At 38.2% G+C, this 144,179-nt stretch overlaps 8 protein-coding genes and 1 non-coding gene across 14 annotated transcripts; 4 read left to right on the top strand and 5 right to left on the bottom strand.

The window, feature by feature from the left end:
- Positions 1 to 9,601: 9,601 nt before the first annotated feature.
- On the bottom strand, positions 9,602 to 17,931 carry LOC143846669 (translation machinery-associated protein 22-like). 5 transcript variants are annotated; one of them, XM_077355164.1, is made up of 8 exons: positions 17,578 to 17,931; positions 17,379 to 17,462; positions 15,074 to 15,135; positions 13,169 to 13,241; positions 12,979 to 13,046; positions 12,805 to 12,888; positions 10,200 to 10,291; positions 9,602 to 9,753 (listed from the first exon to the last, which is right to left on the bottom strand). In XM_077355164.1, exons 1-7 carry the CDS (start codon positions 17,723 to 17,725, stop codon positions 10,235 to 10,237), a joined length of 576 nt encoding a protein of 191 aa, XP_077211279.1. In that variant the 5' UTR covers positions 17,726 to 17,931; the 3' UTR covers positions 9,602 to 9,753; positions 10,200 to 10,234. The 5 variants fall into 5 exon arrangements, with proteins under 5 accessions (XP_077211279.1, XP_077211278.1, XP_077211277.1 ...); XM_077355163.1 differs by having other exon boundaries at positions 15,074 to 15,138; positions 17,578 to 17,922; XM_077355162.1 differs by having other exon boundaries at positions 13,169 to 13,250; positions 17,578 to 17,916.
- Positions 17,932 to 22,831: 4,900 nt separating this feature from the next.
- Positions 22,832 to 30,203, top strand: NYC1 (NAD(P)-binding Rossmann-fold superfamily protein). The gene is made up of 10 exons (XM_077353978.1): positions 22,832 to 23,218; positions 23,539 to 23,617; positions 23,726 to 23,861; positions 24,374 to 24,448; positions 24,898 to 25,093; positions 26,235 to 26,303; positions 26,936 to 27,075; positions 27,542 to 27,664; positions 28,129 to 28,321; positions 29,704 to 30,203. Exons 1-10 carry the CDS (start codon positions 22,865 to 22,867, stop codon positions 29,887 to 29,889), a joined length of 1,551 nt encoding a protein of 516 aa, XP_077210093.1. The 5' UTR covers positions 22,832 to 22,864; the 3' UTR covers positions 29,890 to 30,203.
- A 17,505-nt stretch (positions 30,204 to 47,708) lies between these two features.
- LOC143891877 (putative mitochondrial protein AtMg00820) lies at positions 47,709 to 48,179 on the bottom strand. The gene has a single exon (XM_077396379.1). The coding sequence runs from the start codon at positions 48,177 to 48,179 to the stop codon at positions 47,709 to 47,711; it is 471 nt and encodes a 156-aa protein (XP_077252494.1).
- Positions 48,180 to 60,715: 12,536 nt separating this feature from the next.
- LOC143845594 (proline-rich receptor-like protein kinase PERK15) lies at positions 60,716 to 71,458 on the top strand. The gene is made up of 8 exons (XM_077353974.1): positions 60,716 to 61,682; positions 62,954 to 63,514; positions 65,374 to 65,460; positions 65,570 to 65,640; positions 65,832 to 65,908; positions 69,902 to 70,049; positions 70,277 to 70,438; positions 71,019 to 71,458. Exons 1-8 carry the CDS (start codon positions 61,025 to 61,027, stop codon positions 71,313 to 71,315), a joined length of 2,061 nt encoding a protein of 686 aa, XP_077210089.1. The 5' UTR covers positions 60,716 to 61,024; the 3' UTR covers positions 71,316 to 71,458.
- A 1,592-nt stretch (positions 71,459 to 73,050) lies between these two features.
- LOC143845596 (ras-related protein Rab7-like) lies at positions 73,051 to 89,383 on the top strand. The gene is made up of 7 exons (XM_077353976.1): positions 73,051 to 73,191; positions 73,501 to 73,527; positions 73,672 to 73,771; positions 86,997 to 87,143; positions 87,223 to 87,303; positions 87,610 to 87,755; positions 89,172 to 89,383. Exons 1-7 carry the CDS (start codon positions 73,139 to 73,141, stop codon positions 89,239 to 89,241), a joined length of 624 nt encoding a protein of 207 aa, XP_077210091.1. The 5' UTR covers positions 73,051 to 73,138; the 3' UTR covers positions 89,242 to 89,383.
- Positions 89,384 to 90,875: 1,492 nt separating this feature from the next.
- TRNAR-CCU (transfer RNA arginine (anticodon CCU)) lies at positions 90,876 to 90,948 on the bottom strand. Its single transcript has one exon. It is a non-coding gene; the product is annotated as a tRNA-Arg (tRNA).
- Positions 90,949 to 91,937: 989 nt separating this feature from the next.
- Positions 91,938 to 103,086, bottom strand: S1P (SITE-1 protease). Its single transcript, XM_077353967.1, has 10 exons — positions 102,388 to 103,086; positions 102,033 to 102,161; positions 101,637 to 101,789; positions 100,464 to 100,580; positions 96,700 to 96,884; positions 95,573 to 95,836; positions 94,348 to 95,419; positions 93,478 to 94,005; positions 92,472 to 92,532; positions 91,938 to 92,388 (listed from the first exon to the last, which is right to left on the bottom strand). The coding sequence occupies exons 1-10, from the start codon at positions 102,952 to 102,954 to the stop codon at positions 92,294 to 92,296; spliced, it is 3,171 nt and encodes a 1,056-aa protein (XP_077210082.1). The 5' UTR covers positions 102,955 to 103,086; the 3' UTR covers positions 91,938 to 92,293.
- Positions 103,087 to 109,219: 6,133 nt separating this feature from the next.
- On the top strand, positions 109,220 to 122,030 carry LOC143845587 (Tetratricopeptide repeat (TPR)-like superfamily protein). 2 transcript variants are annotated; one of them, XM_077353966.1, is made up of 4 exons: positions 109,220 to 109,397; positions 116,892 to 117,122; positions 118,458 to 119,366; positions 120,789 to 122,030. In XM_077353966.1, exons 2-4 carry the CDS (start codon positions 116,991 to 116,993, stop codon positions 121,680 to 121,682), a joined length of 1,935 nt encoding a protein of 644 aa, XP_077210081.1. In that variant the 5' UTR covers positions 109,220 to 109,397; positions 116,892 to 116,990; the 3' UTR covers positions 121,683 to 122,030. The 2 variants fall into 2 exon arrangements, with proteins under 2 accessions (XP_077210081.1, XP_077210080.1); XM_077353965.1 differs by having other exon boundaries at positions 116,880 to 117,122.
- A 1,924-nt stretch (positions 122,031 to 123,954) lies between these two features.
- On the bottom strand, positions 123,955 to 136,566 carry LOC143845463 (Rhomboid-related intramembrane serine protease family protein). The gene is made up of 7 exons (XM_077353822.1): positions 136,291 to 136,566; positions 134,657 to 134,781; positions 128,981 to 129,066; positions 128,744 to 128,784; positions 128,459 to 128,625; positions 128,314 to 128,376; positions 123,955 to 124,532 (listed from the first exon to the last, which is right to left on the bottom strand). Exons 1-7 carry the CDS (start codon positions 136,496 to 136,498, stop codon positions 124,344 to 124,346), a joined length of 879 nt encoding a protein of 292 aa, XP_077209937.1. The 5' UTR covers positions 136,499 to 136,566; the 3' UTR covers positions 123,955 to 124,343.
- Positions 136,567 to 144,179: the final 7,613 nt, after the last annotated feature.

Here is a 144,179-nt window from a genome sequence, read left to right as displayed (position 1 = left end):
GTTTATTATATTCTTGGGACTTAGTTTTTTTTTGTTTTGAAATTATGTGTTCTTTAGTTTATTTATGTTTTGCATTTGATATTGTGTAGCGGTTGCTTATATAACTAACTATAATTTAGAAGTGTTAACACAGATTTGAAATGAATGGTACAATTTGGGCCGTATATCTTCAACTGCTAGCCATTTTAATAAAATTTAAGTCTTTGACAACTTCCTTTATTCTTTGTATGGTTGATATCAAGAGAACAAATTTCTTCTCTTGAATTTCATCTCCTCCTTCCACATAGTTGGTTTCATTCCAACAAGTTCACATGCTGAATAGAAAGAGACATTACTCTAACACCATATATCAGTCTATAATATGGAAAGATGGAAAATTATTAAGTCATAAAAAAATTAGAATGATTATATTAACTCTTTGATCTCAAACTTACTGTCTTGTGAGGCAAACTTTATGAAAAATAATGTTTGCTGCTAGTGCTATCATGGAATGCATGCAGTGCTTCAAAATATGCTCGGGTCTTGAGATAAACCAGAGTAAATGTGAAGTATTCATAGCTGGGGTTAGCCATCATCTTCAAAAAAGCATCTGCTCTGCTCTTGGAATTAAAGAGGGAACTCTCCCCGTTAAATATATTGGAATCCCTCTTGTTACATCCAGACTTACCATGAAAGACTGCTCCTTTAATTAGCAAAATTAGAAACAAAAATTCCTCCTGGAGCCATAGATTCCTCTCAAGTGCGGGCATAATTGAATTGATCAGAACAATGCTCAGTGCCTTCCTAGTCTTCTGGTCCTCTGCTTTCAACATCCCCTTGGGGACTCTAGACGCAATAGAAAAGATTTTCAGGAATTTTTTATGGACTGGCGACTTAGCACCCGATTGCCTGGGAATCGATCTTTGGGATCAGCCATGGCTCCCAGAAGGTCCAATTTCATATCAAACCTCGATTGGCATTGTTCTCAACATCTTCCCAAGGAAGATAACCTTGGATCAGGTACAAGATAACGTCAACTGGCATCCCATTCTCAATAATCCCCGTCTATCTTAACTTAAGGAGATCCTCTCTTCCACAATCTTTATTCCTGTCAGAGAAAACACTCAAATTTGGAAAGCTTGTCCTGATGGTTCCTTAACCACGCATAGTGCTTGGACCTGTATCTGGTCAAAATATCCAAAAGCTCATTGGTGCTCATCCATTTGGTTCACTGGTAACATCCCTAAGCAAGCTTTTTTCTGCTTGGCAAGCCATCCATTATAAACTTCCGACCCGGGATAGACTTCTCTTCCTCGGGAAGTCCAAGGAAACTACTTGCATTTTATGCCATTCAAACCCAGAGATCATAGACCATTTGTTCTTCCACTGTCCTTAATCTACCTGGATTTGGAGGTCTATCTTGAGGAGATTTAATTCCCGCAGAAAGCCTAAAAAGCCCATTTGATAAGAGGCCAGAAGAATGGATCCGCATGAACTTCAGAGGTAAAGGCCATATATCGACTGGTATCAAACTTGCCTTCGCTTCTTCCATTAGTGTCATCTGGTCTGAAAGAAATGCCAGAATCCACCACAAACCTGGAAGACACAAACAGGAAACCCTCTGAGTCATCCTTCAATCTGTCCAGATTAGACTCCAGCGGGCTTAACCTCAATAATGTTCCCTACCAACTCAACTCCTTGATTGCTAGCAATTGGAATGTCCCCCTCTTTCCATTGTAGAATGAACGAAAGTACTGTTGTTGGAGCTGCCAGAAACAGGAACAGTATAAGTCAGCATTGATGCCTCATTGGAAGATCAAAATGGAAGCATTGGTGGCATCCTTAGAGACTGAAATGGTAAATTTCTTGGGCTTTACTCCAAAACCCTTAGCAAATAAAACATTGTCAATCTGAAACTTGAAGCAATGCATCATTGCAATACACTCGCACTTTGGAAAAACATCCTAAATATCTGGGTGGAATCGGATTCTCAAATTGTAATCAACATCGACGAACGGAAGATCAAATGCCCATGGAGAAAACTTGGGACTCTAGCCAAAATCCAGGCAAAATTGGCTCTCTTCACTAAATGGAGAGTCTCCCACATTTAGCAAGAAGCAAACAATGCAGCAGATTTCTTGTCTAAGATTGAATGCCCTTGCATGGGAGATGATAGTCCCTTGGATTCCTTCCCTCCCTCCCTTCTTGAAATAGTAAATAGGGACTCGTCTAGAGATCCGTTTATCCAATTGTAATTCTTTTGATTTTTATCAATTTCTGGTCGGGGGGGGGGGGTGTCCTGCCTAACCCCAACTTACCTATTAAAAAAAAGACACCAATCTCAAGTCACAACATAATATATGATATTGACAGTGGTAAGATAAACTGAGAAGCTTAAATCCTCCTTTATATTCCACATTTCTTCTTCATTTCGCATATGGTCAAGGCAAGAAATGTTTATATTCATGAATGGTATATTAAGCAGGGTCAAGATTTTCAACCATAACCCTTTTGAAGGTATTCTTATTGCACATTGTTTCCTTAGAAATAGAAGAATGACAGTTTACGGGATTAATATGCAAGAACCTGAGAAATGCAATGTTCCATCCAAAGAAGAGACTCTAACCCTAAAATTTAACAACAAAAAAACTCCAAAAAGGAAAGAAATGAAATAAGCCCAAATAAATGATTGAATATATAGAAGTTGAAATGAGATGACACAGAACTGCTGTATGGATCTAATCTGAGCAAACAACCGAACCAGAAATGCATAGTTATGATGTGTTCTTTAACGCACATGATCGTCTCAATATGCTAAAATAAATTGCCACAAAAAGGTTCATTCTATATTTCGAATATATATTTTGAATCCATGCTCTAATGGAGCATGATGATAAATTGGGTAGAAAGGGTAGCAAATATGAAACAATAGTACCTTTTCGTTTGGATGTTTTCTTTAATGGTGTTCAAGAGCTATATTGATCAGCTACATTGTATCAAATCTCCTTCCTTGGTCCTAGTCTAAAGGCTAATAAAGGTATTGCGCCGAATTTCTTCTCCATCATATTTTCTATTCCTTTCTTTGAAATTCTAGAAATGTTGCATGTAACATTGTAACTTCTATAATTGCCATTTTTTAACCGGAAAAGAATGCAGCCGCCCTGGAACGGACCTAGGGGTGCAACTCGGGTCAATTTTTGGGAATTCGGGTTGAGCTTTTACCTTCAAATCGGGTCGGGTTTGGGTTGATTCCTATTCATTTTTTAGCAAAAGCTTGACCTGACCCAACCCAAGTTGCGCCGGACCTCAAAATTTATAAATAAAGCAAAACTATAAAGAGGATGACTAACTGCGGAGCCTCGTGACCAAAAGAACAAGGGGGAGAAACCCTAAAAAGATAACATAAAAAGGAAGAGGGGCACCCCGGGAAAACTCTTCAGGCTTTTTCAGGCCTGATTGGGATTACGGACTCAAATGAGGCGGAGATTCGAGTAGTTCATTAAGGCATAAAAATGATAGATCCGAGGATTTGGACAAGGGGTGGAAACAGTTCATCAAGGTGTAAAAATGATAGATCCAAGGATCTTGAACAAGAGGGTGGAGGGAGACTCCCTCAACAGTCGATCATTAAGTGGTTGAGAGGGAGCTCCCTGTCTCCATGGCGGTTTTCTCATTGGATGGACGAGATCTTGGATTGTGTGGAGAATTCCACCACTTCATTTCGTCATGTTACGAGATCGGAAAATAGTAAGGCAGATAGGCTTGCTAGGGAGGGAGTATCCAAGGCGGCTTTGGAAACCTTCGACTTTCTCCCCACTTGATGTAGCTTAGTTTTGTGAGATTTTCCATGTTATTTTTCTTTGTGAGATTTTCCGTGTTATTTTTCTTTGTATTCTCTTGATCATCTCGATCGCCGAGCTCCCCCTTGTATCTTTTTCTCTATTAATACAATTATTTGCCATTCAAAAAAAAAAAAAAAAAAGGGAAGAGGGACACCTCCACGTACCCATACCCCGCAACAAGCACAAGAACTGTAAGGGCTAGGAGGAAAAAGGGAAAACCCAAGGCATTTTGGGCACCCCTAGCCTCTAGCAGGCCATAGAAGGATGATCATCATGATGAGATATTGCCATTTGTTAAATACTGATTAATTGATGTTCTTAATCAAACAATATTGCCTGAAATCCAAAAATGTCAATTGGTATCTTCATACATTTCCAAGCCTAGATAGAATGTGTTCACGATGATTTCAAATTCATAACAATCATATTCTCTATATAATTATATTGGAAATTTTCAAATTGATTATGTTTGACAAGCAAACTTTGGAGGAAAGGAAAAATCACATTTAGCACAGAAAATTAAACATATAATCAACAAAAGTTTTCTAAATTCTCGCTCATATATCTTCATTCACTATGGGTTCCCTTTTTTAACCTTTAGTTTTATTTTGGTACATGCATGAGTTCCTCATGTAATTAATATTTCTCTTGCTTCCAAATATTGCTAGCTTTCGCAAATAATCCAGCTGCATTCCTCAATTCTTCTTCTGAAACTCAATATTCTACTGGCTGCGATGCTTGATGTCCGCTTGTCCACTGTAATTGAGGAAAGAAAGAGCATAATGAAACTCCCATAAATTCATGAATATAGAAAGATAGAAAGAACAAAAATTCAAATGCGCTGATTCTACTTTGTGGTAGATACCAAGGTTTTAAATTTCGGATTTCGGTCAATACCGAAATCGAAATCGATGTTACTCGAAATGCTACATTATTTCAATCAAAATTTCAGACGAATTTTCAGATTCCTGAAAATTCAGTCGAAATTTAAGGGATTTCGCCCAAAATTCTGGAATTTATTTGTTATTTAATATCTTCCAAAATTACCAAGATTTTGGTAATTTCGGCCGAAATTTTTTACCGTATAAAATAATGCAATATTTGATTTCGTTGGATTTCATGCGAAATTTTGAAATTTCGGTTTCGGTGAGGAGCGAAACACATTCTGAAACCGAAATTTAAAACCTTAGCCGATACTGATAATTCTCCACATTTTATAAAAGAAACCCGTCAAATCAAAAGTTCTTCCTATTTTGCACCAGAAGAACATGAAGAGAAAGATAATGAACATATATATTCTATTTATATATTTTTCATTAATAAACTGATGGCCCCGCCAAACCCTAGCTTACCTAACCCAAAAAATACATTGCATAAGCAATTACTTTGCAGGATGAAGCTAATTATTTATAGCAAAATAGAAGATTAGACCAATAGCTAGTACCTAGTTTCCCCAACCTCTTTGCAATTGGTAAAAGCTTGCCTCTGGAGATACACGGTCTTCATTCGATTCGACGGCTTGATATCTTGATATTCCTGATTTGGTGGGGGATAGTTATACCCCGGATTCATGTTCCTCTTCCTGGTCAGAGAAGCTTCATATGCCTATTCAACATACACAAAGCAAATTAGATCAATATTGAACTCAAAGAATATTAGATGTGACCCCTTGGGTCTTCCAAGTATTTGATGTAAATAATTCCAGTATATTTATGGGTTTCGGGGATGGCCCCCTCTTGTAATTTTTAACCTAATTAAAATAAATTAATTAAGGTATTGGCCCTAGTCCCTAGATAAATTCAGGGTTAAATGTATATTAGATCAATATAACACTTGACTACACAAACCCTAATTCATCAATAAGCCCTAAAAAAAAAGTAAAAAAAAAAAAAAAAAAAACCCTCCTTACTGGGTTGATCATGAGTGGGTTTGTGTAATGACATCCTCCAAGCTGCGGCTGTGACCCCCAAAACTGTTGCAACTGCTTCTGTTGTTGCTGTTGCTGCTGCTGCTGCTGCTGCTGTATCTGTTGCTCCATATGTTGGTAATAGAGGAGTTCTTGCTTTACAGTTTGGAGCTCCCTCTCACACCTTTGTACCTCCGTAGAGAGGTCACAGATGAGTCCAAGGCAACCATAGACCGGGCTCTTCCTCCTTACTTCCGCCTCGACCTTAATCATCTCCATTGCTATGGTCTTGTCATTTGGATTGAGGTTAGACAACATCTTTGTGATGTTACTCACCCCGAATAGTCTCCGAACATTCTCAAACTCCTGCGAGTGGCCGGATGGGAAGTTTGGCGCGAAGAGGCAATTTGGGTGGCATCTTCGCCGTTGGTGCTTGCATGCTGCACAAGCCTTGGTTGAAGAACCACCACCAATTCCTCTTCCATTAATCATCTTCAACTAAAAAGGTCTATAGAAACAAAGCAGAAGAAGAAGAAGAGCAAGAACAAGAACAACAAAAAGAACAAGCAATTGGATTAATAAAGAAATGGTTAGAAGGCATTTATTTTCTAGATAGGAAATCCAACACGATTTTATAAAGGGAGGCTAGTATTCATTATTGAAAGATTCGTATCTAAAAAATTTACCCACAAGCCAACTCACAGTGTATATCTGTCAGCTAAGGTTTTTGTCTGCTGACGTTAGCCCTAAAAGAAAGGTTCTTTCATGTGTTTTGAAAGACACAAAAAAAGAAAGAAAGGGGATGGTAAGAGATTGAGTAGAGCCGTTCAGAATACGTCGACTTCTTAGTGTTGTTTGTACTTTGTACGCACCATGCAAAAGTACTCTTTTTGGTACTGTGAATGAACTAATAAACACAGGGACAGTGTACTGAATTAAAAAAGATTTGGCTTTAAACTCTTAACATTCTGATTTAGGATTTTTATGCATTTTTCCAAGAAAGGAGAGAGAAATAGAATACCATAAGCAACACAGTAATATCCTTTGAATTTTGGAAATTCATGAAAGGATGCGACCAGGATCTTAATACATGAATAAGAAATTTTTATAACGTGGAATTTTTGTAATTTATGAATTTTATAAAATTCAGAAGATACAAGTGAGATCTGCTAGTTCTAACTTCTGGATAAAATTGTTAAGAAAAAATCCATGAATATTTTGACAAAATCTTTCTGCACGCGGCCATTAATTTCTTCTTTTCCACGGCATAAGCACGCGGAGAGGTAGCATATCTTTTATGCAAAATCTTGGTATCAAAGAATCCAATAAATCTGAGAGAATTAGCACATGGGCTGCTAATTCTGGAAGTTCTAGTAACTCCTCCTTCCACTTTTTTTCCTATTCAGGCCATTGCCTGCCCCGCGTGAGTGTGGCTCAATGCAAAGCAAAACATAGTGCGTGTCGGTAACATTAAACCAGTGTTTCAAAACGCGATCAAAATAAATCTTACTAGATTCGGCACGACACGGTCGAGTACTCAGTTGACACTGTTGAGAACTTATTTGACACGGTCATAACTGGAGAGTGTCAAAGGAGTTTTGATTGACTTTCTAGTTCACAACATGGACTCGGACAACAACGCGACTAAGGTAAAAGGCGGTTGACTTAGGGTAGTGCATGATCACGCGGAGAGTTTTGAAACTATGTATTAAACCATTATAGTGATGTTAACCGGTTTAGCTCGAGCGGGTGTGTGGCGGGGATTCAACTGGAGATCTTCGACTATCTTCCTCCATGAGCTTTTTTCTTTTACTGTGATGCTTTGTAGCGTGCCTATTCCCCGTTGCATTGACCATTTGGTCGTGGTTCTTATCATTTTCTTTAATAAATTTCTTCTATCATTCCAAAAATATATATATATATATTAAACAATTATATAACAATTAATCATCGTAAAAAATAATAATAGTAATAGCAATAATAATATTAATAATTAGTTTTAGGGATTGGCTAGGCAAATGGGTGTCTTAGAATTTGCCTAGCAAATCCCTTATTATTATGTTGATAAGCCTTCAATAATCAAGAAAATAATGACCATGATAATGATTAATGAAGATATTAAATGGCAATAGTGAATAAACAAGAAAACAATGGCCCTTGATAAGGAAGATATGGAGTGTGCTTATGATAAATTGGTCTCTTTTAAATCCATTTTAAGAGGACCTTTATACTAGAAATATTAATCCAAGCTTTTTTCTAAAGTCTATAAGTTGGAAATACGTCATGTATCTTCTTAGTTCTTACTTTGGCCCATTATTACATTAACATTTCTGAATATGATAATTCGCACCCCTTTAACGTGAATTATATGTTACAGACTTTACGTTTAGAGGGGTGCGAATTATCCTGAAGGGGGTGCGAATTTATCATCGCCCTTTTTATTAACAGCTATAGTAAGAAATTGGTAAAATGAAAAGGAGAGTCATTATTAAAACCAGCGAGTGCAGATATCATTGTTCTCATGGATATCATCCTATCTTAATAATCAATAATTATTTGTGATTAATAACAAAGGTGATACATATCTTAGTGAGTGAACCTACTTTTTAGTTTTTATTATTACAATGGCCCATCCATTTGCAAGCTACTAATTAGACAATTTGGATTATAGGGAGGACGGTGATAAATTCACCTCCTTCTAGGATGAATTCACCCTGTATTTTTTAAAATGGACTGTAGCCCACAACATAGGATGATCCAAACCGTCCATTTGATGGGCCAAAATGTAAATAGGTTGTGCCCCAAAAATTATTTCCATAGGATGATCCTAACCATCCGATCTATAGAATTTTCATAATGTGAGTCCCTCTTTAGATCGGAGGGTTCGAATTACCCTATGCACTTCTCATCTCCTTTTTTTGCTAAATTGCCTAGAAAATCCCATATTTAAGATATTACGGGAAGCCTTGTAACTGGGCTCATGCAAATGTTGAGAGCCCAATCAAAAAGCTTCTCATGGCATCTTAGAATTCAGTCACAAAGCTTCCCATAATATCTTAAATAGGGTCATTTCCCTAAAACATTCCTTAGATGGTATAGGTGTCCTAGATCACAAGAGTTAGTTTGGATATGGGGAAAAAAATTCATGAAAAACATGTGGAAAAAAATCAAGTGTCAAGTAGGTTTGCAATTTTTCTTGAAAACAGGGAAAATATTTTATGCTACTGATATCCTCTATATGTGCTTCCCTCAGAGTGTTTTTCTGTAGGATCATTTTCATTTATGATTCAGCAGACTCTACTACCAAGACTCTACTACCACTGCTCTAGGCTCCACTGTGTATATTGATTAACCAATTAAGAAGTGTCAACAAGGTGAATTCACCCCATTATCAAACCATGTTCTTGTATTAGGAGTCTATCACAAATAACATTCATTTCTTGGGGCTGCAAGATAGGTAGGCCATGTCCCATGAATCTTCTGCATTCAGAGATCCTAACAATTGATAATTGTAGGGTGTAAAATGAGCATGCTGAGAAAGCTATTACAACTTACAAGACAAAAATCACAGAAAATCAGAAAGCTAGGATTTTTATTTTATTTTTATTTTCTTTTGAATGGTGATCAGAAAGCTAGGGATGTCCATCCACAAAATAAAAAATCTAGGAATGTCCATCCACAAAATAAAAAATCTAGGATTGTCCATCCAGAAAATCAGAAGCTTCTCCATCCAGAAATTTTAGGTTTAAGGTCCATCAATTGCAGGGCATGTATATGAAGTATGACTAGTTTGGATCACTAAAAAATATGCAAGGACACCGCATAATTTCTCAGTTAAGGGTTCCAAGGCCTTTAGAAAAGGAGAAGATATGGGTTTGAGAGGAAAGCAAAAACAATATCATTTAAAAGGTGGAGAAGACTATTTTGGAAGTGTTGATTGTAGCAATAATTACTGATGAATAACAATAACCATGAATAATTACAGATAAATATGACGAAAATGACTCACATAAACCCCAGCTGCATCTGTCCACCACAGAAGCCACGGTGTTACATATCAGTCGATATTGTATACAACAATTTTAGATGTGGAGGAAATATTTTCCATTCAAGACATCAGAAAGGAAAAAAAACAGATGATATAATACTTATATGTCAAAATTGTTTAAACTAGTTAGCTTTTGATTTGATTCCACTAAGGCCCCAAATGGCATTATAAAACTCCAGATGAACTAAAAACCAACATGGTTTATGTACATAGTCCATCCATATAATAGCATTGCCATTGTAGGAAAGAAAAGGTGTCTCCCATGAACATCGGATTTTCATCCTTTTGGGATTTGGAACTTAATCTAGAGTGGCATGTTTAATTAGAGCATAATAATTAGGCACGGAAAGCCACCTATCTGAAGGAAAGGGGCAAAAAATGCTATTTTCTTAGCAAGACAGAGAATATCAGGCACTGTACTTACTCTAAACTCAATACGTAGTCTTTCATGATACATAGTCAAGTGGCTGGAACTTTTCTCCCATCTTCGATGAAGTAAATTGCAGTTTCTGGTACCTGAAATGCACAAAAAGCAACAACAAGTCTTTAGTTTCTGCAGCATCAGGATTTCAATTGACCTAATTCACTGAGACAAAGTCTATGAATGATTTGGCAGCTTTCCCAGTAAAGACATGCTTCCGGCCTTTGAGTTGCCTTCGTCTTTGATTAGAAAGGGACATCGTTCGGAAGGAGTTAAAGAATGACTGGTAACTTGTTTTCTGTGCATAGGCATCTTAGGTAATTCTGCTTGACAAACAAAAGGGACCACACACCCATGATATTCAGGTTACTGCTCCCAGGCTTAAAGGGTAAAATTGTAGAAAGAGTATCACAATTTCTTGTGCAAACTCACATTTGTAGAAGTAGTTTGGTCATCATGTGCAAAGAGGTATCACCTCATCTACGGCGTGTCACATGGCCCATAAAGAAGGGGATCATTATAAGCTTGAGAAGAAACATGTATATTATTGTATTGTAGGGAGCATTATCTGCAGAATACAATTTTACTTCCAGCCTGTAGAACATTTAGTTTTTATCTTCATATCTGACTCAAGGCACAAATAGTGTTTACTTTGCAAGCTTGATTGGCTTTTCTTCTTTCTTTTTTGTATAATAAGAATTTTTATTAATAAGAAGAAAGGGGAGACAGGACCCCACAACAGAGATAGTCACTACTCACTACAAACAAAAAAAGGCAAAACAACAAAAGGATAGCATGACAACAAAACAAAGCTCTCAAGGGGGAAGGTGATCAAAGATTACCAAATTATCTTCAACTCCCAATCTATCAGCATCACTATTGGCCGATCTTCGCACATGCAGGAAAAAGGGGTGGACGTCCTCCAAACGATCATGAACCTCATCCATGAAGTTGGCGAATCTCCAGGGGTGGGGGTGGCTCCCACCCAGCCACTGGATAACAGAGAGAATCTTCCCATCTAAAACCCCCTCTTTTGGTCACATTTGGGGTCTCTTTTGTTACCCCACACCCTAAACCTAGGTTGATGATCAACGTTTTTTGTCATTTTTTTGTGCTCTCTCAAAATTTTCTTCTGCCACAATTCTAGATCTAGGAGCAACTTTTCCGAACAGAAAACTGGAACATGTGAAACTCTAGAACATTCTAATCAAAGAGAAATGGAATGGCCTCAATTGACAACTAAGCATGGAATCAACAAAAGCCCTCGATGAATGAGTATAACTAGCAGGCAACAATGAAAAATATCAAAGTTGCAATTTGAGAAAGAACACAAAAAGATGGGCAAACAAAATTGTGCATGTGTAAATAAGAAATCTGTGATAGGAAAGAAAAATTCACATAAAAAATGAACTGCCTTTATAGTGAACAAAAAATTGAACTTCTAAAAAAAAAAATAGACTCCAGGGGGATTAAACACAGCAGCTTGACAAGCATGCAACCCAAACATTCCCCTCAAGCTCGAAGAAGCCATTGACCATGGCATAGGGCCATTAAAAGGACTCACATACCTCAACATTCACAAGGTAAGTTCGGATAGGAAAAAAAACTAGTGCAAAAGTGGGATGGGCTTTCCATTCAGTTATTTGGTGGGTTGGATTCAATTATTTCTCGGTCAGATGTTGTCTGAAAGGATGTAACCAGTGAATAGAAGCTTTGAATCTGACTGGTTTTATTATATTCAAGATTTCGTCGGGCAGAAGGCTCTTTAGATCTCTTGCTGTGAGAATCATCTCTGGGTGAGGATTTAATTGGGCATTGGCGCGGTTGGATCTTGTTGGATGGAGGTTTTTGTAATGCTTAAAGAAGATGCCAACCTGCAGTATCCTTAGCTATTAGTGGTCCTGTGGATACTTTTTTTCGTAGTTCTCTTGGGTATATCCTGACCTCTCATGTCTTGAAATTGCAAGTTGGGACTTCTTGTCCCCAATGTAATTCGTTCGATATGAATACAATTGTCAATTTTCCAAAAAAAAAAAAAAAAGTGGGATGGGCTTTGTAGACATCCAACAATTCCCTTACAAAAAACCGTACCCAAGCTAATTTGAGTTTACAATAGATTTGCATGGGATGGCATCCATCTCTTTTTCACATGTTAGGCGCTCTGTCAATGCCGAAGCAGATAGACTGGCAAGAGCTGGGGTGTTCAAAGAAAGTTTGGAACTCTTTGATTTTTTACCCCCTTAACTTTGTTTTCTCTTTTTTCTCTCTTTTCGGTTTGTTTTCTCTTATATCCTCAGGGACCCTCTCGGTCTCTGTTTGTTTTAATGAATCTTTGCCATTCAAAAAAAAAAAAAGATTTGCATGGGATATAAATGTCTTATAGTCTTGGACTCTTAGTAATCAAGTATTAGAGTGCTTAGAAAAATGTATGTATTATGATTCATAAATTTTTTTTAATATGAAATTTCAAAATGGAAGGACTTCAATAGATGAAAATGTCCTCCAACAGATGAACTCTACCACAATGAATTAAAATATATTAACCCAAAACATGGAAAAAACGCATTACAAGACATGCAATAGAAAGTTCATGGTTACAGTGAATTACATTAGGCCAGGTCTCAGTAATGAACTCCACGATATCGTAGGATATGTCCCCTTGCACGTCAATTTGCTCCTTTTCAGTTGCCCCCTAAACCAATTGTTCAGAAAACAGGATATACTATAAATAACATGCTTACAACTAAAGCATTCCATATTATCAAAACAAACTCCAGTGCACCTTAACAACAGATGCTCCGGTTGCAAACTTTTTCCCAAGCTTCTTTGAAGCATCACTCAGTTTAACACCTAAAACATTATTGCAACAATCCAGAGTTATAAAATTGACTTCAGAACTGCAATAATCATTAGTATAATTGGAATAATGTTTGAATGAACAAATGAGAAAAAATACATTGTGCATTGCTCACCAAAAAGTTCCAGGCCTTTGACAATGGTGACACATTTGCGCTTATTACGAACAACCTTTTCAATGACAACTTCCTGCTTCTCCTAAAGTGGAAATTGTTACTTGATATGCACAAAACTGATGGAGTGTAACTAATTTGAATATTAATAATAGAAGTATTAAACTCATGCGTAACAGAAAGATGCAAAATGACATACAGTCAACCATTCTGAAGCCAACAAAAACAACAAAGGAAATACCGATGACATCTGAGACGCCAAGTCATCAATCAGAAAAACAAGCCTTATAATTCGACGTCTCAATTAGCGCATAGATTCACATATGTAATTGTATAGTTTTTCATCCTGCATAAAGAACTATTTCTAGACCCAAGAAAGATGACTCCACATTCTAAATAATATATTTAGTGGATTCTAAACCTTTGGAGACCAAGAAACATATGCATGAAATAGTGCAAGAAATGTATGCAAGAATCATCTCATTTTTACATAAGTTAGAATTCTTATTAGTTACCCAGAAGCACAAAAAATAGGGTGGGAAAATGAGAGAAAGTTGGGTACTTGTGAGGGCAAACAGTTTTCACAGTAACTATGATCCAGACTGCTCAGGTAATGCACTCAATGATAGAGAACAAGGCTATTCAAGCGGCAATGATAATTAATATTGGGATAAACAACCAATTAATCATTCAGAGCAAGAAAGAATGGTGAAAATCAATTACACCTACAATCAAAGTTTTAAAGCCTATTATGATTTAAATGGAAAGACAAAACAACGGGGCTGAGGTTTCTTTTTTGGACTTGGTTTTTGTTTAATAAATCTAATTCATCTGTTGAAAAAAAAATCAAAAGAGATAAATATGGAATTGATTTCACATATCTCGCAATACATTTAACAAATGCACATAAATAAGTTAATCATTAAAAAATTATCCAATTTCCAATTCTATTAAATTGTGAGCAATATGTCAGCTTAAATTGACTAGTTGTATTGGTTAAAGCTTCAACCAGAACTAGTCATATTTCAGTAATGCAATGATGACTACGAATTTATAGCATCGCTTCTATGAATTGCACCAGACCAATCAGATACATAAAAAGGCCTGATTTGATTATGCAAATGCATCAAAATAGAGTATCAAACCAGTTCCAGCAAAATAGAATAAATGAAGAAAGATTGATCGCTAATTAACCAACCCTGACACCCCACCCCACAAACACCAACACCCACAAACAGATTTGGCACACACTATCCAACCACTTCCAGCGCTTTTGACTGAAAAAACTCTCTTTGCTGCTTGAACATGGCTCATTATGGGATTATTCAGACATCGGCTTACCAACCAGAGCATAACAAATATATGGTCCGGTACATTGAATACAATAGGCTGCGATTGCTAGAGCACAGGAAATGTTATCAATTTCAGCCATTTCTTGATCATTTCTAGGAGACATATCGTAACAAAATTGTTGCTCTTATAAGAAGCATGATATTAATTTATCATTGGATGGAATTCGACATTCAGAAAGGTGTTAGCACTGGATTAAGAATATAAAAGACAAAAAGAAACAAAAGACTACACTTAGCAGGAGATGCATTAAATGAAGTCGTGAAAAGAAATTAAAAAATGGAATCGCAAATATATTCTCCTCTGTTTATTGTAATCCATAATGTGAAATGGCCATTAACAGCTAATGATTTATCAAACTAAACACCTATCGGAGTATGAAGATAAAAAGTATGAGGTTTGCCATTTGAGATTAATAAAATAAGTATGAGAGTTTGTGAAGTTGATCTGAATTTGGACATGGATCAAAAGAAGGCTTCTAAAGTCCTATGAGAGGGCTATCATGTCAAAGAAGTAGTCTGTATCTTCTGCTGAACTAAGGATCCTCGAGGAAGTTACCTTCTTCTTTATCTTCCCACCAGGGAGTCGTTTCACTTCTTCTTGCTTAGATGTTGGTGTACCTGCTGCAACAAAAAAAGAACAGAAAAAGCAATAACTATGAGCAGTAGAAGGGCTTTGCAACTTGAAAGTACCTGATAAAAAGGAAAATACAACTACATCCTCAATTTTATTGTTGGTTGGCAAGGATAGTGGTCATAACTAATTGAAATAACTAGTAGGCTACCACTTGAATACAGAATCTGAACACTCACCATTGTGTATATCATATAAACATGCCCACCATTTGCCAAAGAAACATTCATGAGGGCATAATAAATGTGTGTACTTTATAAGCACAAGACATTTTCATTATCCAAAAAAAAAAAAAAAAAGCACGAGACATTTTGATGGAGAGTCAAAACCTTATAGCCTTAAAGGTTTATAAACGCATGCCTAAAGTGATAACACTAAGTGGCCAAGTCCAACGACCATCCAAGAATGTGGGGTCCAATCCATATGGGGCCCACACAAGTACTCTTATTTCATCTATAAGTTATGGTGTTTATTTGTTTTAAATAGGAATGTTAGTGTTTGTTACTAGTTTTATTTTCGTGAGTAGTAAGTCAGAAATAACGAGAAGTTATGATTTTACTGTCCATGCCACTAATCACATAAGGTTTTAGTTGTTATTAGGAGTCCAAGTCTTGATGTCTCTAGAAGTGGTTGAGAAATCTATATTGTTAAGCCTTAGGCCCATCAATTATGGTGAATTAAATACTGCTCCGGATTTGAGAACTTTTTAGTTTTCTCTGATAATTGAAAAGCTCCAGTACAGGTCTGTCAAACCAGAGCGAGCTAAGCAATCAGCCTTACTATTCGCGGACTGCAAAATTTGTTGAGATCTAAGCGAGTACCCCACTACCGGGTCAAGGACCTTTTCAATCACGTCTGCACATCTCCATAGATAGGTCAAGCCCTTGCTCATCCTGCGGATCACATTAAGGGATCTCCTCCAACAATAAGACGATCTAACCCGTCACAACTAAATAACTAATCAAATTTCGGCTAAGAAAGACAGCACTTCCAAATTGGTAAAATCTCTCTGGTCCAACGGGCAGAGTAAGACCACCTGGTAACACCATCTGCCTGCCCCCAGAGCCAGCCAGCCTAGGATTCCCAAAGCTGGACCCATAAAATTTAACTTAACAAATCCAGGAGGGGAGGGGCACCACTCGAGAGACGTTTTGCTAGAACGGATCTTGCTCAGACGCACCTCGTCCCAAGATATTCTTACGGTAGTTTCCGAGGCACATCTGAACTCTAGAAGAACACTAGCCCACTGCACTATAAAAAATAAAAAAAAGAATCTGATATTGCATGCTAATGGCAGCTCTTAAAGCCAGGTTAGAGGAGGACATGCCACCTAGCCTCTGATACAAGGAGGTTAAACCCTCTTAATGAAAATTACAGCTCATTTACTACATCAAGTCTTAATCAGTACATTGCTGAATCTGCCACAAAAAACCTATAGGCTATAGCCTTTTCTGAGAGCCCTATAGAATGCTAGCAGAGTAATGAACCAGACATCCCAAATCTGCCACAATAAACCTATAGCGTTTTTCCAATTCTGCTGATTTCTATTTCCTATTTTGCTCTCCCTAATTTCTATAACACATAGAAGCCTTATGGTTATTCAGCAAGCAATAATCACGTTTAGTGCTGTTAGCACGTCGGAAGGCTGAGTTTTGTCAAATTAACTCAATGTTTTCTCCATTTTCCTCCGAGTCTATTCTTCCTCCTTATTTTATATTTTGATAGAACTGTGTTCTATCACCTACCAGAAGCCAACACAACCGAAATGTGTAACGTGCCTGATTGGCCATAACAGAAATAAACAAAGGAAAAAGATTTTAAAAAAAAAAAAAAGAGGGGAAAATTCTTTTCTTCCCACATTTTCATTAAAATAGACTCCTTAAATACAAGCATAAAGGTAGTGCGACATCTAGGGGCGGAGCTACATGTAGCATAAGGGGAGGCAGCTGCCGTTGTTGAGTTAGGCCAAACTCCTTTATAGACCCAACTCAATTGGGCCCACCCTTATGTATAACCTGCCCCCCCCCCCCCCCCCCCCCCCCCTTATCTATAAATCCTGGCTCCGCCACTGGCCACATCACTACCCCATTAACCCACTTACATAACACGTAGGAAATAACTAACACCCATAACAATACAACACATACCCACAAGTACAACTACATAATAACTACATTACAAGTTACAACTACCCATAAACATATTAATACATAACAAAGTATCAGCGTACCTGAAGGAGTGGCACCATCGCTACAGGAAACTGCCAGTGATTGTAACTGATCAGCAGCCTTCGCAGCTTCCTTGTCATTTGCCTCTGAACAGTAAGAAAGAAGGAAAAAAAAAACCTAAAAATAAGCGGTAAGAAACCTAAAGACATTCATTCAAATTGTGGCCATTAGGTTTTGACAATTAACATTAAAAGAGATCACCTTTAGCGAGATTAGGGTAGAGATCGGGTGTGTTTTGGATTAACCAGGGTTTGCATTTCTCGAAATCGGGACCGAATTCACAATACTCAGGAGGGAAACTGCAGATAGGGCAGTAGAGAACTCGTACGGGTTGAGGTTTTTCCGCCATTAATTAAATCAATTCCTCTTCGCAATTTTCTTTTTTCCCTACTGGTCCTATCTCTTTCGCACCCCCATTTTTTTGTTTCAGAGAGATGAAAGATAATCTCAGAGAGAGGGGAAAGTACAAATGCGAGATTCGGACGTAGACAAGAACAGAAATAATATATTCGGGCCTTTTATTCCGTGGGCCACCCCCCTTGTAGCGTAAAAGGGTGATCGCAAATAAACTAGAGGGGGCTGAAGCAGAGAAGAGAGGGGGATAATGTATCACTTGCCAATATTTATTCTAGTTACAATGGAATGGATGCTCTTCAGCAAAGTACGCTATTCATTCCGCAAAGTATAAACGTATAACTTGGCGGTCTTAACTCTTAAGGATTCTCCTTCTTTGTGCTTTTTACAAGATTAACCTTGTAAAAGTCCCAAATCTTCACGAGTCCCCGTCTAAATCAAAAATTAAAATCTAGGAATTAAAATATTTATTTTTTAAAAGGGCGATGATATTTTCACCCCCTCTGCTTTACGCATTTGCCCCCATTATAACTAAAAATATTTTTTAAAAGGGCGATGATATTTTCACCCCCTCTGCTTTACGCATTTGCCCCCATTATAACTAGGGCTGCAACTCGAGCCGGGTTTTACTCGACCCGATCCAAAAATAGCCTGGGTTGGGTTCAGGTTTCATGGGTTTCGGGTCGAGCCGGGTTTGAAGGGGCCCGACCCGAGTTACATAAGTTATAGTATGTACATTTTTTTTTCTATTGTTAGTTAAAAGTTAAAAGTGAAAACCCACGCACCCGCTGTTATTTCGTGTGAGTATAATTTCTGCTTCCATGAGTTGAGTTGATTCAAGTGTTTGATTCAGCATTGTTTGATTGTAATTACAACATTGTTTGATTACAGCATTGTTTGATTCAAGTGTAATGTGAGTGTAATTTCTGCTTCTATGAGTTGAGTTGCCTTGCCAAACAATAATTTTCCTTAAAAAATTGTGTCAACGTGAAAAAACCCGAACCGACCCGACCCGACCCGAGATTTATCATGGGTAGGGCCCCAATCGATATGTGTCTACAAATAATTGAAATTCAATTTCCGGGTTTGGAAATCGTGGGTTTTCCGAAAAAAAACCCGACCCGAGATATTTCTCGGGTAGGGTTGGGTTCTCCAAAACCCGACCAGCCCGACCCGAGTTGCAGCCCTAATTATAACGTGAACTATGGGCAACTTTAACGTTTTTTTACGTCTAATCACGTTAAAAGTGGGGCGAATGCGTACTGCGGGGGGTGACAATATCATCCTCAAAATACCTTTTTATTATAAACTAATTTTGGTTTACAAACAAAACATCCCCTCCTTTGCCTTCATCTCCATATGCTCTCTCATTTCTTCAAAATCAATAAAGGTCAAGATTTAAGAGGCAAGCAAAACAAAGATGCCTATGTCTACCTTAACCGTAAAGGAAACAAGCAAAACAAAAACCAACTACATGAAAAAGGAAAACAAATTTCAGAAATCATCAAGGAGGAATAATGTTTAAAACTAAGACTAATCTCAACCATCTGACGACATTGAGGGAATTTTCGTCAAGCATAAAGCTGGTTTAACAGGCAAATACAATATAGAAGAGACTGAACTTTCACCTCAGTGGAGTCTTTCTCACCAATGGGCTCACACAAAGCCTTTGTCCCAAACTAGTTGGGATGCTTGGATATGTTTATCTTGGAAATTATCTTTATTTGATGTTCGCTCATTTTGTTTTGGTAATATTTTATATAAAACCAAAGGTTGAGAGAGTAACAGAGGAAAGCTAAGTCTATTCATAGATAAAAAAAAATAAACCTAGGCTTGCTATCTCCATGATGAACAGCCCCATTGTGGATAGTTTCATTGCGGATAGGCTATGTCCCTGAAAAACTCTTCCATCAGAAAATACTAATTCTCTGATATATGGGCATTTTGTTGTTGACTTTATATCGCCATTGTATCTCAAGAAGGGCTCATCAATCTTGTTTTTGCTTCTCTGGGGTGAGGCATGTTAGGCGAATGGTTTTGAAAATTGCAGACTCCTTCCCAGACAAAAATGCTATCTTGTGTGGCCCACTTCTTAGGAATAAAAGAAGGGAAGTGACATATGAACCTCCTTTTCTTCACCCGGCCACCTCCCTTTAGTGTATTTATGACATAGCAAATACGTACATCATGTTCCTAACGTTCTATGTATCTATCTTTTATGTTTCTATAAATCATTCTGTTGGTCCAGGGAGAGCCCAGATTTCATAAATTTTAACTGCAAATGTATTGAACTCTCTTTAAACTTAAAAAATAAAAATAAAGATCAGACATACGCTAGTTATGCTTACAACAAAATGTAGAGAGGAGAGAAGGCTATGGCAAGGCAAGAGGAGTTTTCTCTTTGGGGCTCTAAGAGGGCTTTTGTAGTGCAGCAAAAGCGAGGTTCTTCTTGATAAGAAAGCTAGGGGTTTTCTCTTGGGCTCTTGGAAGGCTTTTTTGTGGTGAAGCAAAACAGGGTTTTTCCTCCTCTTATTTATCAAAGGGTACTCTTCTTCTTCAAACCCTCTCTTACATATGCAAACCATATAAATAGAGAGAAAACACATCCCACTTAATAGAGCCAAGTGGGACCCACACCAAGAATGAAATAGAATAGGTGATTTTGTATCACCAACTCAACGGAAATACATTTCTTATAGACTTTTTATTCTCAAGAAAATACATTTCTTATGGAATTTTTATTCTCAAGAATTTCTTTTCTTTCCATAATTTAGAGGGAAAAATATGATTATTGCTAATTTAGAAAGATATTGTCATACATTGAAGGTATTGCCAATGTCGACGTGGATATAGGTCCACCTAGCAATAATGAGGCCCCTGAATTGTGTTACCCACAAGTCTCTTCGACCTTGTTCTTGTCTCTAATTTGTATTTTCTAGGTTCTCTAATAATTCCTTCAGTGTCATTATCAAAAGGGAAGGTTCCTTGACAATTATGTTATCTTGGAGAAACACAAAAGGGAATGCAACATTTTGATATTTCTCCACAAAATGGCATCATACAACGAAAAGGACCACAATGCCCTCTTCTCCTTTTTCATTCATTTTTTATTACTTTTCAAAAAATGGCTCAAAAAACACGCTAATCATGTAGTCATAGCATTCACTAATGTGTATTGTTTGTTGTTGATTGTGAACGGGTGCTTATGCTTTGTTCTTCACCTTCCATGTTCAACTACAAAGAATACATAATATTTCCTGTTAGGATAGGATTATTGGGCTGATTTTTGTGTCAGAGTAGATCCAAAGCAAGGCCCATCAAGCGGATTGAACCATTAAGTCGTACCGAGGGCTTCACATTAACATTGTCTTAGGTCCCTCCCCCCCCCGCAATGACTTGCAAAATCCATTTTAAGTGTATTGAAAAATCCCTTTGATCACATAAAGTTAGTAAGCGGGCCCCCCAATGACCAATGCAGGCAAAGTGTAAATTAGTCCCCCCCTCCCCGTGTAAATTCCTTGCTCCGGCGCTCCGCCCTTGGATTTGTCGACATTTTTATACCATTATTTTTTGAACATCCTAAGCCGTCTATTTTTATAGCAAATATATATGAGGGTTAGGATCATCCCATCGGAAATTTAATTTTCTTCGAGCACGACCTATCTAAAGCGAAGACCAACAAATACTCAACTCAACTCAACTAAGCCTTCGGCTAATGAATCTTTTTGAAAATTTTCATGAAAAAGGTGAAAGGATCTACCTGGCTCAAATTGACTACGTCTAACATTAGTTGGGTTCGTCTACATGGATCATTTTCTTCCATTCTCTCCTATCCAAGGTCATGTTCCTAGCCCTCAAGTATTTCCTCACTGTTTCTACCAAAGTTGTTTTCGGTTTGCCCCTACGACGTTTTACTCCATCAACTTGGCACAAGTCACTTCTTCTCACTGGAGCATCCAAAGGCCTAGGTTGGATATGCCAAAACCATCTTAAGCGGTGTTCTATCATCTTTTCCTCAATTGATGCCACCCCGGCCCACCTTTTTATGGAGGTCTTCATTTTTAATTCAATCTAACATTGTGTGTTCGCACATCCATCTAAGCTTTGGCATCTCCGCTACACTCATCTTATGCACATGTTGCTTCTTGGTAGCTCAACATTCTGAGCCGTACAACATGGTTGGTCTCACAAATGTCTTATAATACTTTCCCTTCAACTTGGTACGTATTTTAGAGTCGCACAAAACTTTTGAAGCATGATTCCACTTCAACCAACCTGCTCTTATTATGTGGTTAATATCATCTTCAATCTCTTATTCCTTATGTAGGATTGAACCAAGATAGTGAAAGATATCCCTCTTAGGTACGTCCACTTCAGTCCAGTCATATTTACAACATCCTCACCTTGCCTCCTTACATTACTAAAGTTGCACTCCATATACTCTGTCGTATTCCTGCTATGTCTAAAAATTTTGGATTCCAAAGTAGTTCTCTATAACTCAGCATTAACTCCTGCTTTGGTTTCGTCAATTAAAGCGATGGCCGACAGATGAAAGGCCTAAATAATCCAAATAGATTGACCCGCACGTGTGTTCATTTATATAAATACACACGGCCACCTTTCATTGACCCAAGTATTTGATAGGCTCAGTTTGGTTGGCTCCCCTATGTGGTAAAGAAAGCGGAAAGGATCAGTAGAAAATGCTACCTCAACCCTAACGAGACCCAATTCAAGCACTGTGTTAGAGAGTCAACCCTAACCCGAACTGTTTCTAAATCTCTCAACCCCAACTGGGTCGAACCCACGCGACCGGAGTCGCAAAACGTCCCCGCATCTCCTGATGTGAAGTGCGTGGCAGTTCGTAACTTGGAGATGAGGTTCTTAACGTGTGGACATCACGTTACTCCACAGATATTTCCAATTTTTCTACCAAACAGAAGAAAACCAAAAAAATAGGGCAATGATATATCCCCCATCTTTTTCACTTGGAACAGCCACTCTATAGTATAAAGAGTAGTCATAAATACACCAGAGAGGGGTGTCCCAAGTAGGAATAGGGGGCGAATATATAAGTTACCTTATATAAAGAGCCACAGTATCTATCTCTTTTCCCAAATCCTCGGGCTTGGTCGCCATGGCTACTCTATTCAAGCTCCACCTCTCTCCGAACACCTTCGTAGATCCTTCTAGAAACGATCCAAAATCGAAATTCCGACCTATTTTCTGCCGTAATCTGGGAATTTCATTTTTCCGGCAATCTAACGGTCGTTATTGTTTTTCATCGCGACCGTGCCGGTCTTTCAGATCTGAAAACGGAGGAGATTCGGATGAGAAACGGATCTGTGACGAAACTCAGTTAAAAAAGCGAAAGCGAAACGGACTTCTTTATTCTTTGAAGTCTCTGCTTCTTAGGGTTTCTGGTTCGGAATTGCGTTACGAAGGACAGTATCAGAACGCAGTAGCGAAAGCTGAAGAGATTTTCTTCTCGGTCAGTCTTCTGCTTTTATGCACTTATTAATATAATAATACTCTCTTACAACGGTTTTTGATAATTGCACTAACTCGACTTGTCCTTTTATTATTTAAACATCTGTCGAAGGTTATTATTACTGTTCATAAAAAGCTCTCACAAGCAATTAAAAGAGAAAAGACAAGCTGATTTTTTGCAATTATTAAAACATGGTAGTGCCGATATAGGGTTTCTTAGACCCTGGTTTTGTTTCCAAGGGAAAATTACACTCTAATCTTTACTGTCTATGCATCAGTTTTTACTCTTATATCTGTTTTCCCCTTTCCCTTATTGGCCAGTCTGCAACACACTTTGGAAGATACCTTATCACCATGATGAGCACTGGAGTAGTACTTGCCATTGGGTTCCAATTGTCAGGTTTGTAAAGCATGATTTCTTACTATAGAATCATTTTATCCTTGATATGCTTGGTGTTGTGGAATGGTCTAAATTTCCATTTTTTGTTTCATTTTCAAATTTTCAAAGGTGGAGACAGTCAGATGAATACTTTGATTTGGTATAGCTGGCTTGGTGGGATTATCATTGGAACAATGATAGGATCAAACATGGTTTTAGAGGAACATAGTAGAGCTGGTCCGCGAAATGTTGTTATAACAGGAAGGTACTCCATGTACAGTTTTTTTTCATAAACAGTTTATACTTTATTGATGTTGCCGATATTGGGATTTCGAGTTGTTAATGCTTTTCAATGTAAATCTTGGTAATTTATTATGTCGATATTTACTTTCAAAGTTCGTCTATACTTTTTCGTCCATTAAAAACCAACCATGGAAATCTGAACTCAGTGCAATGTTGTTAGAGCTTCACCTGGATAATTTGAACTCGATGCAATGTTGTTAGAGCATTTTTATTTGTTCCTTGGAATTTTTTTTCCCTTTAGCTCAAAAGGAATATAACAAAATCTGTTGGTGACTGCAATTCCTCAAACAAAATTGATACCCATCAAATGCTGTTTGTTAATTCGATATAATTTTTTGCTATGTTTTCTAGATAGTAAGTTCTAGTCCCACCCATGAAATCATCTGTTTATAAGCCACTAATAAATAGATTTCCTATAGAAGTTACAGTTGTTTTTTTTTATGTTGATTGTCTGTTTCAAAATTTCTATTTCAGCACAAGGGGACTGGGCAAAGCACTTGCCCGAGAGTTTCTTCTTTCTGGGGATCGTGTTGTTGTTGCATCTCGAAGGTGTTATTCAGAGCTTTCTTATTTATTTAACTTTTTCTTTAATGATTCTTTCCCAACCATGGATTTAAATTTCAGTGGTTTCAATTTCGTCCTTGGCCGAAACCAAAATTTCTGCTGAAATCCGGTAAACCAAAAAACAAAAAAAAGCTATTATTTTCTTAATTTCGGTAGCCAAAATTACCAAAATTTCGGTAATCTCGGTCAAAATTTCGGAATAATACAATATTACAAAAAAAAATTCAATTTCTCAAAATTCTACCGAAATTTGAGAAATTCAAGAATTCGGATATCGTAAAATTTTGGTTTCGGTTCAAACCGAAATCCAAAATTTCAGACCGAAATTTTGAATTTCGGACAAAATTTAAAACCATGTTCCCAACTACCAAATGTTTTTTGTTCTTGTTAATTGCTTATGCCTCCCTATACTAAGTTGGAATTTTTGAAGACAGCCCTGGTTCAGTAAATATGATAGTAGGAGAGCTCGAAGAGAATCTTAAGGAGGCTGTCCTAACGACAGGTAGCATGCCTAGAACAAATATGGCCCGTGCTAAAGTGGTTGGAATTGCATGTGATGTTTGCAAACCCGATGACGTGAGGAAGTTGGCTAATTTTGCTGCTAGTGAACTTGGTTCTGTGGATATTTGGGTGAGTGTACCATTTATTAGTTGATAAATTTGTTTTAAATTCTTGTTTATCTACTTTATTTGGTTATTGCATATAATTATCGAAATTAGCGAACCATATCACCTTGAATTCCTTTTTTTCCTTATATGAGTGAATCTAGAGATTAGGATTACCACATAATCCCATATTGCCAAGTACTTATCCATCACGTTGCTTATAACTTTGAAATGGACATCGAAGGAACTATAAATGCTCGGTTATTCAAAGAATAGCACTTAAGTTAATGTGTTTTTTTATTAATAACACCTAAGTCAATGTTAGCATCAATCTACTAAAGTGTTTATTATATGTTCAATTTTGGGAGCTTTGATTCCTTAGTAGTATGTATTTTTTGAAGCACATTACTCTCAGCTTTGATTGGTAAAACACAAAACAGTAATTTTTTTTTTTTTTTTGAATGGCCACAACTAGTCCGGGACATGAAAATTTTCGAAAGAATTCATTAGCCAACCCCAACTAGTTTGGGACAAAGGCTTATTTGAGTTGAGTTGAGTTAATGGCCACAAAATAGTGAGTTTTAATGAAGGAAATTTGGTAACTAAATCACATTTTCCATTTCATGAAGGATCTAAGTGATGAAAGCAATAAACTACTAATATGGTGATGAGGTGCTTGTTTTGTATGATAGTTATATGCTTGTCTTTTTCTTCAACCTTTCTTTTTTATCTTAATTTGGTCCTTGATCCCCTCTTATTTAATGTTGGAGGAGCTAGATAATCGGTTGTTTTATTTATAATTCGGTAATGTATATAGTATAAGTACTCCTCTTCTATCTATATATGAGATTTTATATGATGAAAGGGCCTTATGAACACGTACTCATCATCCCATCCTTGATATTTGATCCAACATCAGCTCACTTTTTGAGGAGCTGCTGTTGGATCAAGTATCAAGGGTGGCACCACCGTACTACCTTTATGGGTTCATAAGGCCTTTCATCATATAATTTCTCTCTCTCTCTCTCTCTCTCTCTCTCTCTCTCTCTCTCTCTCTCTCTCTCTCTCTCTCTGGGTTCATAAGGCCTTTCCACGTTTTTATCTACTTCTCAATAACCAATTAAGTTCTTTAGTTCTGATAGCTGCATTGTTGACACTCATTGCAGATAAATAATGCTGGTACAAACAAAGGTTTTAGGCCACTACTGCAATTTACAGATGAAGATATTGCCCAGGTGAGCCCTTTTTTTTATGATTTTTCTGTTTATAGAGGCCGTAGACATTGTATTTGATACACTTCACCTGCGGTGGATAGGGGAAATATGAAATCTGAAATCTCGCAGTTAATTTCCTGCATAAACATTTCTTACTTTTCTGTAGGATTGGTAATCAATGCCTTTTTAGAGAGTTGGAATGCATTATCTCAAGTCATGATAAGTCAATACAATGTTACAGATTGACAAATATCTACTCTACAATATATTTTGTTTTGGTGTATACATTGGAAGAAGCACTTTTCAATAAATAACAACATTTCAAACTATGAGGGAAGACTGACAGATTAATTTTAAACACCAAAAACTCCATCATAATGTTGAATGATATTACCTGATTGTGTTTGTGTTTTGTTGTTTATACAAGGGATAATGGAAGGGGAAAGAATCTAATCTGAGCAGGCATTACAGACATGTATTTTTGCCCATGAAGGCAAATGGAAGTTTTTCTGTTCTTAAAATTTTCTAATGTTTACATCTAGAGTGATAATCGCTGACCTTTTTCACTATAAATTTTAGGTTCTATTCATATAGTGTTTGTACCTTAATTTTGTTACATGACTTATCTAATATGCTATGAATTTGATGAATAGATTGTTTCAACGAACTTGGTCGGTTCTTTAATATGCACACGAGAAGCTATGCGTGTCATGAAGTCCCATGGAAAGGGAGGTCACATATTTAACATGGATGGTGCAGGTTCTGGGGGATCTAGTACACCTTTGACAGCTGTGTAAGTTTCATGTTATTGTTTACAGGCTCATTTTCATGTCCATCAAAATGGGGTTGAAACTTCTAGCTAGAACCAATGTTTTAAATTCTGGCCAAAACCGTAACATTTTGGACAAAATTTCAGACTTCGGCCAAGGCCGACATGAAATTCACCTTAAATCATTTTTTAACAAGATTTTGGCGATTTTTTTCTGAAAATTTCCTTTTTCAAAAATTTTCACCGAAATTTACGAAATTTCCACCAAAATTGCTGAAATTTTCACCGAAATCGCCAAATTTCCACCTATTTTGTACTTTTCGGTGGGAATTCTTTTCAAGGTTTTATGTGAGTTCAGCCGAACTTTCGGTGGCCGAGACCGACATTTAAAACCTTGGGTGGAACTTTGTTTGTCATAATTCATTTAATTGTGAGTAATGACCTTTGCACTTGGTTATACTTATAATGTTATCTCACCTTTACATTGTAGCTATGGTTCAACCAAGTGCGGTTTAAAGCAGCTTCAAACATCACTTCTGAAGGAGTGTAAGCGGTCCAAGGTTGGAGTACATACAGCATCTCCGGGCATGGTACTAACAGATTTGCTCTTAAGGTAACTTCCAATGCATACCAGTTGCTGCAAAGTCCATAACTTTCAGATGAAAATAACAGTGGTTTCGCTGAGTTTTCTAAAGGAAAAGGTGCCAATAAGCATTTCCCCTTTGTTAAAAATTTTAAACTTAAAATTTTAGGCCTGATTCAGGGTTCATTTGGAAGTCAATCAAGTAATTATATTGTGTTTCTCGAGTTTTGATAACTAATGATAGCTTTCTGAAATTGAGTACAACGTCAATTTTGTTTTTGTTTTCAACAAAACAACGATACCCCCCTAACTTGACACAAGATCTTGATTATGGCGAGCCAATTTGGCTAGATTTTGAGTGCTATATCACATTTCTAGATGGTGTTCTACATTCTTCTATGGAGTGCACCCTTTCACATTGTCTTTGTAAACACCTGATGCAGATTCTTATATCAACTAATTTCATTATTACTGAATGAAGCTTTTATTTGCAGTGGTTCAACTCTTAAAAATAAACAAATGTTTAACATAATTTGCGAGCTTCCAGAAACAGTGGCAAGAACATTAGTTCCAAGGATGCGTGTTGTAAAGGGAACTGGAAAGGCAATTAATTACTTAACACCTCCTCGGATCTTGATTGCTCTAGTCACTGCATGGCTACGCCGAGGTCGCTGGTTTGATGACCAGGTGAGTTAATGTTTTGATTAATATGGCATTTCTTTGTGGTTGAATATATCATGCCCCTTGCTATTGTGTGGATCTTGGATTTTTATTACAGCAATAATCATTTTCAAGATGCCAAATGAGCCGTTGTCACAGGACTTGAACTTTCCTCGTGCACAGATAATTGGGCGTTTCTAACCTTTGAGACTTTATAATAATAGATTTGCTTCTTAGGATTACTAAACACTTTCAGAAGGAATTTAAGGCGATGACTAGGTCATATTACATTACCATGATTTCTTATGGTAGATGCTTTTGACGATTCATTTGTTATCTACCTCTGACTTCATACAAAATCAGAGTGCTAGGACCCAAGCCAGAACGAGTTGACTTGGCTGAGATTAGGGGTGCAACCCGGGTCGAGTTCAAAATCCAAAAAAAAGTCGGGTCGGGTTGGGTTGAGTTCGGGTCAGGTTTGGGTTGAGTTTTCCTAACCCAGTTTGAGTTCAGGTCGGGTTCGGTTTGAGGGCTTGGGAACCCGACCCGAGTGAAACCCGACATTTTTTATCATTTTTTTTGTAAGCATTAAAACTCGGGTCGGGTCGGGTTGAACTCGGGTCGGGTCGGGTTCGGGTTGGAAAAAAGGGTTCCTCGGGTCAGGTAAGGTTGAACCTCGTCGGGATGGAAATCGAATCGGGCCGGGTTCGGGTTGAGTATATGATTCCTCCGGTCGGGTTGGAAATCAAATCAAAATCGAATATGGCACCCCTAGCTGAGAGCCAAGTCTTTCAGTGAGTTCAAGGTTTGATTAAAACTGTAAAAGAGTTTTTTTCTTCTAGCCACTTGTCCCCTCTACTGAATGACGGGTGTATGACTTCAACAGAAGACATGATAATTTTATAAAAGTCACTTCAGAGACAGTGTTCAGAGCCCAGTCAAACCGACTCTTCAGCCAAATTCCCAGCTAAACAAGTTTTAGGACTCTGAGTAACCAACCATGCAACAGCGGTTTATGATTCGATGTTTACATCGTATTTTTTTCCGATTCAACTTGATTTTTTGTCTAACAGTCCATCAAAAGGCAGAAAGCATGTCAAGTCAATGTAAATTTGTTCAACTTTAGAGTCAATGATTGGTTTAGCTATGTCAATTGTCCAGATTTCTAAGTGCAACTTAGTGTAACTCCGCTCGATGTTACAAAATGTTCAAGTTTAGAACTCCCTTGTAGCCAGCTTCAGATCAAACACGGTTACTGACTTCTGATTGGAAAGAAAACTTTTGAACATTGGCTTCAGCCTTAAGAGTTTTAATAAGTAAAAGATATGAATACAAGCGTGGCATGACTTGAGTAAAAATTTTTATTTTTTTATTTTTTGAATGATTTGCCTGATTTCTGTATTTTACAGGGAAGAGCATTGTACGCAGCAGAGGCAGACCGAATCCGTAACTGGGCAGAAAGCCGTGCTCGCTTTTCTTTCACTGATGCCATGGAGATGTACACGGAGAGCACTTGGGTCTCTGTCTTCTCGCTTTCTGTGGTCTGCGCCTTTATAATTCTCTCCAGTTCTTCTGGATCTTTCCCAGGCACCTGAATTCTCACCAATTATGCTCATCATAAAAAACCAAGTGGCACTATACTATCCTTCATCGTCAATTCAAATGGATTGCGGTATATCAGTCATCCGCAGCAAGGAAAAAGGTACTAAATGACCCCTCTTTGGAGGGTTTTATGCCTCTGTTCTTCTAACTCCGCTTGTAGTTTAGCTTCGATGGCTCGCTGCTTTAACTCAGCAGAAAGAACTCTAATTATTGATTCCATGAACACAGTATTCTCCATTGAGAAGATTGTAACATGTAACTCCTTTGTAAGTTTGTAATGAAAATCGAATTTAATTGTTGTAGTCCATGTTTAGATTCTCACACTGAAAGTTCTTTATCCTATAAAAAAAATAAAATTTGAGTGGTATTTTGTATTAGGTTTCAGATATTATAATCAGATCAAATAGTGTAGATAAAGTGCATAATCTTAAGTCCTCATAACCAACCATAATTGAAGAATATGTAGTGTGGAAAATCGGACCATAGAACTAGAAAAAGCAAATAGATCTTATAGTTGTAGAGGGACATTTGCCATTCAAAAAAGAAAAGAAAAAGGGGTTGTTTAAGGGACATTTTTTATTGAACAGTATACATAAAATAGATTATTGGCTCACCACTGTCGGAATACGGTAAGGTTACTTGGGACCTATTTTCAAGATACAACTATAACTTTAAACAATGAAAGATTACTACAAATTCTCAAGGATTGATAAATTCCTAGACTAATCCCTCAAAGATTGACAAACAATGGCTCTAGTGTTAGTCGAACAAGGGATCTACGTGCAGCTTAAGAGGCCTCAAAAACATGATCAAAAACAGAATATTTTCCCTTATTTTTAATCCTAGAATCCCTAGATTACTAGTTTAACATTGGTGATAGAGATTTATTTCCCAGATCTAACTACCAGACTAGACTATTAGTCTCTGCTTGATCCACTCCTCGCTCGGCTTTTACATTTCTCAAACGTGAACGCCCCAAAAGTTGGTGTCATGGCTCCTCTTGATCACAAGAACTCGGGAGGATTTGGAGAAGAACTCTTCTCAATCTTGGCTCAAAGCCAAAGAAGAAAATATGTATAACTATGGAAGAATGAAGTGAGAGAGAATTTCAAAAACTTTTGGAGAGAGGGGATGGTGTGCAAAATTTTAAAGAGCTATTTCCTCCTTCCCTCTCTACAATAGTTATAGAGAAGGAAAGTGTGTGGGCATCCAAGGACACTTGGACGCCCAACCTTTCCTAATAAAAATCTCCCTTTCTTTTATTTCATAATTATCTTATATAATTTATTTCCTTTTTTTTATTGAATCGTCTTATATAATTTATTTCTAAAAGCAACTTTTAAATATAGAAACTTTTTCTCTCTTATCTATTCCACATATATCTCCATAAATTGTAAATCCCTACTAATATAAGTCGTATATGCATTAAAGTGAATACACCATATACATGGTCTAAATCCTCCCTGTCTCTAATACAAAAGATCTCATTCCCCCGTGCAATCTATAAATCCGGGACCTTGATCCTCCAAGGATGATAACGGGTCAAGGAAGTATGAGTGGGATTGATGCATATATCCGACGACCGATCCTATAGAGCGATTGCCCTACTGTGACCTCACGCACTGTAGTCCCACTACAGTCACATTGGGCAAGTAGCCCCCACTAGGACATGACCCTGAAGATGACCGTTAGATCATCCAATACTCCTAATCAAATCTAATGTGTACCTCCTTCATCCAATCCTCATTTACTGGACTGGACCCTACGGAGGGTGGACGCTAACTATCGTCTAGGCCCACCTTATGGTATACCTCCGATCTATTTGCTTGGGCCCATAAATGCATTGCAAATCCTTTTGAAAAACAATAACTATTTGTGAATCCTCGTGACAACCTATCATTAGTACCACTTTGACAAAATTGGGTGTCTATAGCTATGTCCACCCCTCGTAGGACCCAACTCAGTAAATGGCGGATCAAAGGAAGGACATGCACTTGGAGGTGCTTAGGGTGTTTTGATTTGATGGTCTTCTTCATGGTAATGTCCTTGTTGGGGCCTCTTACATAATGCGACCATAGTTTTACTACATTGCATGAGATTGCAGTGGAGCCCATGGTAGGCCCTGCATGAACGACCATTGAATCTCTGTGACAATCCCACTCACAACTCGCTAGACCCGAAAAGGATTATTAGATAATACAAGTTCCTAACTTTATAGCACGGGACTTTATAGCATGCGAGAAATGGATTGGATCCATTGCATTGGATGCAAGGAGGAGTTTCATAATAAATAGGGTGCGTGCACACTCAATTGGAGAAGGGGCACACCATAAGAGACCATGTATGTAAAGCTTGTCAAATGGGTAAACAAATAAAAGATTCATTTAAACCCAAAATCTTAATCTCCACCACTAGGGCTCTACAACTTCTCCACATGGATCTTTTTGGTCCCATGAAGACTTTAGCGCAGAAGGCAAAAGATATGTGCATGTAATTATTGAAGATTATTCTAGATACATATGAGATATTACTCTCCCTCTCTCTCAAGCCCGCCCCTTAGCAAAAACCACCCAGCGGCAAGATTTCATCTACCAATGTGATATTACTCTCTCTCTCTCTCTCTCTCTCTCTCTCTCTCTCTCTCTCTCCTTATCTCTTTGGGAAGAGTCAACACCAAATGATTTCTTCCAATGGGATCTCTCTCTCTCCTTATCTCTTTGGGAAGAATCAACACCAAATGATTTCTTCCAATGGGATCTCTCATCCTCTCTCTCTCTCTCTCGGATACTATTCTTTATATATAGGATACGATTATTCCTTCTCCAATTAATTAAAATTGGATGGGCTAGATAATGGCAGATACGATTCCCTCTCCAATTACTTGAAATTGGATGAGCTAGATCATGGTGGATACGATTCCTTCTACATCTAATTGAAATTGGATGGGCTAGATCATGGTGGCCTCCTCAATCTTGTTTCCTTTATTACATCACACTCTTAAATAAAGTCCCATTCATAATATCAAAGGTCACAACAAAAATTTATCTTCACTTAGTAAAACCTAGAATAAAACTTAAAAATCGAGAGGCTAAGATAATCTGATCAAGGTGCCACAGTTAAAATAAACTAAGATGTATGATTGCCACTTGAATTGAGGAGTTTAAAATGATCCGATCATGGTGAGATCGACCGACAGCAATGTCCCAACTCCATAAGGCAGATCTGATCAATGGATTCAATCAAATCCAGGAGACACAAATTGGATCCAAAAGTGGCTAATTTCTAACATGTCTATTGATTGATTGGCCCGCAGAATCCGATGCGGGTCCCACCCACCAATTTGATAAAGACACTCCTACGTTACTGCCTGCGCATGTGGGGCGAAAAGATTGATTAAAAATTGAAACAAACTTGGTTTATTAAAAAGATCAAAGAGGATAACTGCCAAGTCTTATACAATCATCCTCCTCTTGCTACTACCATTACTAACATCAACTACGACCTAAACAAGGTAAATAATCCAAATAAAACGAGGCAAAGATATTGGCACTACCATGTTTTATTAGTTGCACAAACTCAGCCTGTCTTTTCATTTTTATTGGCTTCGAAGAGCAATTTGTTTAAATAGTAAAAGACAAGATGACTTAGTGCACTTATCAAATTATGTTAGTACCAATTGTTGGAAACGTAATTCAAACGTTCTTATCAGTGGGTCCCACCAAAGCATATTTAACCTTTATCTAAATAGAGTCGTAGTGTTATTTTCCCTTTATCTAAATAAAGTTAATAAGTCCATTGTTATTCTATCGATTCCTTCAAGAAAAGCTTCATCGATCTTCTTATTTTGTATTACTTTTGCTCCAAAATTCTACACAAATATCAGTAGCCTAAAAAGAATGAAGTCATTTTCCCAGACAGGTTACTTGGGGAATGCATTCGGGGCAAGCAGGTCCCTTGGCATTGGAGCAGTTGGAGGAAAGTTGTAGTTTTGGATCAACAGGTGTTAGTTTAATATCTTCGAGAACAATATCAGTGCAGGGAGTAATCTTGCTGCATGAGAGCTTGATGGGCTCCGCCAGGGTTGCAGTTCCATGGATTCCAATGAACTTCACATCGCTCACACTAACAGCTGAAGTCTTCACCACCATCAATAGAAATTAAGAAGCAAAGAGAATCAGTGAGAGTAGGGGAAAATTACATAGAAGTTTACTCAGTTTTCATAATACATAAAAGTTTAATTAGCTTTTCAAGGTTCTTACCATACTCAGGATGCTATTAACATCCTATAAAAAAAGTGTGAAATAAGTGAGTCAAGCTACTATCATAGTATGGTAGTGCATTTCGAGATTTAAAATTCAGATTTTGGTGTCTCTCGCACTAGTTCATGATAATCGATAGTTAGAAAGTTCAAATTTTGATTTGGGCATACAAAATTATTGTGTGCTCTTTCACAGCGTATAGAAGTCCCTAAAATCATTTACCAAAGAGACCTTTGATAATGGTACACGAATGTCATGGAGCTCCCTAACAGCCCTCCCTACCGTTCAAGTTACATCCGATGGATGTTTTTTTACATATATTTTTGGCAAATGCTTTTAGCACTCCACTCTTTTGATAAGTAGCGGAAGCTTCTTGTCTTTTACTGTTTAAAGGGCTGTCAAAAGGTTATTTACATTTCCCAAAAAGCTCTTACAGGACAAATAAAAACTAAAAAACAAGATGCTTTCGCTAAATATCAAAAGAGTGGAGTGCTAAAATCATTTCCCTATTGTTTTTCACGATGAGAATGCCTCTACTTTTGTATCCAATGAAACAAATTTTCATGGTTGCCAAACACGGCCACAATTTCATGCATTTCCCTTGTTTTATAGTTATTATCCGTAAATATACGTAAGAAACATTTTTATGAAGGAGCAAACTTACTTCTTTGCAATCGGTGGAGCAGAAGTAATATTGGTCGATGATGATAGGGGTTTGAACGGCATCGACGTAAATTTGCTCGAAAGAGATCCCCCTTGCATACCCATAACCTCCCTATAAATAATAGCAGTTAGAAAGAAAAAAACCAAGAAGAAAGAAATTAAGAAAACCACTGAATACAAGTTAAAAAATTAAAGAAAACCATTGATGTAGCTAGATTCATCCATCTAGTCCAAGGCTTCAATTTTCTATGGGTGCAACAATGCAATAACCAGAAAAAAAAAAAAAGGAATTTAAGGCAAAGAGTGGTGTATCTATCAAAAGTGGGTGTGTTCAATTATCAGCTGTGAATAACAATAACTTCATTCTAGCTTTTAGGCTTTCATGGAGATCAGTATTACCGGCCATGTCTTGATCCTTGCTCCGTTTGATGTATCGTTGAAATTACAATGCTCCACGCGTATTTTTTCCACCATTGCTTGCTTTCCTCCATCTCCTAAGCTTCCGATACTGTTATATAAACAGGAGGTTCCCCATATGAGGATCAGACCAACATCACACCCGTATTTGAGGTAATAGATTTGAATGCTTAAAATCATCTCGGTGAATCTCACTTTTCGGTAAGAGAATACCACTAATTACCGTTTTTTTTTTTCCGCGGGCGGGGGGGGGGGGTGGGGGGGTGGGGGGGTGTTGTAAAGGACAATCTGAGATTGGACAAATAAAAAAGGCGAGATGGTACAATACATTAATCTATTAGCATAAGATAATAAGATATAAGATATAACCGCTGTTGATGAACGTAGACGGTACAGCCATCGTTTTGGACTCATTTTTTACTTCTCTCCCTTCTTTCCATCAGCAAAAGAGTAGAAGATCCTCCCATTTTCTTGGTTTTAGAAATCTCATGTTGCAGGAGAGACTTTTAAAACCTGATTTTCTTGCTTAAAATCCAAGAAACGCTGCCAGGTCAGCACACAGTACCCTGATCATGAATCCTCTTTTATACTGATTTCAAACCAAAAACATGGTTTCTTACAAGGATTTTATTATCCAGGATTGTAAAATATTGAATTTTAGAAGCTAAAACCTGGATTTAAATGCTAAAACCTGGATGGTGCATTTTCAAGATTGTAAAATCCAAGATTTAGCTTGTAAAAATCTAAGATTCTACATTAATCCTAGATTATATAAAATACATGTATCCAAACGTAATTAAGTGTCGTAGTAGAAATTACATTTTTCATGTGTAATCAAACAATAGAAAAAAGGAAAATTATGCAAAAAATAATAATATTTTGTGGTTGATTTTTATTATCTGATATTAATGAAATTCATCTTGCTTTTCAAAAGCTCCTATCGACTTCCAATGCATGCAATTTTTATCTCATAAAAAATGGTGGGGTTTACAAATGAATACTAACCTTATACCATGCCCAGGCCCACAATTAATATAGCTGATATTGACGTTGGAGGTGCCGCTAAGAATAGAAATGCAGTCATCTCCTATGGAACGAGTAAGAGATGTTATTTTATTTAGGCTATGTTAGAAATTGAGCAATATAAGGGTGGGGAATGGGGATGATGGATTTTACCCGATGCTATGGTTGAATTTCGGATGTCTATACTTTGTGAACTTGCGATGTTAATACCATCAGTGTTTGGGCTGTCTTTCGGTGCTGATATCCCAATGTTGTTGATAAAAACATATTTGCAATTGTTTATGCTGATGTGATTTCTTGGGCTGTTCAAAACCTTCCAATCTCTGAGAATAAGGCCGGACACTGACTCAAACGCCATTGCCTACACCCCACACAAACATTTTTGTTAGTAATTTTCAAGGGTTGTTAAGAATATTACTACTAGAAAACCCCCTTACAGTGACAAAATTATTAAAAAAAAAAAAAAAAAAAAAAGCTTTGCTGCTGTTTTATCCTTATAAACCTATTTTTTCTGTGGGTAAGCTGAGATCGAACCTCGGACCTCAGGGTCAAAGAACATAGTCTTTACCAATTGAGCTAGAGGCTCAACCCCAATCGTTATAAACCTTTTACAGCGATGAAATATTTTTCAGGCTAAATAATTCCATTGCTGTTTTTAACCCTTTTAGCATGTACGCTTTATTGTTATCCATTGCAGATTATATGTAAATAACAATATGTAGAGTATATAATTTGGGATTTGCTAGCGTCCATCGCAAAAGACATTTCCCAGCCTCCTCCTCATGAATGAAGACAAAACCTGCTGGAAAGTGAGACTATGTGGCTGTTCTGACATGCAACAGACCATCCGTAAAATGCCTTTTGTGATGGATACTAGCAAATCTCATATATATTTGAAGGGATTTGATAGCTAACATCGCAGAAGGAATTTCACAAGTGGGCTGTTGCATGTGAGAGCGGCCAGCTCAGCTGAATTAAATTAATAAGACAAAATCTGCTGAAAAGTGAGCCTGTGGGTAGGGGCTGCTCAAAATCCCCAAAACCAGCCACCTCAGTTGAATTAATTGAATAAGACAAAATCTGCTAAAATATAAGTTAAAAAGTGAGCCTTCGTAGCTGCTCTCACATGCAACAGCCCATTATCGAAATTCCTTTTGCGATGATCTAGCAAATCCCATTTTGTAGGGGTGCAACTCGGGTCGGGTTGTGTTGTTGGGGCAAACCCAAACCCAATTTGAGTAACCATTTACTCAACGTGAACCCAACCCGACCCGAGTTCCAATCCGATGAGGTTCAACTTGACCCAAACCGAGGACCTCTTTTTTCCAACCCGTACCCGCGCTATCCGTTGCTATAGGAATTATTAGTGATGGACTATGATGTCCAACACCATTTTGTTTACTACCCCGGGACATTTACCCTCCCGTTGCCTGCCAACCAGGTCTTTTTAATTGAAAATCTTGACCAAATATCTTATTTTGAGCAAGGATTATGAATATCGGATTGTGGTTGGAGGGCCCAAGTATCCTTGGCGGACCCAGGCTTCTCCAATTTTTTGTGGGTTCCACTCTATTTTCCTATCAGATCATGATTAGATTCTGAATTTTATTTGGTATTTTGATGCCTTTGGCGTGCTTAGAAATGAACATAGTGGGAATTATTATCATATAAATTCTCGCAGGAGCTATCTCATAAAAGCAACCTGTTGAGAACTTGTGAATATAGGAATTAGTTTTTGTTACCAACAAGTTCACAAGTTCTTACCGTCGGTGCCAATGTACAATTCTGCAAGCACAAAACAAAGAAAAATTAGTGAGAAATCAAGAATTAGAGTAATATAGATATTATTACATGTTACTACTAAGAGAAGTATAGAAATAAGAATCAAAAATTTTAAAATAAAAAAAGGGAAATGTTATAATCACTACTGTATTTTGATGATGGCACTCCTCACTTTATTAAAAGTTCGGTATGGCCCGCACCATAGGATGATCCAAACTGTCCATTAGATGGCCCACAGCCTAAATAGGTTGTGCCCCAAATTTCATTTCCATAGGTTGATCCTAACCCTCCGATCTGAATGTTAGAGGGTTGATCCTAACCCTCTATAGACCGGAGGGTTAGGATCAACCTATGGAAATGATTTTTGGGGCACAACCTATTATTGCACCCACAAAAGGGGTTAATGAGTCATGCATTCATATCAACATGGCTTATACACCCAAGTAAGGTATATGGTCTGGACACATTCATCCTCAATATGAAAATGGCAATTATATTGAAATATCCAAAAGACAGAAAATACCGGAGTTGGGTCTATTCTGCATTTCCTGGCCCACCAGTTGTAACCTTGGCCATTAATCTGTCCGGACCCATCTATGGCGAGTTTGTTTATGCCCTCGAACAAGAGCCACCAAGATGCTCCATTCCACACAGTTATGTCCACGGGTGCTACTAGATTTCCTAAGACCTGCAATTGAATACTAAGATTCTAGCCAGAACATGAAGCCATTTCTAAGCCTTTTCAAGAAAGAATATTGAGTCACCTCACAGCTGAATTTGTCTTATTCATTTAATTCATTTGAGGTGTCAATTCTCTCTTTAAATTGCATTTGCAAATTTGCCTCAGACAATTCCTACATTAAGATCCATATCTTTAAGATAAACAAAAATCAACAACTTAGACTATCTTGGCGAGCTCTTAAGAATTCTTTAATCAGGTTTTAGGATCAAGCTATTCATCTGAGGTATAGGCTCACATGCAACAGCCAGTGGCGAAATGCCTTTCCGCGATGGTCCCTAGCAAATCCTATATATAAATAGAGCAATAAAGTGACATTTTTTATCAGATTAGAGTCATATCAGTGGACATCGTGAACATTTCCTACTTATATAAACATTCATTCATGGTGTACTAATCACATTGGTTAATTGACATGGTGTACTAATCTCATCGGTCCCGAATATTAAATCAGAGATTAAAATTACATCCAATTTCAAATATTTCACATTCATTTACTTGATCAAGTGGTTGCCCACTTCCTCATCTACAAACCATGCCTCAATCTAAATCTAAGGCTTTAGAACTACGCATGACCCACTAGCTGACTCACCGAGTCATCATGTGAACTCAACATTGTTAATGACTGAGTCTAGAAAAAAAAGTGCATTACTCCTTTTGCTTACCACAATGTGAATACTTCCTGATTTGCAGGGGCCCTTGAACTGTATAGGGTTCAATAGAAATGTCTTTCCCGCTGGAATGGAGAGGGTGGGCCAGTCTCCAACGGCTCCACACACTGCTTCCCATGCTTTTGAGAAGGCCTGAGCATCCATACCATGGAAAGTAAAATTAGGTTTTTTGAAAAGGTGGGAACGAAATAAATGTGATATGTGAGTGTGTAAGATGAAATAGATCATCAGATTGTCACATAGGTGTGGCAATAAGAATAGTTAATTTAAGAATCAATCATCAGATCAGGTAGGACCCATGGACCCTATATTTAACAAATGATAATATGCCATTTGGTCATGAGGAATGCTAAACTTAAGGAGACCCTAGCAAAAATCCAGCCGCAAGGGTGGCTGATTGTATCCACATCATCTAACAGAATTTATTATTTCTTATTTTGAATTTTTCCATATATAAATGTAAGGACCAATTACCAATGGGGGACAAACATTAGGCAAAATTATCAATATTGACCCATGCTTTTCAAAAATTATCAACGGGGGACAAAAGAGGTCTTGTCAGTAAAAGCTGGACAAAAATGCCCTTTGGCATTTACAACACATTTTGACCTTGTTTTTTCCTTCTTCCCTCTTCTTTTACTTTTCCATTATCACATTTTTTTAGTTTTTACCCTACTAGTCATCCTCCTCCTTGTTCAGCCACCATTGTTGCTGGCAAATCTTGAAAACTTGAATCTTGAGTTCTTACCATCTATCTCTCTGTATCTAGGTTTTGTTTTTTTTTTCTTTTTTTAGGGTTTTGCACTATTTTTCATTCCTCTGTTTCTAATTTATCTTGTTTAGGGCTTAAGCGATTTATTTTTAAGGGTGAGTTCTGGAGATAATGCATGGATGGCTTCACTCACTTTTTGGGCAGACAAGTGGTTGTATAAGAAAAAGTTGATGTGATACATGAATGGATGGCTACACATTTTTTGATTTACTTCAATTTTTTTTTGTAATACACAAATTGGGATGTAATACATGAAGCACATTTAATAAAAACAACATACATTTCTTTTGTTATTTCTATCATGAGCAGAATTGTAATGCCACTAGAAGAGTTGCTATAGGCAGGAAGTTTTGTAGCAGAAGGGGTTTATCAACTATTTGGAAGGGGGTTAGTAACTCTCGAAAGTAGGGTTACCAATTTTCGAATGGGCTTATCAAGTGCTTGAAAATTGGCCAAGGGTACTGGAGTTTTGGAAGAGGGTTTTCAAGTCTCTGGGAATGGGGTTATCAAGTATCAAAAATGGGGTTACCAATTTCTGAATGGGCTTATCAAGTCCTTAAAAAGTGGCCGAGGGTACTGGAGTTTTGGAAGGGGGTTTTCAAGTCTCTGGGATTGGGGTTATCAAGTATCAAAAATTGGGTTACCAATTTCTGAATGGGCTTATCAAATCCTTGAAAATTGGCTGAGGGTACTGGAGTTTTGGAAGGGGGTTTTCAAGTCTCTGGGATTGGGGTTATCAAGTATCAAAATGGGGTTACCAATTTCCGAATGGGCTTATCAAGTCCCTGAAAATTGGCCGAGGGTACTAGAGTTTTGGAAGGGGGTTTTCAAGTATTTGGGATTGGGGTTATCTAGTATCAAAATGGGGTTACCAATTTACATATGGGCTTATCAACTCCCATAAAATTGCCAAAGGGTATTGGAGCTTTGGAAGGGGATTTTTAAGTCTCTGGGGTTGGGGTTATCCAGTATCAAAATGGGGTTACTAAATTCTGAATGGGCTTATCAAGTCCCTTATGAACATGTTCTTACTTCCTGTTTTTTTTCACTCATTCATTTTCACGTTTTTTTCTTTCTACCGTACGATTCATCTTTCTCATCCTCCCTTGAAAGGGAGAAGGAGAAATGCAAAACCCTAAAACAAATGAAAAACAAAACCTAGATATTGAGAGATAGATGGGAATAAAGTCACGTTTCAAATTTTTGAGTTTTTCCGCCTCCAATGGTGGCTAAATGATGAAGAAGATGACTGGTAAGGTAAAAAAAACAAAGTTGAAAATGAAAAACTAAAAAAAAAAATAAGAGGGAAATAAGAGAGAAGAGTGAAAAGTGGAAAGCAAAACGTGTTGCTTAAGAAAAGGGCATTTTCTTCTAGCTTTTAATGACAAGACCTCTTTTGTCCCTCGTTGATAATTTCTGAAAAGCATGGGTCCTGTTGATAATTCCACCTAATTTTTATCCCCCATTGGTTATTGATCCTAAATGCAATTGGATGACGTGGTACCAATGGGCTACCCTTACGGTTACGGGTGGTTTTTTTGCAAGTGAGCCTTTCAGTTTAACAATTTTTCTCAGGCCATGGGATGCAAATGGTAAAAGCAAATACTGAAGAAGAAAAAGGGCTAGGGTTCAGCCACATGAGGTGATCAAGATTGACTAACTTTGAGACTATGGGTCTTTTCGTTAAGCACGGTATTTCATGAAGCGTTCTGGTGAATACCAACTTCTCGGTGAGTGGGGCCAAACACACCACAAAAGAAAAGAGTGACCTTCTCCACCTCTTTTCAAGCCACCCTTTTCTCTTCAAATAATAACTGAGTTATAAACTCTATAGAGTACTAATTTGATCAGGATTTTCTTACTCGAGTTTTTTATAGCACAACCATGTTTTTATAATTGCATGATCTTCCCAAAAAACTATCATAAATGAAATTTTTTACCGTGCCTGACTATCAAGTCCCGTGTGGGCGGTACCGCCCTTGATATTTGATCCAACAGCAACACACTTTCAAGAGGCTGATGTTGGATCAATTATCAAGGGCAATACTTTTGACGTACCACCCACATGGTGTTAGGATCACTTTTCTTTTTTAGAAGATTTTCATTAAGCTAGATTTCCATATTGCACTAGATTTCCATTTTCTCATTTCCTATTTTGCTAATCTATATTTCCTATTTTGCTATCCCTATTTTCTATAAGATGTAGATGCCATATGGCTTTTTGAGCAAGAAATAAAATCATGTTGGAGGCCGAGTTTCTTCGAATTAACTCGTTGGAGGCCTGAATTTCCTCGAATTAATTAGCTTACTTTCTTCTCTCTTTTCCTCTCAATCTATCAATATTCTTCTTTATTTTCTGTTTGATTGAACGGTTTTCTATCAAGTTGGTATCAGAGCACTTTCCTGGTGGATGCCTCTGACACGTCTTCAAAAGAACGAGCTCGGTATCAGAGATTTGAAGGCTTATTCCATGGCTGCCGAGAACAAGAATGGTTCATCATCATAAGAACAATCCTTGGAAGTGGAGTTGTATGCAAAGATCGATTCTAGATTCCAAGCTTTCGAAGAACAAATAATGAAGATGTTTAGAGAATTTGTGTCTCAAATTCCGAATCCTCCTCAAGTGATGACCACCCAAGATAAACATGATCTTGTGTCTGAATCTACTATTATGCACATGGTAGCGATCCGATTGACTGGGTGTCTCGAGCGGAGCGATATTTTCGATTCCATCAGACTGCGGAGGAACTTAGGGTCACAATCACTTCTATCAATCTCGAGGGAGATGTTACTCAATGGTATGATTGGTTTGAAGCAACTTGTCATGGAATTCTTACTTGGAAGGAATTCGTAGAGGGTCTATTAGTTCATTTTGGCCAATCTGGATACGAAGATGTCCATGGCTAGCTAGCAAAAATACAGCAAACAACAACTATCGTGGAGGCATCAAGGTTGCTTCGAACAACTCTCCAACGAGCAAGAGACTAGTTGGAGCCACAACTGGTTGGGAGGTTTGTCGCAGGACTCCGTCCAGACATTAGGCGGGAAGTCAAGAAATATCGTCCTTGCCCGATAACGGCGGCTATCTCTTATGCGCCATTTCAGGAGGAAAGACTATGAAAATAGTCGACGTTCGTATGATGGCTTTACTCCCCATGATTCTCTTCGAGAAGGTCCCATTGAATCCATGGGTCATAACATGCATGTGAAACGATTGACGGAACAGGAACTCAAGGACTAAACGACTAAGGGGCTATGATGGCACAGTGATGAGAAGTGGCATAACAGTCATCGTGAAAACAAAAACGGTTGTTGATGATCAAGCCAGCTAGCTATTCCGACGACGATGATCAGGATACTCAACCTTGAGGACAAGGTTGACATTAAGGGTGAAGGAATGTTAGGATCACTTTCCTTTTTTAGAAGATTTTCATTAAGCTAGATTTCCTATTGCACTAGATTTCTATTTTCTCATTTCCTATTCTGCTGATCTATATTTCCTATTTTGCTATCCCTATTTTCTATAAGATGTAGATGCCTTATGGTTTTTTGAGCAAGAAATAAAATCATGTTTAGTGCTTTGCACATTGGAGGCCGAGTTTCCTCGAATTAAATCATTGGATGCCTGAGTTTTCTCGAATTAGCTCACTTTCTTTTCTCTTTTCCTCTCAATCTATCAATGTTCTTTTATTTTTTATTTGATAGAACGATGTTCTATCACATGGGACTTGACGGTCGGGCACCATATAATTTCTCTATATACGCACATGTTATCCTAAGAAATGATAACATATTTCTATTGTGTTTCTGAAGGATCTCTGCCTCTTTCGTTGTTTACTTTAAATAGGTACTTCTTAAAGACAGGCGTTTTCATATCTGAACTCTTAAAAATACGAAAATATCTTTTCCTTTTGGATTGTAACCAAGGACCAGCTTGATTAAGGTGGGAGTTCCACTTCTTTTTGGCCTCATATGAATGGGCCAACTATGGGCTGAGGTTGAGAACCCTTTTACCAGCCAAACGATAATGGGAGTTCATAATCAGTTTGGGACTCACAATCGGTTATTAAAATCAAAACAAACAAGGCCTAATGTGGGTCCTATAAACAAAAGATTACCATAACATAAGGGATACAGACCCACAAAAAATTGCCCCGCAAATACAAGGTAAAGTGGCCCCACAAGAAAAATAAAAGTACTCAAAAGTAGAAAATTATTGTTATTCCTGGAGAACCACCAGCAGTCCAGTTTATTGTCATTATTCAAAAAATTCAAGTGAGAAGGTGAGAGAAGCAGTTATAATATCATCTGCTTAGAGAGATTTTACTTGGGAATCATCATTATTGCCATTTCCAAGAGCTCCAAAATCAACAACATTGAAGCCTGGAGAGGCTGCGCCCAGGCGAACCCACCCGAAGGAAGCTACGCATAAGCTAACCACAAGAATAACAATGTCCTGCGTAAAAACAAAAGTCATTTCAAGGAAAATGATAGATCAAGGCTGAATAACATTGTATAGTGTTTTCAAAATCAACCACCATCTCTATAATAGTTAACAATATAAGCAAACTCCAACAGAGAGAGAGAGAGAGAGAGAGAGAGAGAGAGAGAGAGATAGAGAGAGTTATTTCTCTCACCATTTTACCCATGAGGCCAAACTGCAAATGTTAGTTCACCACCCATTTTTCTCCATATATATAAACTATTTTGACATTTGAAAGGATGACACATGTAGATTCTGTAATCTTTTGGTTAATCTGATCCTATCCTAACACGGTCTTAGTAGTTTTAAATTTGTAAATTTTATTATTAGGTCAGACTATTTGAGATTTTCTTTCTAATTTTAGATTTCTCTGTCTTTGCATTTTCGAGAAGGAAGATTTTCGTGTCCAAATTTTCCATTTGTGGAGGAAAGATGAAATTTAATGACTTTTAACATAAATTTTGGATCAAATAGGCTATCAATAGTAGACTACATTGTCAGCCATCTCACTGTGATGGACGATCCTAGCCCCTTGATCTTGCAGATCGGACCTCCATTTGCCTAGGGACCTAACCCATAAAAATTCTGTTTACATGTGTTATGTTGCGTTTGGCAACCATTATGAGAAGGACCTTGGCTTCTTGTTCAGGTGCGGAGAAAGAAAAAAGATAAAGAATTCCTAAAATCTTGTTTAGAAAATTTTCTCCTCTTCACATGTATTATGTGGCTAAAAGATGGGATTTTGAGGAGTGATCGACTCGGAGTCGCTTCTCCCATATTCTCATCAATCCGTTTCCACAAGAATGAGAAGCCTTGCCGAACACACCCTTAGTTTCTGTAGTGTTGATTCTTTTTAGTGGGCTCCATATTCGATACGCCCATGTGGGGCTTTGAAAATATATCTTGCTCTTTAATTTTTCTAATTTTCCATGCGTTTAAATTGATTGGGCGGCTTCTAGGCATCCATTTTGAACCTTGGGATACCAGAATATGGATCTAGTGATTATCTTCCGTTATGTGCCATAATTCCACCGACAAGAGACAAAGACGGTTGATGAACGTAGACGGTACATACACTTTTTGTGTTGTTTCTGATCGACGGTGAAAGGTCAGCTTTTATGTGGTGTATATTTGAAATCACAGTAGAGGTGGTGGCAACCCAAGAGCGCGGTGAATTCCACTCGCTCTGGAGATGGCTTCTCCTACACTTGCCCTTTGGAGATGGGTCTACGTCTCCAATGCTCTCGCCAAATACAAGATGAATAAAGAAGACAAAAATCCCTTTCGAACGGTTACAACTTTGTTGAATAAAATATAAAAGTGAAGCTCCTAACTCCAATCCTTCGCAAAATACTCAAGAGAGGCTCAAGGAGGTGTTTCTTACTCTTAGGAATGTTCCATTTTTAGTTTAGGATTGTTCTTGAGAGATTTAGAGGGTTAAGGATGTAAAAACGAAATTGCTGAGTGTTATTTGATGGATTAAAAACAGAGTACAAGGCTTACATTTATAGATTTGAAATTAAACTAATTTCCTAAATGGAAGCAACAAACTCCTAAGCAATAGCCACTAGTAACTGCCCTAAACAATAGCATTTATTCCACTAACTTCCTAAAGACCAGGTCTCAAGTGACTTCATTCGGTTGGGTTGGTGATGAATCTTCAACACTTCCCCTCAGCGCCAACCTTCTATCTGCCACTCCCAATAGGTCTCTGAATCTTGAAAATTTGGGATAGCAGAGTGCTTTAGTGAGTATATCAGCTACTTGATCATCTGTTCGAATGGGTACCAATTTGATTTCTCCCTTTAAAACTTTCTCTCTAATGAAATGATGTTGCACCTCAATATGTTTTGTCCTAGCATGGAACACAGGATTTTCTGCAAGCTTAATTGCACTTTCGCTGTCACAATATAAGCTGACTATATAGTCCACAGACTGATGAAGTTCTTCAAGTAGCCTTGCTAACCATGTGCTTTCTTGTGCTGCCATTACTGCGGCTCGATACTCTGCTTCCGTGGTCGATAGAGACACAGTTGGTTGTCTTTTGCTACACCATGAGATTGCTCCCGATCCAAGGTTAAACAAATAACCGGTCGTAGATCTTCTAGTAGATTGGTCCCCTGCATAATCGGCATCACAGTATCCCTTGATATTGCAGTCTCCTCCTCTTTTGTACATTATACCAAAGTCAATGGTACCTTGTATGTATTTCAGTATTCGTCGAACAGCTTCAAGATGAGACTTCTTTGGAGCTTGCATGAACCTGCTTACTACACTAACTGCTTGAACAATATCAGGTCTAGTTAATGTTAAGTATAATAAGCTTCCAATCAGCTGCCTATACCTTGTTGGATCTTTGATGTCTTCCTCATCATCTGTGTGAAGTTTAGCATTGACTTCCATCGGCGTAGTACTAATGTTGCTCCCAGACATCTCAAACCTACTGAGTAAATCCTTTGCATACTTTTGTTGACAGAGAAATATTCCTTTCTCATTTTGCTCAAGCTCAAGCCCAAGGAAATGATGTAGTTCTCCCAGCTTCTTCATGTGGAATCGTACTCCAAGATTAACTTGGACCCTGTCGATTTCTTCTTCATCATTACCTGTTATAATTAAATCATCAACATATATCAGAATGACAAAAACATGCCCATTTGTGAGTTTTACAAATAAGCTGGAATCTGCAGCAGTCATCAAGTAGCCAATAGCTTGAAGAAATTCTGCAATTTTTCCAAACCAAGCTCTTGGAGCTTGTTTCAATCCGTAGAGGGCTTTTCGCAGCTTACATACATACTGTGGGTATGTTGTGCTCTCAAATCCTTTGGGCTGCTCGATGAAGATCTCCCGATCAACTTCACCATGTAAAAAAGCATTTTTTACATCCATTTGCCATAGTTTCCATTTTAAACACGAAGCAAGAGCAATAAGAACTCGAACTGTTGTGATTTTAGCCATCGAACTAAAAGTCTCCTCATAATCACATCCGTACTGCTGGGAGAAACCTCAAGCTACAAGTCGTGCCTTGTATCTTTCTAAATCACCATTGGCCTTGGTCTTAATTTTATAAACCCATTTGCATGAAATGGGTTTCACCCCAGATGGTCTTGGTACAAGATCCCATGTCTCATTCTGTTTTAGGGCCACGATTTCTTCCACCATTGCTTTACTCCAATTGTTGTTGTCTTGTGCTTCTTCAAACGAGGTTGGTTCCTTGTCTTTTGTTGCTGCTGTGAATGCTGCAACTATATTCAGATTTGCATACCTCGGGTTTGCCTTAGACACACGTTTGGACCTTCGTGGTCCTTCACTGTTATTGCCTTCATTGTCTTCTTCATCAGCATAAGCAACTCCATCATCAAGAGTATCATTTTGAGAGCCACTTGGTTTGGATGATATGATCGCCTCCTCTTCTTCTTCATGACTGCTGGTACCTTCGTGAATGGATACAGGTTCTGACTGAGCAAAATTTTCCATCTCGAGTTGCTTATTTTCTGGTACAAAGTCATGATTGACTGACCAGCATGAAGATGATTCATCGAACTCCACATTCCTTGATGCATGTGCTCGTCCTGTGTTAGGATTAATGCATCTCTAGCCCTTTCTTTCAGAATCATAACCTGTAAATACACATCTGATGGCTTTCTTGTCAAATTTACTACGGAGATGATCAAGTACAAAAACATAGCAAACAGACCCAAAAACTCGAAAATGATTTACACTTGGTTTATGATTGAATAGTTTTTCAAATGGTGACATAAAATCAAGTTTTGGTTGAGGTAACCGATTTGTGATGTACGTGGCACTTCTCATGCATTCTACCCAAAATCTTTTTGGAACATTTTTGGCATGCATCATACTCCTTGCTGCCTCGGCCAAATGTCGATTCTTTCTTTCACCAACCCTATTCTGTTGGGGTGTATCAGGACACGTGAATTGCCTTGAGATTCCATGCTTTTGAAGATATGTTGAGAACTCAATGGATGAGTACTCACCACCATTGTCTGTCCTTAAACATTTTATTTCATGCTTGAGGCTAGCTTCTACTTCATTACGAAACTCTACAAACTTTCCAAACACTTCAGATTTCTCCTTAATGAAATAAACCCACACATATCTAGAAAAATCATCGATAAATGTTACCATATATTTCTTACCCCCCAAAGAAGTTGTTTTGCCCTTTCCAAACATGTCTGAATGTATTAGCTCCAATGGAACTTTTGCTTGAAACTTTGATTTAGCATAAGGCAATTGATGTGCTTTACCATATTGGCAACCTGCACATACTATGTCAGATCGTACTTCTAGTTGGGGAAGTCCTCGTACCAGTCTTCTTTGCATCATAACCTTCAGCTTGATGAAGCCAACGTGAGCGAGCCTTGCATGCCATAAATCAATCGTTTCGTGCTTCCCTGCTTTGTCAACATAAGCCTCTTGTGCCGTCATGACATAAACAGATTCAGATCTTCTTCCCTGCATATAAGGATTACCAGAAATCTGCACATTATTATATACCTTCACATCATCGAGTCCAAATACAACATACCCTCCTGATTTGGTTAATTGAGACACTGATAGCAGGTTTTTCTTCATCTTCGGGACATGATATACATCCTGAAACACAAGATCTTCTAGATCTAATGTTGATTTGCAGGTTGCATTGCCCACGTGTGCTATGGAAAGCTTGGCATTGTTTGCAGTCATCGCAACTCTTTTTTCCTTTGGAGTCAGTTTTGCTCAAAAATTTGCTTTCATCACTTGTCATGTGATTGGAGCAGCCTGAATCAATGATCCATTCCTTAGAATATGCTGGTTTTTTTTTTTTGTCCTCCATGCTTCCGCCAAGCTGGTAGTAACCTCTTCATCAAGCGTCGTGAAAACAACATTATGTTGATGTTCAGGAAGCAAGAATTCCTTCTGTTCCTCATCTTTAGACCTGTACACAATTTCCTGCTCTTCGACAATGGAAATAAATGCTCCCCATTCATCTTCACTGTTATTATTAGAAATAGCAGCATTACCTTCCTCAACTTTCTTCTTTGGTGAAACAGCAACATTACTTTCCGCAGCTTTCTTCTTTGGTGAGCGACAATCTCTGGTAAGATGACCGGTTTTACCACAATTGCAGCAAGGTGAGCGACAATTTCTGGCAATATGACCGACTATACCACAGTTGTAGCAGGTTGGCCTGGTTTTGAAGTTGGAATCTTCCCCTGTTTGGAAACTTCCTTGACTTTGCTTGTTCTTGTTGCTGGTCTTATTCCCTCGTCCAGCAAAAAGAGCTTCTTCATTGTCTTTGAAGGATAGACCTGCCATCTGCTTAGTCAAGCTCTCTTGATTTGCTAGAAGACTTTCTAGCTCAAGCAGAGTTGGCTGAACAGGCCATCCTTGAATAGCAGTTATGAAACCACTATACTCTTGCTTCAATCCACGGATAATGATCCGTCGTTACTTAGCCTCCGAGATTTTTGATTCCTCATCGAGTTGAGAAATCTCCTGACAAATCATTTTAACCTTCATAAAGTACTCTGAGATAGACATAGTACCTTGGGTAATTGATCCGATTTCATTCTCCAGCATTTGCAGTCGAGCTCCATTCTTTTTCGAAAACAAAGTGCCAAAAGCATCCCATGCCTCTTTAGGAGACTTTGCATCACGGATGTGATCAAGCAGATCCTTCTGTGTGGTAGCCTTGAGCACGAACAAGGCTTTTCCAGACTTGATTTTCCACTTTCTGATTGCCTCAGAATCAGCACTTGGTTGAGTAGTCTCAGCTCCATTTACTACCTCCCACAGATCTTGCCCCTGAAGATAGGACTCCAAGCAAGACTTCCAGTCATTGTAGTTGGTGTGAGACAATTTCTCAATCCCACCAACAGAATTAGCAAACTCCATAGTTGATGAGAAACTTGGATCAAATACACTCTATTCAGCAAAAAAAACTAAACGGCCTGGCTTTGATACCATGTAAAAACGAAATTGCTGAGTGTTATTTGATGGATTAAAAACAGAGTACAAGGCTTACATTTATAGATTTGAAATTAAACTAATTTCCTAAATGGAAGCAACAAACTCCTAAGCAATAGCCACTAGTAACTGCCCTAAACAATAGCATTTATTCCACTAACTTCCTAAAGACCAGGTCTCAAGTGACTTCATTCGGTTGAGTTGGTGATGAATCTTCAACAAAGGAACCCTTCCATGAGCTTGGAACTCAAAACTAGCCGTTTGAGTGGCATTTCCGTAAAAACAGCCAAGTTCCAAGAACTAGCAGTTTGAGCTCCGACGGTTGAAATTTCAATATAATAATATTATTGCCGGGTTTTTTTTGTTCCTGGGAGTTATGTGGGAGAAAAAAATACCCTGGGAGATAGGTGGGGAAAAAAAGTCCTAGAAGTGTCCTGGTAAAATAAAAATCTCATGTTTGGTTGACCGGATTATGGTTTACCTTTGTTTGGTTGCTTGAACTGTTGAGTAGAAAAAAATTCTTCTCAATCTTATTTTTGGTTCCTAAGTTTATTTTTGTTCCTAGGGTTATCTTGGGATGGGATGAAAAGGCAATCATTACAAAAGTGGGATTAAAAAATTCACCCCACAAGTAATCATTACAAGAGTGGGATTAAAATAAACCTAGTGCTAAAAGGCAACCAAACATGGGATGGGACTAAAATTTAACTAACTCTTCTTGGGACAAAAATTTAACTGGCAACCAAACGTTTAGGGTCTGTTCCAATGAGGGTAAATAGGGGGTAAAACATTCGTTTACCCCATTTGTAAAATTTAAGGGTGTTCCAATAATAAAAATGCAACCAAGTTGCCCCGTAAGCTGCTTCCACGCCGTCATATGTTTACCCCGAACTAGGTGAAATCGCATACACTCCAAATGGTAGTAATTAGAAATCGGTGTAAGTTAGAAACGTAGGGAGGGAAAGTGGGAGCAAAATCCCGATTTTGAATTAAGAGGCTTATCCTTACTCGCATTACTAAATTATCTACCCACTGTTTTTTAGACTGACCCGTCGGAAGTGATATATTTGCCCTTTTTTAACTTGACACGGCCCCTTCTAGTGTATTAATTACTACTCTTTTACACTATTAGGGCTGTCCCAAGTAAAAAAAAAAAAAAAGGGGGTGAATATATCATTTCCCAAGATTAAAAAATGGCATATCAAATGGATGGTTACAACCAGTTAAAGGTAGGACCCACCATATGACAAATTTTATTGAAGTATCCCTCATATCATCTATAGAGAATGTATATCACAGTGGGGCCACCAAGGTGACACCGGGAGCTTCACCAAATCAATGGACTAATCACTCATTTTGGCAAATCTTGACCTTTCATCTGCTGCACCCCAACAGTCTTAGTCCTAACCTAGGGGACTTCCCATGCATTAGATAAAGAACTACACAAATTAACTGTCTAGCTTTTCTCTATGGTGTCCTAATCGAGCCTCGAAAGATCAAGGGCCTAGGATCATCCTATCAATGGCATTTAGCTAGACCTACAATTGCTCATTGAGATCAACGGTTCTCACCGCGTACACAAGAAGAAGTGTCTCAGAAAAGTTATACATTTACCCCATTTGATCTGTGGTCATTGGAACACTGAAGATCAAATACTCCCTTAATTTGCCCTACACATTGGAACAACTGAAATTAGGACCACATGTGCCACGTGTATGCCAAGTGGGCCATACGTGCGGGGGAGTGTCAAAGTATAAAAGATAAATAACACTTTTCTCTAATACCTTAAGGTTTTGGAGAAGTTGGTAAGTTAAAAGCATGAGTGTGAGATCAAGAGCATTGTTGTTCTAAAAAGTGATCAGGCAACCCAAGTGATATTGATTCTATGGCCAACTAACATCTCATGCATAAGATAAAGGACTACAAAAATCTGAGGCTCATCTTTCCTTGACAAAACCCTATTAGCCTCGATAAAATCATTGGCCTAAGATCATTCAACCAGGGTCTTCTCAACAGCATTTGGCCGTCTGGTGATTCTCATTTGGATCAACAGATCTGATCACAAAATCACGATAAAGATTTTATATGTTGTGCGCCTGTGAAGTCGAGTATTTTTCAGAAAGTACGATGGGGCCCACTTCATGGATGATCCAAACCGTTCATTTGTCGGGCCACAACGAAAATAGGCTGTGCAAATATCTCATGTGTCCAAATCCAATTTAGAGAACCCTACCCTACATGAGAAAATATCTCATGTCGGTTGTGTCGAACTTTCTTTTTTATGAGAAAATCCAAGATTCATAGAACATCTCAGCTTTTCTGCTTAGCAAATCCCCCATATTTTTTTCAAATGGAGCATTTTCATTGTGCCAAATAAGGGAACAAAGTACCAGCCGACAGTTAAAAAGATAAGCGCGTGGGTCATGTTGGGGTGGGGTTTGCGTGGAGGGATTGGCAACTAATCTCTAATTTTGTCACCTCGCACATCAGGAGGGCCCATTTGGCACTTGGGGCTTCCTCTACTCTCTGAGAGAAGACAAATTGGAAAATGCTCACAGAAAAAGTCACTTTTACACTTCTGCCTAAGAAAACTATAGTGGGGCCCACTTCATCCGATGATCCAAACCGTTCATTTGTTATGTCACGACATAAATAGGAAGTATCCTGTAAACCATCCTCATAGGATGATCCTAACCCTCCGACCTGTAAAGGGAATGCACATTATAGAACCTCTATAGATCCGAGGGTTAGGTTTCATCCTATGGGTATGATTTATGAAGCACAGCCTATTTTCGTTGTGGCCCGACAAATGAACGGTTTGGATCATCCATGAAGTGGGCCCCATCGTACTTTCTGAAAAATAATCGACTTCACAGGCGCACAACATATAAAATCTTTATCGTGATTTTGTGTCATCAGACGGCCAAATGCTGTTGAGAAGACCCTGGTTGAATGATCTTAGGCCCATGATTTTATCGAGGCTAATAGGGTTTTGTCAAGGAAAGATAAGCCTTAGATTTTTGTAGTCCTTTATCTTATGCATGAGATGTTAGTTGGGCATAGAATCAATATCACTTGGGTTGCCTGATCACTTTTTAGAACAACAATGCTCTTGATCTCACACTCATGCTTTTAACTTACCAACTTCTCCAAAACCTTAAGGTATTAGAGAAGAGTGTTATTTATCTTTTATACTTTGACACTCCCCCGCACGTATGGCCCACTTGGCATACACGTGGCACATGTGGTCCTACTTTGGACCAACCATCGCATGTGAATTTTGCTAAGTGGGCCATACGTGCGGGGGACCAACCATCGCATGTGAACCATCCCGAAATTACCGAATTTTGGCCTCGGGAGAAAAATCCAGGCTTTCGTTAACTTCTACCCAATTTCGATCAAAATTTTGGGATTTCAACTGAAATTTCGGTTTAGGTGAATCCCGAAACCGAAATTAAAACCTACTTCTACAAAGATAAAAGACAGAAAAGTAAGGGCGCCGATAAATTCGCGCCCCCCCCTCCCCTCCACTCATCTGGAGAAAATTCGCTCCCTTTAAGGTGGTGAATCGGTGCCAAAAGCGTTAAAAGTTTGCCACCCCTTTAACTGGTTAATAGTCGATGCCTTTAACCCGCTGATGATCTCTCTCTCTCTCTCTCTAAACACAACTCCCAACAGCTAAATGTTTTAAAACGGGAAATGAGAAGTCATAAATACATTAGAGGTGGCTGTCCCAAGTACAAAAGGGGAAAATATATCACTTGCCTTCAGATCTTCAAAAAGGTGGACCCCACCGTAATTTTAAGAAGATCGAAATGCGAAAACCATATACTTGAGCCCACTTGATTCGAAATCCAAACCATTCATTTGCACAGCCCAATGTAACTAGGCCTTGCCCATAAAATCATCTACATAAGATGATCCTAACCCTCCAATCCATTGATGGACGACACCATATATAAACATCCATCAATAGATTGGAGGGTTAGGATCATCCTATGGAGATGATTTCATCGGAAAGGCCTAGAACAAGATAGGTCCTAAAGAATTTTATAATATGTACACTTTATGGGATGATCATATTACTTTGTACCGAAAAATTATATTAAAAAATATATGTAGGTGAACATATTTTTTTAAAATAGTGTAGCCTAACTTATTCAATTTGGTTGTTGAAAAGGCCTAATCAGGGTCCATCAAATGAATGGTTTGGATCTTCGAACAAGGTGGGCCCCAATGAAACTTATAATAAATATGCATTATATTGGTGTGCCTATTTTTTATAAAATACAGCGGGCCCACCTTGTTCAAATATCTAAACCATTCAGTTGTTAGGCCCAATGCAATTGAACTGGACCCAAAAATCGTATCCATAGGATGATCCTACCCTTCAAATCTGTAGAGTTTTCTAATGATATCCTAACTTTCGATCGTAGTACAAAGTGGGCCCAAGTGATTTTTTTTAATAGAAAATACATACCTCTACGTATGGGAACCATATAATGCGTATTTATTAGAAAATTTATTGGGGCCCACATTGTTCAAAGATCCAAACCGTTCTTCTGTTTTGTTAGGCTTTCCCCCAAAATTATCTCTAATGCTCTATTTGGTTGGCTATTTTTAAGGAGATTGAGGGGAGAACATCTTCTTGAGATTGTTTGGTTGCCTTTGAAGGTCTTTGACCACTAGCACTGTCGGGCGACGGTCGGGTGATGTGGCACGCTCGAGATCTTCTCTCCAAATTTCTTCAAATCAAAGAAATTTGTGGAGAAGATCTTGGGGAGATCTTTTTGCCCTTATCCCAACCCCCCCCCCCAAATATTTGCAAGACAAACCAAACAATGTTTCTTTCTTCCACCCTTAATCTCCCCGTTGACTGATCTGTTTTAGATCTCCCCTTTGACCGCTAGGATATAGATCTCCCAACGAATTACCGGCATCCAAACAGAGCATAAGGGTGTATAGAATCATGATTTGGCCATAATTTTTGGGGGAAAACTTATTTACACCGGACCCAACAAAATGAACAGTTTGGATCTTCAGAATAATAAGTTGGGCCAAAGCGATTTTTTTTTTCCACTTCATATGATGTCCAGTTGTCCACACATAGGTTTTGTTTTATTGAGAAATTATATGATGGGTGGCCGTACAAACCCACATTTTTCAAACGGTGCGGTATGGCCCACTCTATAGGATGATCCCAACCGTCCATTAATAGGGCCACAATGTAAGTAAGTTGTGCCGTAAAAACTATTTCCATAGTATGATCTTAACCCTTTTTCATATGGTCTCATTCCAAGAATCAAAACCAGATTTTGTACCAATCCAGTAAGGATGAAGTATTATCAACAAACTTCTCCATTGATACAACATGTCCAAGACTACAACTTTGCCGAGTCTCAAAGCCGCGTTGATAATGTCTTTGGAGTTTGTTACGAGATTGACTTTATCCCTAATCTAATGTTATTACTGCTTTTAGGGAACTGATATTTACGCCCCTTTTTATCACCATGGACACCCAGCGCCTGTGTATCAATGACTAAAGGGGGGCAAAGGCACTTGACATCAGAAAAATCCAGTGGGTTTGATCGAGTTAAAGAGAGAAGGAACATTAAACATAACCTTTGTGCACTTTGAATTTCTTTAGGGATCAATGGCAACATGCAATTTTTGGGTCCCACGATGAGACATGTATGTGAAATCAAGATTATCGACCTTGTAGAACATCATAAGACAGCCCACAATGGTCCTGGTCCATCATGGATAGACATCTCATGTGTGGCATAAATGACTAAAAAATCAACACCTTAGTTTTTATCAATAAAACCCTAAAAAAGTATTGATGGATCAAAGGCCTAGGATTATCAGATCAATGATTCTTAAAAGCATCTGGCTAGACTTATGGTTGTGGTTTGGATCAATGGATCTGATCGTGTACGTAAGACACAAATAGGGCCTAATAGTTTAGTATTTTCTACAAAGGAACATCATGGACCCCTTCTTTTTACCATTTCCCTTATGCTCTGTTTGGTTACTTATTTTTGAGAAAAATATGAGGGAATGATCTTCTCCTAATTTACATAAGGTTGTTTGGTCGCCATTTTAGCAATTTTGGGGTCTTTGACAACCGGGGTTGTCGGGAGCCGGTGGGGTGATCTGGGGCCCTCTAAATTCGCTCCCCAAATTTTACCAAAACGTGGAAATTTGAGGAGAAAATCTCTGGGAGATAGAGCTGAGAAGACGTGTGGGAGATCTCCCACAAATCTTAAGCAACCAAACAACCTTCCCTACATCCTCTCTAAAATCTCCCCGTTGACTGATCTACTTTTGATCTCCCGTTGACTTCTTCTTCTCCTAATCTCCCACCCATCCACGAGCAACCGAACAGGGCATTAGCTTTTGCAATGTCGAATAAAATTTCCCATGTAAAATGAGCTTGGTTGACTTATTGTCCTAGAATTGGTTTTCCCAAAATAAAACATTTTATCTATTTTTTTTTAGGAAAATTGCAAGCCTGCTAGACCTTGGATTTTTTTTTGCATAGAATTTTTTTTTCCATAAAATTTTCACTAGATCCAAATGGAAAATTTTTATTATTGAAAATTTGTCACTAGATCCCCGGACAAAAGAATTCCTTATTTTATGTTTGTGGTTAGAAACAGAGATAATTATTATTATTTTCACATGCTTTTAAATTTTTAAAGCATAATCTTAGTGGTCTACTTAGATACATACTCCCCCTTCATTAAAATTTAGTATTTGACTTAATTAATTTTTTGTCGTTCTTTAGTTGGATTTCTTTGAAAGGGAGTTTATTTCTTTATGGATGATAGCCGGTATCTAGCTGTGTTTGCTTACGCTAACAAGTAACAACTACTACTGTAGAAATAAAAAAAATATATATCTAGCTGGTTTTTGGTGTTTGCTTACGCTAACAACTACTACTGTAGAAATAAAAAATAAATAAATAGAAAAACAAAAGAAAAAGAGAAGGTCACCCCTAATATTCTGTTCAAAATCTCTCTCTAATACTAAAAAGGAAAAATTGCCGATGGGGGACATCAAAATACAAGAATTGCCAACCTGGGTGGGGGCATACTATTGTAAAATTGTTAGAGAGGGTTGATAACCCGCTTTTAAAGACTTGATAACCCCATTTCTATCAAGTCTCTAAAAGGGAGTTATCAGCCCTCTAGATGGGGTTATCAAACTCTAAAAAGGGGGTTATCAACCCTCTCTAACAATTTTTCAAAAGTGTGTCCCCCATTGGCAATTCTGGTATTTTGATGTTCCCCATTGGCAGTTTTTCCTTTATAATAAAATAAATTCCTACATCCAAATCCATACTATACTAAAAGTGGGAATCCCATATTTTTCGGCACGTTCTTTCCTACTATTGTCGTATGAGTCCGCCTTAATTCCAGTCAAACACCCACGTATGTCCTTTTTCAATGCTTCTTTTTGTCATTTCCTCTTCTCATATGCCCTTGCAAATGAGTTTTAAAAAAAAAGCCCAGCTGTCTCCTTTTTTATGCCTTTTTGTTTGCCTTTAGAAATATGTTTTTGGTTTGCAGGCTTTGTCACAAAATTCTTCTTAGAATATATATGGTGTAAGCCCATGTAGTGAAGTATTTTTTAATAAGCCGGAGGGGTCCCCACAAAACCCCAACTTACCTGTAAAAAATAAAAAATTGTACTGAATATTTTACGGCCTACACCATAGGATGATCCAAACCGTCCATTTCCAGGTGATTTTTACGCGGCCCGTTTGACCCATTTCCCCATGATTTAGAGGAAATGATGTGATTATGAGAGTTTTTATATAGTGTAAGTCCTGATAGTAAGTATTCTTTTTGAAAAAGTATTGTATGGCTTACATCGTAGGATGATCCAAACCATCCATTTCATGGGCTACAATGTAAGTAGGTTGTGTGCCAAAATTCATTTCCATAGCATAATTACAACCCTCCAACGAATAAATGTTTCCTAAATATGCCGTTTCTCTATAGACTGCAGAGCTAGGATCATAGCATGGAAATGTTTTTTTTTTTGGGAACACCCTATTTGCGATGTGGCCCATCAATTGGACGGTTTGGATTATCCTATGGTGTAAGTTATACAGTACTATTTTTTTTCCATAGGGAGTAAGAAATATGTTTTTGGTTTACAGAATTTACAGATGATAATCCTTTGTTCACGTGCGTTTTTACTAGTAGCCAATAGTGAGAGAATTTTATGGCATACCCCATGTAAAACCACCGAAAATGCGCCTCCGTAAAATTCTCACAAATGGTAGGAGCATTATTGCTTTACCGTGATGTGCGGAGAGCGGCTGACTCGCTACATCCTAATTCCTATGTAAGTCCTCAGGTTTTTTGTCAGATTATATCTGCAACCAGTTGTTTTGATATCAGCACTCATATCTGAGTGAATGTTAACAAAGGCCTTGAGAAAAAGTAGGAGAGGGCGGCTTGGAAGCACGGTTTCAAATTTCGGTTCTGGAATGCGTTTTGTTAACGACGTTGGGCAGAATATATGATTCATGCTCCTTTAGGTTCTTTAAATTATGTGGGTGTGGAAATTATCAAGTGATCCGAGATAAAAAAGAAGACCCGAGATTTTGTGAACAATGCGGAGTCGAATTTGTTCATTCTCCGATACGAAGATATCAATTTCGGATGAATTTTTAATTTTCGAACAAAATCTAACGAAATTAAAAAAGTAAGATTTTCTCTCGTACAAAATTTCGGCCGAAATTACATAAGTTTTGGCCGAAATTTTAGTAATTTCTGCTGAAATTTCAAAAAATATTATATAATGAATAAAATCTAAATTTTTAGGTGATATTCCTTAAATTTCGGACCAATCCCTGTTAAACTAGGATGTCCTTCACCTTCATCTGCCATACTCTTTCTGCATCTCAAATTACTCCACACTTCCTGATGCAGCGCTCAATCTTTCTACTACCAATGATTGCTCTAACCACGATCCAACCACAACACCCACAATCACTCCTCCCGGCCTCGAAGATTTGCTCGAACCACAGCTTTGATACCACTTGTTAAGAAAATCCGCGGGGCAAATCAATCCGATCGTGTACAAATTAAACTGAAAAATAAAAGTAATAAATTGAGCCACAAGATTGAACACCAAGATTTTTACTTGGTCTGGCCAAGCCTATTCCACGGGCAAGAAACACGATGTTCCACTGTGAGAAAAACAAAATACAAGGATTACAATTGATTAATCACAAGCCCACAAACCTGCAATACTTTCCCATGATGAATACTCGCTTCTTTCTCTATATCTCTTTTCCCTTCTCTTTCTTTCTCTCTTCATTCTTGCCGCTGCCCACAAGAGAAAATGCCTCTATCTCTTTTCACAGCCGTAACCCAAAAAGAATCAGGTGCTCTTATTTATAGGTTTTACAAAAACCCCAAAATTAACACCTTTCCTACTTTTCCTACAGTTCCCACCCCAAGCAAGGGTGGAAAATAAGGCAACTTTCCCAACAAAACCAAAAGCAGGGGAAAATGAATGTTGTTGGAAGATTTTGAGTAGTGTTTTTAAATATTACAAAAATATTCCTGATAAATAGACATAAATGAACAAAATATGAAGGATATTTTCACGCATTCCTAGCTTACCTGACTAAAATCTTAGGTAAAAAAGTCTCGGTATCCACGTGAGTGTATGTTTCTCTAATGGGACGAACTTACCTTGTTTTACATGTTTTAACTTTTAACCAGCTGTCAGAAGGCTATTACTGTATTACACTTCTAGAACAAGGTGAGTTCCATTATCAAAACAGAGTCGCGACCATATGAGTGGAAGTCATTATAGGGAAAGTAAAGAATTCTACCCGCTAAATGCGCAATAACTGTGGAGAACAATCATGTGGGCCCAGAGCTGGTAAATATCCTAAACGCGTTTCCAAAAGGGTTTCGAGATCAGTATGCGAAGCCGCCAGAGGCGCCAGATCGGACGGCTGGGAAAAGTTATAGGACCAGAGCTGAGTCTGCTGACAAAACAGACTTTACTTTCAATTTTTAAGGCTTAGAATTTTGAAGGAGAAGATAAATACAAAACGACGAAAAGAAGAAAAAATCTTTGAGAGCGAGGCTTATTACCGGCGTTCCAAAAACCGATATTTTCCCGGCGAAATAACCGTTGTGTTCGCCGGATTTCTGACGCAAATGGATTCCGATCGGATTCTAGCAAAATCTATGTTTCTGAACTAGTACTTTTAACTGAATCGATCGGATCCGGCAAAATCTAGGTTTCCGGCGAAGGAGTAGATTGAACTGACTCGATCGGATTCCGGCAAAATCTAGGTTTCCGATCAGATTCCGGCAATGTCGACGCCTCCACCGGGAGCTTCTCCAGCGTCCTCTCCTCCCTCGCCAACGGTGACTCCTTCACCTCCTCCACCGTCTAATGCTACGCAACCGACTCCGGCCGCCTCTCCTCCCCCTCCGGCCGCCTCTCCTCCTCCTCCGGCCGACTCTCCTCCTCCTCCGGCCGCCTCTCCTCCGCCACCGACTCCGGCCGTAACTCCGGCCTCATCTCCTCCGCCACCTACTCCGGCAGTAACTCCGGCCTCATCTCCTCCGCCACCTACTCCGGCAGTAACTCCGGCCTCATCTCCTCCGCCACCGACTCCGGCAGTAACTCCGGCTGCATCTCCACCACCTCCGGCGGTAACCGGATCTTCACCACCTCCTCCGGCGACGAGATCTCCTCCGTTGGTGACATCATCTTCTCCGCCTCCACCGGTGTCGAGATCTTCTCCACCACCACCGGGGACTTCATCCACGCCATCACCGCCCACTTCCGGTGGATCTCCTTCGTCATCGAGCTCCATATCACCTGGTCTAATCATCGGAATTTCTGCTGGCGGTGTTATTGCTCTGGCGTTCTTGTGTATACTTTTCATATGCTGTAGGAAGAAAAGGCGAAGGAATCGCGTTCCATTGGATTATGGACCACCGCCACCACCACCACCACGGAAAGGTTTGTTTTGATTTATATTTTATTTTATTTTGCCTGCATTTCTTTGCTTGTATTGCCGTTCATGGTATTTCTTTGTTTCTTGCCTTGCAACTTTCATTTAAGTTCTTTTTTTTCTTCTTTGTTTGGTGGGAAAGCTATGAATTTGGATCATTTCACCTTTGGAGCTGATTCTACATCAGAACAGATGGAGATGGAAAAGAGATCTGGTTGTGAATAGGTGATTATGTGAAAAATGGATTTTGTTAGGGTTTGGAAAATGTAGGGTTTAAAAAGCCCGGAAAATGTTTCCTAGTTTGTCATTTGAAGACATGCATTTGAAATTTATTGTGTTTGGAGATCTCTGTCTGCTGAATTATAGATATGGGTTCACAGAATTTTTAGGGTTTGGAAAATGTGTTCCTTAGAAAGAGAGAAATTTCAGCAGATATGGGTTGACAGAAGTTTTAGGGTTTGGAAAATGGGTTCCTTAGAAAGAGAGAAAGATGTTTCATAGTTTGTCATTAAAAGGCATGCATTTTGAATTTATTGTGTTTGGAGATCTATGTCTGCTGAATTATTGATATGTCCACAATGACTAAACAATGGAGTTGTTTTAGGATTTGAAAATCTTCAATTTTGGGAGTATAATATTGGAAAATTACTCCTCCTTCTGTTGGTAGGCAATATTTTGTTGTTCAAGAAAAGAAATCCCACCAAACCATCTACAATGTAGGTCTCAAATTTCCAGTGCGCAGGTATAGTGGATGGAACTGTTTAAGATACGGACCCCATTGCAGATGGGTTATATCACCAATCGGAGGATTCAATTGGTTACCAGGAAACACAGAATCTAAATGAAAATGACCAAAAGTTTGCATTTTACAGGCAAAATTCCATTAATCTAACATAGAGGATCATCTGATCAATGAGTGTTTTGCTGTATTGTCAATCCCCGTTTGGTTTGCCCTCACCTCTTTATTATTATTATTATTTTTTTTATTTTTTTGAAAGTATCCCCCACCTATTTATTGGTTCTGATCATCATGCGCATGCAACATGCAAACTGAAGTATGTCTGGTGGTTGGAGTATTCAACATAGACAGCTTAGTTTTATCTATTATAAATACTCATGTTTGTATTATTTTTAGAAGGAATAAGTGGGAGGCAAAAATTAAAGAAGTGATTTATCAGTACACATTATTTGCTAGTCTTTTATTCATTGTAGCAAACCTGGATTTTTTTCTCATTATTGAAATTCAGCCATTCACTTTTGCTGTTTTTGATGACTCCAGATGACCGTTATGGTGGACGTCCCCAGAATTGGCAACACAATGCTCCACCACCATCAGATCAATTTGTCAAAATCCCACCACAGCCTTTTCCTCCACCAGCATTTCCATCTCGTCTGCCACATTCACCAGCTCAAGGCCCTACATCACATCCATCTCTGCCTACACCGCCAGTCATCAGCAGCAGTGGAGGGTCTGGTTCAGGATCTGAGAACCCACTTCCTCCACTATCACCTGGTGTCGTTCTTGGTTTTTCAAAGAGTGCCTTCACTTTTGAAGAACTAGCGATGGCGACAAATGGTTTCTCAGATGCCAACCTCCTCGGACAAGGCGGTTTTGGATACGTTCACAAAGGAATCCTCAAGAATGGGAAGGAAGTGGCTGTCAAGAGTCTGAAATCTGGCAGCGGACAAGGGGAACGTGAGTTCCAGGCTGAGGTTGAAATTATTAGCCGTGTACATCACAAACATCTAGTTTCACTGGTTGGATACTGCATTTCTGGGGGGCAGAGGATGCTTGTTTATGAGTTTGTTCCTAACAACACACTGGAGTTCCATTTGCATGGTAAGACTTTATTTCATCAATCGATTGCCCAAAGGTCTACAATTTAATCTGTTAAAATTTAATATCCAAAAACTTCATTTTTATGAATCGCCAATTTCTCCCTTTTGTGAGTTTGTGGCAAATTTTGGTTGGATTTAGTTGCCAGAATCATCTAAGGTGTCACTCCTACTCCACCTCAAGATCTGTAAGCGACCTAAACTTCTAATTCTTCTATGTTTATCACACGACAGGTACTATTAATTTCACGAACACCAATCCACACATTTGCTGAAATTTGAAAAATCATTGCAAAATACCATGGGATTTAATTGAACTTCATCATAGAAAGTAGCTACGGAGGTTCATGTAAGCTTCACAAAAAAATACACAGGAGAGGACTGTTCACATCGGGGTGAAAGAAATGGTTTTGGAATATCCAAGTGGCTCACTGACTTGAAGAAATCTGTTGATGAAGAGAGATGCTCACTGCATCCAAATAGGAGATACCTCGGCTGGCTTCACCAGCCTACCTTGGTTGGCTACACTAGCCAAGAGTCACACGAACTACAGAGCATATAGATGGCATACAAAAACATCATAACCCCTTGAAATAGTAGCTTATAAGAACTTCCAATACCCAAACCCATGCATATCATTTTGGAACCTTGATGAGAATAGCCAAAAGGGCCTTTGATGATCGTCCACTTCTTGATGATAACTTGCAATGGTGCCCACACAAATCCATTTGGGTGCCAATATCAATCCAGCACCCTTGTAAACCAAAAGAGAATTTCATTTACGCGACAATACACACACACACACACACACACAAAAGGGCTGCCCATATCATTTTATCACCGAGGAAGAATCAACCCCAAGAGAATGGCCTTCACAATTTGCATACACCAGAAGGAGAGGGTGTTCTCATCATTTATATCCCAGGATAGTCCTAGTAGATGCCATCTCATGGCCCATTTGGACGCTAGATGGCCACTTGGCCCGTACCCTATAGAGGGACTCCCACTCCAATGGCCCCACCTTCACACGATTCAACCTCACAGACGTTGCCCAACCACAGAAAAAGGCGCCCAACACGGCCCAATCCTTGCATCTACATCTTGTCCACAACACTTGATCAATGTTCCTAAAAGGGAACATTACAAGATCTCTTATGGTTCCTACTTCCTACCTCTAACTATTTCTGTTGCTTTTGATTCAAGCTTGCCTAAATTTGGATCTTAGTTGCCAGAATTTTCTAAGGCGTCATTCCTATTCCACTTCAGGATCTCTTATTATTCCTACCACTAACTATTTCTGTTGTTGTTTAATCAAGATCACCTTTAAGGTGATCCATTCCGTATTCAATTTGTAGTTTCTTCCCAATTTATTAATCCAAATTTTCTAACTGTGTATAATCTTAACGACTGAATTTGTATAATCTTTAAAAAAAAAATTTGTTTTGCATATTTATTGGTTATGAATATATCTTTAAATTTGTTTTTATATCTTACTAGAGGGAACTAAAATGCTATTGAAAGCTCGATTTTTTTTAATTTCCCGTGTATATATTTTACATATTTTCAAGAAATCTGGTAGAATTATGTGTACATGGTACACCAATTATGAGTAATTGGTCGTTTACGGTGGTTGGCATGTTTGGCATTCCAGGGTTGTAGTTGAAGTGCTGCTTTGTCTACAGTTGCATGGCTTTTCTACTAGGCTTCTATAGATGCTTTCTTAAATAGCTTATTTTTTACTTTATGTTAATATCCTTGCCTCACTGCCTGTTGCATCTGATGACTAAGGCCTGTTCGAAGGAAAGTAATTAGGCATTTCTAACTTGATACTGGGCTTCTGGGTCCAACCTTTGGTTCTTGCAGGGAAGGGGCGACCAACCATGGATTGGCCTACCCGGCTAAGAATTGCTTTGGGTTCTGCAAAAGGACTTGCATATCTGCACGAGGACTGTGAGTTTCCCTCTTATTTAGTTTCTTCTATTTGTAAACTCTTGGTGTACTGTTTCTGATAAAAGGTGTGATGCATAGAGGCTTATTCTTTTGCAATTTTAATATGCAGGTCATCCCAAAATTATTCATCGAGATATTAAGGCATCCAATATTCTTCTCGATTTTAAGTTCGAAGCAATGGTAGGACTCAAATCTTTGGCTGCTTGTATGTAATGATAGTTTGGAAGTGGATTTTTTAAGTATTTTCGTAATATATGGCACATTTCAATCATGACTCAAAAGCATGTCTTATTTTAATGATTCAATGTCAAAGAAGGGTGGGTTTGATGTTACTTTATTAACTGAATACATCAACTGGAATTCGTATGCAGGTTGCAGATTTTGGACTTGCAAAGCTTACTTCAGATAATGACACTCACGTCTCCACCCGGGTAATGGGTACCTTTGGGTAAGTTACATCCCTCTTCTCTTTTCATGAATGGTGTTGCTTTCTTATGCTGTCTATTCTAGAGTATTTGCATGTGTTTCAAGCTGAGAGGGTCAATCTCATTGGTGCATAGCTGGTTTGGACTGAAAACAGATGAAGAGGGTGTGTTTCTTTTTTTTCTTTCATTCAATTGTTGCATTGGTGACTGAGCAAGATTTGTTACATAGTTACCCAACTAGCTTCTGAAGCTAAATCCTGCTCACTTCTAAAATGTAGAGGACCACATCGCTCTTGCATCCTCTAATTAAGAGTTATCTTCCTATTTAGGTGTGTTTTTTTCCTTAGAGGAGTGTTTTTTTCCTTCTGGTAATGCAAATGTAGTGTTCTTAAAACTTGAAATACACCTATATAAAAGAATGCATTTCAAACTTAAAAAACTTGTATTGACTTTGAAGTAGAAATTATGTAAAAAAAATTCAAAAACATATCCTAACTCCGAAAGATAATTCTGGAATAAAGTTTTTGCTAAAGCAGTCTTCTACTTTGGTATATTTGCAAAAATGTCTTCTAGTTTGACATTTGTAAAATGAGTAATCACATTTGGTTCGATTTTACAAATTGACTCATGTGGTAACAGGGACTTAAACCTCTTTTTAACATATCAAATTAAATTTTATCTTGTATTAAATATAACCAACACGAAAGCCTTTTTGTCCTTAAGTTCTGATTAGTTATTTATTTTTAGAAAAAAAGATTGTCTCTTTTCTCCCGCTTGTCTGCAACTCCAAAACCTACTGATGAACGAATAATCTTGACCTAACGGCCTTCGCCTAATTGAAGAAATCAATGATTTAATCTTCATTTTTATCGAAGGAAAGTCATTCTTTCTTTGTGTACTTTTCAGCTGATAGCAATTGAAATGGGGAATGTTATTGAATTAGTGCATAGGGTGAGTTCTGAGTTAACTCTCTGAGTTTTAATATGAAGGTTTCTTTGCCACTGTCCATGTAGGAAGTAAATGAGGCATCCAGAGATGGGTTCCTTCATTTTCAAGAATAACTGTCTATAAAAGGGCGGCCCAGTGCACGAGACCGCCATTGCGGGATCTGGGGAGGGCTAGATGTACGCAGCCTTACCCCTGCTTTGCAGAGGCTGTTTTCGTGACTCAAACTCGTGACCACCAAGTCTCAATGGAGCAACCTTACGGTTGCGCCAAGGCTCGCCCTCAGTAGGTTTTGGAGAAAAATAGTAGAAATTTGATTTTAAGAAGCTTGAAAGCCTTGAGAAAAATCAAAGTCCTTACAAGAAAAGAAGACCTAGGAGCGGAAATTTTATTTTAAACCTGACAGGCTCCAGATGAATCAAGTTCTGAGAGAAAAAATTGATTTTGAGAAGCTTTACCTAAAAGAACTAGATCTCTTTTGAAAGAAAGAACGTTGAAGAGAAATTCGATTTCTTCAAAAGAAAAAAAAAAGGAAACAAAGAAAGGCACAATAAAAGAACTTCATTTGAGTGAATTTACGAGACTCTTGAAGAACCAATTCTATGGTATGGAGAAGAACTAGTTAACTTTGAAGCCCTAAAAACGAGATGAAGGCAATTTTTTTTTTTGGGTTTTATGTCATGGGTTTGGGATTGAATGTAGGGCGTGTTTGGTTCACTGGAATTGGGAATATGAATTGGTGTTTTATTCTGTTTCTATTAATTCAGCCGTTTGGATCTCATTTTTCAGCGTAATGGAATACACGAGTCGGAAAAAGGGCGGAAAAGGGGGATTTCGTTACCACCCAAAGAGGTGGTATTCTCGATTCCCCCACCCTAAAATTTGTCTCTCCCTCTACGGCCCTCCCTGCCTAAAATCTCTCTCTCTCTCTCTCTCTCTCTCTCTCTCTCTCTCTCTCCCATAAAATCACTCCCCTCTATGTCCCGCCTTCCCTACCTGCCTAAAATCAATGTCTCTATCTGTCCCTAAAATCTTTCCTGTCTCTCTGCGTCCCTCCCTACCTAAAATCAATCAATCAATCCCTCTCCCTCTCTCTCTCACAGAGAAAATCTCTCTCTCTCTCTCTCTCTCTCTCTCTCTCTAACAAAATTGACACCCCCGCCCCGACCACCAAAATCAGTATCAACATTTCCTTTACCAGAGGAATGGGAATAGGGTTGGAATTTGATGTCCGTACATATTCCTAATTCTAGTAATCCAAATGCACCCATAGGGTTTTGGGTGCTATACAGATATCTAGGCATTTGGGATGATGAATTGGTTACATATTATGACATTAAAATGATGATCCTGCCAAGGAAGCACTGGTACTCTTCGGAGGTCCACGCACCCGTATCGGGTGCTTAATGGGTGCAGGTGCGCTCGGGTACTCCCTGGTACGCACCCAAATAGCAAACAATTCAAAACTGTTTCGGGCTCACATTTGGGCTCAAAATTACATTTAGGCCCTGTTCATTTGAGATTGTGACACCGACAACCGATTGAGAGCCCAAAATTGATTATTGGAGTCAAAATTATGTTTAATTTTGAGTCCAATAATCTGTTTGGGGCTCGTGTTCGATTGGGAGTTGGGACAATCCCAAAAGAACGTGGCCGTTGATTTTTTAATTATTATTAATATATAATAAAATATAAAAATATATTATATTCGGCGTACCCCCAACGTACCCGTATCCTATTTTTTTAAAATCACATCCACGTGCCTGTATCGTGTCGTACCTGCACCCCGTACCCATATCCGTGCTTCATAGGATCCTCGCTTCCGAGGTTTTGGAGTTGCAGACAAGCGTGATGAAGGAGACGTGGCCTTTTCTTTCTTCGTAAACCTAATTAAATATTACTAACTTTAAAATCGAAGTATTTTTTGTCATCTTACACTTGTGAGGATTCTTGTCTTTTTATGAGTCAAAATCACATGCCATTAGCTTTCCGTCATTAAACTACCGCCATGCCTGGATTTTCAAAATTCAACCAAATCTTGTGACGCTTTCTACAAATTGTTAAATTAGAAGACTTCTTTTGCAAATATGCTAAAGTAGAATACTTCTTTTGCGAAAACCCCTAAAGTTTAATATTAAACCTAAATGACAAAAAAGTCTAAATTGTAAGACGATATTTTGAAAACCGAAAAACACCTTCTCAAATAAGGATCAAGTGTAAGGTGCAGCAAAACATCAAGAAGAGATGCAAGAAACACAGTTGCACAAAACAAGAACATAAGATTTACTTGGTTCGGCACTGTGCCTATGTCCACGGGAGAAGAGCTTCACTATTTCGGTTAGGGTTACAAACTCTCCTTGGTCAAGAAAACTCAAAGAAAACCCTATTCCCTTGCTACCCGTAACACTAATATGTTGATTATATATCAATGCCACTAGTCCGTAACCCTAATATATCAATGCCACTTGTCCGTCAGGGTATTGTATCACTTCAAGAGTACAAGACTATGCACAACCCTATAAATCCCTAGAGTGTAAAAATTAATTAAACGTGAAGTCCTCCGTAACTTACTTACAACCCTAACCTATATTCACACTCTTTCTCTGTATACTACCACCATATACTACCACTGTAAACCCTATCTCTTCATATACACACCTTGTGCACTTCTAATGAAATTTCCTATATGCTTCCTGTTGACTTTCCATGCTGCTTTCTACCCACTTCCTCTTTTGCTTTCCTCATCGCTAAATGCTTTTTTCTTCCCTCATTTTCTTATTTTCAAATAGTTGTCATTTCTAGTTCTTGCATTGCTTGCATTTGCTTTTGACTCTAGCAACTCTGGTTCGATAGAACTGGTTAATCTCTGGGGTCGAGCTGGCAGACGAAGCTGCTTTTGTTTCTAATTAATGGATTAGGTTACAGAAACTGTCCATTTATGGAAGTGTTAAAAGTCTAAAAGCTTTCCTAGGGTTATTGAAAACCAGACATGGGTACAAAATGTCCAAGTAACATAGATCCATAGCTTCCATCTAATGTTTTTACATACTGACATGCTCACAACTCAACAGATATCTGGCTCCAGAATATGCATCTAGTGGCAAACTCACAGACAAATCGGATGTTTTCTCCTTCGGCGTCATGCTTCTTGAGCTCATTACTGGACGCCGACCGGTTGATACAAATAATTCTTTCATGGATGATAGCTTGGTGGATTGGGTTCGTATCTCACGCCTTTGGGTTCTCTTCCCCTGCAAATTTTGATTGCATAGTTACACAAATCTTGTACATACGGCTCTGTCCCCACATTCGGATCTCCCTAGATGCTACCTATAATAAAATAGCTTGATTCCAACTTTTTGGAGCGACATTGGTCTCTTTTGCTTGATGCTTGTAATCGAGGAATGTAATGAGAAATCTAAAGATTTAGTTGTTTCACATTGCAGGCAAGGCCTTTACTTACACGAGCACTGGAAGACAGCAACTATGATGCAATTATTGATCCGCGGTTGGAGAAGAACTACAATGCCAATGAGATGGCACGTATGGTTGCATGTGCTGCTGCTTGTGTTCGCCATTCTGCACGGCGTCGACCACGGATGAGTCAGGTATTGTTTAGAGTTATTTTATCAGATCTAACTTTTTACTAGGGTTCTGTTTGTTTTGATGTAAAATGGCCATAAAACAAATTTTATGCCTATATTTCCACTTAAAATGGGTGTAAAATTTGTTTCACAGCTAGTTTACGTCGAAAGAAATAGAGCCTATGGAGGAATTTTGTGTTCATAATTGTAATACATCTCCGAGCGACTAGGGAAATGCGGACTTCCAAGTTTTTTCCTTTCTTTTGATCCGTTGCATGATTTTAGGGAGCTCATTCTTTTTCTTTAGCTGACATAAACAAAGACGAGAACCAACCAAAACACCATCTCTGCCTTTTGATGGGCTTGAAAATTTTGGTTTGATTTTCTCAATCAAGTTCTTTGACTTCAAAATATATGATTTTTAAATATGTCTAGTCTTTGATCTTAATTTTTTCAGTTTTTAAAGAAATAAAAAGTCCCTTTAATTTGACCTTTGATCTCTATCATGTTGAGTTGACTTTCTCAAATTCTTTATCCTCTCTCTCTCTTGTTTATATTTACACAACCTCATTTTGTCATCCCACTGTAACTCGAAACCGAGCAGACAGTTCGAGCCTTGGAAGGGAACATATCTCTTGATAATCTGAACGAAGGCGTTACACCCGGACACAGCAGGCTTTACGGAAGCTCAGACTACGACTCGAGCCAGTACAATGATGACATGAAGAAATTCAGGAAAATGGCATTAGGGAGCCAGGAATATGGGAGCAGTGAATACAGCGGACGCACCAGCGAGTATGGGCTCAACCCCTCGGCATCAAGCAGCGAGGGACAACATACTCGTGAAATGGAGATGGGAAAGACGAAGAAACAGAGTGAAGGTTTCAGTGGAAGCCCATGATACTGACTGGGTGTTGTCTATGAAAACTCCGGCATCATTTTAACTATGAAATATAGTTTTGGAAAATTTTTATTGATTTATATGTATTTACCTTACAAAATAATGGAGAGATAATCTAATTGTTCATTCTTTTGACATTCCCATACTGGTTTCTTGCTTGATAGTTAGTTATAATCTGTTTAGACTTTTGGTTTTGTATGTATGTGGTTGTTGTACAGCTGAGTTGAATTGATGTTGGGAATTTGATTTGACAGAGGGAACAGAGAGGATTTTAGCTGGAATGCTGTTTCTCATTCCATTAACAGAACCCTTTATAATATTATAAATTCTCAACGAAATGTTAAAATTTTCAGTACTCGCAGGGTATAAGTATTTCTAGTCACATGGGTTTCTTCTCTCTCTAATAGAGAAACAATTTAGCTATTCGTTGTGACCTCTTTTAGATGTATGTTCTGTAGAGAAATTCTATGCATCTTGTCATGTGAGTGGGCCACTCATTGCACCTCATGAGGATACATAGGCGAATGCGTGTAATGGGATCATTTCCTAACTCAACTTACTGCACGAATTGCAGGTCTTCATACCAAAAAAAATAATTAGGAAAGTATAAAATGAAGAAAGTAGTACCATTATCAGAACAAGAGAGGAAATGCACCGAGGCATTGGCTTTTCGGCATAAAGTCACGGGTTTGCTCCCAACACGAGTGTTCGAATCTCGCCCCCGACTTACCTGGTACACGTGGTGAGTGGGTCGTTGCGTGTATCCGTAGGGACTAGTCCTACTCTCGAAGGGGGTGGAGACATCCTACGTCATCAAAAAAAAAAAAAAAATGATATATTGTGCAGCAAACCCATGTTATGGGGTTATTTTGCACTCTAATTCATCATTATATTTTACTGGAAATGATGCCCACTTCAGTCTTCTAAAAGTGAAAGTCCAAACATGTGTAACGTAATATATATATTTTACCTCTATTTTGAAAGGGGAAGTGATATATCCGCCCCTTTTGATTACTTGGGACACCCATCAGCAGTGTATGTGGCAATCAGCCCCATTGAATCCTTGGGACACCCATCAGCAGTGTATGTGGCAATCAGCCCCATTGAATCCTTGTAAGGGAAAGTACATCAGCCCTTCTGTACTCATTGATGCACTACTGCTCCAAGTAATCAAAAGGGGCGGATATATCACTTACCTTATTAGAATTGGGAAATGATATATTTGCCCCCTTTTTCTTTCTTGGGCCACCACCTTCTAGTGTAAAAAAGTAGTCAAAACTCATAAATGCACCAAAGGGGGCTGGCCCGAGGAAGAAAATGGGGCGAATATTACCAGCCTTAGAATATATTTGGGCGTCCATTCCTAGCTGGTACAATCAATGGGAGAAGTTGGGTAATCGCTTTGTGTTAACCGATAGATTACGAACCACTGCTGTCATGGGTAAAGCTGAAAGTCAAACTTATATTTTTCAAGAAAGATTTGTTTCTTTCGATGTCATGTGATTCTTCACCACACTATTTTGGATCCGTTCGTAAGATGACATGTTGGTTTGAGATTATGGTAACCGATGGTGAGCCCTCAAACCGATTATTGGAGTCCAATAATTGTGGGCACAATAACTGGTGCGTCCTTCTTGGTCCGTTCGTAAGATGACATACGAGTGTCCAGTCTGTCTTTGACTTTGATTTTGGTCGGTCGGTTTATTTTCGATACAAAAAAACTAAACTCTCTCTCTCTCTCTCTCTCTCTCTCTGGGCTCAAACGAATTTCAAAATCCCACCTTAAAACCCCTAAATTTGAGGGATTTAGGGCTTCGAAATCCATGGCGTCTCGGAGACGAATGCTTCTAAAGGTTATAATCCTCGGTGACAGCGGGTGAGTTCTAGGGCATCTCTCTCTCTCTAACTTTCTGGGGTTTTTTCCTTTTTTTGTTCCGGATTTTAAGAATTTTCTATCCCGATCTGAAATCTCAGAAATCTAGGGTTTTTTCTAGAAGCTCTTTTGCAACCTGAACCCTAATTTCTTTTTATTTCATGTCTAATTCCTTGTTTTGTTCCCGTCCCATAGCTTTTTCCGGATTTTTTTCTATGATTTTAGGGTTTGGTAGTTGTGTTGTAAATTTTGTTCATTTTCTAATGCCGAATACTAATCTATTTGTAATTGCATCTGTTTGATGGTTTATAGGGTCGGAAAGACATCTCTGATGAATCAGTATCCTAAAACCCTAGATCTCTCTCTCTCTCTCTCTCTCTCTCTCTCTCTCTATTTTTTTTTTTTTGTAAATATGTGAGTTTCTCTATGTATTTATGTCGAATTCTGGTGATTCGTATGATTTGCCTTGATCGCTGCGTTTAGATATGTGAACCGGAAGTTTAGTAATCAGTATAAGGCGACCATTGGAGCTGATTTCTTGACGAAAGAAGTCCAGTTTGAAGATAGGCTGTTCACATTGCAGGTGAGTTAAGCTTCAGAGCATGGTCTTATGTGTTTTATAGTAAATTCAAATTCATTTTGTTGTATGATATGTCGAATTATGTCTCAAGACATTGTTTTGGTCTTTTGGTATTGTGAATTGCCCTATTGCTTTTCTAGTTTTCTAGTACATTTGTGAACTGGAGGTTCAAAACTTTGTTACAATATTTTTAATAGGCTCATAAGTCATAACTTGGTTACCGATATTTTTAACATTATGAGGGAAGTCTCAAGCACTTCTGAGTACATTGATTTGCGGGATACATGAATGGCTTCAAATCATGATATATGATTCGATTATCATATTTTTATTTAATGTTACAATGAATCCCTCAGTTGGTTACAGCGTATGTGAGTTATGGGTTGAAAACATGATTGTTTGATCTAGGCACCATTTATGTTTGCTTTGTATGTGTGTATGTTATGATGAATTCCTTGATTTCTTTTCGTTAATATTGTGAATTACTGGCTTTGTGAATTATGGGCTATGTTAAGAGCTAAGAGAGTTGAATTTGATTTACGTTATGTTTTTATGTAACTCTTTTTATTAATTTATTCATGTTATTTACATTAGTAGGTTGGGGCCTATCATAGTTGTTATTTATGTTAGTTGGATGGGGCCATCATCGATGGATCTAATGGAAAATCTTGCAATTCAGATTAAGTGAAAATATATCTAAAGGAGATGGTTCACGGGGTTGAACTTGGAACCTCCACGAATTTTATTCCTCCTTCTCTTTCTTTCTTCCTTATCTTCTCTTTTCTTTTCTTTCTTACTTTTTCCTCTCCTTCCATACGAATTGGATGTAGGTGTTCTAAAGTTAGCATGGTATCGGAGCATAGTTGATGTAGATTCTTAAAGAGGGACTTTCATCAATTCAAAATCCTTGCCCCATCATCTCATCCAATTCAAGACCCCAGTTTGAATCCTTAATCCTAGCCCTACGATCCCATCAGTTCTATTTTCTAATCCTATCTCTAACTCCCTATTCAAACCATACTTCTCAAAAATCACCTTTCTCCTGAGCCCAAACCTCCATAGCCACTATCCAAGAAGCGATTCGGTAACGACTTTAAGTTTTCTTATACCAATCTGACTTTTCCATTTAGGCTTACAAACCTCTTCCCAACTGACCAAGTGAAAGCTTATATTCTCCTCAATGGCATTCCATAAAAAATTCCGTTGAAGCTATTCTAATCTGTTAATCACAGAGATGGAACATCGAAACAAAGATAAATAATAGACTAATAGTAAGCTCTTCTTCCACAAAGCTAGTATCGTTTCCACGCTCACAGTCATCGGATCCCAAAGGCTTCTTGAGTGGTGCCCTATACAAAGCGAAAGGCCCAAGTAAGAGTTAGGGATTGACCCTTGTCTACATCCCAACATTCTGGCAAAAGAAGTTTTTTCCGCCTTGCTCAAATGAATGCCCATATCAATACTCACTTGGAAAAGTTTCCCTTTGACATGGGACTTGCCTCATAAGAAAAGTTTACCGTTTGACTTGAGACTACCTCGTAGCATCTTAGAATAGCTTTCAAGTTATTCTCCATGGTTCAGCTTCACAAAACATAGGCATGTCATCAGCAAACAGCTGGATGAGACACCTCAATTCCTCCATTCTTCATAGAGAAACCTTTGATCAAATTGAGCATGCTTGCCTTATCTAGAAGTTTGCTTAAAGTTTCCCCCATTAGGGTAAAAATGAATGGGGATAGAGGGTCTCCTTGACAATCCCCCTGGAAGTCTAAAAAATCCATGGGGCGATCTGTTGATCATATTTGAGCACCAAGAAGCATCATAATTACACATCCAACCACTCCGGTGGGGACAGAAACCCATCCTATTCAAAATATAGTTGATGCATCTCCATTCTACTCTGTCATCATTTTTTTCCATGTTTATCTTACATACCACTCTTTTTTTTGCTCTTATGGTAGTAGCCAACTCATTAATTGTGAATCAACTCCCCATCTAAAATTTGTCTACTAATTAAACGGCATAAGCCCTCCCAACATCGCTATTAGTTTCTCTACCAAGACATTAGCCAAAATCTCTTTAACACTCCCAACAAGACTAATGATCCGAAAATCTTACAATCTATCTTCCGCGTCCATCTTGGGAATGGGGGAGAAAAACGGGTCTCCGTGCTTGTTTCTAGCTTGAAGCCTTCAAAAAAATTGTCTAAGAAAGCCAAGAGATCAACCCAGCCTGTTCAGAATATAGTCGATGCATCTCCATTCTACTCTTTCATAGTATTTTTCCATGTAGATCTTACATACCCCTCCTTTTTCCTGCTTTTATGGTAGTAGTCATTGTGAATCAATGCTCCTTCTAAAAATTGTCTCCCTGCTATAAAGGAACTCTGATTAAATGGCATTAGCCTTCCCAACATCGCCCGTAGTCTCTCTACCTGGACCTTAGCCAAAATCTCCTGAACACTCCGAACAAGACTAATGATTTGAAAATCGTATAATGTATCTTCCGCATCCATCTTGGGAATGAGGGAGATAAACAGGCCTCCATGCTCCTCTCTAGTGTGGAAGCCTTCAAAAAATTGTCGAAGAAAGCCAAGAGATCAACCTTCACACAGTCCCAGCACCTCTGAAAGAAGGCTAGGCAAAAGTCTTCTGGACCTGAAGCTTTATCTATTTCTAGGGAGAAGGGAGCTCTTCTAACTTCCTCGCTAAAATGCATCTCAAGCTCGCTACATCCATTCTCAGCTAACTACCCAAACTCAATCCCCGCCGTAAGGGAATAGGTCTACCATCTAACAAGTAGAGCTCCTTAAAAAAGAAGCAATCTCCTTATTACCGTGGTCCTTCTCCTCGAATCTCTCTCCATCAACCACGATATTGGATTATGTTAATTCTTCGTCTAGCACTGGCTATGCTATGGAAATAAGCAGTATAACTATCACCACCCTTCAACATTTCAAAAAAAAATTAAAAAAAATAAAAGAAAAAACTATCGCCTCCCTTCAACCATTTGGCTCTAGATCTTTGTCTCCATTTAAGCTCTTCTTGCAGAATAATTATATTAAGCTCACCCTTTTAAGATACTCTTTCCACAACATCTGTTTTGTCAAGTGGTTCACTTCCTTTTTATCCAAGCCCCCAATTTTCTGAAGTAATTCTCTTTTTTTATTGATCCGATCCCTTTTCCTCTCTAGCCTATCACCTCAAATTCTCTTTTACATATCTAAGCTTTTAACCCAACTGAGCCTCTGCTAGACCCTTAGTTAGTGCCCCAGGCCACCACGTTGCAAGCTTGGCATTCAAACTTGGCTCCTCAAACGAGGCTAACTCAAATCGAAAAGGGGTCGGACCCCAATATTTTAATATTAGGATCAAGTAGAATAGAGCAATGATCTGAGATCGTCTTAGGGAGGGCGACTTGCATCAAACCCAAGAGCCCGGAATACCACTGCTGACTAACCAAAAATTTATCCAACCTACTCTGACAATGGTTTCTAGGCCAAGTAAATTAAGCACTACCTTTTTTTGTATGGTAGCAGATTTCATTAATCAACAAAAGGCCGACTAAGGAGGTCAACCCAAAACAGAAAATGAAAACAAGACGAAATACAATGAAAATCCAACAAAGAAAATATATCAAACACTCCAAATCATGGAGGCAAGAAATCAAATAACTCCAAGGCCCTGCTTATCAACTCCTTCCCTCACCAGGCAGTCCGCTATGCTATTAGCCGATCTTCTAACGTGCAAAAAAATAACTAAATTAAGCACCACTAAAATCGATCAACTCGTTTCGACCCATAAACTCAGAGACGGCAATCATACTGGAAATGATTCTGCTCGTTGGGACCCTCTCTTTGATGAATCGAATGACATTAATGTCACCACCAATACACTAGGGTATTGGCCGCCTCTCTTTAATATCATCCAGCTTGACCCACAAATCGCCTCTGAGTCCAGGCAGATTTGGACCATAGACAGCTGGAAAGGCATAACTAGAGTTATGTGATATCCTTCTAAAGCAAACATAAACAGAGAATCTTCCCACAATTTACTCTATATCCAGCTTTGCCCCATCCCAAGCCACAAGAATTCATCCAGATGAACCCACCACATCCAAATAAAATAACCAGAAACTGCTTCTACAGCCCAAGCCCCTCAAAAGAGATCTGGGGTGACGACAAACTTCATTTCTTGTAAACAGAAAAATGTAGGTTTATATTTCAGGAAACAGGCCTTCACATGGGCTTTCTTCTTTGTGGTACCCAAGGCCCTTACATTCGATATCAGCTTCCTCATGTCTTAACCGTTAGAGAGAACTATAGTTAAGTCTAACTCTCAGTTATGCCGCCAAGAAGAATGCTCTGGCCTCAGCCCTTAGGCCAGAAAAAGATAGGCCAAGAGATTTGCTAGCAATAAGGATGCGATTTTCCACCATCTCATGAATCTTTTCTAGCTCTTCCTCAGAAAATCTTTCCAAATTCTTAGGGACAGGAATGAAAGCCAAGCTAACCTCTTCGGCCTCGGCCACTACCACGGCCCAATCGTCCTTTCTTCCACCAAAAGCACTAGAAGAATTAGTAGGCACTAGAACCTCCTGAGCTTTCAAAGTATTAGGGTCAGACACAACAACATTCCCTACCCACTCAGATGCTTCCAACTCCTCCACTTCAACAGTCTCCCCCTTCCATCACCAAGTCTAACACGCCTGCCCAAAAAAACTCCCTAAAACCTGTACCTCGCAAGGTCACAGGCTGCTAGACCCTAGTGCTAGTCTTTGCAATTTTTCAAAAAGAACTCAATTCAGGTCCTCTTGCCTCCCTTTCTAACTTGGTTGATTCCACCTGTGACACAAACGGAAAAAAACAAGCAAAAATAAGCTTGAATTGATTAAATCTGACACATCTGCTGACATAGGAGTGCCAAGCTTTGTTGGCGTCCAACAATAACCATGAGCAACCAAAGTGGCATCAGAGCATCTGCCTCCAACTCCTTAACCAAGGAAATCTGGTTGCAAGGCAATCCATCGTGGTCACCCCAGACCCATCCGAAGGCAATTCAATTTTAGGTTGGGTAGGATTTTGATGAACCTCGCCAGTATCTACCACATTGTGCTAAAAACGTCTTCGCATCAATCCTGATCAGAACAGGGGGGGCCTGTTTCCCACCCACACCCAAGCACTCCCACATATACCCGCGTTGTGGGGCCACATACTCGACCAGAATCCAAAGGGGCCCAACGGCCGAAAAGAACTCCACCGTCCCACCTGCCCTCATGCCAACAATGCTAGAACAGAGACTGGTTGACATTCTATACTGCCACAGTTGAACGAGTTGTCCTCCACTTGTTGCCGCAAATGTCATCTGGGTCAGCCTTCTCGAGATGTCTCCCACTTCCCAAGAATTCAAATTTGGATAAAGGTTGCTCCCACCTACCCCTTGGTACCCACCGAGCATCAGAACGGAGATAGAGGGCCTGAAATTTGGGTGTCGCAAATCAAGATCCAGAGGAATGGTTTCTGCAGCTGCCGTGTCCACACGCAACCTACATGGCAGCCACTTGTCGAGCAAGTCAGCCACCTCAGTTGCCACAACATCATCTCCCTTCTCCCTGACATAAAAAATACAAATGTTCTGCCTGAGAGGCATCTCAGCCTTTCCATGAGCCCCAACTGTGACTCCTTTTCTCGCTAGAGAACCTTCACGACTCTTCGACCCAGCCTCTGCTTCACTGGCCCGGGTAGACAGACAGACCTATGCTCTTTCTCAAGTGATACTCAGAAGATGATGTCATTGAGCCACCAAATACATGTGGTTGCAAAGACATCTGGATTGATGCCTCCATAGCGCCGCTCGCCACCCGCAAAGAATTCAATGGGGGCTTCCCCAAAGCTGTCTGACTAGCTGAAGCACTAACTCTTCCAACTGAACAAGGATTCCAGACGATGGGAACCAAAGCCTCCGAGGTTTACTTGCTAGTGCAATCTCTTGCTCACGCAAACACAGTTGATACACCATGGCACGTTACTCTGCTTTTGAATTTGGAAAACTCGCTTTTATAGCATGCTCAATCTCCCAAATTTCTTCTACATCTTCCCCCACTGCTTTCCTGAGCCTAAACTCGTACCGATTGAGTTGGGTGTCCTGCCTCTTCTTGCATCCAACGTTTCATCGTCCCACGACAGTAGTGTTCACCTATGTCACAAATATCTCTGATATTTTCAAAATATAGCGTTTTTATCACGAGATTTTGATAAAACGACAAAATCCCAAACTAATCCTGATATTTTAAAAATATAGCAATATTTTCATTGTTATCATAAAATATCCCGATAATATCGCGATATTTTTACAATATTTATATTTTATATTTTTTCTTAAATTTAATAATATATATATATATATATATATATTTAAATAATTTTAATTTTACCGCTTTTTTTCCTGTATAAACCCGAAAAAAATGATAAAAATTAATATAACCCGAGATTTTCCCTTGCCGAGAAATTCCCGAGAACAACATTTGTGACGTAGGTGTTCACAACATAGTGTTTTGAAGATGCGACCTGCATCTAAGGTAAGGTAGAACTTTCTCCAGTGAAGGCTGCAAAACCCACAATTAGAGCGCAACCAGTCCTTCCGCATTTTGCATTATGAACTCTTCTCTGTGGCTAAGGCTATCATGAGCAAGGTTTAAAATTTCGGTTTCGGTACCTATTTCGGACCCCATCGAAATCCGAAATTTGGTATTAAGCTTCGAAATTTGGGTTTGAAATTTCAACCGAAATTTTGTAACAATTTTTTTTATTAAAAAAAATGCCATTAAAACAAAATTTCAGACAGAAATTCCTGAAATTTCCGAAATTTCGGCCGGAATTTGGTAATTGGCGAATTTTGGTTTCGGTCCCCACCGAAATCTGAAATTTCGGATTTCGGTCAAAATTTAAAACCATGATCATGAGTGTACTTTTTTCTCTATTGGGCCCCAATAAGATTCCAATGAAGCCACCAGAGTAGTTAGGATTGACATGTGATTGGTAGACAAAACATACTCCTGTCCCATTGGGGAATAAGATTCCAATGAAGCTAAAATCCATACCCTTGTGCTTTTTGTATTTTTGGGGAGTGATTGATTTTTAAGTGTTGATCTTTGAATCACAAATTGAAATTATTAATCTCACATCTAAGGATCTTAAGATCTTGCATTAGTTTTAAACAAAAATAAAATTCAGGATAGAGAGTTGTATGTGAGTCTCTCTCTCTCTCTCTCTCCAATGTATACAGAAAAGTGGTGGGGACTGTGATGAATGGAGAAGAGAACCCCTAGATCAAAAGTTAATTTTTCTTAATTAAAATAATTTACAAAAATTATATGACATGCTTTGCATGCTATAAAACATTAAACGCACTTATGATTGAATCAGATAACCCATTGGGGAATAATATTCCAATGAAGCTAACTTTTAAAAAAGGATTCCAATGAACCTAAAAGTTCATGCCCTTCTTGTGGTTCTTGTATTTTTGAGGAGCTTCCCAGTACTATGTGGATTGTGATGGGATTTTGTGGAGCTATTGGTATGTATGTCTTGATCGTCATCACAAATTACAGATCTCACCCCCATAGTTTTAAAACTCTCCCACGTCATCGTGGACTCCCTTTTACCTTGGACGTGTTTTGCCGACGCGTTTTGCCCTACATAGTCAATAAAGACTCCTTTGACTCAACCGAGTACTCAACCGCATCAACCGAGTACTCGACCGTGTCATGCCGAGTCAACTAGGATTTTCTTCGGCTGCGTTCCACACTGTATTCGTGTTTTTAAACACTGCTCACACCTGTTGTTCTTTAGATCTTTCTCTAGTTTTAAACAAAAACAAAATTCAGAATCATAAACCCTATATACCTGAATCAATGAATTTCATGTTGTTGAAAGGGATGTTTTTTTACTTTTATGGTTTGCATCTTTTTCCTCAATTTTGTGGCTTTTGTCAATCCAGAATTCCGTGCAGTTTACTTGGCTATGAGAGAGTAGCTTTCATGAATTTTGAAATCTTTACCTTTGCGCTTTCTACAAGATGTAGAAAACCCCCAACCTTCTCACTTCTATCTCAAATTTGGGACTCCACCAATGACTTTGTGGTAGATGGCTTGGGAGCTATAGGTCCTTCCACCTCTATATATTCATAATCCTAGGCGGTTTTGGGCCTTTTGGCTAGTAGGTGAAGTGTGCTTGGATGGGGAGACCATGGTTTTAAATTTTCTCGAAATTTCCCCAAAATGACTGAAATGTTTCCATTTCCATCCTCATCGAAACAAAATCTTCACGGTTCCCTTTCACGTCATTATTTCCTCAAAATTTTGACCGAAATTCCCAAAACTTGACCGAAATGGTTGGAACGGCAAAAAAATAGAAAGATGTTATTATTTGCGTTTCATTTCATTAATGCAAAGAATGATGTTTGGTAGGCAACATCATTGAACTGCACAACAAAGTAATTGTATCTTATGCATGGGATGTCAGATCGACATGGGACCAATAATAATAATTCCTTGTAACTCTATGACATTGATGTAGAGTTCGGGTCCTTAGAGGGGAAACTCTTATACTTCTTTACATTGTACTTCTTTGCTGACTATTGTTCTAGACATGTGCGACAATGCATGCCACTTGGTGTTTGATGTGATTAAGCCATTATGGATGGTTTTGTTGCTTATGTGATGATTTTTAATTATGTATCTGTGCTTATTCTAGCATTTCTAAAGTTTCATCTTAAAATTTCATCATTGCACATGTTTTTTTTTAAAGATTAAAATTTTTCACCATTTGCATATGTTTCCATACATTTCTGCTGTTTTACAAGATTTCCACCAAAACCGAAATGTTTCCCGTTTCCGTGACGACCGAAACCAAAACCGACATTTAAAACCTTGTAGGAGACTCGTGGGGTTGTGAATCCGTAGTGCGTGCCCTAGTTGCAATGTAATGCCATGTAACCTATGATCTGTGGACACGGTCACGGATGTCGCGTGTTGACATAGACATGGAGTGTCGGAAACAGAAACCACCCAAATCTGGAAACGGGGACATGAGATAGAAGAAAGAAGAAGGGAAGTGAACATAAACAAAAAGAAAGGGAAAAAGTGGAGGGTGGATTACAACCATTTGCTTTCCATTTCAAACAAAAGAGGGTGGATTACAGTTCATTGGAGAAGAAGAATGAGAAGAAGAAAGAGAAAAAAGTAGAAGAAAGAAGAATAGAAACATACCCGAAAAGGCAACAACAGACCTTGCTGGAGTTGATTCACCAACAGCTTCAACTTAAGCAGCAGCAACACCATCACGAAGAGCTTCAAGCAGCAACAAGGTTTGTCCCGTCCAAGCAGCAGCTTCGTCGCCTTCAAAGGCTTCAAGCAGCAGCAATTTCCTAAATATTTTTTTAATGGAAAGTTTCTTAAGTAGTTGCAAACTACTTAATGGCAGGAGCCTCGTGCACTGGGCCACCCTTTTTTCTTGAGGCCCTTGTATTTTCTCTTTTTCTTTTTCTTTCTCTTTCTCTTGTTTCTGCCCAGGGTGACCTCCTTGGTCTTCCCGTCTTAATATATTTGCTCTGATTACCTTTCAAAAAAAAAAAAAAAAAAACAGATGGTAATATTAAAATCCAAACAACATGCAGGGCAAAGCCCAAAAGACTAAATAACTAAAATAGTGAGTGAAGTGAAGTTATTATACTTGTTAAATAGTAGTAGGTCCACTTCAAAAGAAAGTTAAATACGAACACGCTTATATTTACTAATTTTATAAGAATAATGAACTTATGTACGTTAATGGGCTTACCGAAAGAATGAAACACGCCTTTCAAACAGCCCTGTCTTAACACATGTCGTCACATGTCTACAACCTATCTATGTGGACACATGTGAACACGTATCTAATGTATGTGCATTGAGTGTCTACAAATCATAGTTCGTAACACTATGCAACTAAGGAATCTTTTCACATGAAGGCGTAATAATTCTATTCTAATCCAAGTTAATCAAAGATATTAATGCAAAAATCAAAGGAATAAAAATGGATCAATTTCAAATCTATATGTAATCCACACGCATAGTAATCAAACTCTTTCGACTCGTACGAGTCAACTTTTGAGTCGAGTCTCTAGGCTTTCGAGGCAAGTCGCATGGGTGACTCGCCTCTGTTAAATACTCTTCGGAGTCGTCTGGTCGACTCAAACGAGTCGAGAGTCGACTTGAAAAAATAAGACTCTTACAAGTCGAGTCCCGTCGTTGGGCCTGGGCTTTCGTGTTTTGATGGTTGAAAACTTGGAAGTTGGAACTTAGAACTTAATTATTTTTTCTGCATACAAGTTGCAAGCATATAGTTATTTATATTTTTGGTTTAGTTCTCCATCTATGTGCTATTGGGTTATATTTTTTACATTCTTCATCTTTTGATATATAATTATATCTTTTTCAACTAAATTTCTGTTCTTGTCAAAAACTCTTACGAGTCACGAGTCATAAAATTAAGAAATCGAGTCACAGGTTGACAACTATGTCCACGCATATATGACTCCATGTAAGAAAATATTTGCCGAATTCTATTTTCCAGAGTTGCAACTATCCATTGCAACGAATTCAATTCTTATTGTTATTTACCCAAGTGGGCTTACAGATTTGATCATGATCAAGTGCTTTTTAGTTGTGTCTCTCCTCTCCTTTAATCTTATTGGGCTGTAAATCACCATCGGGCCACCATATATAATAACCATGTATTCCAATTCTAATTTTTGGTAATTTTTTCAAAGTAATTATATAAAAGGAAATGATACTCTCACACCCTTTGATTCAAAAATGGCACTACACCCTTTACAGTTTTCTAATCAGCTTATAAAGATTGTTACATATCCCAAAATGCTATCAAAAACCAATTTAAAAAGTGTAAAGAGTAGATTGCCATTATGGAAAAGGGGAGTGGGAATATCAGTTCCCATTTATAAATATATAATATACTTAGAGTTACGATTAAAAAATAATAATAATAATATACTTAAAGTTAGAGACATGTTTGTTACAAAAACAGATGGTTGGCCTAACTTTAGCGGTCAAATAAATTAAATTTAATTGAAATGCATACAAAAAATAATAAATCAATCAATGAAGAAGATCCCTTGTTGACAATTTATGCTCAAAGTAGTAGCCTTAGTACATTCTAAAAACCATGGCTTTTCCTCCATTGGGATATCACACTTATGGTTAATTAAAGTACACACGTTTAGGGTTAATCAAAGAGGCAAATCTCAAGTCTGGAGACCGATAAAATTTTTGATAATGAGATCAACCCCCAAATCATGGTCGTGCAATTAGGGCTCCCTTTCAATGCAACTCTATCAATGTGTCCATGTACCCACACTTGTGTGTGGATAGGGAGTCCCACTCCTACGATTGAGAACCATCAAACTGTGCTATAAAATTATCCCACATACGCAAACGAGGCTGAAGTTCGAGCCATTTATCACGGTATCAGATTGCTTCAAAATCAAGACTTGGACAGCCTACAGATTGAAGGGTACTCTCTTAACATTATTAAGTGGCTTCGAGGTTCCCATACGCCTCCATGGAGATTGCAGATTTATTTGATGAGATTAAGGATAGAATTGGTTCCTCTTTGATATCCTTTATCCACATAAGGCGATCAGCTAATGGGGAGGCTGACATACTTGCTAGAGAGGGTGTTCATTGGGGGGAGATGGAGTTCTTTGACAGTTTGACTACCTTCCCCCCCTAGCTATTTTTTCACTTGCTTTTTGTTTCTTTTCTAGGCTAACATGCCATCTCTTGTATCTTATGGGACTTTCTCGCTCTCTCTCTCTTTTTTAATAAAATTTCCATACAATTCAAAAAAAAAAATGTATCCCACATACGATAGCCGTATAAGTATGCGATCCTAACTCGTACTTAATCTCGATACTTTGTTGATCTACTCGTAACCAGATAATTGATTCCCAGAGTGGTGTTCAAAACATCTGATTCTTTGTTGTGTTACCAAAGGACATAGTCCCAATCGGAGGGAGAGGTCCAACAGTCTTGGGAAGAGGTCATACAATCTTTGATCCCATTGGGAGAGGTCAAGTGATCTCAATATTAATAGATGAGAGACCCCCTGCCCACACGATCTCGATCCTCTAAGGAGAGATCCATACACTTCAATGTGGATTTCAGCAGAACATCAACATGCATGAGCAATCAATTATAGAGTATGTGGAAAATTGTAAGTCAAAATATTTGCTCTTCGAGGGCACATTTTACCAACAGATGGAAGCTGATTCTTTCAATATGAATATAAGGGCATCTAATCATAAAACGCTACTGTTTGATTTGTTTATTATTGAAAAGTTGAAGATTAAGATGCTTCAGTTCAACAAATTATCTACTTAACATGAACACGCTGAATGACTGAATGAGGACTTGCCGAATCTTATGAAATTAAGCATGGCACCCTATCAATGCTTGAACCGGACTTGAAGACATTTGATTTAAGTGGGAATTTTAAGTTATTTGGTGTTGATTGAGCTTAGAAGATGTACATTGCACGTTCGAGAGGTTTGGTTGTCAGGAATTCATATTCCAGACGAGCATTGTGTTATATTTCCTGTGAGGTCAGATAAAGATTAGAACAACAAAGGGACCCCACTATAGATTTTTTTTTTTTGAAAGGCAAGGGCCCCCTGTAGATTATAATGAAGGAAAGAAGGATCCACAAAATTAAAACCATCGTCAACTTTTTATGTAACTGTTTTTTAATTAAAAAAAAGGTGTGATCATGTGGATCTCTTGCTTTTAATATCTGAGTTACTAAGCCTTCAGACTCATGACTAAAACCACGCACAACTGTTCTACGTTGGAATTTCTGGTTCCTAGATTCTTCACTTCATAAAGTAATATGGCTCTTTTCTGAATGCTTATTCTCTTGCTAGTGACAGTTTTATCCGCTTGTCTCCCATCCAATACACCTGAATGCACTTGATGCTTTTCTAATGTGAAACATGCCAATCTGAAGTCAATAGATTTTCATTATCATTTTCCTGTTTCTAAAGCTTAGAGGCTTTCCGTGGTTGCTTTGAGAAATTGATTAGTTTATACTAACCCAAGGAGGATAGGAAATTTCCATGTCATTACTTCTTGTTTTCTTTAGATTGACCCTATTTGTGCATGTACATCACATGTCCAGATATGGGATACGGCTGGGCAGGAAAGGTTTCAAAGTCTTGGTGTGGCTTTCTACCGAGGTGCAGATTGCTGTGTTCTTGTATACGATGTTAATGTCATGAAGTCATTTGATAACCTCAACAATTGGCGGGAAGAGTTTTTAATTCAAGTAAGTGTTATTCTGCATGCCTGAAACTTTTTTTAACAGAACAAGCGACTGACATTTGCCACTGTGGCTTAATGTACAGGCAAGCCCATCAGACCCCGAGAACTTTCCTTTTGTGGTGTTGGGAAACAAGATAGATGTGGATGGTGGTAACAGTCGAGTGGTAAAATGCTTTTCTCATTAAATTTCTGCTATTGTTGGAGCTGAACAAACCTTCTAATTAAGGTGTCAACCCCACTTCTTGACGCCTTTTTCCTAAAATAACTAATTTTCTAACCCCAAATCTTCGCTTCTATTATTTTTTTTCTAGGAACATAATTTTTTTAACTAATTTTCCCCACGTATTGGGATTATCATGTTCTTTTTGAGTAGTAGTGAGAATTAGCTTCAGAGTTTAATCATTTTCTTGTGCCTCCCATGTCTGCTTCTTCGCTTTATTATTTTGGTTCTCTCTCTTATGGGTTTTCAGGTGTCTGAGAAGAAGGCAAGGGCATGGTGTGCCTCCAAGGGTAACATACCATATTTTGAGACATCTGCAAAGGAGGGTTTCAATGTTGAAGCTGCTTTTGAGTGTATAGCGAAGAATGCTCTCAAGAATGAACCTGAAGAAGAAATGTGAGTAGTTCTAAGCACTGACAAATATTCTCATTTCGAAAAAACTGTTTGAATACATTTTGCTATTTTCTTCTCACTTCTTTGTGCTTTCGATTTGAAGTCAAAATTTCTGGCTAGGTTTGATATCCCGGCGCATGTAATTGCTTCCTAAGAGACCAAATTGTTTATTTGGCCAACCATAAAAAGTTATTTTGTATATCCTCATTATGGGATTTGGTAACGTCCATCGCAAAAGGCATTTCACGGATGGTCTGTTTCAACTGACAGCTGCCACACAGGCTCACTTTTCAGTAGATTTGTCTTCATTCACGAGGTGGCTGCTGTCAGATGCAACAGACCATCCACGAAATGCCTTTTGCGATGGACGCTGGCAAATCCCCCTCATTAATATTTCTAGTTGGTGTTTACTTTATTTTGTCCAGTTGATACCCTTCAACCAAGAAAAGTTCTCTACTAGAAATCACCACCATGTATCTATGTATTAAATAGTTTTCGTGAAAGGAGTTCTTATCTCAAACTGCAGTTTCATTCTGGACTTCCTCTAAGCTTTTCTATGAAGACTGGACAATTTCTCACATTTTGTTTCCGTCTTTACCTGTTTGCCCAAATGGGTCTAACAAAATTTTGTATATATCCCGATCAAAAAAAATTTGTACATAGAAAGAAACAAATTTATACTGAATTTTACTAATACCCACCTGCTTTAAAAGTATAAAACCAAGGTTTCAAATTATGGTTTTTGTCGTCACATTTTGGTTTCAGTGTGAAATTTTGTAAAATTACGAAAACATTTTTGTACGAAATCGAAATCCAGGTGACATTCTTCACCACTGTTTTTCTTTTTATTTTTTGTAGTTTTTTTAGAAATATCCTAATGGAATCTCCTTTTTGTTCCCTTTTCTGCGAATGGAGTTGATTTTTATGAGGGTTTCTTTAGAAATGTTAACATTTCGAAATTCTGTTTTTCATATGAAAAGTTGCATGTTTTGCATCATTTCAAAAGAAAAAAAAAGTTGCATGCATATTTCGACTAAAACCTTACAAAATCCCGAAGTTTCAAGCAAACTCTGGTATTTTTATGAAACCAAGTGAATTTTGTTTCGTCTGAAATTTAAAACCTGCATGTATGAAGCATAGTCTGTAACTAAACTCTGTCATCCAAAAGAAAAACTTTTTTTAAAAGCTGTTTTTGATTTTTTCTGAAAATTCTGAGAAAAGTTTCAGTACTTGAAATGAAATACTGGGAGCCAGACTCGCAAACTTCCTTGTCAGAGTCTGCTCTACTAGTTTCCAATTTATATTGGAATTGTGTTTCAGATTTTCAGACTTCACACATATATGTATGGACACACCATTTCCCCCCATTTTTATTGTATTAAAAAGCTAATGACATTTTGTTGCTTACTGGTGATGAAGATATCTCCCAGACACCATTGACGTGGCCGGCGGTGGACGGCAGCAGAGATCTTCAGGTTGTGAATGTTAAAGTGTGTGTTCTTTTGGGATGGAAAAGCTACAGAATTTTTCTCCCCCTATTTGTCATGGAAGAAATAATGCAAGGAAGTTTATCATGATTCTATGTATAATATGATTTCGAAAGATATACTGCTATTTGATGTATTCATCTCTTTGATCGTGTCTTCTCTGAAACTCATTTGATACAACAGCAGTAACACTGGAAATGCGTTCTCTCAATCACAGAACATCTTCTCTCAATCACAGAACATCTATTCTCGTACATTATTATTATTAGGGATATGCTAGCGTCCATCGCAAAAGGCGTTTCGTGCATGGTCTGTTGCATCTGACAGCATTCACCTTGTGAATGAAGACAAAATGTGCTGAAAAGTGAGCCTCTGTGGCTGCTATCAGATGCAACAGACCATCCGCGAAATGCTTTTTGTGATGGACGCTAGCAAATTACTGACGAAAGAGGCTTGATGTAAAAGACAAAAAAAAAATGAGCACTACTGATGACATAGTGGTCTCTCTCTCTATATCTCTCTTCCTCATACTTCTTCTCTGTGTTTCTCTTCCTCTGAGGAAAAGAGAAGATGGAAAAGAGCTTGAATCTGTACTTTGCCTCACAATTGGTTCTCAAAATCCAAAACAAACAGGGCTATATGAAGTGCAAAACTTTGTATTAGTGTCATGGCTAATTATATTGGCACAACCACGTTTTGATAATATTATTAATAAAAAGCTCTCAGGGTCAATTTAAAGGGTCAATTTAAAAAGAAAGACAATTTTAGTTTGTACAATTATTAAAACATGGCAGTTCCATTTAACACCCTTTATTTCTTTAAAGCATATATTAAAACCGGATAAACAAGATTTATGTAAATACAAATAAAGTTATAGCTGATGGTTGGCTTAATGGGTGCTAAAATATTGAAGTTTGTGTGTGTGTGAGAGAGAGACCTTTTCACCCCCTTTAACGTTTTTCTTTGTCTTTAAAACTTAACAAACAAATAGGGTGGCCAGAACCGAACCGGAACCGAACTGTTTAAAAATACTTTGGGTCCGGTTCGGTTCCACTGATGAAGAACCGAACTTATTCGGTTCGGTTCCAGGTCTAATGTTCTTGGTTCGGTTCTGGAACCGAAGAACCGAACTTTTGAATATATATATATATATATATATATATATATATATATATATAAAATATTTTTTATATTTCTATTATACATATACTTATTAATATAAATTAATTATAATATTAATAAGTAATAGATAATACTATTCTTATAATAAGAAAGTAACTTATATTATAACTTTAATAAAAGTTTTTATAAATTATAATTAGTAATTAGTAATTAGCCATTAGAACCGGACCGGACCGAACCGATTATGTTCGGTTCGGTCCTACTATGTACTACGGTTCGGTTCGGTTCGGTTCGATTCTTACGGTTCATGGAACCGGGAACCGAAAAAAAAAAAGTAACCAAGGACCGAGAACCGAACCGGTTGGCCACACCATGAAACAATGTGAATGGTTTTTTTTTCCGAAGGGGTAAATATCACTGAGGATAAATTCACCCCACTTTTTTTACTTGAGACAGGCCAAGCCCCATACAGAGAGAAAAGAAAAGGAAAAAAAATATTCACATCAAAGAAACGCGCGCCAGGTAGGGGTCGAACCTACGACTTTCTGCTTAGGAAACAGACGCTCTATCCACTGAGCTACAGGCGCTTTTGCTGAAAGGTTCTTCTTAGTTTTGGACTAAACTATATACTAACATTACAATCTCAGGATAAAACAGTAATTTAAATGTTCTTCAGAGCCTGAAGAACATTACTCTAACCAACCCCGATTGGGGTTGGTTAGAGTAATGGAGGCAAAGACAGAAGAAGGGGTGATGAAAGCTGGACTCAAACTCTGCTCTCCCACCTGAATTAATCAAAGAAGCCTTCTTCAAAACTGCCAATTCCATCTAGTCTCAGCCATCCTCCAGGCTCACTTTTCAGTAATAGATTTTGTCTTCATTCACGAGGTGGCTGCTCTCACATGCAACAGACCATCCGCGAAATGCCTTTTGCGAAGGACACTAGCAAATCCTTTTGTTGTTTTTTCTACAATCTTTGAAATTAGCCACTATCTTAAGCTAAACATTAAAAACTCAACCCGACCTGACCCAACAAATTATCTCGGATAGGGTCATAATTTCCATATAAATTATCCGAGCACCATTTTTTTTTTTTTTGAAATGAGGAAAGCTCATCTTATGCCGACCCCAACTACTTTGGGACAGAGGGTTAATTGAGATGAGTTGAGGAACAGCTCATCTTATCAAAGGATTTCCATCCCTTGGGAGAACAAGCCCTTCTTAGGAAGTGAGCATAGGATCAATTTCTGGTCATTGTGTACCCTTTTTCTCTTTGGTTTGGTGTAATTATTCTCTGTTGTGAAAAATATAACCATTTTTGTTGAGTAAGACAGACTCGTTTCATACAAGAAATAATCACATGAAATCCTTTGATAACACTTATTCCTATTTCTCAATGATATCCCACGATCGAGACAATTGCCTGCCTGATGCCTGAATCTGCGGTGGTGGAGGAACCGGATGGTAAAGAAGAGGGATTCTAGTTGTAAGATATATAAAGAAACTGTAGCTGAAATTAAGATATCATTCAAAGAGAAAGATTTAAGTGTCTATGACTAGTAAAGCTTCTATACAGTTTTGGATTTAATTTAATTAAAACCCTTTCCAATTTTGGCTTTACTTAAAATGAGTTCCTTTCCCTCTTCACTGCTTCAACTTCAGGAGAAAAAAAACTCCATGGCATGTAATAAGCACTACCACTTCATAGTATCTTACAACAATTCTCCAAAGAGACTCAGGAAGCCATTGAATCTGCTTCCTCTAATGGCAGGCAGTGAACTCCATGACTTGATTAATTTAAAATACATAATCAATTAAACATCCATACTGACAAAAATGGAGCTATGATGACTCCAAAGACTATTTGATACAACCTCTAAAAGCATAAATGTAACAACATGGGCAGGGACTCCTCTCTCAAATACGCAGGAGCTACACGTTAATGAAACGACCAGATCCTGATGAACCTTTTCTCCGCCGCCGTCGTTTCTGTCTCATTCGCCAGAAGCTCAGAAATAGTATAAAGCCTGAGGAACAATAGATGTATCAACACATAAGAAACAGAGGATCTCATAATTTCAGAAATTCAGGGGTTTACAAGGTTATTTACCAGTAATAGCAACAAAAACAGGTATAAACCGTTGAGTTGCAATTAGCATGGGCATATCAAGCTGCAAGCAACAGCCCAAAGAAAAAAGATTCTCAGCTAAATGTTTAGTCAAGATCGAAGAGTAAGCATATTGCAGTAGTTAATAAGGAATGTATGACAAACTCCAGAAAGACTTGAAAGGAAAAATTACACTACTAAATGCTAAAAAGGAACATTTTCCACTAGGCCTACTGATACCCGCATAAACATGTTTTGATAATGGGGTGAATCATCTTGTTTTATACTCATTTAACCAGTTGTTAAAAGCTACTACAATTCTCAAAAAAGCTCTCAGAAGCCAATTAAACATGTGCAAAACAAGGTAATTAGCCCCAGTATGAAAACCCGGTTGTGCACATATCAGTAGCCTTTTTTTTATTGCACATATATTAAATCTAATATTTTTTTTTCTTTTGTAGGTAGGCTGGGATCGAACCTGCGACCTCAAGGTTGAGATACAAAGCCTCAACCATTGAGCTACAGGCCAAAACCCATATATTGTACATATGCCCAAAAGAAGATATCTCATAAAAGTAATTTGGTTGGGTCATGCAATATATTGTATCTTGCACGTGAGTAATAAAAGAATTTTTTTACTATGCAACCAATTAGTGCCTTACGAATTACTTTTTGTACAAGAGACTGGTACTGCCACCCATAAATTTAGGCACTTACATTTTGACAGTTTTAAGTGTCTATCAATGCCTAATTTTACCTATAGAACTGTATGCCACATACACGGAGACAAAGGACAAAAGGTTACTGAATGATAATATTTGTTTGGTTCCCTGCTTGATGAAATGCTTTCATAAGATGGTGGTCTCTTATTCTTTAACAAAATGCCCAGATTTCTTGCAGAAGTTATAAAAAAAAATGACGAGGTTTCTTGTCATTTTGTGAACACGTGTTTAGCCGATTTTCCAAAAAAATAATAATAGGAAAAGATAAATCTATTCAAAACCATTACCTCATCTCTATTGAGCAAGCCCAAAAAATCCATCCTTCTGTTGATCTTTTTTCTGATAATGGTTGACAGAGAATTCCCTTCCTTTTTTTCAGGAAATTTCCTCCATTCTAAACTGGAGCTCTCAGAGGTCATGTTAAATTCTCTCCCCAAATCAATAACAGGATATCCTGGTAATTTCCGGTTTCTCCCCATTACGTGGAAGCCATAACCTTTTGTCCCCCAAACCTCAAATCTGGAGTCGCTTTGGCAGATCAACTCCTTGCCTACAACTGCAGAATAAGTAGAGAAATTCACATCGGTTCTGCGAGAAGGTAACTGGTTGTCATCCTTGAGCAGCGGAGAAACATTTCTAGCTGACTCTGAGAAAAGCACAGGATCTTTAATGTTCTTGCTAGTAAAATCCAGTATTTGCCTTAGGAGCCAATAGCAGTGGGTCACCATATGGCTACTGTCAAGACAATTGGAGTCGCCGTATACAGCAACACGACCACCTCCCACCTCCACAAGGCCAAGAATAGGAGAATCTACCTACAGTTATTTGTCAAAATCAGAAAATTGTGTTACGCAGAAATATGTTCCATGACATATATGAGAGAAGCATTTTACAGTTATCCAGAACTTGGAACTGTTCTAATTTGGAAAGTTTTCAAGTATAGAAGATGGTATGTTTGGGCTGCGATAGGTAACATATAATAGGGTAAGGAGTCCTTGGTTGGTTTATCAAGTAGAGTCTAATTTTCGAAGTTCTTGGAAAATCATCAAGGCTTTTGAAGAATTTTCTCATGCCAGAAAGTTTGTAGTTGTTGTCTACTATAAAAAAATGAGAAAGTAATCCACAGAGGGCTCAAGTGAACAATCCTTCCTGCTCACCTTCATTATACTATTTGGCAATATGTTTTGTGTGGCACCACTCTCTGAGTTATCTTGAAACTGGAAGCTATGCAAGTACCCACCTTCTGGGAACCTCACTATATCTGTTCCGGATGCGTAATGGCTCTGCTCGCCATCAATGGAAAAATCTCCATTAAGTATTTTATCCCCAAAAGCAATCCCAAATGGGGACAAAAGCTCATTTAAGGCTGGAATATTTGCACCCCCAGTAACTGGGGTCCACCAGCTACGTGTGTTATCATCAAAAAATCTCATCTTCACCATTGTATCAACATTATACCAATCGGCAAACACAGCGAGTCCCAATCCACGATTGACAACATCATCCCTCAACTTATCAATCTCTTCCCTGAAATACTCATCCTCAAGATCTACCATGAGTAGAGTCCCATAGTGGTCAGCATTAAAACATGTCAGAGGAGACCCAAGTGTCTCGACAAAGTATCCAGCATCTCTCAACATGTTAAACATGATATGGAAATTCGTATGTAAATGGTCACCATGCCAATCAAGGATGTCATTACGAACATCCAAAGAGTCTCTTGGGATGTAACCAGGTGGGTATTTGATGCTATGATACTGATCCCATAGAACCCGTTTTGATCTCAGGGGAGTTGGAACCACTTTTAGCTTCAACTGAAGGACACATACACTACTCCTTCGCGGGCCTTTCTCTCCCTTAGGTGGGGGGCTGTACACTCTAACTGTCACATTGCCTTCGATAAATCCTTTAAACTGGGCAGCTTCTTCCTTTATCTGCATATGCAGTGCTAGAAAGCCGGTCCACGGCCAGATAATGTCTGAGTAAGTAAAATGAATGCTGAGCAGATTGCCCACCTCATTGGAAGGCTGCCATGTGGGGGGATTTTCGATATAGCCAATGACGCCCATCCCATTGAGAATGGTGGTATTGAAAATGACAGGCATAGCACCGGCATAGAGTGGTTGGCGACAGAAGGGCCAGGAATAAGGGCAGTCATCGTAGTCGAGAACACTGGGGAAAATGCTTGCTCTAGGCTTGTAGTGTTTTAGGATCTCATATGACTCTAAGCTGACAGAAAATGGGATGATATGTAAGCTTGTATGATCACGAAAGCAAATTGGGTTTCTTTTTTAATGACATAGGGTATCTCCACCCCATTTTAGGGCGGGACTAATCCCTATGGATGCAAAAGCAAATTGGATATAGAAGTAAAGAACTCACAGGTCAATTCTGCCTGCGCCCTGCTCGTACATGTTGGGACCCGCAAGCTTTGCGGCTCCCTCAACCAGTGCTTGTTTCATGCTTGCAGGGTTTAGAATTTCTTTTCGGGTGCTTTCGGGGATGACACTAACAAGGAGGCATACCACACCGGCAACCACTGGACTTGCAACACTGGTGCCTGAGAGGCTCTTACAACCTGTACTGATCTTAGATCCCATGATTTCCCTCCCATATGCGACAACATCTGGTTTCACACGGCCATACCTGTGTATCGGAAGCCATTGAAATTATAAACCTCAAGAATTGGACAAAATGAGGAAAAAGACAATAGATCTAGCAAATATTTGGTCATTCATACACAAATTTATGTACTTAGAAACTTCAATAGAGCATGGGCTCCAAAGAAGGGCAAAACAAAAGAGGGAAGGGTAATAATTGTCAGAGAAGCAAAGCATCACATGTGGAGTTACTTGTCGACATACCAACTGGGATTTATTGCAACATGCAATTAGATGGATCTCAAAGGATTATACATGCATGGAGCGCATTTCCGTATATTTCCATCTTAAATTAAACGAAGAAGAATTTTAAAAAGTTAAGAAAATAGAATCAATAGCACTGTTTCTCAGTCAATCAAAATGTGAATATAATGAAAGCCTGAAAACACTCAAGAAAGTTCACATTCAACCAATTCCAAAATGAAGGCCAAATACTAAATTTGGATAACTATCAAGATAGTAGCACTGGCATTTACCCATCACATTTTATTCTTGCTTAATCAAGCTAAAGAAAACAAAAAATTCAGCATTCTCTCGAGACATCGACTACTGTACTGGTTCTTGGACATGCAATGCACAAATGAAGCACATATGACAATGAACACTGCACCTCTTTTGCCAGCGGATCAATTAATGAGAAAGAAAATAAAGTTGCTAAAATTGTAATATGTACCCAGAAGTAATTAAAGGTTCTTTCTGCAAAAACCACGGGCGTTTAATGAAGTTTAACTGCATAGAACATTATCTGTAATAAATGGTTATGGACTAAAATAAAACTAAAATATAGGCAGATGTAAATTATAAGAATAGAAAGACAGAACTGGTAAAAGCAAATGAAAGACAGCCTACCCGTGAGGAAGCTCCCAGGTACTCATGCCACGTGAGGAGAATGAAGCTATATGATCACTGTAATCAATGCCACCAACACCAATGACGTCACTTTGGTCTGCTGGATTATTTAGGGTACCATACAGAGGCCCATCATTTCCAATAGCAGAAACCATAATAATATTACTTGATGTCAGTTCCCAAACCTGCATAACAATTTCAACCACATGAAGGTATCCATGGTATCAGTTCAGATAAAATTTTCTTGGATACTTTGAAAAAATCATCAAATTGAAATAAATGTAATCAACATGACAATAAACATGAATGGTGTGGACAAAGGCTTCCCAAAGGAAAGCAAGCCACGTAAACATTGGCAACCCATTTCTCTGGACAATTTGGAATGTTTGCTCTCACAGGCAATATGTTCGAATTTCAAGTTCTTTCAAAAAATGAATGGTAAATTATGCAGAAAAGTTACATAAACTCCTGCCACTATTGCACAATAGAAGGCCTATTCTCTACACTGTAGCAGATCTCCTTCCAACCCTCCCATAAAAGCAAATGCTGATACAAAGCAGAATAACGGAACGGATTTAGCCCCAGGCTATGGTTAAGGCAATGACTTTAATGAAAACAAAATGGGCCGATTTGGAAATACCACCAAAAACCTTAGTGTTTCTTTCTTTCTATAGAAACTGCGTGGTTGCTAGAAAAGAAAGGGACCAGATAACTTTCCCTTTTTTCTTCCAAGGCACCAATGAACAATTCTCCAGTAACTCCTGGAGGGTGGAAGGGAACACCCAAGCAATCCCAAATCTAGATGGTATGGCACTCCATACCTCTCTAGCTACTCAGCAATGAATGAAGATATGATATCCTTCAAAACCACCACTTTGAGAATGACAAAGAAACGTCCAAAATAAGGCATTAAGCACTGTTTCGAACGAAATAGAACAAAACACATTGGAATAGGACGAAACATAACGAAATCCTGGCCGATATGTTTTGCTCTGATCCTTTGTACTGTTTTGCGAAATAGTACAAAATGTTTTGTCCGTTCCGGATGTACAGGAACAACATTCATAACTAAAGTGTCAACTGAAAAAGAATAATATTAGTATTATTTTTACGAGGGCATGATTTTGTCCACAACATTACTAAAGGACTTGTTAGTTTTAAGGGGTGTAATGCATACATGTGACCGAGGTTTTAAATTTCAGTTTCAGTTTTGATAGCCACTAAAACGTAACCGTTTTGGTTTTAGTTGGAAATTTTGGAGGAAATCTTGTAAAATCACGGAAACATATTGAAACACATGCAAATGATAAAATTTAAAGATGAAACGTCAGGAAATACTAGAATTAGCACAAAAACAGACTTAAACCCATCACATAAGCAAGACAACTTCAAGAAATGCTAGAATAAGCACAAATACATACTTAGAAATCATCGTATAAGAAAGACAACCATCCATAATGGTTTAAAAACATCGAACACCTAGTGACATGCACTGTTGTGCATTGTTGTGCATATCTGATAATTTAGTACATGCCAAATTTCACATGTAATTCATATAAATATTTATGTAAGATACATACAGGTAGACCACATTTTGCATGCAATTCATGTAAATATAATTATATAATGCATACTGAGATAGTGTACCACTATTACACTTACAATTTTGTTTTATTTCGGTCATTTTGGTTTCGGTTTCAATGGGGATGGAAACAGAAACATTTCAATCGTTTCGTGTCAATTTCAATGGAAAGTTAAAAGTTAAAACCATGTTAGTGACAACAAGAACACCTTAATTATTATACACAAGGCCGCAGGTTATAGAACTAATTATAATACCATGCTGGTGACAACAAGAAAACCTTAATTATTGAGGGGGCGAGAGTCGCGCCATTGATCAATTGGTCGTTGCATGGCTCTGCAGCTAATTGTGCCACCGTTAGTGTTAGAGGTCACATCAAAGTCATCACGGCTTGGCACGCTAAGGGTTATGACTTAGGGTTACTGAGCTTGACTCTTGCCCTCTTGGTCATGACAAGACATCTGATGATTAATTTGGATGGATATTTAATCGGGGACAGATCATGAATGATGAATTATGGGGTTCTTCTCTAGGATAAGACAAGACTCTTGTTGCCCCTACTAATAGAAACCAGAGGACGGAAGCTGAGTTGGCACTTTTGGCGAATATCAAAAGGCAATTAGGGAAAGAGTAGGGAGTGGATCCTTTAAGAATCCCATTTTATCATTGTGGTTTGCAGCATTTCTTGTTTTGGGGATCTTGAATCCGCTACTGCTACTTTGCCCTTGCTGATCATGAACTTGACTTTCCTAATTTCAACATCGGTGTGTCAGGTCACTTGAGTTCTTCTAATGGAACTGATGATAAGTGTTCAAGTTTCACCATGCATGAAGAGGATATGGCATCGCTCGGTGGGGGAGTGGCTAAAAATGAGGCCACGTTCGGGCAAGATGATTTGACTTAGCTATAATTTCAAGGCTGTGAAATGGCGCTAAGGGTTGTTAAGAAAGACTCTCTTGTAATATCGTTGGTGTTGTTACTTGTTATGACGGGAGCGATAAGCAGCAAGCAAACTTAAACTTATGTGATAAGAGCAATAATAGGGCGTGATTAGCAAGACAGAGAGGGGGACGGGGGCTGCTGGAATCCTAATAGCCCTATTAGTAGGGGCGTAAGTCCAGCCCCTCTCAAGCTACTATACTAATAAGTGAGTTTATGGCGCTAATATGTTGCCTTTTTCAGTTTTTTGAAGTTAGGAGGAGATTCATTCATTCATTCACCGGATATAGCTTATTCCATAATCTGTTTCATTTCACGACTAATTAGTTGTCAAAAGGCTTACTTTACAAAGGGAACATGGTTTCCTGTGAACCTTGCAACCTTGAGGTTCCATTTAACTACATACAGACACTCCTTCCTGAACCAGAGTCATGGGAAGGAGCCCACTTGATAGCATCAAATGAGTCCCCTTTCCACCAAAATCCTTCACCCATCTCCTTAGCAAAGATTCTATGGTCTGTAAGAAGTACAAATGCTATTCTTCATTAGAGTTTTTGACACCAATCAAACTAGAGAAGACTTTCAAGATATTACCTTTTCCGTTTCTAAGAAGAATCCCGCATTCTCCCCGGTCTGAATACCCCAAAAAACTACAATCAATGTGGAGTTTGGAAGAAAAAAAAGAAGGCACAAATCCATGCAGCACTTCTTGAAAATTAGACGACATTTTCTGATGAATCCACATTGCCATATTTGAGTCTCATGACATGAATTTGGTCCGTTACAAAGTTCAGTAATAGAAAATACAATCTTCCAGGGTGCACTAGGCAAGTGAATGTGAGTCCACAGTGAGTAATGGGAACTAGTTTTAAATGGAAATCTCAATTGTCCAAGACAATTCAAAATTTTGTCAACAAACACCACATGCAATTTGTTTGCCAGGCCCCAGACACCATTAGATTCTAAGTCGTACACACTAGTAAGCTCTCGCCTTTCCAACTGTGCAGAGCTTTCCTACGTAAGCAGTGGGTACAACAAGATACTGAAAAGAGGAAAATTCATGAATTCCATTTACAAAGCATGTCAAGCACAGTGACAGGGAATTCACTTGCAGGGACATTTTATACATCAAGTTAGCAGGATTTTTGAAGAAGAAAGGAGGCCTGGGATATCATAAACTACATAAATCTGACAAGGGGTTATATAAAGCCATTAAACTATCATCAAGCCAAGGAAAGTTTACCTTTTCCACAAATGGAAGGTCCAAATAATCAGGCCCACCAATACTCAAATTTAGCACATCCATATTAGTCGCAATAGCATAGTTGAATGCATCAAGGAACCATGACGTGTAAGACACCTGCAATTAGGCTGAATACAGACTTCTCAAAATCTTGCTAACAGTCACACTATCTGAACTCATTAACATAATCCATAACACATATATAAATATATGTGTGTGTGTGTGAGAGAGAGAGATTTTGACAACTAGATATCAAGATTCATTACAATAATATGGTGCCCATGAACACAACTTCATAAAAGAGCTACCTCTTTTTAGAGAAAATATATAAGTAAGTATTCATTGAAGACAACAAGTAGCATTTTATATGCAAATGCAGGTCAACCATCCAAAGGGTGAATAAGAAATAAATGCCTTCAGTAAAAAAATGCAAGTCGAAAAATTCCAAGTCATATCCCCATGCTTTGCTACATCCAAGGAAACTCAAAGATTACATGACTTTTATACCCTAAGCATTTTTTACGTTTTAAACGCTACGTGAAAAAAACCCTACATTACAATGCATGGGCACGCATTCCACTGTCGGATATAAATTGTCATACAGAGTCCTCAAGAGCACCACCATGCATCTGCACAAATATATTCAGAGAGATGATAAATGGATCCCCTTTATTTATCAGGAAATGCCCCTCATAGTTATTTTACAATTAAAGACGATAGTCAGAAAACCACTTTCAGGGGTCATCATGGCTAAAAATGGAGTACATTTATCGTCACCCTATATTTATAAAACTGAAAGTATGTTAACGGTACAAAACTACAAATCTTACTGACTTATTAAGCAATTAATAAGTCAATAATATTTTGTAACACACAGAAGAACATATCTGCCACCAGCCGGAGGTTTACTTACAAGATACATCAGAAGCACTTTTTGACTCTTTAACTTCTAACTTCAGATTCCAATATGGAAACTATGTTTTCATGCGATTCAAGCTTTTTCCTTTGAAATATTTATCTTTCCTTCATTTGTGGAATATAGCTTATTTTGACAGAAATCAGTAGCAAAATTTGGAAACCAAAACAGATGTCAATGTAAAGTTAGTCATTAAAATATGCCATCCCATTCATTAAGGTGATGCAACTTATTTCTTAAAAGACAATATGCATTACCTGGGCATCAGTAAATACACGGAAAGCATAGATTTCAGTGTCCGGAGCAAAACCTAGGCACTCTGCATCTTCACCAGCAATAACTCCAGCTACAAATGTCCCATGCCCAAGATTGTCATTTAGTGTATCCTCATTGGTCCAATTCGTACGCTCCTAAGACAAATTCCAAAATGAAAATTTTCATTTAGAAGTACACCTACATGATTGTATTAAAATTTCTCTCCCAATATTATAATATCATTCGCAAGCTGTTGAACAGTATGACTAAAAGCAGTTAAAGACATATAACATCATCATTAATAAAGTAACCATTACTCAGCTTGTTAAGCAGTGGAAAGCCCAAAAAACCCAGAAAAATCACTACATTTTCCTTTGATTAGTTGTAAAAGATTGTACCTTGATATTGCGGAAATGTGGGTGATTTGCTCGAATTCCGGTATCAAATATTGCCATTTTAACTTTCGCACCCGTATACCCCTTAGCCCAGAGTGTCTCAGCTCCAAACATTGATGTAACTTGGGATTTCTAAATGAAATTTTCAGATAAATGAATGGATTTAAATAATTACGAGTTACGAAACAGAGGAAGGATTTGCATCCAGAAACTTCAAAATTACAAAGAAGAAATTAATATTCTGAAAACTGAGAAGGAATAAAATCATGAACATTTCAAATACGGGATGGGCGGAGTTGCTATGAAAACTGAGAAGGAGTTACATGATTATAAACATTATCTATATATATGTATATACCTGCATTGCAAGCTTTCGTTTCCAACTAATCGTAAAATTACCAATCGAAGGATCAAATCCTCCTCCTTCAAAAGACATAGAGGTGAATCTCTTTCCCTTCTTCTGATCCCCCAAAATACACTTTTTTCCACTATTCTCAACGAACAAGCTCCGCGAATAGCTCGAATCAATAAATACATCCTTCACAAACCCTAATTTCCCAAATTCCTCAATCAGGACCGTCCGAACCGAATCTTCGATCGATACAAGTCCAAAATCAGTGGGAAAAGATTGCGCAGGGTTTTTTCTCTCGATCCAATTCCATCCGGCCGATCCGAGCTTCGATTCAAGATAGATCCGGTGATCCTCGGCTCGCCGGTATTCTAAGAACCGGACGATGTAATTCGTTCGTGGAATTCCGCTGGATCCGTGGCTGGTATTTGTTAGGGTTAGGGTTTCGTTTTTGGGTTGGGATGGGTTGAGAGAGGGAAGAGGAGGGAAGAAATGGAAGAGAGAGATTGAGATTAGGGCAAAGAGGAGGGATGAGGATATGGTGGTAATTTGAGTTTGATTTGTACGGAAGATCATGGCTTAGGGTTTGAGGGTTTTAAAGATCTGTGTTGTTTTGCAAAGGTTTTCATGGAAGGAGATTTTATGCTCTGTTGTTCGGTTCTTTTTTTTCTTTTTTTGTTATCTGAATGTGAGAAATTTGGAGAAGAAACAGAGATCTCATAAGACTTAAATAAATGATATTTTCACTCCCCCTACATTACGCATGCGCTCCCCTTATAACGAGATTTGACGTCAAATCACGTTACAAAGGGGCGCATTCGTAATGCATGGGGGTGAAAATATCATCGCCCTAGATTAATTAGATATCTTAGGACGTAAGCGTACGAGTGCGTGGTACGCTCGGTCTTTGTTTTTGCACTTGGGCCGTACTCTACACGTGGTATGGAGATGGACACAAGCTGCCACGTGTACGGTGATGGGTCTTGTTGTTTGTTTTTCATCCTCCTGCCCTCGTTGCTGGTTCTAGACCTTTGATTAAGGGGATGATTAATGATTCTTAAAGTTAGAAAAATCAAAGTAAAAGGGCAAGTTTTTTATTTCCTAGCACTGTTTGGTTGACATTTAGAACTTGTTTAGCAACCATGAAACATTAATTTAAGGGGTTTTTGCAAAAGAAGTCTTCTACTTTGCTTTATGTTAGCAAAAAGAGTCTTCTAGTTTGACAATTTCCAAATAGATATCACATCTAAGGGATTTTTTTGCAAATCAGGGCATGTAAGAAAAATCAGGCCCGGAAGGGCCGTGGGTCGGGCACGGCACGGAAGGGTTCACGGGCTGTGCCGATTTTCTCCAAGGAGAGCACAGCACAGCCCGCAGCGCGCCGGGCCGGGCCAGCCCTTTCAATCACATTTTTCAACCAAAGGACTTAAATATCCAAAATAAAATAAAAATTCTTGGATCCTAGCCCTACAATCTATAGTGGAACTGCTTACTATGGAAACCTCTATAGATCTGAGGGTTCGGGTCATCCAATGAAAATGATTTTTGGGGTAAATATGCGGCCCATCAAATGGATGGCTTGGATCATCCTATGGGGTAAGCCTTATACTTTTTGAAAAATACTTTACTATACGGGCTTACACCATATTACATGTATATCGTGTAAACTTATGAGTTTTATATGGGAAAGTGATATGTATATATATATTTGTCCCTTTTTTAGTAATTATCTAATGGGAAAGTGATTATCTAATAATTATTTTAATCTAACGTGACAAGTTTACACTAACCCATCCATATATTAACTAAGGTAGGTGTAGACACCAATGAACCAATATTATAATCACGATGGGTTCACATGGTAATTTCACATTACCATTCTCTTCAATTCAATCTATTCATAGGCCCACAATTTCAACGTGGCAAACGTGCCGTGGGCAACTAACTCATAATGAATACCTTAATTTTGAATAAAATTTTCTTTGGGACCTCCCATCTTTATAAAAAAAATTTAATAGGGTTGCTATAGGAAAATTCTAATCACTTTTGGATAAAACAAACTATGCAATAAACTTGTGCCATGTGTCAAAGGGATGAGAAACATAAGTACTAAAATAACCTTGTAATAAAATTGTTGGAGGGGGTATTTTCGAGATTTTATGAAATATATAAGTTTTGGACGAGAATACCCCCCAAACTAGCCGTTTGAAACACCTTTTGAGGGGTATTCTCGGGTTTTTAAAAAAAAAAATGAAAACACACATTTTTTTTTTTAAAAAAAACATTTTTTAAAGGGGGCATCTGGGCTCATGGGCCGTGCCGTACCGGCCCACCCAACCTAGCCCGGCATGGCCAGCGACTTCGTGCCTCGCCGGGCCGCGGGCCGGCACAGCCCATTTGCCACCTTGACTCAACTATATGTTTTGAACGAGTGTGTCTCACCAACTCAACTCAAAACATGCAGAAGGTGGAGCCAACCATTTTACACCTCATGTATTGATGGGTGGGGCGATTGTGGTGGGTCCCACCAACTCAACTCAAACCCATGCATCGGTTGGAGCCTACCATTTTACCTCGTATTTTGATGGATAAGTCCCACGATATCCACCCGACTCTATGCATATGGTGGGCCCCACTATTTTACATCTCATGCTTTGATGGGGCATAAGGAGGGGTATTTTGATCATTTTACAAGGTAATTTTCATCATTGACATATATGGACATTTTTATCTACTAGTAAAAATGCACGTGCAACTTCGCATAAGATTAACCACAAATTAAGTAATGGCCTGAAAATAGCTGTAAAACCTACGTAAGTGAACTCTATGCATTTAGATAGGCATAAGCACAAATGAAATTTTTTTATGATGAAGACCATTTGGCATGTGAATTGCTATATACATTTAGCATAAGTAAACCCTAAGACAATATGATTAAGAAGACTTCACAAAGAAAATTTATATTAATTAACCTACAATAAAGTTGAGAGCTTATTTCTTAGATGGATGCATATAAATAAAAGAAATAAATCAAAGAGAAATCTAAGTATTGGCGTACAAATAGCAGTAAAAGCTACAGAAGTCTTCAACTCTATGCATTTAGATAGGCATAAGCAGAAATGTTAAATTGTTATCATAAAGACCATTTGGCGTGCGAATTGCTACAAAAATTTGGCGAAATTGTTTTTGTCACAGAAAACACCTTTAGCATAAGTAAACAGTAAGACAATGTGATTAAAAAGACTGCACCAATGAATGTTCCATTAATTAACCTAGAATAAAGCTCACCAATGTTTATAATCACGAAAACAATGCCTATGTTCCCTAGGAATGTTCCAATACCCATCATGAATAAAATGAAGAATGTGTGCGCCCTTGCAGAAGGAATACACAAATGACGAAAGATGATGCAATAGAAGTATGAGAGACATCTGGTTTTTGGTAAGAAAAGTAAAATTTTCAAAAGAAAAAAAGAAGTATGAGAGACATAAATTTGCAAGTCACTAAATAACTAAATGATGTGTTATATGAAGATGACAAATTAAGAAGAAAGTAAATGTAAACTATAAAATATACCTTCTTAGTTTTGCTAGAAAGTAGAGTTTCACAATCATTCATTGCCAATGCATTGACCGATTTTTTGTCCCCTTTGGCAGAGATTGGAATGCATCTATGTCATTGAGATATGGTACCAATTGTTGACCACATCAACTCAAGCCGAGTTTTTCTGGATTTTGAGAAGCAATAGTGAGTCACCAATAATCAGTTTGTAACTCACAATCGGTTCTCAAAATCCAAACCAAACTGGGACTAACAATTAACAAAGGGAAATGTTATCCGCACTACTATATCTTGATGATCACACTCCTCACTTTATTAAAGTACGGTATGGCCCACATCATAGGATTATCCAAACTGTCTATTGTGGACTGTGGAGACTATTTGAATATTGAAAAAGAAAAAAAACATATACAGAACTTCTTTAGATGGAACCCAAATTCGGGTTTCGGGTCCAATCGAGTTGCCCGATAGCCCAACCCGACCCGACCCAATTTCCAATTCGGGTTGATTTTTCTCAACCCAACCCAACCCGATTTGCGAAAAAGCTTAACCCGACCCAACCCAAATTCAGGTTGAACCTGACCCGCGTGGGAACATCTAAGTAACAACGATGGTTTCAAATTATATATAGTGCTAATGTCCTCACAACCATATTTTATAATGGCACTACACACCGTATTTTGATAATCGCACTCCTCACTTTATTAAAATGTACGGTATGGCCCGTACCATAGGATGATCCAAACCGTCCATTAGATGGGCCACTGCCTACATAGGTGGTGCCCCAAAAATAATTTTCATAGGTTGATCCAAACCGTCCATGTGATAGAACACAACATTAATCGGTTGTGCCCATAAAATCATTTCCATAGGTTGATCCTAGCCCTCCAATCGATAGAGGTTTCCATAATTTATTGTTCCTCTTAAGGTGCCCAGAATCCGTCAATATTTTGCAAGTGTCATGCATGAGTAATATTAAGTAGTTCTTTCGTCATTGTCATATGTCTTTACCTCTTTTTGGTACTTTTTCCGTAATTGTCATAGGCAGATACCCTGTGTCGGTACTTTTCGTATGTAGATTATGATTTTACCCTAAAAAAAGTATGTAATATCATAACGTCTTGTTCAAGAGAATAGGCATAATACAACTGGGATATAGATGAAATTTTTGGCAAAGGGTGGAAGAAAATAACCCAAGAATTTGCCTTTATATATGTAGATGTAGATTACGATTTTACCTTAAAGAAAGTAGGTAATATCATAACATCTTATTCAAGAGAATAGGCATAATACGACTGGGATACAGATGGAATTTTTGGCAAAGCGTGGAAGAAAATAACCCAAGATTTTGCCTTTATATATGTAGATGTAGATTACGATTTTACCCTAAAGAAAATAGGTAATATCATAACGTCTTATTCAAGAGAGTAGGTATAATACAACTGGGATATAGATGGAATTTTTGTCAAACGGTGGAAGAAAATAACCCAAGATTTTACCTTTATATATAGTAATTAAGATTAGATTTTACGAGTCAAAATAATTTACCATGGATATTTTGGTCACAAAATTATTACACAACCTGATTTCCAAAATTTACTCAAATGTGATGACCCTATTTGCAAATTGTCAAACCAAGAGACTTTTTGCCAATGAAGCAAATCAAGTGAGGACTTCTTTTGTAAAAACCCCCTAATTTAATCAAGTGGTGAGAGAGGTGTTGGGAAAGTGAGAGGGAGAGACTTGAGAAGGCATGAGGAGGGAGAGGATGATAAGTGGCTAAAAAGCAGGAAAAATATAAATCATATTTTAAGTGGAGTTTTTATTTTTCCTTGTCTTTCACCCTTTTTACCCTCTCTTCACTCAGTTCCCTCACCCATCCTCCCTTCACCATTGGATAAGCTAATACTCATAGAAAAAATATATCGTTGACAGACATGGCCAGTATCCTTGTTGGAGGTAAATTTCTCAAATGCAAGCTAGTTTAGCGTTGTCTGACTTTCCTCTCAAAATAAGTGTCTGTGTTGTAGTAACTGAAAGAGGACAATCAAAGTAAGAGGACATGTTTTCTTAGATTGTTTGGTTTGCATTTACTATTCACACGACAACTCTTCTCTTCTCTGATGTCAATTTTCCAAATGCAAGCTCTTTTCCACTATTTGAATTTTCTCTCAAATCAAGAGAAAATGGAAAGTAATGAAACCGGAATATGTTTTCATGTCCTTCAACTTTTATATTACGTTGCACCCCTGCTTAAAACAGCCATTTAGAGCCGTGTCACGCACATAGTTAGCAAATAAACACGTTTTATTGGTGTGCTGTTTAAAACTTTTATAACGAATAAAACTCCGTTTTTTTAGGCAAACGTTTTGATAACGCGTTTTAAACATTTTAAACACGTTTTTTTGGCCAACTTTTCAATTTTACTCTCACCATATTTTGTAAATGACAAAATTCTAAACTCATTTTCTTGTGTTTCCGTTTTTTTTTACTACAATTTTTTAACCAATGACGTATTAAACTCAAATTTTTGCGGTCCCTTTTTTTGCCGAATCACGTTTTGCTAACTATGGTCACGCGTAGAGAAATGCACAAAACCATCAATAAGAGACGTTTTGATTGGAAGGTCCGATTAATTTCTCAAAACGGAAGGACACATGTGTTTGTCAACATAAGAGATGTTTTAAGATAAAAGAGGAATGTTTAACCAAAGAGGAGTGTGTTGCCGTTTACACCTTGCTTGCCAAATAGAGAAGGTTTTTTAGGGATTTCATTTGAAAGCTTGAAATTTTGGAGGGTTTGATGATTTTCTTAAAAAGTGGTATGCTAGACAGAAGGGCACCCTTGCAAAAATGGTGGATGGTGGTAACCATGGTTTTAAATTTCGACCGAAATCGAAATTTGGCGAAATTAGAAATTTTGCCATTTACAGAATTTCGGTCGAAATCGGCCTAAATTTCGAGTACCAAATTAGTCCGAAACCGGTACCGAAATCGAAATTTTAAACCTTGGTGGTAACCTTTGGCCAATGGGAGCGCCCTTACACCCCATTTTTTGCAAGGGCGCCCCTGAGTTTAGAATTCGTCTTCTAAAAAACATAATTTTCTGGGTTAAATGCGTTACCCATAGTACCCCCTACTTTGTTTCAATCCAACAAAAATCCCCAACAAAACTGCAAGGCAAGTGAGGGCTTTTTGGCCAATTCACAAAATCATAGAAAAAAACTAAAACAGAAGATTTTCCAGCAGGAAAACAATACCACACATTTCTATTTTCTTCTTGTTTGCTACTTTGCTTCTTTTTCCCAGCCTCATCCTCTTTTCTTTTTATTTTTTCAGATTATATCTGTGGATAATAAGATTGTTTCAATGGGTGTCTGAAAAATACATGTGCCCACAGTTCAAGAATGCAAGTCCTCTCTCTCTCTCTCTGTCTCTCCCACCTATTGAGCAGAAGAGGTACAGCCTCTTTCATTCTCACAAGAAATTTAACTGTATATTATCTCCAAACTCCATTTTCTTCTTCTTTTCTTGATAATGATGCTGTACAGACGTAGACCCAGATTGGTTTTGCTTGTAACATTTGTATTTCCATCTTCATGCTCTTTGTTTATTGAGAAGTTTAAGCCCTGATTCTAGGGTTTTTTTTTTTTTCATTTTTTTTTGAAGTCTATAAATATGATGCAAATATAGATAACCCAGATGGGGATTTCATTGGTTTCTCTCTATTATTTGAATTCTTGTGTTTTTCTTCTCCTTAAATTTTTTATTCCCATATGGGTATTGCTGGTAACTTTAGTATTTTTTGTATTTTGCACTTCTTTAACTTTTGATTCTTGGGTTGATGATGCTGGCAATATTTGTGTTAACTTACCAACTTCTCCAAAAGCTTAAGCTGTTGGAGAAAGGCGTTATTTATCTTTTATACTTTAACACTCCCCCGCACGTGTGGCCCACTTGGCAAACACGTGGCACATGTGGTCCCACTTTGGGCCGACCATCGAATGTGGGTTTTTGCTATCCAGGAGGTTTGAGCTTGAGACCTTTCGCTCTGATACCATGTTAACTTACCAACTTCTCCAAAAGCTTAAGCTGTTGGAGAAAGACGTTATTTATCTTTTATACTTTAACAATTTGCATTCTCTGTTTCTTCTTTGGTTGGAATTAATAAGTTTAACTTTTTTTTCCTATCCAGATCCTAATTTATTCTAATCTTCAGCATTATTATTGATGAATATAAAACAATATAGGCTCTTGATTGATTTTCTTATGATTCTTGAACTAATTAATGGTTTTGATCCTCCAACTTTTGATCTTCAGGTAGATATTGCTGGTAACATTACTAGATTTCACTTATTCGTTGCTAGAAATTTAACATGTTTTCTTACCGAAATTCTATTTTTCTGCTTTCAAAGTATTTAAATTGATGAATATGAGGGGACAACAAATACCCACATGGGTTTTAATTGGTCTCATTTTCTTGGATATTTTTTATGTTTGTGCTCGTTAATCATAGATTCTCAGATATTTGTTTCTGGTTTCTCTTCCTTTGTTGATTGGCACATGATTAATTTTTATACTCAGATTCCATTTTCCAATTTCCAAGCATTGAAGTTGATGAATATGAAGCGTATATATGCTTCTTATTCATCAACTTCACCTTGGGTGATTCACTGCCCAAATTTTTTATGATGAGGTGATCCTATATGTCTGATCAATATCCGTAAAAAAAAGAAGAATTAATACCACATGTAGACGCACACTGGCTAAAAAAGTCATTGAAGACATTGTTAGAATGGTTGATTTTTGGATTATGAGCAACTGAAGGTGGAATCCACCATGTGAAATGATCCATATCAATCAAGGTAGACCAGATGTGTAGGGTAGAGCTAGAAAACATGGGAATGCAATACAAAAGAAGTATTGGCTTCAATGTGAAAAGCATCCAATAAACTGCTAATATTAGAAGTTGCGGTTATCGGTTGGTTTTTCCAGATGACCATTGCCTAGTAACCATACAATGAAGAAGGAAAACACTCACATGCCAAATAGTAAAAAGAAAAGGAAAAGAAGAAGAAAAGAAGGCTGCTTCATTTTTCAAGAAGGATTACTAATTTGATAGTAGTAAGAGAATACAAGGGTGAGTTACATTTGAATTGGTCTATTCCATCTATTCCATGTGACATGTTTCTTTGGGTTTTTATTTCCAACATTGTAATAGGATTGAGCCCCCCCCCCCCCCCCCCCCCCCCCCCCCCCACAAAAAAAAAAAAAAAAAAGAAGCTTCAAAACACTTACTAATAGGGGGGGGGGGGGGGGGGGGGGGGGGGGGGGGCGCATATCACGTACTATACTAATAAAGGGCGTTTAAGGTGCTGAAAAACGTTTACTAATTTACTAATAGGTCATCGCGTGCGCTAGCGCGCCTTACTAACGTGGGCCTTTGAACTTGGTTTAACTAATCAGGTTTGGTTACTGGTTTGGGGGATTAATTTAATTGATTGGATATCCAAAAACCATAATCTTTAAAGGAAACAGCTTCTACAACGATAGATGAAGTTCAGGTTTGGCATCTATGCCCCCTGCGGACGATGGTTACACTGCTGGATAAACAACTCGGCAAAGTGGTTCTTACATAAGCTGTGCCTGGCATCAACTGAATATGGATCTTCGATAAAAGGGCCATGAACCTAAAACCTCCTCCGGGAAGATAAAGTACGTAGTCCTACCCACCCACCAAGTGACCAAGCTCTCCTCCTCCTTGTGCAAGGCCCTAAGGGGCCTTTGGCTGGCGACTGAATGAGTTGTTTGCTTATTTATATTGTTTCAGCTTGAGGACAAGTAGCTATGTTGCCTATGAAGATTCTAGTGGCTTCCTTCCTAGCTCTAATGGGCTCTAAAGTTCTAAGTTTGGCAATATAAAAGAAGGGCTTGATAGGTGTTCTTATCTTGCTACTACAAAAGAGAGAATCCACTTAAGATAACCACGCCTGTGCTAGGCAGCGTGTGGAATTTCCAAGAGCGGACCTTTTTTGGATATATAATCCAAGTCAGGAGTGGAGTTACTTGAACAACCGTTAGATGGAAAACCACTTTCATGTTTGGTTCATAGAGCACTTTTTTGGTGATACTCTTGCTGAAGTGCAATGCTTCCAATCCTAAGGTGTGATGCTTAGGAAGACCCTGGTGTGACTCTAGGTCAGCTCTCTATCCCTATCCCCTTTCTTTATTCTTCTTTCTTTTTCCCTTCCCCATCTTCTCTATTATTTTCTTTATTTCCTAAACTTGTAACCATTACTTCCTATACCAGCCCATCGACCACCTAGGCCCACAGCCATCTTCTCTGCCATTCCCTTCATTCAAAACATTAAACCTTAAATCCAGCACCCAAAGACCCTAACTGATTAATTCAACCCTAGACCCATTCCCTACCTGAGGACTGCCATGAAACTCTTACTATTACCCAGAAACAGTTACCTATCAGTCTTTAACCCAGAACTTTACATCTTATATCACGGTCCTACTTTCCTTGGGACTTCAACTATAAAACCCTCCACATATTTGTTCAAGAATTTTTTTACAAGCTTTGAACTTGTTTTCTAAAGATCTGTTACAGACTAGATTTTTTTTTTTTACAGAAATTTATTTTCAGCTGTTCATTGTTCTTCTCACATCCAGCTATACTCAGATTTTGCTCATCATTATGTTAAGACTTATTACCACCCCGAAACAACTGTTTGTCCATCTTTTTCTATAACTGAACCTATTTCAGACCTAAAACCATTACCTGAGAAGTTTCTGTTTACGAGCAGCCCACACCTGTGAACTGTCCAGTCCTAGGTTATTAATTCCGTTCCGTTTCGTCCGGAATGGATGCAAAATTTCGTTCCGGACGGAAATCCAGAACGAAATGGGTATCAAATCCGTTTCGTTCCGGATTTTGTCCAGTTTCGTCCGTTCCAGATGAAATCCGATCCTACATCGACTTGATATCTGAACTACATATTTAGTTGTCTACTTGTCTTCCGGTAGACCAGTATACCTCCATATCAACTTAGTATGTGAGACAGGTTCCCACGTGGCAACCCGCAGCAGGACATACCTGCCAAGGAAACCCAACCAGGAGGTGCTAGATGTGCTCTTAAGAGTAGCCAACAGAAGAGACATTATTGAGTTGCAATTAGGAAGATTTTCGGACTAAAGTACCAAAATTTCATGGAAGCGACCGTGAACAAGCATTTGAGGTAGACCGTAGATGCATTGGAGGAGTGTTTTGTTCGGAGCAACATAGACGATGACCAAATGATCCTAATTGCCACTATGAGTTTGGTTCGACATGCCAGAGATTGGTGGATACTGCTAAAGCATAACTGATGCCTAATGAGAAACCTACCTTTCATTCACTGGATAGACATGAGGGATTTGTTCGCGAGATTTGTGTCAAGAAACCTTTCGATATACAAAAGGCTATAGTATAGAAGGATCCAAGAGGAGAAAACCAAGAAAGACAAGGCTCTTACTATGAAACTATCTGCTTGTTTGAGAATTCATAAAACTTGGTGAATGTACCTAGCCAAGCACGCATACATGGAGTTAATTTCATCAGTTATTCATATCCAGACTTGTATGCGTGGATTGACCGCCCGATGATTGCATGAATTTAAGCCACAAGCACACTGGTGATCCAAAATCAATTCCAGCAGTATGTTGCTCCCTCCTTTTATTTACTGATGAGGAACGAGGAGTTTGTAATTCAAACCCACTACTGACATCACGTGGATCGATTACATTATTTGAGGATAAAGAAAGCTGTAGACGAGCATTACAGACGTTTCAAAAAGTGACAACAATTATTCAACCTTCCTGCGTAGGAGCCATTGCTAGATCAAAGCTGTGAAAACTTCAAATTGGGGCCAAGGAAGTTTAGACTGCAAGTTTTCAATGTCAAAGCCGACGAACAAGTTCAGAACATGACCCCTTTGTTGATCGAGGTATATTCAGAGTTGGTTGCCGAACCTAGTCAATTACTGATAATCTTGCTTTATGTGGAATTAAGTGTGTTACCATTAAAGTGTGTTACTTTCTAATATTTAATGGAGAATGGACTTTATCAGAAGGGTATCTGTTAAAGTATAAAAGATTAAATAACGCCTTCTCCAACGGCTTAAGCTTTTGGAGCAATTCGTCGTTTGACATGGTATCAGAGCAATTGCCTTGGGTTCATAACTCAAGATTAAATAACGCCTTCTCCAACAGCTTAAGCTTTTGGAGTAATTGGCCATTTGAAAGTATCAATATCATGACAGGATGTCCTTATCACGTCAAAAAGCAATTATCAAAGAGGGTGCCAATATCATGTCACGGTGTCTGTATCAATCCAGAGGGTATTATCGAAGAGCTCTCCAGTATCCTTTCAATTGGGATCCAATAGACACTTGTGACATAAGATGACATATGTCTCTTAAATCTCAAATGGGCCACTATTTATCGAGGAATCCTGTTTGGTCAGTGGTTAGAGAGTCCTAGTGTTGTTAGGAGTTTGATTTGAGTTAGGGGTTTTAGTAGTTTGCAAGTAGTAAGAGAATAATGTGTCCATGTAATGTTAGGGTTCCTAGTTGTAGGGTGAGTTGTCTTTAAATTGATGTATGTTGTGTGGCATGTTTCTATGGCTTTCTATAGAATCGGGAGTCCTTTTCAATTTTCTTTTGGCTTGCATAGCCTATAAATATGTAAGGCCTTTTGGCCCTAAAAATGAAAAATTTTAAATGGAAATTGAAGTTTTCTTTATGTACTTGAGTGTGATGCTCTTGTTGAAGTGTGATGCTTCAAATCCTAAGGTGTGATGCCTATGAGAATGAAGGTGTGACCACAAGTCAGTTATCTACACCTACCGTTCTCATTTTTATTCTTTCCTCGTCTCCTCCATCTTCTCTATTAGGCTATTTCTGGCAGCCAGGATTTTTTTTTTCCTCATAATAAATTAGTGTCTCCAAGTGGTGAGAGAGGGGTAGGCGGGTGGGAGGAGTGAGATTGAGAGGACACAATTGAGATGAGGGTGAGAAGTGGCTAAAAATCAGGAAAAAAGTTGATCCTATTTTGTGTAGAGTTTTTTGTTTCCTTGATTTTAGCCACTTTTCATCACTTTTTGTTTTGATGGGCTCACTTTTCATCACTTGGAGATCCAGTTTCTTGATTTTTAGCCTCTTCACCTGCTCTACCTCTCTCTCATCACTTGGAGACACTATTTTTTCATGAAAAAAAAAATTCATGGTAGCCAAACGTGCCCTTAGTTTCTCTATTTTAGAAACCCTAAACCGTTGTTTCCCATTCCAGTCCATCGATGACCTAAGTCCACAACCATTTACTCTACCATTCCCTTCACCAGCAACCTTAAACCTTGAACCCCTGCACCCAAATACCCTAGCCGATCAACCCTAGACCCATTCCCTACCTACGGACTGGCAAAAAAACTCTTACTATCAACAATAAACTGTTACCTATCAAAGCCCAGAACTTACATCTTTTATTATAGTCCTATTTCCCTTGAAACTTAAAACTATATTTCATATCCAGAATCTGTCCTATACAGCTATACCATACAGACTTGATCAATCTACACCCAGCCATAAAACCCTACAAAATTTTATACATCCAGCTATACTTTCAGACATTGTTTACCCGTGTTTAAGCCTTTTATCACACTAAAACACCTCTTTATCTATCTTTTTCCATAATCAAACCTAATTCAGACCTGAAAGCATAACCTAATAATTTTCTGTTTATGAACTGTCCATTCTTAACTCATCATCTCCAGTCCTAGATCAAACCCTAAAACCATCCGACTATCCTTTCATATTCCCTAAAACCCATGCTATTTGATTCCTGGATGACTGTCACAAAGGTACACATTATCATTCATTAACTCTCTTAATTTGAAACCTGATATACTTGTCATGATATCCTTTTATCCTGTATTCGGTTATCGTATATCATGTGGTATCAAAACTACATGATTAGTGATCTTTCACTCATCCTACATCAACTTGGTATCAAAGCGATGTATTTAGTTGTCTTCTAGTACGTGTCCTACGTCATGTCTTCTCTCCTCTACTTTAAAGGATGTCTTTTAACTATTCCCAGTTCCTTGAAAAAAGTGGAAAGAAGCCAAAAAAAGGGATTCAATGCTGAAATTCTAGACAGAAATATAGGTAGCATGGATTACCCATGCAGATCTCAATCTATTTCAAAGTTTTTGAGCATTACCTACATGTCCGTGAGAAAAGAGGGACCTTTACGATCATTTGTGCGTAAAAATCGACCCGAGTTGCACTTATCCCCACCTTGTTATTTCCTTCTCTTTGTGTCGTGTAGAAAAATGCGGATTTAATGAAGCCTAAAAATAATTCTTGGACTTTTCATTATCCATCTCCCTATTGTTTGGTTGCTAACTTATGGGTTTTAATTGTTTCTTAAATCTTCTCTTTTCATGATGTTTTTTTGGTTTCTGCTTTCTTTTGCTGAAACAAATTGTGGCATTGATTTATCCACGAATGCTTCTCTTTTTTGTTTTGTGCACACTTACTTTAATAATATTCTTGATTTTTCCTTTGAAATTATGCGTGCATAATGATTTAGTTCTGCTATGGGATCCACATTGCCCTTATGTTTGAATTTTCAGAAAAAAAAAAAAAACAAACACTGAATTTGGATCCAGTTTGATTCCTCTAACCACTTATCAGTTTCAAACCTGAAAGGGATTATTTGTTCAAAATGAAGCTTCTAAAGCTCTCTAAAAGTAGCTTTAGCTCCTATTCTTATGCGCCAGATTTAAGAATTATGCGCCAGATTTAAGAAACAGCTGGCCATTCAATTTAAACTAATGTGGCAGATAATGAATGATCCATTAATAAACAATCCTGATGGTTTCTATTTTCTTTCTAGTGGTTCCCTCAGGGGTGGATAATGCATTTATCCCAATCAAGACATCAAAGTAGCCACAGACGTGAGGTTTTGTGAGGACCACTTGAAACAGTGTTTTACGAAAAGCATCCAATGGGAAATTATATAAGAGAGGAAGACATGGAAGAGTTTGATAAACAAAGGACCTTTTTGGATATTATAAACAAGGATCAAAGCCAGCCAAGTATGAACAAGAAAGAATCAAATGAAGCATCACCTGGCAAGGTATCATTCATCTTACTCATTAGTTGAGCAAGAAAGGTCTTAAATTTCGGTTTCGGTCACCTTCGGTGGAAATTTTGGCCGAAATCCTGTAAAAATATGATAATAATTTCATTTTTAAAAAAAAATTTCCACTGAAATGTCTAAAATTTTGGAGGAAATTTCAGCAATTTCGGTGGAAATCATAATACTTCTGTGGACATTTTTAAATTTTCGGTGGAAATTTTGTAAAAAAGGGTAAAAATGAAATTCCTAAAGAAATTTTGGGGTTCCGAAATTTCGCCGAAATCTTGTAAAAAACGATTTCATGTAAATTTGGTTGAGCTACATAGGTCTGTTTGGGAAAGTGCTGTGTTTATTTGACCTTGTACACAACCTGAATTGAAATCATGATATTGATGTTAAAAAAATTATTGCTCGGCATTGAACATGGCTGAGTTGACTTGGTTTGTCTATGCTTTCATTACCAACTCCAAGCCTTGGTTCTTCATAAAATCATTAGATCAATAACTCTGGTGAATGGGACCCAGAACCAAAAGACAGATTTCCAAGTAGGTTCTGGGTTTTTTGAACATTGCATGGTATCCTGAAATAGGTTGTATATAGGATACCTCATGCCCCATTCTTGATCAATTGGAACTGCTCCTATTCATTTTCAATTTTATATTTACTGCACACATGTCTTTTCACGATGGTATTATCATTTATTCTTGCATAATGATCGACTCAGTCATCATGCATGTATGTCACATTAATCAATGTTCAAGAATTTACCAACTGATGCAAAACTTGGGCAAATTGATTTAGTTTGGCCTTACTCGAGTCCTAATTCCTATTTTGTAAGAATTTAACAGGAACAATGACTGAATTGGCTGGTTACTCAAAAAATTGGTGACTTTTGCTTTGATGCAGTTGAGTGGAACTCAAAAATCAGGGGACAATTTGAGTCAAATCCAAGTCCTTGAACGATGATTATAACCAAGGTTTTAAATGTCGGTTTCAGATGTGGCCAAAACCGAAAATTTTCAGTTTCGGACGAAATTTTGGCTGAAACCATGTAAAATTTTGAAAAATAATTTCGCTATTTTACAAAATTTTGGCTGAAATTTTGGTAATTTCGGTGGAAATCTTAAAATTTCGGTTGAAATTTTTTAAATTTCAATGGAAATCTTGGAAATTTCGGCAATTTTGGATTCAGGTACTTTCGGTGTCGGTCTTGGCTGAAATCCGAAATTTCAGATTTTGGCTGAAATTTCAAACCATGGTTATAACTCAATATACAAAAATTTATTAACAAGTTTTCAAGCAAGTAAATTTGATGCTTCTTCAACTTCGCAGGAACAGCAAACACAAGAGAACCTGCTATATCCAATTTCAAGTTCATCAAATTCCCAGACTCAACCTGACTGCCTTATTTGCTCAATTAAAGACAGTTGCCAGATAGTCCGTTCGAGAACAAAACTTATGAACATTTTGATTGAAAGGGGGAAGCCTCATGAAGTCCAGTCCACATTTAACAGCTTGGTTGACGAAGGACACAGGCCATCACTAATAACATATACAACTCTATTGGCTGCCCTGACAGCCCAAAAGCGCTTTGATTATATTCCATCACTGATTTCTCAGATAGAGGCTGCCGGGTTAAAGCCCGACTCCATATTTTTTAATGCTGTCATTAACGCATACTCTGAAGCGGGAAATGTAGAGAAGGCAATGGAAACCTTCTGGAAAATGAAGGAAAGTGGATGTAAACCCACAACCAGCACTTACAACACATTAATGAAAGGATATGGGATCGCGGGCCAGACTGAAGAGTCTCTCAAATTGCTTGATTTGATGTCTCGTGAGGAAAATGCAAGACCCAATCATAGGACATATAATATCCTTGTTAGGGCATGGTGTAATCAACAAAATCTCGGAAAGGCGTGGAATGTGATATATAAGATGGTAGCTTCTGGTATGAAACCTGATGTGGTCTCATACAACACATTAGCAAGTGCTTATGCTCAGAATGGAGAAACATATAGAGCTGAGGAACTGATATTGGAGATGCAGAGTATGAGACTGCAGCCAAATGAACGTACTTGTGGGATTATAATAAGTGGGTATTGTAAGGAGGACAATTTGAAAGAGGCCTTGAGATTCATTTACAGGATGAAGGATCTCGGTGTAAAGGCTAATTTGGTCATTTTCAACTCTCTGATAAAAGGATTTCTGGACATTACAGATACAGAGGGGGTCGATGAGGTGAGAATACGGACTTCTTATTATTCACCTAATTTAGTCTCAGCTTCATTTGGATGTGCTATTTATTTATTTAATATGCATGAGGGGCACTCCATTTTTAAAAAAACTGCCATTTTTTATACTCTCTGATACACCAATGTGGACAAAGCCTTCATTTAGTTTTCTTTTTTGTTTCTGGCAGTGTTTCTTGTCCCTTAATTGTTTTTTTATAGGTAGTCCCTCCCTCCACCCCACGCCCTACTTATACGTGGAACGTTGAATGATGATCTAGACCATTGATTTGGTGATACTCATCCAACCAAGTTGGAACCAAGGGAAATGAACTGATCTGGTGGTGGCTTACCAGATGATCCGATCCGATCATCATTTGAATGTGCCATGTGTATGGTAGAGGCTGACTTTCCTTGTTAACAAGGATAGATGGTTGTCTACCCAGCAGAACTCATATAATTAATACTCTGATCTCGTAATATTATTATATAACTGTACTGGATTTTTCAGGGCAATGTTGAAAACATATAGTTGCCTAGGCTTTTTAGCATTTGATAAGTTCAGGCTATTCGTGTATTTTTTTCTTAATTTGAAGAGGTTATTCTTTATCCACATGATGTTTACTGTTTCTTGCATCTCCATTATGAAGGAAAGCATGAAATTTCAAAAAATGCGAGAAAATTCAGACTTCCTAATAACATCTAAGCTGCATAGTCTTTCTAAAGGGCTGCCATAAATGTAGGATATGGAGTGGAGGCATCCAATGATAATTTGAATAAATAGAGCAGCCTTTATTTCAAGTATGTTGTTTTGAGTTACTGTTGCTAAATCCAACAATTTATGAATATTTGATTGAAGTTCTATAGAAAGAAACTATCCATAGTACTATGATTTGAATCCTACTATACAATTTTACTGAAAAAAAAATTTGTGTAAAGATTGTTTTATTAGTTGGATGAAATGGAACCACAAATAATGTACCAACACTGTAATGACGATTTCTTTCTATTGAGTGATTAGTTTGGATCTTTGGAATCTCTGTATTGTTCGTCAGATGTAGTAATTTCAAAGTATTATAAATAGAGTAGAACATTGATGTAAATGTTAGATTATGGTTGACTGACAGTATCTTACATTTTACATATTTCAGAAATTTATTAAATTCTCTTGAAATATTTTAAAATATTACAACTGAGTATTAATTTGTAATTCTATTTGGTTCAACCCTCATAGTATCCTATGTTCTGACTCAAAATTTTAGAACATTGGTTTGGATCATTTCCTAAAGAGTGATGTCCTGCAATGAATTGATGATCACATGTTGTAATCAAACGGGTTCCGACATTTTTTTTGAAAGTGTCAATAATATGTTGGCTCCCTTTGATTAATTCAAAATTCCTCATTTAACCATTAGTTAACACTTACAAACAGGTCTTGACATTGATGGAAGAAGCTGGGATCAAACCGGATGTGATAACGTTTAGCACCATAATGAATGCATGGAGCGCGGCAGGACTCATGGAGAGATGTAGGGAGATCTTTGAAAATATGGTGGAGGCCGGTGTAGAACCTGACACTCAGGCATACAGTATTCTTGCTAAAGGGTATGTACGGGCAAGAGAACCCGAGAAAGCCGAGTCCCTTCTGATGACCATGGACGAATTGGGCATACGTCCCAATGTTGTTATCTACACTACTATTATCAGTGGCTGGTGCAGTGCTACTAAGATGGAAAATGCAATGAAGATTTACAATAAAATGTGTGAATCTGGTGTATCTCCCAATTTGAAGACTTTTAACACACTGCTATGGGGATATGGAGAACTAAAACAGCCTTGGAAAGCAGAAGAAATGCTTCAAATGATGGAAGAGGAGGGAGTAAAACCCGGGAAGAGCAGTATCCAACTTGTCGCAGAGGCATGGCGTGCCGTTGGATTAACTAGCGAGGCCAGTAGGATTTTGAGTACCGTAAAGGGTAGACAAGTGGCCCTTCAATCAGATATCAAAGAGGAGATACCGGCGGAGAATGTGGAGGGCATTTATCAGAAACAAAATCTGAATGCATTATATTCAAATGTATTGCAGATACCCGGTGTTGTGGGCGATCAATATGGGCCGAATGTGACAGCCAAGCGAAGTAAAATGGGATTGAAAGACACTGAGTTCTCATCTGAGAGCTTTTGGAGTGCTACCAAGTCTATGTTTCTCACTCATACTTGTAGATTTGGGGCGAGGTCGCCGATAATCTGCCGAAAGCAGACCCAAGTTCAGTTTGGTCTATATGGGCAGATTGTGAATTCGTGTAGCGTGGTGTTTTTAAATTGAGAGGGCATAACAACCATTTCTATGTAAGTAAGCTGTTCATGAACTGTAGGAGAAAGGGCTGCCTTTCCTGGGAGAAATGGAATGGATAGGCATTTTGGCACTTACAGATGATGAAAGACAACCTTAGAAACCCAAAAAACATATCTTCATCTCTTTCAATCTTTCAAGTTCCCTAGCAAACCTCTTCTGATGGGATTTATTTTGGTGCAAGTTGCTTTCTATTTACTATATCTTTCGTTTTTTAAATTGGAGTATACAGCAACAGAAAGACCACTAATGATGTTCTGCTAGTAAACTGTGTAAAAGAGAATTTCTTTCTTCAAGAAACTATTTGGTATTTGGATGTCACTTCTCTTCTTGAATTGTTTAAAATCCTTTTGTTAGAGAATGAGGAAATGCTTTATCTTGTGTATATGATTGTTCTGTGACATTTCCACCCTAATGCACAGAGTTGGGTAATGTTACAGTGGGCCTCGGCTTGACTCTTATCAGAAGAAAATGTCCAACTTTAGCACAGGATGCATAAATCATTGCAAATCTTGGGGCAACATATTAAAGTTGTGGCTGAGTACTGTTGGTTTTGGTGATATAAAATCACTTCTCTTGTGGGATTAACTCCTCATGTTGGGCATTTTGAGAAAATGCAAAAGGGTTTTGGGTGTGGCTCAGGAAAGAGGTCTTATTATATTAAGTGGGTTAGTCATGAGAGATTGAATAATTCCTTCCATAAGTGTGGTATTCTTTCTAGTTTTGAGAGATTCAATTACTCCTTCCATACATATTCTTTCTTCTTTTATTCTCTTCTTGAAATTGAAAGCTTTAGCCAAATGTCATCCAGTGTGGTTCCAAGACTTGACCTTAGTGTGAAGATGGTGGGTTTCCATGTAAAGCAACAAGAAAAGAGATTTCATTAGAGCTCTGTTTTTCTAAGCTTCGTTTCTTTCTATATAAAATGGCTGTAAAACAAAATTTACACCCATTTACCAACTGAAAAATGCTCATAAAAGTTGTTATACACCAATTTTACGTCAAAAGAAACCGAGCCTAATGTTAATGGGTGTTAAAAAACAAATTTTATGCCAATTTACCACCTAAAAATGCGAGTAAAATTTGTTTCACACCCATTTAATTCCTTAATGTAAAATGGGCGTAATTTTAAGCCCATTTTTATGTTAAAAAATGGGTTCGACGGTGCCTAGAGTAAAGAAGAGGTTTCTTGCTGTGGACTTCACCATGTTGTGCGAAGGTAAGTGCGACTTGAGTTGTTGTATCATGTTGAGAAAATCTGCTGGGTTAATCCATCTGATCGTGCGCAAATAATGGAAAAGTAAAAATAAACACAAGCCACAAGATGACATCGAGATTTACGTGGTTCAGCCAAGATGCCTACATCTATGGGAAGAACACCATCTTCCATTATGAGAAAACAAAATTACAAGGATTACAATGGATTACACCAAACCCACAAACCTGCAACCCTTTCACTGTTCTTTTCGTATTTTTTTTAACCTTAGGGTCTACCAAAACCTAAAAATAAGCCTTCTCATTTTTGCCTTCCGACCACAAACCAAAATCCTAATTATATTAAGAAAGTTGAGTGGTGGGAAGCAATGCAAATTTCCCTGTATATTTTCTTATCTGATTGACTATGGACGTAGCCCTATTATTGGTGAACCTTGTAAATCTCGTGTTGTGGTTGTATGTTGGCTACCTATTTTGTTTATATTTTTCTTTATTACCTGCACATAACTTTTAAATTCTCTATGCGCGGGTTTTGTTTATTCAAAATCAATGTGTTTGATTAACGGACAACCAATTTTATATGTGGACCTTGCCTTGACAAGGACGAGTTTTCTCAACTATATAAGCCTCCATATCTATACTATGAGGAATGATAAACTGAAGGGTGCCCTTGGTTTTGCAAGGGCACTCCCATTAGATCCACATCATCAATGGGCATTAAGAAAGGGTTGAAACCCTTTGGCTGAAGGGAGCCCTTTCAAAAATGAGATGAAAGGGCTCCCCAATTGGCTGCACTTCACTCTAAAATGTATAAGTCTCACGAATGTTAAATGCACTCAGGTGATGTGCAGCTAATGGGAGAACCCTTTCATCCCATTGCCTAATTAGTTTCTAAACAGTCTCCACCCCTGCCCGATGGATATTCCTTTTTGTCTGTAAGCTCGATAAGGCCATTTGGTAGATTTGTTCTTCCCTTTGAATATTGTATAATTATGGAAGGAAAGCAATTATAGAACATTTGCACATGTGAGACTCAAAGAAGAAAACTTTTCACTTTTTATTTAGATATATGTCATGCAAACCATCTATTTTTTAATTGTTTACTGGGAGTCAAAGGTATAGGATGGAATGCTAAATTGTTTCAATATAGCTTTAGATTCAATGCACATTCCTAAGAAGGGTTGAAACCCAAATACATAAAGTTGGGCAGATCAAACCCTGTTTTGCCAAGCTATCTGCAATAGCGTTGGCCGTGTTGATCTGAACTTCCTCCAAGCTCAAAATCAAATACAGGACCTCCATAGGAATGCCTTTTTTCCTGTGTTCTTCCAGTGTTCAATATTGAGTTTCTATTGAAAGCATCAATTAAAACACTAATTTTTTGGTCTGCAATAATATGCAGAATATCAAGTTCTTCTGTTAGGGTTTCTTATTCAAACTCGGCGTGTCCTTGTCAGATGGAGGCGAAGGAATTCTACTAATGAGCCATACCAAAGTGGCACCAATCAGAGCTCCGGAGAGATGCGCAATATGATTAACATTCTGCAAGGAAAAGCCTCTGCTGAAAGTGCCCGACAACCCTGCTGACGCTTGTGCTGCTTCCATCACCTAGTTTATTCACAATTCAAAAACAAAGATCAGAATGGATTCAAGATGGCATGTGCTAAATTTTTCCGCATGGTTATCACCATCGAGCTATAGAAATTATCACATCCAGGAATATTCAACGCATAAGAGATGAACAATTTTTTTGTTTTCAAGTGATGGGAATGATTTCATGAAGATAAAGGATGAAGCTACATGCATAGCTCACAAGTTTTACGAATAACTGAAAAATTCTCAAAAAGTTGCAACCCGTTTTAAAGATTTAAACTTGGCCAACTTCAAAAACCATGTTTCTGATTAAATGAGATTTTTTTTGAATTAAACGCAAATTTCACAAATAATTTGTCAAATTCTCATTATATTGTTTGGTAAATCTTGTGAGAAGTCCAAAATTAAGTTAATGGGTTGTCGTAGTGGAAATTGAACCTGCAACCTATTCTAAAGAATGGATGCCCCAGATCACCATTTCGTGTATTTAGTCATTTCTCATTCTATGGCGAGAGCCTCGTGCACTGGGCCGCCCTTTTTTAGTCATTTCTCATTCAGAACAAAAATTAAATATAAGTACAGTAAATATTCCATTTCAAAAAATAGTATATATATATATATATACACACACACACATATAGGTTTTAAATGTTAAAACACATGCGTTTTTTTTTTTCTGAATTTTCCCAACATCTTCCCAGATTTTCCAAACATTTGCCTTTCTGAATTATGCTGAATCCAAATTGTATAGCTACGAGTCTCCGACCGCATGATGGGGGACGAGATGTTCCGGAAAAACAGTACAAGAACAGTATAAACTATAAACATACCAGATATTAACTTCTCAGTACCAAAAGATCTTGCAACTTACTACTTGAGCATGTTAAAATTTGAAAAAAAAAAAACCCAGGCCATTAGTGCCTTCCGCAATTAGAATGCCGAACATCTTCGTGTTGAAGACATAACCTGGGGAGTGGGGAGCCCTTAAATCCACTTCTTAAGTCTGTTCTCCCAATTGGTTTGGAGAAAGCTTTAATAACTTCCAAATTGCTCCTCAAGATTCCCACACTCGGGCCGCACCTGGACTTCCATTGAAACTACCATCAATATTTAGTTCCAAAGTATTATTAGAAGGATGATCCACCTTACTAAAGAACTCCTAAGAGATTACTCTTTGAAACTAAACTCCAGTTCCTAAGAATTCTTCAACCAGAATACCTCGGAACATGTTCTTCACGTTTCCCTACAGAGATTTTAATTTTGATAGTGTGCAAGCCAATGGGTTTATTTTATTTTTTTTCCTCCCAACTATGCCAACAAATGAACAAATTGCATATAGGAGTACTTTCCGAAGCATTCTACCTTTGTCACCAAATGGAATATTACCCCAATTCGTAAAGAGGTCCAACACCAATTTAGAAATGAGCATCAGTATCCAAAGCATGATATAAAGGTCCTCCAAATTCTATGTATTATCTTACAGTGAATGAAGAAATGAGTCAAGGATTCCTCTTCCTCTTTGCAAAGAAAGCACTACTTTGTTAATCTAAATTTCTTTTTGTCGAGAATATCACAAGTTAATTTTCTTTGTCATCACTGTCCAACAAAAGGATTAAACTCTAGTAGGCATTGGAGTTCCCTATTTAGTGCTAGGATATCAATATCACTTTTCTGCTTAAACTATAGTTCATGCTGACAGTTTGCATCAAAACCAAGATTGCAAGAACAGAACATGTGAAATCAATGAGAAAACAGAATGTAATTCACAATCAACAGCATAATATTTCTATGTAATAGACTCCTTGAATTTAATATGAGAGAGAAGAAGAGAATTTGGGAAGAAAATTAAGAAATCTGATTTCCATTTATTCTAATAAATGTGTATCGCAATTCCATTTTTTGGGTAGGTAAGCTTGCTGGAACCCAAAACCACGTGCTTTTGTCCACATGAAGGACCTTCCAACTGACGTGTTCCCTTGAACATGATTGTCTCATCAAATGTATGTGATGATCCACAAATCCCTTGTAAAAATGTCAGCAATCTGATCTCTACTTAAAACAAAGCAAGAAAGGATCTCACCACTCCACCTTTCCTCGAACAAAGTTATTGTCATCTCTATATGTCTCTTCCTGGTATGAAAGACTGGATGTTGTGATACTTTGATTGCACTCTGAGTATCAGAACAAGGAGCATAATACTTTGTTATGATACGAAACTCTTGAAGGAGAAGTCTATGCCGTGTGAGCTCTGCAGTAGAAGCCGTAGTCCGTTGTTCTGCCTTTGCACTAGATCTCACAGTTGTTCACCAACATACAAAAGCCTATAACTAATCTCCTAGTATCGGGATCTCCAACCAAGTTTGCATCAGATTATCCTTCAACCTTAACTATGCTATTTTTTTTAGCCTTGAAAAAAAAAATTCATGATCTAGAGTTCCACTTATATCCCTCATGATCCTTCTGGCAAGCCAGAAATGTTCATCCTTCATGCCATATAGAATGATCAAACCCGATTTAACATGCTACCACCATGCTATGATAGGACAGTGGATCGCTCACCTTTTGTCTTTCCTTTCACCATCTTATTATAAATGGTTGGAGTACTCACAAGTTGAAAGAGCACCTTTCTTTCTGTTATGTTTTTTTGCTCAAAGTTGCATCATATGACCTTCAGAAAGTTGCATTATACTAGCTTCAGAGTATGGAGGAAGAAGCTTCATGAGCTTTCCAAAGATCCCTAAGATAGGTGACGTCCAATACTTGCGCAAGGACCTCTAGAGAGAGCGTAGAATTTATCAAAGCAATTATAAACCAGTCCGTAGCAGGAAACACTTCATAGCAATGTGATCTTTGACTTCCCCAACAAAGTTGTCACCTCACTACCTTCTTTAAGCATCCACCCAAAAGGATATTTAGACCTTCAAGATGACGGAGAATGACCCCAGACAAACAATGGGAATGATTTGAACTTTCTAGAGGAGGATCTAAAATGACAGTAACAAGTTGAGAGAGTTCGGGAAAAGGAATTGCAGAAGATGGTATTAGAGATGAAAGTGATGCCATTAGAGACTATTGAGAGAAGCAATATGAAAAGGAGAGCATATTAGGAAATAAACAAGAGAAAAGAAGATGAGGATAACTAGAAGACCTGTTGCAGCGGGTCGGGGTGGGGGATTAGGATTAGAGTTTGCGTACTACTCATGGTATATTAGATTTTTTAAAGTAAAAAAAGGAGCACAGGATTTGCATGGGACTTTTTTGAGAAAGAAAGAGAGAATATTGTTTGTGTGTGGTTAGGAAAATAGAGAAGAAGAACAAAAAGATAGAATGGCAGAATAAAGAGAATAGAGTTTTGAAAATGAAGGTAGAATTTATAACTGTATAGAAAGAAGGAATTCTAGGGTTTTGATGGGTGTAAGAAACGAAATATGCAACACCACCGTTGGGAGTTTAAAACTAGTCTCTCGTTCAGCAATCTTGACCCCCAAGCTCGGACACTATGTTAAGACTCCGTGAATCTATTACGAGAAGAAGAGTGAAGATGAAGAGGATTACTGAGGCAAGAGGAAGAATTGTAATTCCCATTATCTCAAAAATGTGTATTACAATGCCTTTTCTAGCAACTATGGCTAGTCCATTTGTGCTCATTTTTTCCTTTTGTATATATTTTCTGTCTTAAATCACAAAGGTATTTCTGTCAATAACTTGAAGCAGGTTAGCCATAAACAACGTAGTAGCAGTGAGATTCTCACTCATTTCCCAATACCTATTTTTAGAAGAATTGGTATTACTTTACCTTCTGTATGACAAACTGACCCAGTATAAGAACTTCAAGGATCTTCCTCCAGTCCCAACTCATCTGCAAGAGGAATTAAAGTTGATCGGAAATTTTGTTTTGACTATTTATCATGAAAAGTTTTCGACTAGCAAGTTTATCCTACCTTGACAAGGACACTAATTGCAAAGAGTCCAAAGACAGCACCAGAGGCTCCAATAGAAACCGCATTCCTTGGGAGAACCAACCATGAGACAAGGTTCGCTCCGGCACCCGTTAAAATGTAAGAGAACCACAATGCAAGATTTCCTTCCTCCTCTTCAACAAGCTTTCCTATTGGGGAGGAAAAGAATGGAAATTAAAAAACCACAAAACTCTACAGAACCTGAAAGCCATATTTTTTTCTCTGTTTTTTTTTCTTCAAAACCAAAATGGAGAAAGAAACTCTTACCAAAAATATACAAGAAGAAAAGGTTGCTGGAAAGATGGTTCCTGTAAAGGTTTATTGGCAACAAAGTAAATCCTACAGTCAAACATTTACAAGAAAAAAGTCATTTAATTATAAACAAACACAAAGACTATAGACTGTATGCTTTCCCATGTCATAACATAATCTGCGATAACACATTCAGATCATATGTAAACAAATATCAGAACCAGATGCAATTTTCCAGTTCAGCGATCTCACCAATTAGCATGACAGAATGTTGCAGTAATGAACTGGTACCAATCCGGCCGGGCGTGATACAAATATAGTCCTTTGATCCCTCGAAGCTGGAAAAAACAAAATGGATCCATCTCAAACTTGACTATCTTAACATCTGAGATAAGGAAAAAAAAACTTTTGTAAAGAGGACAACGAACATGCATTCCTAAATTGCTGTGATCTCTTCAATCTGAAATGATGAATGAAATTTTATCATACTTGACCATCATATCAACCCTATAATCTAACACAACATCAAAAGCTTTCCGTTGGCCTAAAAAAAAAAAGCTTGCTTTTCTTTTCCCTAAATGGCAAAGAAAGCTTTATTAAGCAATGAAAGGAAATCAAAGATAAAAAGATGACCAAGTAGACAACAAAAGAAAAGACAAAAACAAGACACAAGATACAGCTAGATGTCCATAATTGGAAAATTAGAGCTGATAACTGAGCTGGCCCTAGAAACAACATCATGATAATTGGTATCATGAGGGTAATTGCAGAAAGTCAACCGACAAACCTCAATAAAATCTAACCTTCCCATCATAATTTCTGATAATAGTCCCAAGCCCTGCAGGCCCTGGCTTCCCAATATTAGAGCCGACAAAATTTAATTTAATAGTGCAAACCGGAGAAAAAATCCAACATTGAGCATGGACAATCACCCACCCTAGAACTGGAATGACAAGAACTATGGAGTTGGGAAGAAGTTACTCTTAAGAAAAGTTTAATAGAAGAGGTCCAATAAAGCGTATAGATGAAAAATAGGCTTCGCAGAGCACCAGGATTTTGGCTTTATTTCTGAATTTTTTATTGCATTCCTTGCAAATAGCATACCAAGACAAAGATACATAACCACCACAACAAAATGGACCGAAGAGAGAAAATGAAAGCCTTCACCAGATCTGTGACCGAATTCAGCATCACCCAATATATACCATAAAGGGACCAAGTCAATCACCAAAAATAGAAAGCAATTGGATAGTGATTTAGAAGATGATCAACAGTCTCCTCAGCAGCACAACACATACTACAGCTATTGACGATGAACTTCTTCTGATATATCAAGTGATCCAGAATTAGAATCTTATCCAAGCAAGTCGTCTAGCAAATAGCAATCACTCTTGTGGGAGTCATGTGCCCTAAAGTAAGGTACAATATCTCCCATAGAGCCAATCAGCAGAAGGGAGAAGGGTCTCATGTAAAGATACCCTTAGAATTTCACTTCCAAATCCTCCTGGTATGCTCATCTCTTCTAAATGTATATAATTTTCCACAACCAATCCTTTATTTTAATGATGTTGGCCGGGTTAAAAGGAATAAAGACAGAATAAACAAGGAAATTCACCAATACGGACTTGCTGAGAGCAATTCTTCCTCCTAAGAAAAGATATCCTTTCCCAAGAAGATTTCTTCTGACTGAATTTCTGCATCTAATCTGTTTCACCTAGGAATAGCTTGTCATAGGTGCCTTTGTATCTCTTTTTATGTATAATGAATTTATTCATTTTTGAATAAAAAGAAAAAAGTTTTGAATGTCACCATCATCAGATCCTAGCCAATTTGGCATGCTTCCCAAGATAGAGGCAAACGAAGATAGGAACAGGGGAATTCAGCCCTTAAACACACAAGGACCTAAGTAAAACTCTCCCACCACGAAAAGAAAAGAAGACAAAGGATCTCCCTGTTTTAGGCCCCTTGAACCTTTGAAAGCCTTTTGTGTACCATTAACTAACACAGGGAACCAAGCTTAGGAGATGAATGCCTTCACCCATGACTGCTACTTTGACCCAAAATCCACACTTTCAAGTATATAATGCAAAAAAATCCCACTCCACACTTCCATACACTTCCATTTCTATTTTACATAGAATACCTCCCCTTACATTCTTATAATATGAATAGATACATTCATGCGCTATGAGGGCACCTTCTAATATTTTTTTTGAAAGGTAACACCGTCTAATATTTGAAGCCCTTGTATAAAAGCACTTTGTTGTTCGGAGACCTTGCCCCAAACCAACCTCATCCGCAAAACAAGCACCGTGGCCAAGATTATGCAAACAACCTAAGAGGAGACTAATTGGATGGAAATCTCTAATGTTGCCCCATCTTCCCCCAAAATCAAGGTAACGAAGATTGTTCCAATGCTTCTATCAAGATACACGCCATCATAGATTCTGGAAAAACCACCATACAAAATCCTATCTCCCTCATGGGGAAAGGCAATGCAAAAAACATCAGGCCTAGGAGAATTGTCACCTTTCAATTCAGACAGTTCTTTCCACTTCCTAAACTGAAAATCCTCTTCCAATTAATTGCAAAGCCTATTATCAAGAATATCAAATATAGAGAGTCAATTTTTCAGCCTAAGACCCTCTTATGCGTTATAGAGACCTTAGTAGAACGATACTGTGGCATTGCCGAATTAGAGATGCTGCCAAGATCCTCACATCTAACACCTCCTGTCCATATATTGCCAATGCGATTAGCTCTCCTTTGAACATTGGGAATTTTGTGGAACACGACGATATTATTATCCCATTCTTTCAACCATATCACCTTAGCATGTTGTTTCCGTTCAATTTTCTTCTAAATGACCAAACTCTTGATATCTCTACCTTTAGAAGCAAGCGCCTTTATCAAAGTTACTGGAAACACACCCGGAAGGTGGGAAGCGAGCTACTGGGGAAGTGCATTTCGGAAGCAGGAAACGTCTTTCCTAGAAATTGGGGAAGCACGTTTCCGAAATGTGTGGGAAGCATGTTTCACCAATTTGGGAAGTGTGTTTCCCTAAATTGGGAAGCACATTTCCCCAATTTGCTCCGCTTTCAATTATTTCACGCTTCCCTGTCGATTCCCTTCACGCTTCCCCGTCGCTTCCCTGTCGCTTCCCCGGCCCTTCACACTTCTCACTTCCCACCTTCCTGAGAGCCTTCGCTTCATACATTAGCAACTAAGGTCTTTATATCACCTCCCCACAAGAGAAGAGAGCTCTTCCTTCCTCGATAGAAGTGATCTCCAATATTTCCTTCCTTTTTCCCTACTATATCCCCCTAACACTCCTTATCCCATTCAGTTAGCTTTATATTGGTCATCAAGAACTTGTGGTTCACTAACTAGCCTACCACTAACCACTGCGACTTGCAGCACTATGTAAGGTTCTCCACCATCCTTGGATCCTAGTGCCATGCTAGCTCACCCATTCCTTCCAGAAGAATTCCCTAAGATTTAAGTCTGAAGGTGCATAAACTTTAGTAAGGGCCTTCCTTCTTCTTTGCCTTCCTAGTAGGTTTCGCCTTTCTCTCCCGTTACCTATTGATTTAAAGCACCCAACCTTCACTGAAAGGGTCGAGTATCCCCTAAGGGGAACCTCTACTTACACGCTAGCCACCTCTACCACAGCCAAATGATTGACAAGCTTCAAGATAGAGCAATCGCTCCTATTCATCTCATTCCAAAATATAGGGGCACTAACTATTGGAGAAGCAGGCCTGGGAAGTTGTGGTTTTCCAACAAGGAAAGGAATGAATTCGCCTTTTCCACCAGAGAGAACAACGAGGCATTGTCAAGCAGATTGATCTAGGATTCGGAATGAATGCTATTTCATGCTATTTCAGAGAACAACCATCAAATGGCATTTGCTATGTTACTTAATAAAATCGAGTGATAGTCACTCACCAGAACCCCATCATACAACAAAATCTATGGATCCAACAGCACTAGAATCCCTCCATATGCACCAATCGAGTTGTGAAAGGTCCACTTGCATCCACAACTACAACCCAAGGATCTAACAATCGAGGAGCTATAATATTGGGATACTTGTATAGACTTAGACTACCCGTCTCATTATGATATAATACAAGTCCCTTTGATCTTCAACGATAGGATCTTCATGGGCACTTAAATTCACCAAGTCCCTTTTACTTCTCGTCACACTACAACGAGCTTTGCTTGACCGACTGTTCTCACTTCTCTAAGTTCCAAATAAGTGGACAAATTCCAAACCTCCATTTCCTTACCTTCAAAAGAAAGGCACAGGAATTGACTTCCTTGCAAAATGGAAAAAAGAAACAAGAAAGTATATTAATATCATGGTCGAAAGCTTAAACTTAAAATATACAAACTCAAGACTCTTCTCGCCAAGTGATTGACCAAATCTCTATAGCTCAAAAATTTTATCATATTTGTTAACTTACCAACTTCTCCAAAAGCCTAAGCTGTTGGAGAAAGGCGTTATTTATCTTTTATACTTTAACACTCCCCCGCACGTGTGGCCCATTTGGCAAACACGTGGCACATGTGGTCCCACTTTGGGCGAACCATCGCATGTGGATTTTTGCTATCCGGGAGGTTTGAAGTCGAGACCTTTGGCTCTGATACCATGTTAACTTACCAACTTCTCCAAAAGCTTAAGCTGTTGGAGAAAGGCGTTATTTATCTTTTATACTTTAACAATATTAAAATGAGATAATTGAAATTGCAAGCAAAGTAAAGTTTTTAATTGCATCAACCGAGATTAAAAAGGTCACAATACGATTTGGATTTTCTTTTCTTTTCTTTTTTTTGCTTGAAGAGTAACTGAAAATTTATTAGAAATAAAAGAAAAATATAGCATATTACACATACAACTTTACTCTCATGCAATGATGGTTACATTGAAAATGAACAACAGAAAGACCATCATAGAAATGGTGAAAAAACAGTCCTCTAGGAAAGGGAATCTGTCTTTGATGCATGAACTCATCTTGATCCACTCCCCTCACGAGGGTGTCAGAAAGTTGTAATGTCATTAACATTTCTAGAATTATGATTGAAGATTGGACACAAATTCATGCTTAAATAAACCATGTGAAGAATGATGGCGATTCATGGCCCCGAACTATCACATTGGATAATCACCTTCCACTATGAGGCTGTTGGAGTTACCTAGAAAAAGAGACGTCTTGTGGAAATGCCACCCCACCTCCCTCATCTTCACTAGAATCAGTGTTACCAAGTGATCCAGAAAATACCTTACGATTTTTCCAATATGATTCCAACAAAACTCTTCAATGCTTTTGTGCCAGATTGGCTCGTGAACTTCCACCAAAATCTAACTTTAATAAACATTAATGTGAGATGGGACTCATCGTGCCACTATTTTGTCCAGATTGCCTTTAATCCCGCATTCATTTTCCAATCCCGAAATATGTCAGTAATCAAGAAGCCCTAATACTCCTTCCTCAAGACCACGCCCACCAAGTTGGCTGGAAAACCAGTCAAGTTTTTCAACTTTAGGCAGCTTATTTTGCAAAGCAATCTTTGAGCATCCGATCTTATCCTTTTTAAGTTATAACGCTCCTCGATTTTTTTGACTAAACTATTAAGTTATAATTGATTCTATAAATATGAGTCATACCTTAACTCAACCTTGATTAAGCCAAGTCGATTGACTTGGCAAGATTAAATAATGGCACAAAACAATACTAACCCCACAACAACAAAAAAAAGAACATATTTATTGATTTCCCAGACAAACCTTTATAGGTGCTCCTAATCCCTCAAGGTTTTTATTTTTATCTTTAAAGAACATTAACATATACTGTTCAAAATATATTACCTAACGGTCCTAATCAGATACAGAAAGAAAATAGAAAAAAGGAATCTTAAGAGTACCATAAACCAGTGATCTGCCACATAAATGCCTAGATTAAGAAGAAGGATCCAAAATATTCCGTTGACACGCTTGTCTTGTTCCCGTTTCTCCCCAGGCTTCCCAAGTTCCAGCTGTGATGTCAAATCTATCAAAATCATGATTAGGTCTCCAAAATGAAAAATGTAAACACTGCCTACAAGCACATGAAAGGATATAAATTTTCCAAAGTAAAAGCAATATCAAATTATATATGATCACCATAGGAATGCAGAAATGAACATATTTAAAAATGAAAGAACTCAAAAGTGGGAAAATATGATTTAAAGAAAAGTCACCTTACAAAATTAAATCCACAAAGTATTACAGACATAAAATAGGAATACTCAAAAGCTGAATCAATCTGAACTTGATGCAAGGAACTAAGTCTCAATGTCCACTATAAAATGTACAAACTATGTTTTAATGTTAAACCAAATCCTAGAACTATTCTTAACACCAACAATTATCCCACAGAAACCCTATTTAGTAGTCTCTTTGTCTCATTGTGCACTATACAACAGACAAATTGCAACATGTGTTTAACAAAACACGAAAATATTACACCAATATGTTATGCCTTACTTCATCTCCTTACTTTATAACCCGTAACCATATTGATCTAAATTTTTCAGGGTCAATACTTCATGCAAAACAGACATGACGAAATTTTGCATGAGAATGAAAAAAAGAAGATAGAAAATGTAGAAGCCCTCTGATTCATATAACAAGTCCATAATCCCAAAAGAAGCCATGACACTGTGGTAAGGCATCTTTATTACAATCCAAGAGCAATCACTAGTGCCAAACAACCGAAAACTACTCTACTTGGTATCGTGGTTCCTATTGCTTATGCAAATGATATTGTTATTACAAGGCAGAGTGGAATGGAATATAACCTTAAAAAGAAGAATACCAAGTTATGTCTCACACACACTGGATTAAAGGAATCCTTGCAGATAACATTCAAAATAAAATAAAAAGGACTACTAGCAGACTGGGCTATTCACATATATCCCAACACACTCTGTTAGGCAGCAATGCTAGCATCGAGTACAAGATTTCATGAATGCATTAAATAGAGAGGTGAGCTGGCCATTCATTTTATGGAAATTTCGTAAGGGATTTATCTCACTTCCTCATGGTTCCGGCATGGTCCATAGCGGCAAGGATATTAATGAAATCCGAGATTAAATGCCTTCTTAGTGGCATGGTTTTAAATTTCGACCGAAATCCGAAATTCCGGATTTCGGTGGAGACCGACACCGAAATCACCCAAAACCGAAACGGTCATTTATTTCGGCCGAAATTTCGGAATTGCAGATAACATTTATTAGTGGTGTTCAAATCAGTATGCCTTAAATAATTATAGTTATGTGAATTACATATGAAATGCTATGCATGTATTATTATGTGTACATATTTATATGAATTGAATGTGAATTATGGTATATTGGTATGTACTGAATTATCAGACATGCGCGATAGAGTATGTCACTAGCTATTCGATGTTATTAATCATTGTGGATGGTTGTGTTGCTTACATGAATTGAATTTCTGTCAATATAGTTGAAGCAAAAACTAGAGAAAAAGAGTGAGAGGGGTTCAAGAAACGTACCATAAGAGTTTTTCATCCTACAAAGGGGGCGAAATCGAGAAATCTGAAATCGAGATATCGGAAACCTCCTAGCATTGGAACAAGGAGAAAGCTCGTAAATCCTCACCCGAGGTGGAGGACGACACGTCAGCATTAGGGAGATTTGGGGGGTGTCCGCAGTGCAAAATCTACTCGCAGTGCTTGGCGTGAGAATCTGTAACAGCGCCATTTTTTGAGCCTCAACCAAACCCTAGGCACTTTTTATTTGAATGTCTGGAAAATTCTCACTGGTGTGGGAAATGTGATATACCTGCACTATCATGTTTTGATAATTGCACTAACTCATCTTGTTTTTTAGTATTTAAAGAGCTTAAAAAAAAAAACACAAGTCAGTTAAGAAGGAAAAGACAAGTGGATTTTGAGCAATTATTAAAACATGGTAGTAGTGCCAATATCAGTAGCATATTTTGAGCAATTAGTTGGCGTTTATTCTGAGGGGCGTTTGGATACACGTTTAGGGCCTGTTTGAATACCTCATATTTTGTATTTGGATTTGGAATTGAGTTTTGAATACAAATGAATAGATCCGCTGTTATGTGCATAATAATTATGGTGTAGGTGTTAGTTGTGGGAATGTGTTAAGTAGTGGGTGTTAGTTATTTGGGATGTGTCTTGTTAGTGGGTAAGTGTGCTTGTGATGTGACACTCTCTCTTGCTTGTAATTTATATAGTAGTAATCTAATGAAAGGAGAGAGGAGAGAAGATAATTTACAGCAAATGAGACTTTGTTTTAGGAGAGTCATTGCTCCTCTCGAATCGAGCTGTTAGGAGGTCCGGTTGCCTCGAATCAACCTTCCGTTACTGCCGATTAGGCACGTAACATCCGCCAGCTAATGTTGAGGGAGACAGAGAGGGAAGGGAGTACTTCCTACTGGAAGGGAGAGGTTGACGAGCAAAGAGGGTGAAGGAAACTGCCAGATCTGTGGATTTCCAATTACTTATTTCCACAGCATATTTGGAAATCTGATTTTTTTCACTGTCAGTCGCTGATTTGGAAATCCAAGGATTTGATCCGGATCCACAGGCTGCAAATGTGAGAAATCCAAATCGAAATCTTCTTGGCATCCAATCGGGCCCGGGATTGTAAAATCTAGAATTTAGATTATAAAATCCATATTTTAAATCATAAAATCTAGGTTGTTGAATACAGCAATTTACAATCCTGCGTTATAAAATCCATGTATCAGAAGGGCCCCTCTACTGGACTCATACTATAGCTCATTTTGGTAAGTCTAGTAGACTATGGGTAACTTTGGGCCTCTTAGGCAGAGACGACTAAGGGTGTCAATTTTGGCTCGGGCTCGGAGGCTCGCTCGAGCTCAGCTCGAATCCTTAACGAGCTTAGCCCAATTTAGGTCAGGCTCGGTTCGGCTCGACTCGGCTCGTTAAGGCTCGTTAAGAATTTAATATATTTAAATATATAGATTATATATTAATTTATACATTAAAAGGGTTGTCCAGGGAGTGAAAGGGGGGGCAAAATATGTCACTTCATTTTTGGAACCCCATTTGTTACTAGGACCACCCCCCCATAGTGTAAAAAAAGTAGTCAAATTACACTAGTACAGGGAAGATGAGGGGTGTGAACATAATATAACCCGAGCTTGGTAAGGCTCGCGAGCCTGGCCGAGCCGAGCTCGAGCCTAGTTCGAGCCCGAGCTGAGCTTTTGAGCTTAACGAGCTGAGTCGAGCCTGGCCAAGCTCGGCTCGGCTCGGCTCGTTTACACCCCTAGCAGAGACTCAAGGTGATCAGGCCTTTGGAGTCTGGCTTTAGTGAAGAAATGGAGGACTTCAATATCTTAAATGTTTTACATTTCAATTTTCACCGGTAAATAGCCTACCTAGGGTGGGACCAACAAATGAATGGTCTAGATCATACATATAGGTGAGGTTTGCTGAACTTGTCTATTTTGGTCATTTTTCTTGGGATAAGGGTATTTTGCTAATTTTCTTTAAGATTAAATTATATGGTGTTTAAGGATGCAAGTCCAATAACTTGTGGAACGCGTAGCATGTTTCGAAACTCGAAGAGGCTATAAAAATAGTCTCGTCTCAAAAGATGTTAACTCTTTTGATCGTAGTGCTTCGGAGTGAGTTGGGTGAAAGGGAAATTCAAGATCTGACGGATCCTAATCAACCCAACAAGGAATTTGATGAGCTGGTTGACTCGACGGTTCTAGATGAACAACCACATCTAAATTTGGTCGACGAGTTTGACGAATTGGTCGAATCGTCAGTTCTAAATGAAGTACCATGTTTTGACGACTATAATATTGGTGAGGGTAACAAGATCACTTGGAATGATCGTGGCGAGGAGTTAGTTACTCAGCGTACTACGAATAATCTTATCATCGATAATGGCAGTAGCGACGATGTGGTGACACAAGAGATGGCTGTTGTTGTAGATACCCCATTTTGACCGAACCCCAGAAAACCCTTAAACATCTTGGTTTGAATAATTTTCCTCTAAATGATGGAATTAGCATCTCAAATTTTGCCCTAGCATAGTTTAGAACCTCAATATGGTGTCCGCTAAATTTTGAATAAATTGGGTCAAGTTTACACAAGTATCAGAACAAGGCTTTGTGAGGTTATTTGTAAAGGGGAGTGATATATCTAACAAGGGAGTGTCGTTACCAATCCTCATATAAAAAAAAAGGAAAAGAAAAGAAAGCAAGGCTCAAGTGCTATCCCCTTGTTCTCCCTGAATCACCCTCTGCAATAAAAGGCCAGGGCAACGTATATTAAAAGGGGGCTGTATCTGGAGATCAAGGGGGTGTTTATTTCACCCTGAAAAGGAGGCAAATGGGTTGATCGCATCCCTTAAGGGAGAAAGAATCAAGGGTGAGGATCAATCTAATGACAAGAACCCTAATCGCATCTTATAAAAGAGAGGAGATTTCTACAGCCGCAGGAGGGTGGAGAAAGGAGATTTGCAGCCGCCGAGCCATTCCCCATCTCCGGTCAGCCACCTCCCTCTTCTTCTTCTTCTTCTTCTTCTTCTTCTTCTTCTTCTTCTTCTTCTTCTTCTTCGTTCCATCTGCACCACCACCACCATCACCGGAATCCGAGCCACCTCCCTCCGGCAACCTCACCGGAATCCGACTCCCCCACCTACCAAATCCGTTTCAAAACCATGTTCTAGCCGGCACCAAACCCTCCTCTCATTTTTCCAGAACCCATACCCACCATCACTACCTTCATCTCCAAACCCATCTCAATCAACACCGGCCGATACCAATCTTCTCCGGCCTCGTCTCCGGCAGGCCAGCCACCGATCATTCTCCCATCTCAAACCCATCTCAACCATCCTCATCTTCCATCTTCTTTACCCCACCATCCGTACTTCAAAACCCACCTCCATTAAGAATCGCCATCATCTCCTCCGGGGAGAAATACCCAAATCCGGCCGGCCACCTCCATCTCATCCCTTCTTCCACCACCCAAACCCTCTCTTCTCCTCAAAACCCCATCCCAACACCGGCCGAACCACCATCTCCCATCTAAACCCATCCTTATCTCCTCCATCTTCATCATCGTCCTCCGGCCAGCCACCTCTAACCACCATCTGCAACCCCCATTATTTTCATCATTTTCCCCTTTTCCAAACTCATTAATTCCGGTCATATTTCACCGGAATCCGGCGAAGCCATCACAACCACGATCAAAACCCACATCAAACCCCCCCTCCATTACAGTCATCGTCTCCTCCCTCAAAACCCCAACTTCGTCTCCTCTACAGACCCCCCATTTCTCTTAAATCCACTCCAACTTCATCTTCCCCAACCTTATCTCCAGCCGATCTCCAACTCCGGCCAATACTCCATCTTCGATCATCACCACTTCTGCCGGAAACCGGCAGTATTCCATCGTGCTACTTCTTCAATTGTTCGGGCATCAGCACCCTTGGATCGAGACACCATCAAGAAAAACGCAGAGACGAGAAGCAATCGGGTGATCGCAGGTTTTCTCTCTTATAAACCCTTTCATTCTCTCTTATTTTGATACTTGTGTCCATCACCTGCTATTGTCAATGTGCTCATATTTTGTCTTCATCTCTTTGAGTAGATCCCCTGTATGAAATTTGATATGGGTTTCTTGATTTACTTTTAGTGGATATTGGTCCTTAGCGTTTTAATTAAAAAAAAAAGATCCTTGGATTTTTTGAAGTCTTGATCGTCATATTTCGCAGTCAAAATAGATAAGAGGTAAAGCTTTGTATTCAGTTATAATTCTACGTTGATTTTGATCTGTGAGGCGGAACATCCGAATGAACACCATGATAGGGTAGAGCCCGCAATCTCACTTATATTTTCATTTCTTTCGATTCCTTGTTTATACATTTTCAATGTCATGAAAGAAAGCCCCATTTTCTGTTACTGTTTTGCTTTGCCATCTTGTAGATCCTTAACATGTGGATCCAGGCAGCATAGGGGCAGGGTTTGTTCTTAGTTGTGATTTGAAACACTGGTGGTGTGAGGAATGTCTCCTGGAATCTTAGTTTTGGCCCGGTACTCTTTATTAAATCCATTCTATGTATTGTTGTTCCTTGGGCCTTGGTCTTTGTTAACTCTCACGAGCCTTTAGGTCTTGCTGCGGTGCTATTTGCTGAGGCTGTGCTTTATATGGTTTCAAAACATGTAGTGGCTGTCCTACAGTGTTTATGCACTCAGCAGGCATGATTTATATCGGTTTTAAAGTATATAGCTGCTGTCCTATGGCTTTCTGCGCTTTGTGTCTATGATTTGTCTTGGTTTAAGGTACTCAGTAGCGCTCCCCTCTTTTGTTTAGTAGGCCTACCCAACCTTTTGGATTTCTTTTAACCATTTTTTTTTAAAAAAGAACCCTTCTCTGGGCAATGATAAGGTTACTTGGAGCCCGTCTTTATGTTTTGTGGCTCACCGCTTCGCACTTGGATCTGCACAAATTGATGTCCCCTGTATGCACTGAAATTTTTACTAATTGGAATTATCATAATCTTTTGATATTTCTAATACTCTTCTTATCTTAAGCATTGAGTTAGGTTCTGAAGACAATAATGAATGGACTGTTCAGGTGAGATTATTTTGAAGCTTATCATATTTGTTTAAATTTTATTTAAATAAATTGTTTTAGGAAAGAAGGAGATCAGATGACTACTCTATTCGATATTATCGACATGAGTACTGTCTGATTTCAAGGCGGGATTAGAAATATTATTTTGTGTATTATGATATCAGATGATTACTTTAGCATCATCTGATTTCATCCCCATATTGGGGTGGTGTTTGTGGTTGGGCATAGAAGTGTTTGATATTGTTTTTGCTTTATTAGGCTATCCAGCGGCTGGTCTGGACTAATTTATGTTGTTTATCATTTTATGATTGCTATAGGTTGTGTATTTTTTAATTGAAAATTCTTCTTTGCTTAACACTTGATTTATTTTTATAATAATTGAATGAAAATCTGAGTTTGCTTGATAACCTTTTTCTTCACTTTGATTAGAGACTAACTCAGTCTTATTAGAGCTTTGCTTGCTTGGGATCTTGGATCATTTTCTCTCTTCTTGGGACGCTATCTTTCTTGTTGTGGTTCGTCTCTTTGAGGCGTTAGTTGCTTGTTTGGGGTTTCCCCTTTTTGCTTTAGGGCTTTGCCCTAGTTTATGGTTATGCTTGTTTGTTCTCTGTAAGAGTGAATTCATCTAAAGGTCCTGAGCATTGGAAAAGCTTTAAAATCCAAAAACATTTGAAAACTTTAAAAATATCAAAAACATTTGAAAATATAAAAAACCTTAAAAAATCTGAAGTGTGAGTGTTTCTTTTAGAAGCGTAGTTTGAGAGTTCGTTTCGAACTACGTTGGCTTGATCCTCTCTCACGAGGTACGTAGTGCAGCTTGGGATACATATCCCGAGTCCAGCCAAACTTTGTAAATAAAAATGCTTTAACCCTTCAACTTTAAAACCTTGTTTTTAACAAAAATCTTTCTCTAGAGTTAGGAGTTTGTCATAGATAGAGAGTTTTAGAGTTAGGAGTTCGTCTTTGATTTGTTGTGTGCTTGTTTGTGTTTGTTTTAGAGTTAGGGGTTTGTCCTAGCTAGGAGTGCCTCCGTCCGGTTAGTTGGCGATTCACATCGCCGACTGATGACTAGGTCTTGGATACGTTAGCAATCCTATTGTTTTCCTTAGGGCACACAACCTAGTTACACATAGGTTGTAGGAACCACCTGCATTAGCTTATGGCTAACTAGCATTTAGTTAGGGCATATAGGGAGTCCTAAAATCTACAATTCACTGGAATTTAAATAATCGTTCAAGAAGCTTTAATAACTAGTCTGGTCTTTTAGATCGAGTCTAAGATAGAGGTCTAGGTGTCTTAGGCATCCTAACTTAGAATAGGCGCGAAGAACTACGTTGCCTTGATTCTCGTGGAGGCGGGGATACGTAGGCTTCTTTGGATGAACATCAGACCATCCGAAGACTCGGGCTAAATCGTTTAGAGTCTTAGGATTTATTGTGTTGTGTTATATTGTATATTTTGTTGTGTTTTCTTACTTTCTTGTGCAGACCTTATACCTGTAGTTGTAGCATGCATGTGTTCGTCCACCAGAACTTAGACACCAGTTAGGTATGTCACTCATAACCTAGCAATCATTAGGCGACACATCTTTTATTTTATTTTGTGTGCTTATCATTTGTATTCTCAGAAAATGCATGCTTAGGTAGACGACTCCTGAGGATTGTTCCCATTTCACATGATTTTCGCCTAAAACTCTTCAAGGTTAATAATAAATGGCATAAGAGACCAAGTGTTCGCACTCGGGCGAATTGGGGGCGCTCTTCGGACCTTCTCCATTCGTCATCAGGCACGGACCTTTCGTATCTCTGGTTATCCATTGCAAACAGAGCATTTGTTTTGGTTCCATGGCGTGTCCATGGATGGCGACTCTGAGTTATTTTTAGGTACATCTCGGTTTCGAGCCTTGGCTCCTGATCAGGATGTATCTCATTCGTTTTGTATCACCACTCCTGCTATGCTGTGAGGGTGGCACCTGTTTCGAGAGTTCCTTGGTAGAGCTCTCCTTCACTTTGTGGAGATCTTAGAAGATTGCAGGAGGGATCTCGCGTCCCCCGGCACCGTCCTCGGATCGGGGTCCACAGTTGTATGCTATGAAACCATGAACAAAGAAGCTAAATAAATTGGATTTGACGACATGGAGATCCAAGTGGAGAATAAATGATGAAATACTAATTTGATTTCTTCATTAATTTTTGTCGATCCATTTTTATTTGATCACACATCTGTAATGGATGTTTATGAATTCAAGCCGGTTCAAGATCGAGAAAGATTATCTTTTCTTCCTAGAGATTATGCAGGAGAATTTGATGGTCTAGAGTTTCAAATGATTATCGTTCTTCGATACTTCAACATTCGAGGACGAGTGAAAATGATGATTGTGAAAATTAGTAAGAACGTGAACTCTTCGAAAATTCAGATCCTAGGACGGATTTTCTCTAACCCGAGGAGTCTGATGCAACGAATCTCTTGGGTATCTTGCGCTTATAATCCAGAAAAGCAAGCCACGAGGGATATTTGGAAAGTAATTTACTCATAGGGTTTTGTTTTCATTATCTTTAGAAGTAATTTTCCTATAGGATTCTAGGATAAATATTAAGAGTTATCTTTAGTCTTAAAGTCCTTTTAAATTAGTAATTATTAGTAGACAGTCCCCCCATCCGGCTTTCATCCCATGTGGCTCCTTCCTTCAAAAGAGGCAAAGAAAAATTTAAACACATTACTATTCAATTTGGTTTCCTAAAATCTTGCTTATTTTTAAACACCCTATTGGTTTCTATTTGATTTGATTTCCTAAA

Source organism: Tasmannia lanceolata, unplaced genomic scaffold, assembly GCF_043159265.1.
Source record: "Tasmannia lanceolata isolate RefF3 unplaced genomic scaffold, GAP_Taslan_0.1 ptg000015l, whole genome shotgun sequence".
In the NCBI taxonomy this organism is placed as follows: domain Eukaryota; kingdom Viridiplantae; phylum Streptophyta; class Magnoliopsida; order Canellales; family Winteraceae; genus Tasmannia; species Tasmannia lanceolata.
The sequence above is the reverse complement of the archived record's forward strand: the minus strand, read 5'-3'. Positions and strand labels throughout refer to the sequence as shown.

Excerpts from the sequence above, each read along its gene's own strand:
- LOC143846669 (XM_077355161.1), bottom strand. The coding sequence starts at position 17,725 with ATGGCGGAAAAACCTCAACCCGTACGAGTTCTCTACTGCCCTATCTGC. Across the intron at positions 13,047-13,168 it reads CAAAGGCCTGGAACTTTTTG|GTGTTAAACTGAGTGATGCT; the intron begins GTGAGCAATGCA and ends ATAATGTTTTAG. Across the intron at positions 12,889-12,978 it reads CCGGAGCATCTGTTGTTAAG|GGGGCAACTGAAAAGGAGCA; the intron begins GTGCACTGGAGT and ends CAATTGGTTTAG.
- NYC1 (XM_077353978.1), top strand. The coding sequence starts at position 22,865 with ATGGCTACTCTATTCAAGCTCCACCTCTCTCCGAACACCTTCGTAGAT. Across the intron at positions 23,862-24,373 it reads AATGTTGTTATAACAGGAAG|CACAAGGGGACTGGGCAAAG; the intron begins GTACTCCATGTA and ends TTTCTATTTCAG. Across the intron at positions 28,322-29,703 it reads GTCGCTGGTTTGATGACCAG|GGAAGAGCATTGTACGCAGC; the intron begins GTGAGTTAATGT and ends TGTATTTTACAG.
- LOC143891877 (XM_077396379.1), bottom strand. The coding sequence starts at position 48,179 with ATGGAAAATTTTGCTCAGTCAGAACCTGTATCCATTCACGAAGGTACC.
- LOC143845594 (XM_077353974.1), top strand. The coding sequence starts at position 61,025 with ATGTCGACGCCTCCACCGGGAGCTTCTCCAGCGTCCTCTCCTCCCTCG. Across the intron at positions 65,909-69,901 it reads CGGGTAATGGGTACCTTTGG|ATATCTGGCTCCAGAATATG; the intron begins GTAAGTTACATC and ends ACAACTCAACAG. Across the intron at positions 70,050-70,276 it reads ATGATAGCTTGGTGGATTGG|GCAAGGCCTTTACTTACACG; the intron begins GTTCGTATCTCA and ends TTCACATTGCAG.
- LOC143845596 (XM_077353976.1), top strand. The coding sequence starts at position 73,139 with ATGGCGTCTCGGAGACGAATGCTTCTAAAGGTTATAATCCTCGGTGAC. Across the intron at positions 73,528-73,671 it reads AAGACATCTCTGATGAATCA|ATATGTGAACCGGAAGTTTA; the intron begins GTATCCTAAAAC and ends CGCTGCGTTTAG. Across the intron at positions 87,304-87,609 it reads ATGGTGGTAACAGTCGAGTG|GTGTCTGAGAAGAAGGCAAG; the intron begins GTAAAATGCTTT and ends ATGGGTTTTCAG.
- S1P (XM_077353967.1), bottom strand. The coding sequence starts at position 102,954 with ATGATCTTCCGTACAAATCAAACTCAAATTACCACCATATCCTCATCC. Across the intron at positions 102,162-102,387 it reads AACGAAAGCTTGCAATGCAG|AAATCCCAAGTTACATCAAT; the intron begins GTATATACATAT and ends AATTTCATTTAG. Across the intron at positions 101,790-102,032 it reads CACATTTCCGCAATATCAAG|GAGCGTACGAATTGGACCAA; the intron begins GTACAATCTTTT and ends AATTTGTCTTAG.
- LOC143845587 (XM_077353966.1), top strand. The coding sequence starts at position 116,991 with ATGGGAAATTATATAAGAGAGGAAGACATGGAAGAGTTTGATAAACAA. Across the intron at positions 117,123-118,457 it reads ATGAAGCATCACCTGGCAAG|GAACAGCAAACACAAGAGAA; the intron begins GTATCATTCATC and ends TCAACTTCGCAG. Across the intron at positions 119,367-120,788 it reads ATACAGAGGGGGTCGATGAG|GTCTTGACATTGATGGAAGA; the intron begins GTGAGAATACGG and ends ACTTACAAACAG.
- LOC143845463 (XM_077353822.1), bottom strand. The coding sequence starts at position 136,498 with ATGGCGCTGTTACAGATTCTCACGCCAAGCACTGCGAGTAGATTTTGC. Across the intron at positions 128,377-128,458 it reads CAATTAGTGTCCTTGTCAAG|ATGAGTTGGGACTGGAGGAA; the intron begins GTAGGATAAACT and ends TTCCTCTTGCAG. Across the intron at positions 124,533-128,313 it reads GTCAGTTTGTCATACAGAAG|GTGATGGAAGCAGCACAAGC; the intron begins GTAAAGTAATAC and ends TGAATAAACTAG.